We start from the raw sequence: 115,091 nt of genomic DNA, 5'->3' as shown, positions 1-115,091 counted from the left end.
GTTTGCTGGGACACTGGCTTGTGTGGGAGGAGAGCTGTGACCGAAAAGTCAATAAACTCTCTCAATAATGAAAAGCTCTGTGTCTTGGTTTCTGCTTCACCAAATAGGCTTGGATCCTATTAACAATTGACAATCTTCACTTTTGTTTAACGTTTAAAAAATGAAAGTATCTTAAAAGGTGCATTTTTGTACTAACCACTGATTGATCCTTACAATCTGGGCTCGAAACTTGGTATCTAACATCAAATTGAACGAGCAATAGTCTTTGCCGAAGATTTTACTTAAAGACAACTTAAGAAAGCAGTTAGGAGATTGAAGAGGGGGCATGAAAAAGTACTGGCGGGTAAGATTAGGGAGAATCCCAAGATATTCTACAAGTGGGTTGGAGGGTGTTAGATATGCGGAGAGGCTGAATAGACTCGGACTATTTTCATTAGAACAACGGAGGTTGAGGGTGACCGGATAGAGGTCTACAAGATTATGAGGGGCATGGATAGAGTGGGTGGGCAGGCACTCTTTCTCAGGGTGAAGGGGTCAGTCACCAGGGGGCATAGGTTTAAGGTCCATGGGGCAATGTTTAGAGGAGATGAGTGAGGCAGGTTTTTTACACAGAGGATGGTGAGTGCCTGGAAAGCGTTGCCAGGGGAGGTTGCGGAAGCCGATACATTAACAGCGTTACAAAAACATCTAGTCAAAGACATGGATAGGATGGGTACCGAGGGATACGGCACAAGGAAGTACTGAAGGTTTTGGCCAAGGGTGGTATCATGACCAGTACAGACTTAGAGGGCCAAAGGGCCTGCTCCTGTGTCGTATTGATTTTTTTTGGTCTTTTGTTAAGATAAAGAGGATGACCAGGGAAAGAGTATGGAGCAAGGGGCAACCTGTGCGTGGAGCCAGAGGACATTGGTAGGCAGGGTGTTAAATGAGTACCTTACATCTGTCTTCACTTGGGAGAAGGAGGATGTAGGTGCAAAATTCAGGGAGAGGCACTGAGATTTTTGAACGGTTCAACTTGGGAGTGAGGAGGTTTGGGAGGGCTTAAAAATGGACAAATTCCCAGGTGCAGATGAGTTGTACCTCAGGCTGCTGTGGGAGGCAAGAGAGGAAATCACAGGAGCTCGGACTCAAATTTTTAATTCCTCTCTGGTCACAGGGGAGGTGACAGAAAATTGAAGGGCAGTTAATGTCATTCAAGAAAGGTGGTAGAGATAAACTAGGGAATTACAGACCAGTGAGTCTCACATGAGTGGTAGGGAAACAATTGGAGAAAATTCTGAAAGAGAAAATTAATTTCCACTTGGAGAGGCAAGGTTCACTTAGGGATAGTCAGCACGGCTTTGTCAGAGGGAGGTCATGCCTAACCTGGGGCTGTTTAGCACAGGGCTAAATCACTGGCTTTGCAAGCAGGCCAGCAGCACGGTTCGATTCTGTAACAGCCTCCCTGAACAGGCGCCGGAATGTGGCGACTAGGGGCTTTCCCCAGTAACTTCATTTGAAGCCTACTCGTGACAATAAGCGATTTTCATTTTTTAAATTTCAAATTTGATTGGAATTTGTGAAGACATGGTCAGGTGTGTAGATGAGGGTAGTGTAGTTGATGTCGTTTATATGGATTTCAGCAAAGCCTTTAACAAGATGCCACATGGGAGACTGATAAAGAAAGTAAAAGCACATGGGATACAGAGTAACTTAGCAAGTTGGATCCAAAACTGGCTTAGTGGTAGTAGAAAGAGGGTGGTGGTAGAAGGGTATTTGTGTGACTGGAGGCGGCTGTCCAGTAGTGTACCACAGGGTTCAGTGCTAGGTCCATTAAATGTCATGATATATATAAACGATATAGATGAGAATGTGTGAGGGCAGGCAGGGATGGAAAGGAAAAGTATGTCTGTGGATGACACGAAGATTGGCAAGGTGGTTAATAGTGAGGAAGAAGGTCTTTGGTTGCAGGAAGATGTAGACGGGTGGGTCAGATGGGCAGATTCAATTTAACCCTGAAAAGTGTGAGGTAATGCACTTTGGAAGCAGTAAGAATGGCAATGAATGGCACAACACTAGAAAGCTCAGAGAAAGAGGAATCTTGGGGTGCTTGTCCACAGATCCCTGGAGCTGGCAAGATAGGTTAACAGGATAGTCCAGAAGGCATACAGGACACTTCTCTTTATCAGCCATGGCATAGATTATAAGAGCAGGGAGGTTACGTTGGGTCTGTACAAAACTTTGGTCAGGCCACAGCTGGAGTAGGCCGCAGCTGTGTGCAGTTTTGGTCACCTCACTATAGGAAGAATGAGATTGCACTGGAGTGGGTGTGCAGGAGATTCACCAGCATGTTGCCAGGGATGGAGCATTTGAGCTATGAAGAGAGGTCGAATAGGCTCGGGCTATTTTCTTTAGAACAAAGAAAACCTTCTTTGAGGGGAACCTAATTGAGGTGTTTAAGATTATGAGGGGTATGGACAGGGTGCATAGGAAACAGCTATTCCCCTTTATTGAAGGGTCAATCACGAGGGGGGGGGGGCATAATTTTAATGTGGGGTGAAGGAGGATTAGAGGGCATTTGAGGAAAATCTTTTTCACCCAGATGGTGGTGGGAGTCTGGAATGCGTGGCCTGGGAGGGTAGCAGAGAAAAGAAACCTCACAAAGTTTAAAAAGTACTTGGATGAGCACTTGAAATGTCAAAACATTCAAGGCTATGGGCCAAGTGCTGGAAAGTGGGATTAGTGTAAATTTAGTGCAGTTTTGTCGGTGCAGACTTGATGGGCCGAAGGCTCTCTTCTGTACTGTATGATTCTATAACTTTATTTGTCATGTGGCTCAGTATCGAATTACGGTATTAGTTAAACATTTGAGTCATGCACTTTGATGCCCTCTTCTTAAAAGGACATTTAAATAAGGCACTCTATCACTGAACAGCTAGTTTCAAAATGGATTAAGACTGTAGTCCCACAGCATCTATGGCTGGTTACAGATGTTACTCGCCCGACATCAAAATTCATGCTGGTACAAGAATGTAGCAATGACTGAAGCTCCATTGAGAGAAATAGCTACAGTCTTCCTCAAACACCTTCTCTCAACATATCCTAATCTTGCTTTTCAGGACATTCAAGGATCACAAACTGCTTGTGAATGGTTAGTTTGAGCCAAATTTTAATTCAGTGGGTCACGAATGTTTGGACTGATCTGCTCAGCGAAGAAATCGAGGATTAGCACGGCAGTAATTCTGAGATGGAATAGGATTGGCATTTGAACAGAAAACCAATTGAGATATATAGGGAGTGAACCATACAGGGAGTGTCCTGTTCGAATTTATCGCCTGATTCACTGTAATGTTCTTCCGGCACTGTACATTGCTACATTCCCGTTGCCAGCATTTATTTGCAACAGCCTTTCTCCTGAGTACAGCTGTTTTCGAAACTGATTACACGTATCTGTGTGAAATCTAAAGGACACGCAACTGCTATTCATTATGGTTACTCCTGTTTCTGTGAAGGAGGATCTTCCTGCAAGGGCCCAGTGGCCCTCTTCCCTTCCTCTGAACACCTTTTGAAGTAGTTGGCTCTTGGAATGTAATATATTCCGATGGCTATGATTTATATAAGGAAAACTATTTGCTGATAGACCTATAACAAGTGAAATGAGTTCAAATCTTCCCTCAGCTGTGTTGATGCAGCTCGGTGAACAAAAAACTTTTCTTTAGAGAAACGAAAACAGCATTGACGAGCAATATTCCCCTTTCACGGACTTCCCTCATTCATAAATTGTGTACTTGTCTATCGAAGCCATTTGGCCCATCATATCTACTGAGTTTGCGAAAGCAATTCACTTTCTTAAAAATAAATTTAAAGTACCCAATTACTTTTTTTTCCAATTAAGGGGCAATTTAGCTTGGCCAATCCACCTAACCTGCACATCTTTGGGTTGTGGGGGTGAAACTCGCGCAGTCACGGGGAGAATAGGAGCCGGGTTCGATCCCGGCCCCGGGTCACTGTCCGTGTGGAGTTTGCACATTCTCCCTGGGCGCGATTCTCCGCCCCCCATGACGGGTCGGAGAATAGCGGGAGGGCCTTCCCGACATTTTTCGTGACCTCCCGCTATTCTCCCCCCTCCCCCCCACGCCCACCCCCCGACACGAATCGCTGCTCGCCGTTTTTTTACGGCGAGCAGCGATTCTCCCCTAGCCGATGGGCCGATTTCCCAGGCCTTTACGGCCGTTTTCATGAACGGCAACACACCTGCTCTCACTGTTCGTGAAAACGGCCGCAAAGTGCCGTTCTGGGTAACCATGGCACCGATTGGCACGGCCGCACCACGGCCGTGCCAAGGGTGCCATGGGCCCGCGATCGGTGGGCACCGATCGCGGGCAGCGGGTCCGAACCCCGCGCACTCTTTGTTCCTCCGCCGCCCCGCTGGATCAGTCTGCGGGGCGGCTGAGGGGCATACCGGCCCGCGCATGCGCGGGTTTCACGCATATGCGTGATGACGTCATCCGCGCATGCGCGGGTTGGAGCCATCCAATCCGCGCATGCGCGGCTGACGTCATTGTGCGCGTCAGCCACCGTTAACTTTGGCGCGCGGGCTTAGCGAATTTTGCTAAGCCTGCGATGCCGAGGTTCACGGGACCCCGCTGCTAGCCCCGACCGGGGAGCAGAATCAGGTCCCGGGAGGGGGTGCGGAGGCTGCCGGGAAACACGGCCGGTTTCACGGCAGCCTTCACAACTCTCCGCATTTGAGGAGAATCGCGCCCCCTGTGTTTGCGAGGTGGATTGGCCACACCAAATTGCCCCTTAATTGGGAAAAAAAGAACTAGGTACTCTAAATTTATAGAAAAAAAACACGGGGCGAATGTGCAACTCCACACAAACAGTGACATGGGGCCGGGACCGAACCCGGGTCCTCAGCACCTTATGCAGCAATGCTAACCACTGCGCCACCATACCGCCCAGCAATTCACAATTAATCACATTATCCCATATCTTCCTCTGCTTCAAATGTTTGTCCACCTTCCCTTAAAAGAGGCAGTAACCAGCACTCCAGCAAAGCATTCCAGGCCTCAACAATTATCTGCTGCAGTTAAACCATTTGGCAGTATTTTATTCTGAGTTAATAACATGCTTCAAGAAGTAGTTTAAAGAATAGTCACTGTTGTTTTGTGAGCAAACTTGGTAGTTCATTTGTACATAAAGGTCTGATAATCACTTGCGAGAGAGATGGTGGTGCAGTGATAATTCCACTGGGTTAGTGACCCAGAGACCAAGAATAATGTTCCAGGGATATGGGTTCAAATCTCCACCAAGGCAGCTGGTGAAATTTAAATTCAGTTAGTAATCTGGAATTGTGTAGCTTGGCTCAGTAATAGTGACCATGAAACCAGTGTCAATTGCTGCAAAAGCCCTAATACACGGCGGCACAGTGGTTATCACTACTGCCTCACAGCGACAGGGATCTGGGCTCAATTCCAACCTCTGGTCACTGTCAGTGTGGAGCTTGTATGTTCTCTCCCCGTGTCTGCATGGGTTTCCTCCAGGTGCTCGATTTTCATCCCACAGCCCGAAGATGTGCAGGTTAGGTGGATTGGCCATGCTAAATTGCCCCTATGTGTCCAAAGGTTGGATGAGGTTAAAGGGTTAGGGTGGGGGGGTTGGGCCTAGGTAGGGCGGTTTCATGGGCAGCACGGTAGCATGGTGGTTAGCATAAATGCTTCACAGCTCCAGGGTCCCAGGTTCGATTCCCGGCTGGGTCACTGTCTGTGCGGAGTCTGCACGTCCTCCCCGTGTGCGTGGGTTTTCTCCGGGTGCTCCGGTTTCCTCCCACAGTCCAAAGATGTGCGGGTTAGGTGGATTGGCCATGCTAAATTGCCCGTAGTATCCTAAAAAGTAAGGTGAGGGGAGGGGGGGGGGGGGGGTTGTTGGGTTACGGGTATAGGGTGGATACGTGGGTTTAGAATAGGGTGATCATTGCTCGGCACAACATCGAGGGCCGAAGGGCCTGTTCTGTGCTGTACTGTTCTAAGTCTAAGGGCGGTCTCTCGAAGGGTTGGTGCAGACTTGATGGGCCGAATGGCCTCCTTCTGCACTATAGGGATTCTATGATTCTATTCTATGAGCTGCCGCCCTTAGCTGGTATGGCTTACATGTGATTCCAGACCCACAGCAATGTGGTTGAGTCTCAACTACCCTCTGAAATGGTGTGGCCAGCCACTTGGCTCATGAGCAGTGAGGGATACGACTTAGGAGCAGGAGTAGGCCACTCGGCCCCTCGAGCCTGCTCCACCGTTCAATGAGATCATGACTGAGCAGATTGTAACTTCAACCTCACGTTCCACCTGTCCCCGATAACCTTTCACCCGTTCCCCTCCCCCTTGTTAATGAGAAATCTAATGAGCTCTGCCTTAAAAATATTCAAAGATTCTGCTTCCACAGCCTTTTGAGGAAGAGAGTTCGAGAGTCATGACCTTCTGACAGAAAAACTTTCTCCTCACCTCTGTCTTAAATGAGTGACCTTTTATCTTTAAACAATGACCCCTGGTTCCAGGGATGGGTAGCAAATGCTGGCTCATCACGGCGCCGAGGGCCCAGGTTCGATCCCGGTTCCGGATCACTGTCCGTGTGGAGTTTGCACATTCTCCCCGTGTTTGCATGGATTTTGCCCCCACAGCCCTGTGGTGAATCACATTCCGCGTAATTCACACTGTTGTTATATGATGTGCTGTATTCATGTTAGCTCGGTATACGAGCAGTTGCGCGGCTCCGCCCATAGGGGGAGATGAGGAGTTTGTACTGGGCTCCACCCTTGGCTCCGCCCATGGCTCCTCCCACTAACCGGAAGTATAAAGCTATGCAGTCGTGAGCCTGCCTGCCAGTTCATCACGTCGCAGGCAGGCCCTGTTGTAAGACTATTAAAACCACTGTTCACTTCCAACCACGTGTCTTGTGAATTGATGGTCACATCAAACCCAAAAGATGTGCAGGGTAGGTGGATTGGCCGCGCTAAATTGCCCCTTAATTGGAAAAAGAATTGGGTGCTCTAAATTTATTTTAAATAAAACAAATGCTGGCCTTGCGAACAACGGTCACATCCCGTGAGAGATTCAATTTTTAAAAGCAGCAGTGAGATAATGATCACATAATGTCTTCTTACAGTGTTGGGTGAGGGATAAGTGCTGGTCAGGATATCAGAATTTCCATGCACTTTTTCAAAATAGTACCATGGGACTACAATATCTTCTTGAAGGACGATTTTCCCCTTAAATATCCAGAGCTCCATGCATTCTTTCCTGTGCTCCCGCTTTTAAAACGGTACCTAATCAGTATTCACACACATTTCCATCAGCAACAATGGTATGTGCTGGATAGATGCAAATTATTTTTTTGATGCAGAGAATTTATGTTGGGCACCGTCAGATTTACTGCCCGGTTCTACGCTGACGTTTTGTTTGCAAATGCAAATAAAATATCCTGAGAGCACCTTTTCCAAGTCGTTAAAATATTGATTTGTTCAGATTTGTTCAGGCCAGATAATCCCAATATTAGCCTAGGCGCTTTGGTGTCAGAGGTTATTTATGTTTTAAAACATAAATCTTGATTTATAAACTTGGTGGCGCAGTATGTTAGACGAGGCCTCTTGGCTTCAAATTCAACGTGGTCTCTTCAGACTGAAGTTCTGAAATGAAAGTGTTTGGACAGTCTCAGGCCCAGTTTTAATGGGATAATACTTAGGACTGGCTGGGAATCAATCCAGAGCTGTGCAACGCTAGACAGTAATAAAAGTAATTTATACCATTGCAAACAATGTAGAGCTTCAGGATGTCGGGCAGCTCTGCAAAGGCTTAGAGGCTGGCCCAAAGTGCCAGATTCCATTCATTTGAGTGGAGCAGTTACAGTCAAGCACCACTGGAAGTACACGTTGTTCACATATATATTTTCATACCATATAAATGAGATGAATTACATAGCTTTGTTAGGCTAACTAGGTTAGTGCTATATCGCACCACCCTGGCTCAGTAAACGATATTTAATTTGCACTAAGGCTTGCAACGGGGCTACTAAGTTTCCTTTATTTTTTTTAATAAATTTAGAGTACCCAATTATTTATTTTTCCAACTTTTAGGGGCAATTTAGCGTGGCCAGTCCTCCTAACCTGCACATCTTTGTATTGTGGGGGTGAAACCCACGCAGACATGAGGAGAGTGTGCAAACTCCACACGGACAGTGACCCGGGGCCGGGATTCAAACCCGGGTCCTCAGCGCGCCAGTCCCAATGCCAACCTCTGCGCCAAATGCCGCCCTTAAGTTTCGTTTATGACTACTCGTCAGCGCTAGTTTTTCATTTTTCAGTGCAGTTTCTTGCTCAAAAGATGCAGTGTCTCACTGCCTGATTATGAAATAGCCACAAACAGTATTCCTAAGGATTGCCTGCTGCTGAAATACACTGCGTGTTAATGTTGGCAGCTCTGCAAAATACCTCCATAAATTCCAAAGTTACTGAAGCCATGCATTTTCACAGTAATTAAGTACAGCTGGACAAGAAGGAGAATTATTAACTTTGATCTGGCTAAATTCCAAACTGAGGTAAACACTAATACTGCGGATTATGGGAGACACTGACATGGGTTTGAAATGCTCCAGAGAAAGACCTGATGACAAATTAGTTTGATGACTGCAAACGTTCAGTCGGAGATACAAAACATCCTCATGATATTTACTGAGCTATTGGAAACTTCCACAAAATATGTCTAAATTTTCTAAATAATGTGTCTACATTTCATCGTTTTCACTGCATTTTTTTCGTTACATTTAAGGCAACTGAGGTTGCATTACAGCTAAATATTTTGTGCATTTTTTGTGTCAGGTCAACTATCCCATTGGAAAATATTCCAAACATCTTAGACATAAATTGGAATCCAGCATTTGCATACAAATTTGACTGCCTTCTTCATTCAAATCTGATACTCAACCAACACTTCAAATCTCATGTTCCATCGGTGACACTTGACAGTAAAGGTGAACCTTTTATTTTTTTTTTAGAGAAATACAGCACAGAACAGGCCCTTCGGCCCACGATGTTGCGCCGAACTTTTGTCCTAGGTTAATCATAGAATTTTGGACAATTTTTCATGGCCAATCCACCCAACCTGCACATCTTTGGACTGTGGGAGGAAACCGGAGCACCCGGAGGAAACCCACGCAGTCACGGGGAGGATGTGCAGACTCCACACAGACAGTGACCCAAGTCGAAATCGAACTTGGGACCCTGGAGCTGTGAAGCAATTGTGCTACCCACAATGCTACCGTGCTGCCCTTAAGAAGTTAACCTACACTCCCTTATTCTACCCTAATCCAAGTACCTATCCAATAGCCGCTTGAAGGTCCATAAATTTTCCGACTCAACTACTACCACAGGCAGTGCATTCCATGCCCCCACTACTCTCTGGGTAAAGAACCTACCTCTGACATCCCCTCTATATCTTCCACCATTTATCTTAAATTTATGTCCCCTTGTAATGGTGTGTTCCACCCGGGGAAAAAGTCTCTGACTGTCTACTCTATCTATTCCCCTGATCATCTTATAAACCTCTATCAAGTCGCCCCTCATCCTTCTCCGTTCTAATGAGAAAAGGCCTAGCACCCTCAACCTTTCCTCGTTTGACCTACTCTCCATTCCAGGCAACATCCTGGTAAATCTCCTTTGCACCTTTTCCAAAGCTTCCACATCCTTCCTAAAATGAGGTGACCAGAACTGCACACAGTACTCCAAATGTGGCCTGACCAAGGTTTTGTACAGCTGCATCATCACCTCACTACAGCTGCATCATCACCTCACAGCCCTCACATTTTACACAAACTTTTCAGATTCCTCAAATTCTCTGATAAAATTAGATTTAAAATGCAAAGACATTGGTCAGAATCTTGTTAAGGTGTCCGGGGTCTCAGGTCTCATCTTCAGGCAGGAGAGTCAACGAGAGCGACCAGCACAGCCTCTGTTCGGGAAAGCCTGTTGAACAACAACCCATAGCCAGTGGTGGTCAATGGCGGACCTTCCCCGGGGGGAGAGGGGCCGGGGGGGGGGGGGGGGGGGGGGAGCGGACGTCTTGACTCCCATGCTCAGCATCGTCACTGGGGAGGCCCTGGCTGCTGCTGGAAGGACAGGCTCTGAAATCCCAGGATCGCGGTATAACCCAGGCCACAGCTCAGTAATATCAGGTGGTGGGGGTGTCGCAGGAGGGGGCGTCACTGGGAGAGGGGTTAAGAGCGGTTAGCAATATTGGTAGGGGGTGTCTCAACCCCTCCCTTTTTCTCAGTGTCAAGTTCCTGAATCAAATGCTGATCAAGCACCCGACATGCCTGCCTACAGTTAGGTTAATTATTTCAAGTAGGCAGACCCTCATATACAATAATGAATGATCAGGGGTGCAATTCTCCGCCCCCCACGCCGGGTGGGAGAATCGTGGGGGGGCTGGGCGAGTCCCGCCACGCTGCCCCGGCACCCGCACGCGATTCTCACATCCCCCCCCCCCAAAACGGCACGCCCAGATTTACAACAGGCCGCTTGGAGAATCGCCGCTCGGCGTTTGTAACGGCCGAGCGGCGATTCTCCGGCCCGGATGGGCCGAGCGGCCTGCCCAATACGATGGGTCCACGCTGGCACCAAACACACCTGGTCGCTGCTGGCGTGAACAGCGCGCGAACGCTGCGTGGGCGGCCTGTGGGGGGGAGGGAGGATCGAGCACCGGGGGGAGGTGGCGCTCAGAATGGGTCTGGCCCGCGATCGGTGCCCACCGATCGACGGGCTGGCGTCTCTAAAGGATGCACTCTTTTACTCCGCTGCCCCGCAAGATCAATCCTCCATGTCTTGCAGGGCGTTCACGGGGAGGACAGCAACCGCGCATGTGTGGGTGACGTAACTTACGCGGCGCCGGCCATGTAATTTACACGGCGCCGCTTTCACAGGGTGCCAAGGCTTGGCGCGCGTAAATGATGCGGCGCCGCTCCTAGCCCCCCGTAGGTGGGAGAATAGGGGGTGAGGAGCGGCCTCCGACCCCAGAGTGAAACACTCCGGTTTTCACTCCGGCGTCGGCACTTAGTCTCCCGTTGGGAGAATCCCGCCCCAGATTCCGTAGTCCAATTTTAATGTTGGAAGATAGAAAAACAAAACATTACCGACTTCTAAGCAATGCCAGATAAGACAATTAGAAGTACTTTTATACATTGATAGAATGGCCATATATGTCCATATTCTTCAATTTAGATATTGGTGTGTTATTGTGTGGACAGACACCAGCAGCAGCAGGATGAGGCCCTTAAATGGCCATTAAGGGACTCAACTGGAAGGTTGGCCATTGGCCTTCCAACCCAGAATTTAATTGGGGCGGAGGTGGGAAGGCGGCAAGGTTTCTGGCACAGCACCATCCCAAAAACACATCTTTGCTGTCTCCGAACTTATCCACCTGCGACAACACAAGAATCTACCGTAGCCTCCATCTCAAAATAAATGGTGGCACCTGTTACTTTTCGAAGTAACGCATATTCCCTATCCAGTCTGCAATGATTTCTTATATCGTTCTTCGGGTCTTCCTTCGTCCCAAGAGTAATATTTTCTCACAAAGTCAATTCATAAATTTGAACTCCTGTCTTTAATTATTATGCACCCAAAGAAAATGCATCAAAGTTTCATAGTTAATTCCTCACAAGCTCTTTGGATGATCCCACACTAAGCAGCAACTTCCTTCCCTTCTTTATGTATTCAGAAAACCCTTGTCAGGGATGCCCTTGTACATTCATTTATCTCTTATCCATGCACATTTACATGCAATATCTCAATATCATAAAAAATTACAGCTCAGAATAAGGGCACCCTGTGCTGTTATTCATTAATTTTCAAATGCTTACCAGATTCCATCTTCATACCTCTTCATACACAAGAATTCCAGCCACTGAAACTGATACATCAATTTTGGCACATTTTCCCTGTAATCTATGCCGTACCATTTCATACTTTATAAAAATAATTATAATAATAATCGCTTATTGCCACAAATGGGCTTCAATGAAGTTACTGTGAAAAGCGCCTTTATTTTTGGCTTCTGCTGTGTTCACCTTTCAGTGGGGTAACTGTTTTGTCTGCAACTGTGTTGCTCGAATCTCTATGATTCACCATTTCAACAACTCTTCCTATTTCCACTCAAACATGTTCCGAACGAGTCAAAATATCCTTCGAGAACAGTAACCAATCTTCCTCCTGGGCAGAGTGCAGCCCTCTATGATAGTCATTGACTTTCTTATTTTTTTCCCATAATTTCTCCTGTTGGCCTTCAACTTTCTTTCCATTTTGGAGGTGATTTGTGTGCAATTTTTTGGTGCCTTTTTCACTACATTATTTTCATGTTGGTTTCTTTTAATGTCTTTCTATTGCCTCACGAGAATGATAGTTTACAAAAATGCAAAATTTATTTTCAATGACTGTTAAACAAAGCATAATGATAACTCTCTGTCTGTCTCAAAGTTATTGATCCGTACCTTTCAAAACTACACTCCTTGTCAAATATTGTCCGAGTGCTGCAGTCAGTGGTGAAGGGATGGCGCTCGATCCCGTGGACCTTGAAAAAAGCTGCCCACAAAGATCTAGCGATCTCTGTGATGTGCATTTCCCCTTTCCTAACTTTAATTCAAATCTGGTGACAAGTCAAGGGCATAGAACATAGAACATAGAACGATACAGCGCAGTACAGGCCCTTCGGCCCACGATGTTGCACCGACATGGGAAGTCAAAAACTAAAGGCCATCTAACCTACACTATGCCATTATCATCCATATGCTTATCCAATAAACTTTTAAATGCCCTCAATGTTGGTGAGTGCACTACTGTTGCAGGTAGGGCATTCGTAAAAAACCTACCTCTGACCTCTGTCCTATATCTATTACCCCTCAATTTAAGGCTATGTCCCCTCGTGCTAGTCACCTCCATCCGCGGGAGAAGGCTCTCACTGTCCACCCTATCTAACCCTCTGATCATTTTGTATGCCTCTATTAAGTCACCTCTTAACCTTCTTCTCTCTAACGAAAACAACCTCAAGTCCATCAGCCTTTCCTCATAAGATTTTCCCTCCATATCAGGCAACATCCTGGTAAATCTCCTCTGCACCTGTTCCAAAGCTTCCACGTCCTTCCTATAATGAGGCGACCAGAACTGTACGCAATACTCCAAATGCAGCCGTACTAGAGTTTTGTACAACTGCAACATGACCTCATGGCTCCGGAACTCAATCCCTCTACCAATAAAGGCCAACACACCATAGGCCTTCTTCACAACCCTATCAACCTGGGTGGCAACTTTCAGGGATCTATGTACATGGACACCGAGATCCCTCTGCTCATCCACACTACCAAGAATTTTACCATTAGCCAAATATTCCGCATTCCTGTTATTCTTTCCAAAGTGAATCACCTCACACTTCTCCACATTAAACTCCATTTGCCACCTCTCAGCCCAGCTCTGCAGCTTATCTATGTCCCTCTGTAACCTGCAACATCCTTCCGCACTGTCTAAAACTCCACCGACTTCATCAGGCATCGAGCAACAGTGATGTCATCAAGCAAGGTGAGCAACCAATCACATTGAAGCATTCTCAAAGACGGCAAATAAGCATGTAGAAAGCAAAAATATACACAATTTTTAAATCATCATGGAGAAATTGAATATGCCACAAATATGAAATTAGATTTTCGCCGCCAGAGATATTTTTGAGTAGTAATTATGAACTTGGGATGTTGTTAAATTTCCATATTTAATGGTGTGTGTGAAGACTCCATAAGTTTCTATCAGTTTCAAAGGAGGTATGACAGCAAATATTGCCGGTTTCACTGCCATTTCTACCACAAAGTACAGGCCCACGAGTTCTCCCTTGCAACTTTCATAAAGAACAATATGATATAGAAAGAGACCATTCATCTCTATGGAATCCAGCGAATCTCTACAGTGCAGAAGGAAGCCATTTGGCCCATCGAGTCTTCACCGGCCATCTGAAAGAGCGCGCTACCTAGGCCCACTCCCCCGCACTATCCTCGTAACCCCACCTAACCTGCATATTGTTGGACACTGAGGGGCAATTTAGCGTGGCCAATCCACCTAACCTGCACAGGTTTGTGGGAGGAAACTGGTAAACATCCTCCTTCAGACAGGGATAGAAGATAGTTTGAACTGCAAACTTCACAGTAGGTACCTCATGCTTCAGCAAACTATCAACAAGTGATGGATTTCAATTGGTGAGTAATAATTATAGAATGAACAAACTGAACGGAGGCCATTCAGCCCATCACTTCGAGAGAGCTATCTAATTGGTCCTGCTCCGTGGCTTTGTCCACTTAGGTCTACAAAATCTCCCTTTCCCCCCGTACCGTTAAAAAATGCTTTATAAAAGACCAATCAAAGTATCGGACCATCTAAAGGGGAAATAAATATATACAAAGCTTGTTGGAATGTGTTATCATTTGCTTGTTTCAACCTGTCGGATTTATATTCTTTCCTGTTTTTGTTAACATCGCTGTTAAATTAATGGAGCATTCTACACCCAGCGAGGCAGGGAAATCCAGTTGTTTCCAGTAATGCAAACAAATTAAATGAACAATAATTGATACCATGATTAAATTGAGGGGTTACACATTAATTCAGGTTTCTTATATATTTGGGTCAATAGTATTTAATTTTTAAAAATTATTTATTTTCCAATTAAGATGCAATTTTAGCATGGCCAAAACACGTACGCTGCACATCTTTTGGGTTGTGGGGGGTGAGACCCACACAGACATGGGGAGAATGTGCAAACTGCACAAGGACAGTGACCTGGGGGCCAGTATCGAACCCGGGTCCACAGCACCGTGAGGCAGCAGTGCTAGCACAGTGGCTAGCAATGTTGCTTCACAGCAGCAGGGTCCCAGGTTCAATTCCTGCTTGAGTCACTGTCTATGTGGAGTCTACATGTTCCCCCTGTGTCTGCATGAGTTTCGTCTGGGTGCTCCGGTTTCCTCCCACAAGTCCCAAAAGACGTGTTTGTTCGATAATTTGGACATTCTGAATTCTCCCTCTGTGTACCCGAACAGGCGCCGGAATGTGGCGACTAGGGGATTTTCACAGTAACTTCATTGCTGTGTTAATGTAAGCCTACTCATGACAATAGTAATGATTATTATTATTATTAACCACTGTGAAATTGTGCTGCCTCCAGGTCAATAGTATTTCTGTGTAATTCTCAGACATATCAATACACACATCTAAATGACAACATAAAACAAAGGGACTTTAAAATCATTCCCACTCTTTACATCAAATGCTGAAAACACTCAGTAGAACTAGATGGCATTTGTGAAGAGGAAAACAGTTAAAATTTCAGGTGAGAAATATAGGAACATAGGATTTAGGAGCAGAAGTTGGCCATTCGGCCCTTGGACCCTGCTCTGCCATTCGATAAGATCATGGTTGATCTGTTTGTGATCTCAACTGCATTTTCCTGTCTGCCCCCCATAACCCTTGACTCCCTTGTCTGTCGACAATCAAATTCAGCCTTAAATACGTTCAACAACCCATTCTCCACTGTTCTCCAGGGAAGAGAGTTCCACAGACTGAAGACCCTTTGAGAAAAAATTTCCCTCATCTCTGTCGTAAAAAGAGAGACCTCTTATTCTTAAACTGTGCCTTCTAATTCTAATCTCCCCAACAAGAGGATACTTCCTCTTGGAATCCACCCTACCATGTTCCCTTGGGATCTTAGGTTTCAATAAGATCACCTCTCATTTTCTAAACTCCTGTGGGTAGCGGCCCAACTGTTCCACCTTTCCTTATGGGGCGGGATTCTCCCCTACCCGGCGGGGTGGGGGGGGTCCCGGCGTAGCGGAGTGGTGCCAACCACTCCGGCGTCGGGCCTCCCCAAAGATGCAGAATTCTCCGCACCTTTGGGGGGCCAAGCCCTCACAATGAGGGGCTAGGCCCGGGCCGGAGCGGTTGGCACCACGCCGACTGGTGCCAAAACCGGCACAACGGCCTTTGAAGCCCGCCGCCTGGCGTCGGGGCTGGCCGAAAGGCCTTCGCTGGTTCGTGTATGCGCCGGTGCGTCAGCTGCCACTGACGTCACCATCGGCGCATGCACGCTGGGGGATTCTCTTCCGCCTCCGCCATGGTGGAGGCTGTGGCGGTGGCGGAAGAAAAGAGTGCCCCCCTTTGCACTGGCCCGCCCGCCGATCGGTGGGCCCCAATCGCGGGCCTGGCCACCGTGGGGGCACCCCCCAGGGTCCGATCGCCCTGCGCCCCCCCAGGACCCCGGGGGCCCGCTCGCGCCGCCGATCCCGCCGCCACCAGAGGTGGTTCAAACCACGGCGGCGGGAGAGGTCTCCCAGCGGCGGGACTTCGGCCCATTGCGGGCCGGAGAATCGTCGCAGGGAGCTCACCGCTCGGCGTGGCGTGATTCCCGCCCCCGCCAATTCCCGGGTGGCGGAGAATTTCTGCCACGGCAGGGCCGGGATTTTCGGCGGCCCCGGGCGATTCTCCGACGCTGCGGGGGGGTCGGAGAATTTCGCCCGAGATAAGTACTTCATCCCAAGATAACCTTTCATCAGATTAACCTTTCATCACTGGTTCTGCTTAAAGTTAAGCCTGATAGTTTCAGAAAACACAAGGAATATTTTTTAAAATTAATTTGCGGGATCTGGGTGTTGTTGGTTAGACCAGTATTTATTGTCCATCCCTAGTTGCCCTTCAGAAGGTCGTGGTGAGTTGTCTTCCTGAACCACTGCAGTCCCTGAGGTGTAGGTACACCCACAGTGCTGTTAGGGAAGGAGTCCCATGATTTTGCCCCAGTGACAGTGAAGGAACAACGATATATTTCCAAGTCAGGGTGGTGAGTGACTTGGAGGAGAATCTCCAGGTGGTGGGGTTCCCATGTATCTGCTGCTCTTGTCCTTCTGGATGGTAGTGGTCATGGGTTTGGAAGGTGCTGCCTAAGGAACCTAGGTGAGTTACTTGTACATACAGCTGCCATTGTTCGTCGGAGGTTGAGAGTTTGAATGTTTGTGGAATAGGGATCAATGGGGTTGTTTGTTCTGGATAGTGTCAAGCTACTTGAATGTTGTTGGAGCTGCACTCATCCAAGGAGAGTATTCCATTACACAGATAGTGGACAGGCTTTGGGGGATCAGGAGGTGAGTTACTCGACGTAGGATTCCTAGCCTTTTTTACCTGGCCTGGTAGTCACAGTATTAATATGGCTAATCCTGTTCAGTAACTGATCAATGGTAACACCCAGGATGTTGATTGTGGGGGATTCAGCGATGGTAGTGCCATTCAATGTCATGGGGCAATGTTTAGATCCTCTCTTGTGGGAGATGGTCACCCATTATTTTTTTTTCCAATTAAGGGCCAATTTAGCATGGCCAATCCACCTACCCTACACATCTTTGGGTTGTGGGGGTGAAACCCGCGCAGACATGGGGGCAATGTGCAAATTCCAGACAGACAGTGACCCAGGGCCGGGATTCGAACCCAGGTCCTCAGCGCCTTAGGCTGCAGTGTTAACCACTGTGCCATGTGCCGCCCTCCAGTGAGTTGTTTAATTGTCCACCACCATTCACGGCTCGATGTGGCAGACTGCAGAGCTTAGATCTGATGTGCTTGTTGTGAATTCACTTAGCTCTATTTATTACTTACTGTTTATGCTGTTTTGGTACACAAGTAGTCCTGTATTGTAGCTTCACGAGGTTGGCACCTCAATTTTTGGTATGCCTGGTGTTGCTCCTGGCATACTCTCCTGCACTCTTCATTGAACCAAGGTTGACCCCCTGGCTTGGTGGTAATGGTAGAGTGGCGGAAATGCCAGGCCCTGAGGTTGCAGATTGTAGTTGAGTAAAATTCTGCTGCTGCTGATGGCCCACAGCATCTCATGGATGCCCAGTCTTGAGTTGTGAGATCTGTTCGAAGTCTACCCCATTTAGCAGGGTGGTAGTTCCACACAACGCGGTGGTGGGTATCCTCAATGTGAAGATGTGACTTTATATCCACAAGGACTGTGCGGTTGTCACTTCCACTGATACTGTCATAGACAGATGCATCTGCAGCAAGTAAGTTGGTGAGGATGAGATTAAGTATGTTTTTCCAAGGGGGCGGCATGGTGGCGCAGTGGTTAGCACTGCTGCCTCATTGCGCCGAGGACCCGGGTTCGATCCCGGCTCCAGTCACTGTCCATGTGTGCCTGGTAGGTGAATTGGCCATGCTAAATTGCCCCTTAATTGGGAGAAATAAAAAGAATTGGTTACTCTAAATTTATTTATTTTTAATAAATAAAGATGCAGAAAATACGTTTTTCCCTTTGGTTGGCTCCCTCACCACCTACTGCAGTTCCAGTCTAGCAGCAATGTCATTTATGACCTGGCCAGGTCAGTCTGTGGTGGCACTACAGAGCCACTCTTGTTGATGGACATTGAAGTATCTCATCCAGAGCATATTCTATGCCCTTGCCACCCTCAGTGCTGATTCATCAGTTGATGGTGGCCAGTATGTGGTAATCAGCAGGGGTTGTCTTTGCCCATGTTTAACCGGAAGCCATGAGACTTCATGGGGTCCAGAGTTGATGTTGAGGGCTCCCAGGGCAACTCCCTCCCTTCCAAATATATGAGAAACCTGAATTAATGTGTAACCCCAGAGGTGTGCCGCCACATCTGCTGGATCTGTCCTGCCGGTGAGACAGGACAGGGTCGGCAGGGCTGAGTTTGCCGTTGTCGTTTCCGGTGCCTGGTTCAATGCCGGGTGGTCCGTCCGGTTTCGTTTTTGTAGTAGTTGAATACAACTGAGTGGCTGGCTCGGCCATTTCAGAGGGCCTTTAAGAGTCAGCCACATTGCTGTGGGTCTGGAGTCACATGTAGGCCAGACCAGGTAAGGATGGCAGATTCCTTCCCTAAAGGAAATTAGTGAAGCAGACACATTTTTACGACAATTGGCAATGGTTTCGGGTTCATTGTTAGACACTTAATTTCAGATATTTTATTGAGTTTAAATTCCACCACCTGCCGTCCATCATTTCACAGTTCCTTCAGGATCCAACCTATTTCTCATTTGTTTTTTTCTCCTTCAGCAGAGAGGTAGATGTTAAATCAATTTAGTTTTGAATTCTCCAAAATTATTACATCAGATGGAAAAATCTCGACAGGTTGATGTTCTTGCCATGAAGAAACTGCTCCTTAACTTCGTGTTCTTCGATTCGCTTTTCTAGTTGGACAGAAAATTCCTCTCTCCTATCATATTTTCAGTTTCCTTCAATGTTACAGAAACTTACATCATGCCTACCATCCCAACATTCTTATTTTTCCATTGAGTTAAATTTCAATTCCAGAGCCTTCTTTTATAGCTTTGTAATCATCTTTTCCATTGCCGTGACATTTCTTTGGAACTATGGAAACAATGGGGCCCCATTTGCTTTGATCTAAGTTTCTATTCATTTTCTTCAAAATGTCAAACGATAAATATTTTCACCAGCAAAACAGCTATTATTCCATTCGGTTAACTTAATGAGCAGGTAAGAGTTGAATCATTAAAGAGTTCAAGTAAACTCCGATATATGATTAGTTTAATTGTTTTTTTTAATACATAAGTTGGATTCAGAGGAATAGAGGGTGTGGTGGGAGTGGCGGAATGTAGGGCAGGATTTGGAATAGGGAGCGTCGAGGTTGTGGGAGGGATAAGTAAACACGAGGATATGAATTTTTCATTTGTAGCATGGAGGAGCTGGAAGGCAATGTGGGTCAGTAAGGGTGTTACAAATGCTGTTTCTTTCAGCTCTTTAAAGACAGTTTCTTCATGTCTTCAGCTTGATCAACCAACAGCCATCAACTCAACTCCACCCAGCATTATCTTTCATCCATAAATATTCCCATCTCAAATTGACCTACGACAACTCTCAATTGGTTATCCAAAAGCAAAATGTACAGTAGTTGGCATGAGAGAGGAAACAGCCAGCAAAGTTTTAGATCAGCGGAAATTGAAGGGTGGAGGATGGGAGGCTAGCCAGGACGGCATTGCAATAACCAGATTGGAAATTGTGACGGTATGGATAAAGGTGTCAGCATCAATGGGCAGAGGTCGGGGTGAGAGAGGAAGATATTACAATGGTGGAACTGGACATTTTTGTTACAGGCAAGATACAAGATTGGAATACCTCTCCAGAACCGAATAGGAGGTTTTGAGGTTGTGAACAGTCTGCTTCAGTAATACACAGTGGCCAAGGTGGGTGTTGGTGTCAATAGTGGGGTACAGAGTTTGGTTACAAAGAAAGGACAGGGCAGAGCTGATATGAAATATTTTGCTTTTGGATTGAGAATTGTTATAGGCCAATTTGAGACGGGAATATTTATGGATGAAAGATAATGCTGGGTGGTGTTGAGTTGATGGCTGTCGGTTGATCAAGCTGGAGACATGAAGAAACTGTCTTTAAAGAGCTGAAAGAAACAGCATTCAACAATGTAGAAAGTATAAAAATTTACAGGTTTCGAAGGTGCTGCCAAAGGAGCCTTGTTGGGTGGCTGCAGTGCATCTTGTCGATGGTACACACGGCTGCCACTGTGCACCAGTGGGGGTGGGAATGAATGTTTGTGGAAGGGGTGTCAATCAATCAGGCTGCTTTGTCCTGGATAGTGTCCAGCTTCTTGAGTAAAAAAGGAAATTACTGCAGATGCTGGAATCTGAAACCAAAGAGAAAATGCTGGAAAATCTCAGCAGGTCTGGCAGCATCTGTAAGGAGAGAAAAGAGCTCACGGGCGCGATTCTCCGCACTCACGCCGGTTCGGAGAATAGCGGGCCACGCAGATTTTCACAGCGACGCCGGTCCGATGCCCTCCCGCTATTCTCCGAACCCCGCACAAACTACACGTCGGCTTTCCCGGCAAAGGCCTCGACAGACCCCCGACACGACCAGAATCCCGACTTTTTGGTACCCCGCTATTCTCCGGCCCGGATGGGCCGAAGTCCCGACGTCATCACGCCATGTTTTCACGCCGGCCAACACACCTGCTTTTGAAGTTCGTCAACCAGTCGTGCTGGCTGACGAGAGTTTCGAGGAGGTGAGCGCACCGCTCAGCGCACTGCTGGAGTCTGGCCACAACGGGGAAGGCATCTCCGAGAACGGGAGGGGGTACCAGAGCGGGGGGGATGTGGGAGACGGAGGGGGGTGGGGGAGACAGAGGGGGGAGTGTGGGAGACGGAGAGGGGAGTGGGGGAGACTGAGGGGGGAGTGGGGGAGACGGAGGGGGGAGTGGGGGAGACGGAGGGGGGAGTGTGGGATACGGAGGGGGGAGTGTGGGAGACGGAGGGGGGAGTGGGGTAGACTGAGGGGGGAGTGTGGGAGACGGAGGGGGGAGTGGGGGAGACTGAGGGGGGAGTGTGGGAGACGGAGGGGGGGAGTGGGGGAGACTGAGGGGGGAGTGTGGGAGACGGAGGGGGGAGTGGGGGAGACTGAGGGGGGAGTGTGGGAGACGGAGGGGGGAGTGGGGGAGAATGAGGGGGGAGTGTGGGAGACTGAGGGGGGAGTGTGAGAGACTGAGGGGGGAATGTGGGAGACGGAGGGGGGGAGTGGGGGAGACTGAGGGGGGAGTGGGGGAGACTGAGGGGAGAGTGTGGGAGACGGAGGGAGGAGTGAGGGAGACGGAGGGGGAGACGGCGGGGGAGTGGGGCAGACGGAGGGGGGAGTGGGGGAGATGGAGGGGGGAGTGGGGGAGACTGAGGGGGGAGTGGGGGAGACTGAGGGGGGGAGTGTGGGAGACGGAGGAGAGAGTGGGGGAGACTGAGGGGGGAGTGGGAGTGGGGGGGGGGTGTTAGGGAGAGAGTGAGCGAGTGACTCGTCCAACCCCGGTTACAGAATGTCTGCCACCATGCCATGGTGTGCCGGTCACGAGGACACGGCCGCTGGTTGCCCTGTGGCTTACGGACACAGGCCACTGACGCACCGGTGACGAGGACGTAGTTAACTGCCCGTTGGATGCAGAAAGTGACCAGGGGTTAGGCTGCCCGTGTGTCAGCAGCGCGACCAGGCCACCGGGACACACAGGTATCCCGTGGCAGGCGGCTGCCGAGGTGTCGACTAACCTCCGTCTAACATTTCCCGTTTCTCTGCCCCCCACCACCCTTCTGTAGGTTAGCACAATGTCTGTGAACTGAACGGCTATGTTCTGCGCAGTGGTTGGGGCCGCTGCACTGCATTTGGAGATGGAGCAGCATCCACAGCCACAACCTGCAGTGGATGCAGGGCCAGCTGCAGCAGCAGAGGGAAGGGCCGAGGAGTTGCCAGTCGGCGAGCAGCAAGGGGGGGGGGGGGGGGGGGGGGGGGGGAGGAGGAGGAGGGGGAGGAGGAGAGAGTGAGGGTGCAGCCACGGCGCCAGAGGCGACGACCAAGTCCGAGGGTGTACCGTGTCCGGATCTCCTTCCAGACAATGACGGACATCACCTGCAGGAGGAGACTCCGGCTGAGTAGGCAGACGGTGATACATATCTGTCACCTCGTGGCGCACCTCGCCCCACGTGGAACGGGGGGAGGACACGCGATCCCGGTTGCCATCAAGGTGACGGTCGCTCTTAACTTCTATGCGACCGGCTCCTTCCAGTCTCCGAGCGGGTACGTCTCCGGGATCTCCCAGTCATCAGTGCACAGGTGCATCCGGGATGTGACCGACGCCCTCTATGCCATCGCGGACCGCTACATCACCTTTCCCGAGGACCAAGCAAGTCAAGACTCACGAGCTCGTGGATTTGCCAGCGTTGCCGGGATACCGAGGTTGCAGGGGGCAATCGATTGTGTTCACGTCCCCATGCGCCCGCCTGCAGGGGACAGGGAGGTGTTCACAAACAGGAGGGGGACATACTCCATGAATATCCAGGTGGTATGCGACCCCCACATGACGTTCATGAACGTCTGTGTAAGGTTCCCAGGGAGTGTGCATGACTCCTACATACTGGCGCAGTCGTACATCCCTGCGATGTTTGAGGGAAGTCCCCCCCGGCTGAGGGGCTGGTTGCTAGGTGACAGGGGTTATCCGCTGAGGTCTTGGCTGATGACGCCTATACGGAGGCCTCAGACCAATGCGGAAACCCGATACAACGAGGCCCATGCAGCAACCAGGGGTGTGGTGGAGCGCTGCCTTGGCCTCCTGAAGATGAGATTCAGGTGCCTGGACCGCTCCGGAGGGGCCCTGCAGTACCAGGCCGACAGGGTCGCTCGCATTGTTGTGGTCTGTTGTGCGCTGCACAACATCACGATGCAGAGGGGAGATGACCTGCTGCAGGAGGCGGAGGGAGAAGCCAGTGGCAGTGGTGCCAGCACAGAGGAGGAGGAGGAGGAGGAGGAGAGGGAGGAGGAGGAGGAGGAGGCTGGCGGAGTGGCGGGCGCAGCACGCAGACACGACCCAGGTGCTGGTGATGTCCTGACCCATTGCCTCCACCGCGGATGCCACCCGTGCGGTGTCGGTCTGGGTTGCTGCCATGAGCGGCACCACTCCCTGCCCCTGGACGCGGTTCGACTCCTCTAACAGCGTCTGCAGAGTCTGGAAGACAGCCCTCATCCCGTCATTGTGTCCCTGGGTTGCTTGATGCATCGGCTGTGCGGGTGGGTTGAGAAACTCCAGGAACTCGGAAAACGTCTGGGAGCCAGCTGGATGCTGGGCCTGGCCTGCCCTCCGCCAGTCCGGGCCCTCGGCTGCTCCGACCTCCACCTGCTGTACCTGCTCAGCTGTGATGTGTGACCCAGACTGTGACCCAGGAGCCTCATCACTAAATAGCCCAACCGGGGTGAGTGTCTCTGGGATGGTGGATGGTGTGGGAGATAGCTGTGCCGCAAGCTCGAGGTTGTCTTGGGTGCACGCCTCCTCTATGTCATCGGCCCGCTGAGAGGCCGCAGGGCGTTCGCGGGCCATTTCTCTCTCGCCGCCCTCTGGGCGTCCTGCTCCACAGATTCGGTTGGGGAGGATGGGACTCCCCGCTGATCGGGCACCCTCTGTTGTGCGGCCCCGGGTGAGGTGGGGGCAGATGCCTGTGTCCGCCTGGAGGCAGATGGCCCTGGTCGTTCGGCATCACGTCCTAGGGAAGAGAATGAAACGGGTTATTTAGAGACGCTCGGCCGGGCGCTGGACGGTCCCAGTGGGCAGGGTGTGAAGGGACAGAGGATGGGGGAGGTGTTCCAGTGGGCAGGGTGTGAAGGGACAGAGGATGGGGGAGGTGTCCCAGTGGGCAGGGTGTGAAGGGACAGAGGATGGGGGAGGTGTCCAAGTGGGCAGGGTGTGTGAAGGGACAGAGGATGGGGGAGATGTTCCAGTGGGCAGAGTGTGAAGGGACAGAGGATGGGGGGGGGGATGTTTGTCATGCAGGGTTGTCTCACTTGTTGCAGCTCCGCCAACCTCGCATTGCGCGATCTCCCGGGTGGCAATCCCCCAACAAGGTCCAGTGCCCTCTGCTCAAACGTGGTGAGGGGGTGCAGGATGGGCGAACCCCCTCCCGTCTTGTTCCGCTCACGGGTGTTGTGAGCGGTCTTGTCCTGTTTGGGGAGGGGGCATAGGTAGATCATTACAATACGGCAGGTATCAGCAGTCCGTTCAGATACTGGCACAGTTTGGGGGTCAAGTTGTAATAAGACCATTGCATCTCTCCACGGGGGCCAGAGCGCTGGGTCTGTGACTACTTTGTGAACCACCCTCAACTCACTCTGCCCCAATCCCCCTCCACCCCACGTGCCGGGGTGGGGGTGGGGGGGGGGGGGGGGGTGGGGGGAAGGAGGTGGGTGATTAAGTAAAGAGGGGAGGGATGGTTGTGACCCGGGGGCACCCTCTTGGCACTTACCCTGGCAGCCCTGGTGAGGTCGTGCATCTTCTTCCGACATTGCTCTGCAGAGTGAGGGGTCTGCCCCACAGCACTGACGGCAGCAGCCACCTCACGCCAGGCCTGGCGCACCGCGCTGGCAGGGTGGCGATGCCCTGTACGCGGGCAGATGAAGCCCCTCCTCTGCTCGATTGAATCCAGCAGCGTCTCGACGTCAGCCTCCAAGAATCGCGGGGCTGCTCTAGCTATTTTCTCTCCTTACAGATGTTGCCAGACCTGCTGAGATTTTCCAGCATTTTCTCTTTTGTTCCAGCTTCTTGAGTGTTGTTGGAGCTGCACTCATCCAGGTGGTATAATCTCAGTTGATGTTATGACTGGACTGAAGATCCCAGAATGGAACCCAAGTCAAAAGGCCGCAACATTTACTTTTTATTTTAGAAAACATGGAGGAACAGTCACAGGACCACTAATTCTTTTTTTTTTAACACATTTAACGGACTCAATTCATATCTTTTTCCCAATTAAGGGGCAATTTAGCCTGGCCAATCCACTTACCTTGCACATCTTTGGGTTGTGGGAGTAAGACCCATACAAATACAGGGAGAATATGCAAACTCCACATGGGCATTGACCCAGGGCCGGCGTCGTGAGGCAGCAGTGCTAACCACTGTGCTACCATGCCGCCCCTCACTAATTAATTTTAGCAACAAGAAAATAACATTTATTAAACATGAAAAGTTTGACTGTGATACATTAACCCTTTGCTCCCCTGAGCGTCACAAATGTACCCAGATGTTATTGTTAACATGAGTTACAGCATATATCTTAGGCTATAATGGTCCCTTTAAACACACAGGTTGGCTGTGGTCAGACTGATTCCAATCTGAACCCAATTGAATGCCTGTAGATTTGGACACAAAATTGCCCCCAGGTGATTCTTATACCATGAGCCACCTTGCCTCACTGAATTTCCACACGAGTGATTTCAAATTCCACTCGCATAAAGACACACTTTCAAATCATCTTTTAAACAATGCTTTCCTCAACAGCTCCCAGCCAGATTTTACACCTCTGCCTTCAGGTTTCCTTTGTCTCGGCTGTTGCACAAACTCTTCACAATCGCTTTAACTATCGATTCCCAAACTGTATTAAGATGACTCCAAACTTTTGATTTACCTCTGAAGTCTGCTTTCCCACTTAAAATCTGGTTACTGCAGCTGTCCCTTTAACTCAGAAGACTTCACCTGCTTTTTCCTTGAATTCTCCCGAATAGAACCTTGTTCAACATCTTGGTCCCTGTTCCCTTAACTTTAGTCTTCCTAAGACATTCTTTCTGTCCCAATTCGCTGGTTGTCTGGGCCTTATCTGCTTCTTTAGGAAGTATGTCTTTTATCAGACCCCTGTATCCTGTCCAGCTTTTCGTCCTTGGCAGAGTTGAGAGACGTTCACTCCCTGGCTCTGTGTCTTCAACTACCCTGACGTCCAGCTAAACTAAGAATAATAAGGAAATCCCAACCCTCTGGAAAGTGCCCCTCTGGTTAATAAGCAATGATTTTATGTTTCTGCCACCTTGTTTACTTTTCACACTGCAACCTCTCAAGCACAACAGAAGCACAGTTTGAATCAAAACCTAAACCCTGCACATGCAAACACCTTTGTCCAGCCGGATCCTAAATATAGATTTATCCTCCCTTACACAGAAACTCTAAATTAAACCCACAAATCTATACCTTAATTCTATTATTTAATATAAATCCCTCAAAACTGTAGTGATATCATGGTTGTGTTGTAATTCATTGACTGACCACTAGGAGTCTCATTAGTATATAAGTGAATGTTAGAGTCAGGGAGTCAGATTGATTAGGGAACTGAGCTAGAGAGGTTGCTTTGCATGTCAATACTGTTATTCATCTGTTGTTTTGTGTATATTTGACCCACAGTTAAAGCTAATAAATCGTTTATAGCTTTAGCTACATGTGTTCTTGTAATCTAAATCATGCCATCCGACAAGAACATTACATGGTACCAGAATTGGATGGTATTAAACACTGAGAAAGCCTGCCACGAGGTCCACAGAGATTTGAATATTTTTCAGACTGCAAGAATGAACCACATGGAGTCATTGAAACCACCAATGAGTCTCAAATTTCATGGTAACGTGGACAGTACCTGGTGTGTGTTTAAACAACAATTTAATCTGTTTCTTACTGCAGTAAATTTAGGCAATCAATCAGATTCACGTAAGGTAGCGATGCTCCTATCAGCGGCAGGGCCAAAGCAATTGCTTTGTTTAATACGTTTAAATTTGCAAACGATGAAGATAGTAAAAGTTTAAGGAAGTGATTTGATTAAAATTGCACCCCAGAAAGACTGACATTTATGAGCGCTATGTGTTTAGATCACACTTGCAAAAGACAGAAGAGTCCATCAATCATTTCATCACAGATTTAAAGTCAAAAGCTAAAACCTTTAATTTTTCTGCGGCAGAATATTCCATGATTCGGGACCAAATTGTGTTTTGGAGTGAATGAAAATAAGCTGAGGAACAGTTGCTGAGGGAATCGGAGCTGTCTTTTGAACAAACAGTTTTGATTTTTCAGGCTCATGAGCGAGCAGCAGAGCATTCTAAAATGTTTCTCAGGAATGGCGGTGTCTTCTTGGAGGATAGCACTCTGGTTGCCGCCCTCTTTCCAAAAAAAGGGGGGAAAGTTCCTGCAGCTCCTCGCACACCAATAAACAGGTTAAAGATCAGGATGAACTATTTCTATGTCAAATATGTGGTCAAAGGCACAAATTAAGGCAGTGTGGCATTTGGCAAGTGTTGTTCAAGATGCAAAAGAAAAAATCACTTTGTTCAGAATTGTTTCTCAAAGCTCAACGCAGATCTGTCAGCACAATGGAAGACACAATCTCCATTGATGAAAACAATTTATTGTTGGAGTATTAACAGAGAAGAATACATTTGTGGAGACAACAAAAATTTTTCCAGCGCTTAAAAAAAATATGCAAGCCGATACTCCATTTAAAATAAACGTGGTTGATGAGGACAAATGGCTGCTACCACTTGAAGTGAACGGTACAGTGATCCAGTTGAAGTTAGACACTGGTGCCAAAGCCAATTTAATCAGCTTGACTGACTTAAAAAATCTAAAAATTCAGCCGATTAGAAGAAATCACAAAATATCTCTGAGGGATTATAATGGTTCAAGCATTAAATGTTATGGTGCTCGTGACCATATAGTTTATTAGGTGATCAGAATTCAGTAAGGTGGGGTAGGTTGGTGGGGAATTGTTGTTGGGGTGCTATTTTTGTAAGCCATGTTGGCTGGGTTTTGTTTTTCCTGGGATGTGGTTGCTTATTCTGTTAAAATGTAAAATATAAATGACTCAATAAAAATATTTTTCCAAAAAGAATTATTAGGTGATCAGTCCTGTGAGGAATTAGGTCTAGTGCAGTTGGCGTATAGAATCCACAAATTATTGGATCAACACGCCAATGATTCTGAGAACATTGTTAGCAAATTCAGCGGTGTTCGCTGATTTTAGTGCACTACCATTCGCCTTCAAGTATACCATGTGCCCTCTTAACAACTTTATCCACCTGCCCTGCTACTTTAAGGGACTGGTGTACATATACACCAAGGTCCCTCTGATCCTCATTGCTTCCCAGCGTCCTGTCATTCATCATGTTTCCACCATGAAGTAATCCCTTTTAATTATTTTTCCAAATGTGCTTTTCACTATCTTAAGACTTTTGATCCAATTATCCCACTTTCTATGAAAGTAATAGTCAGGATTTTCCCTCACCATTTATTGTTTTCCAAATTTTAAGGAGATTGCTCATTATCCTCACCTCTCTAGTCTATAGATTGACATTTTAATCTCAACAAGCACCAGTGCTTCAGTCTGCTGCAGGCCTTGAATATAGTACCTTCCCTGTCTTTCAGTGACCAAGATGGAGCACAGCATTCAAGAAGATCTCTAATCGATGCATTCTTCAATTTCTGTGGGGCCCATACCAAGACCTGTCCAGTAATAAAGTTCAGCATTCTATTTTCCTTTCTTTAGTTTCTCCAATTAAGGGGCAATTTAGAGTGGCCAATCCACCTACTCTGCACATCTTTGGGTTACGGGTGTGAGACCCACGCAGATATGGGGAGAGTATGCAAATTCCACACGGTGACCCGGGACCGGGATTGAACCCGGGTCCTCAGTGCCATGAGGCAGCAGTGCTAACCACTGCGTTACCGTGCTGCCCTCAACATTCTATTTTCAACAGTTTCATTTTCAACATTATAGTTAAAAGAAATGACGTGGAGTTTATTTGGGAATGTTAGATACAGTAAAAATTGAACAGATGAAATTACAGATGGGGAGAGGGGGAAGACCTTTGTCCAGCCCGCATGCATGACTCTAACCTCCCTGTCGCTTGCCTTTTCAACTCAACATCTTGCTCTCATGTCCACATCTCCATCTATGGCCTGCAATAGCCCAACCCAACAGCACCTCATCATCCAATTAGGCACATTACAACCCTCAAGACTCAAAAGATTGAATCATAGAATCCCTACAGTGCAGAAGGAGGCCATTTGGCCAATCACATCCACACTGACCCTCCGAACAATCAGCCCACCAAGGCCCACTCCCCAACCTATCCCTGTAACCCCACCTATCCTTCTGCACACTACAAGCAATTTAGCATGACCAATCCATCTAACCTACACATAGAATCATAGAATTTACTGTGGGAAGAAACTGGAGCACCCGGAGGAAACCCACGCAGAACGTACAAACCCCACAGTCACCCAAGTCTGGAAATGAACCCAGGTCCATCGTGCTGTGAGGTGGCAGTGCTAACCGCTGTGCCACCATGTCGCCCACTTTTGGTGCAATATCTCCTAGCTCCCACCACTCACTGACCTTCCACTTTGCTCCAGCTGCTGTACAATATATAATCCAACACATTTCTTCCTCTGTTTAGTTCTGAAAAATTGTGCGGACCCAAAACAAGAATTCTGTTTCTCTTTCCACAGATGCTTGGGGCAGCAGGGTAGCATGGTGGTTAGCATAAATGCTTCACAGCTCCAGGGTCCCAGGTTCGATTCCCGGCTGGGTCACTGTCTGTGTGGAGTCTGCACGTCCTCCCCCTGTGTGCGTGGGTTTCCTCCGGGTGCTCCGGTTTCCTCCCACAGTCCAAAGATGTGCGGGTTAGGTGGATTGGCCATGCTAAATTGCCCGTAGTGTCCTAATAAAAGTAAGGTTAAGGGGGGGGGGGTTGTTGGGTTACGGGTATAGGGTGGATACGTGGGTTTGAGTGGGGTGATCATGGCTCGGCACAACATTGAGGGCCGAAGGGCCTGTTCTGTGCTGTACTGTTCTATGTAAGAAGTCTTACAACACCAGGTTAAAGTCCAACAGGTTTGTTTCAAACACGAGCTTTCGGAGCACGGCTCCTTCTTCAGGTGAATGGAAAGGCTTGTTCCAGAAATGTTTATATAGACACAGTCAGAGATGCCCCGGAATGCGAGCACCTGCAGGCAATCAAATCATCAAAGATGCAGAGAGAGAGGTAACTCCAGGTTAAAGAGGTGTGAATTGTCCCAAGCCAGTTCAGTCGGTAGGCCACTGCAAGTCCAGGCTTGTTGGTGGGGGCCGAATGTAATGCGACATGAATCCCAGATCCCGGTTGAGTCCGCATTCATGCTGTTCTATGTTCTATGCTGCCAGACCTGCTGGTTTTTTGCGGCATTTTTCTAACTGGAATAGGATTCCTAAACAATAAAAGTTTTTTCTCTTGGGAGCTTCCTGAACTGGGGTGGGGGGAGGTGGTGTAATCCTTTAATTGTCCAGAGTTAACCTAAAATTAATGAAATGAAAATCGCTTATTGTCACGAGTAGGCTTCAATGAAGTTTCTGTGAAAAGCCCCTAGTCGCCACATTCCGGCGCCTGTCCGGGGAGGCTGGTACGGGAATCGAACCGTGCTGCTGGCCTGCTTTAAAAGCCAGCGATTTAGCTGAGTGAGCTAAACCAGCCCCTAAAAAGGTTAGGAGGGGTTATTGGGTTAAGGGGATAGGGTTGAAGTGAGGGCTTAAGTTGGTCGGTGCAGACTTGATGGGCCGAATGGCCTCCTTCTGCACTGTATGTTCTCTGTTCTATCGTCTACTTTCGTTTGGGCAGGTAACCTGTCCCCTGGATGCGCAATGGGATGGATGGATGGATGGACTGGCTGGTCCCATGCACACAGTAAGAAGTTTCACGGCTTGAACACACAACACAGACTCGACTCCTCTTTGGGTTGCTTCTTCTCAAGGATGTCCCGGGGGGGGGGGGGGGGGGGAGTTCTTTCAGGGCCAGACAAAGGCCGGGACGCTGATTGGTCGGGCGGCTGCTCCAATGGCGAGGGCTCAAAGCAAGGCGAGTTTGCATATTGCGCTGGGCGAAGCGGGGTGGGTGCTGCCTGTCTGCACGAGGAGGGAAGGCGCGAGGTTTTGGAACGTTGGACCGGGAGCGAGACGCAGCCTTCCAGCCGGGGCGACTCTGGGACGTTGGAGCGGGAGCCGCGCGCGCCAGAGAGAGGGAGCGCGAGAGACGCCGCTTTCCACCGGCCGGACCGCGGAGAAGGCGCCGCCATTCACACCATGGCTCACTTCAACAAAGGTCCCGTGTACGGGCTCACCGCCGAAGTGCGGAACAAGGTAATCATAATTCTTTTTAAAAAAAAGAGACGGGCAATGGGCGGCTCTCCTCACAACTTTGTTTGTGACGGGGCAACAAAATTAAAAACAGTTTAAAAAAAAAGTAAACGGTCGGCGGTAGATAACGGTCGCTCGCCTTTTGTTTTTGTCTCTTGTGGGGGTTTGTTGTGTGGTGGTGATGGTGGTGGGGTCTCCGGTTACGGTGCCGGTGGGAGAGGGCGGCGAGTCCCCGGGGTCTCTCTAACGTTTCCAGCCCTTATTGTGTGAGGCGCCGGGGCTCCTCTTTGATGTATTTTCCTTCCCCTCGGCAGCGAATTCCTCGGGGACCGAATCCGTCGACGTGACTTTTGTTGGGTCTTTATTCCGAAAAACCAAATGGAAAGATTTGGGGAGCGGGGGGAGAGAAGCTCTGAGCTGAATAGAAACAATTGCGCCGTTTGAATGGGGGGTTTTGTTTTGTCTTTGTGCAGCTTTTTTGGGGGGGGGGGGGGGGGAGGATGTCGGATTTCCTCAGGGAGCAGCTTGAAGCTATTTAATCAAAGTCAGTATTCGGCTCAAGTCTGGCTTCAGAATTCGACGCCGCAATCCCCCCCCCCCCCCCCCCCGTTTTTGAAAATCCAAAGCTTGCCACCCACTGTATTCGACGAAACTGGAGTTAAAATGGGATCTACGCTTAGAGACCGCCCCAGGTTACTGCTGGCTGTAATGTATTGTCCCAAGGTGTGCAGCCGGCAGTGTGTTGGTTTTGCAAGTGGTCTATTGATCTGAAGCCTTTGGCTTGCAAGAACAATGGGACAATGAATGGGGCAGCACTTCAGAATTACAATACTGCTTCTCCCCTCTCTTGTTTCTTGCTCTATCCACTTCTTATCATTTTAGTTTCATTCCAGTTGCAAATCAGAGCAGCCTGCAGAAAATGTCCCCAGTTGTTCATAGTGGAGTCCCTCGGCCACCAACATGAGTGGGGCTGGCTCATAGGTCCCATTGCTCACATTCATTTTGCTAATGAGAGCAGAGTGATTAATTAGACTCTCCGATGCTGTTTGTTGTGTACGTGATGTGCAAGTGATACCGAGTAATCCCTATATCTCTTTTAAAGGGAGTGTGTGATTCTTTTTTTTTTAAATTTAGATTAGCCAATTATTTTTTCTAATTAAGGGGCAATTTTAGTGTGGCCAATCCACCTACTCTGCACATTTTTGGGTTGTGGGGGTGAAACCCACGCAGACACGGGGAGAATGTGCAAACTCCACACGGACAGTGACCCAGAGCCGGGATCGAACCTGGGACCTCAGTGCCGTGAGGCGGTTATGCTAACCACTAGGCCACCGTGCTGCCCCGGAGTGTGTGATTCTTGAGTGCCTTTTAACGTCTGAGCATGTCATGCCACAACGAATGATCAAATATAATAATCTTTATTGTCACAAGTGGGCTTACATTAACACTGCAGTGAAGCTACTGAAAGTCGCCACACTCCGGCGTCTGTTCGGGTACACGGGGAGAATTCAGAATGTCCAATTCACCTCCGTGTGTATTTCGGTACTTGAAGGAGGATACCCATGCAGATACGGGGAGAATGTACAGACTCTACACAGAGTGACCCAAGCCGGGTATCAAACCTGGGACCCTGGCACTCTGAAGCATCAGTGCTAATTAAATCAGGACAGTAGGGGAGGTCAAAAGGAGTTTTATCACTTCAGCATTTCAACTTGCTCAGATCCATCAAGGATCTATCCCAACTGGTGGTTTATCACATACGTTTACTGAACAGGTCTGTACTAAATTTACTATTTTCACTGATCCATTGACCAAGTTAAAATGACTGATCCACTGTGTCATGTGACCTAACACACGTGTGCATACTCTTCTGGGTTCACTTTCTCTGTCATTAAATACTTTGGTTGAGCGTCCCCAAGATATACAGAGAAGACTGTTCTAGTTCATAAAATTTTCCTTTTTGTTCCCTTCCACCTAACTGTGTGCGTGTGTGTGTGGAAATAAGGTACAGCCTTTATTGTGCTGGCCTTTGAATATCTGGGATAATTGTGAGGCCACCTTATAAAACTGGAACCCAGGCTCTCAGTGCCATGAGGAATATGATTGACTCTTAACTGCTCTCTGAAATGGTCTCGCAAACCACTCTGTCCAACACAGTTAGGGATGGGCAACAAATGTTGGCCCATATGCAGGGGCAGAATAATTGAGGTAACTATCCATTTGCAATAGAACAAATCACTTGATATTAATCTCCAGTTTGGAAACTGAATGGACCTCTTACCGTCGTGAAATGCAGAAAAGCACAAGAGCTCTTGGCTGCAAAAGTACAACTTCTAACACCCCTCCTTTCTCTCTCTCTCTCCTCATCTCCACCCCCAAGGTGACGAGCTCATGGACTTTGGCACTATGATTAAGACCATCCGATCAGCTGTACCTTAATATTTCAGTCCTTTTCCAGTATTCACCTGACCAAGCTTTCCATAACGTACCCCTCTTGCCCTACCCACGCACTTGTGTTTTTCCCTAGTTTCTCTCCATTTCCCCACATACCCTTTTCAAGCTCATTTTGCCCATGTGATCCACCTCTGGTCCTTCAGTACACTTCAACTAAACTGCTGACCACCTAACCTCTCTTCCTGGCTCCCATATTAGCTGATTATGTTGGCAGTTCTCTCTCCTTCAGATCTACTTCCAAAGAAAAATTGTTGACACCCTTGATCCTTGCAAATTATGACTCCATTTCCAACCTTCCTGCCACAGAAATTTTGAATATTTGATCTCCTTCATGCCTGTCTTTCTCGAGAGGGAATTCAACCCTGCAATCAGATTTCTATCCCTGCTGCAGTGCCAAAACGGCTCTTGTCAAAGTTGCAAATGACAGTCTCTGTGCCTGCCCCAGGTAAGCTATTACTCCTTGCCCTCTTTATGCATTTGCAGCCTTTGATCTGGTTCTCTGAGAATCACCTCCAATGGCTTCTCTTCCCAAATGACTTCTTAATTCTCATCCTCGCGTCCCCTCGACAACATCAGCTTCCAGATGTACGTTGACAACATCCAACACTTAGCGCTGCCTCTCTGCTCTCTCTAAAATCTTAGGCAGCAGAATGTCCAGCATCCAAGATTGGATGATCAAAATTTCCTGCAACTAAGTAATGGGTATGACAAAGCCATTGTCTTCAGTCCTCCTCACAGATTCTATTCTCTAGCAACTGACTCCATCTCTCTCGGGCAGTTTTTGAAGTTGAACCAGACTGTTTGCAAACCTGGTGTCATATTTGATCCGAAGATAAAGCTTTGACCACGCATCTATACCGAGACTCTTTCCAATTCTGTAACATCGTCCCATTGCATCCTGCCTCGGCTCATCTGAAGCCTCTTCCCTGCCTTCGCTTACTCTAGACTTGACAATTCTCAATGCACTCCTGGTTGGTCTCGCACATTCTACCCTCTGCAAACTGGAGGTGATCCAAAACGATGTCCCATGTCCTAATTTTTGCCAAGTCCCGTTCACGTCTGTGCTTATTGACCTGTCGGCTTCAGATTTAAGCCATGAAGAGGTTTTTGAAATTCTCATTTTTGTTTTGAGGTTCCTCCGTGGTCTCGCCCTCTCTGTTTCTCTGACGGTCCACCCATAATTCTATTCTCCAGTTGTGGTCTCTTGCACGTCCCCAGTTTTTAAAACTGTACTGTTGGTGGCCAAGCCTTGAGCTCTGTAATTCCCTACCTAAGCTCTTCTGCCTCACTATCTCTCCTTTGAGACACTCCTTAAAACCTACCTCTTTGACCAAGCTTTTTGATCATATGCCCTGATGTCTCCTTGTGAGGCTCTGAGCCACATTGTGTTTGATAACGTTTCTGTGAAGCACTATTCATTATAAAAACCGTATGTCAGTGGTGCAAGGTATCACATCAGAAGGTTTGGGGCCTCATGGTAGCATGGTGGTTAGCATCAATGCTTCACAGCTCCAGGGTCCCAGGTTCGATTCCCGGCTGGGTCACTGTCTGTGTGGAGTCTGCACGTCCTCCCCGTGTGTGCGTGGGTTTCCTCCGGGTGCTCCGGTTTCCTCCCACAGTCCAAAGATGTGCGGGTTAGGTGGATTGGCCATGCTAAATTGCCCGTAGTGTAAGGTTAATGGGGGGATTGTTGGGTTACGGGTATACGGGTTATGTGGGTTTAAGTAGGGTGATCATTGCTCGGCACAACATCGAGGGCCGAAGGGCCTGTTCTGTGCTGTACTGTTCTATGTTCTATGTTTACAGACAGACATCTTCTGACCAAGATGAAATGAAAATCGCTTATTGTCACAAGTAGGCTTCCAATGAAGTTACTGTGAAAAGCCCGTAGTCGCCACATTCTGGTGCCTGTTCGGGCAGGCTGGTACGGGAATTGAACCGTGCTGCTGGCCTGTCTTGGTCTGCTTTCAAAGCTAGCAATTTAGCCCTGTGCTAAACAATGCTCTGTGTCAAGAGCTTTTTCTAGACACTGCAACAATATATTGTCATTTTGAGATCAAAACCTGAAACTAGATGAAATTAGGGAATGAAGCTTAATACATACATGATCCTGTTTCGATATGTGGATGAAAGCCAACAGTAGGATAACACCGCATTGCCGATGGTAATTTCTAACCTTGCTCGAAGGGGTGTAACGAGAAACTTCAAAAACAGTATTCGGAATGATGGTTTTCGGATCAGTTTAGTAGCTTTTTGATAACCTGCACCCCCAATGATTCCTGAACTTCTGCCATTGCCACTAAATCCTTCATTTCGGTCCCATAGTGCTAAACCAATACCGTGCCTAGACAAGACTGTACAGTGTTATGGGAGAGGTGTTTTCAGAACCCCAAAATGTATCATGGAGTTCAACCAACCCCCACCTTTAATGGATTGTTGCTTTTGAAGCACACTTCTTGTTCCCCAGGTGTAGTATTACAATTATGGACACGTGGTTTTAAAAACAAAGCCATGTTTCTTCCATGAACTCAAATTAACCTTTTAATAAACATTGGATCTCTTAACACCCCTTACTTCAAAGATAATCCTGAAAATAATACAACACTACCCAATCCTGCAAACTGTTTCTTTACACATCCAAAAGACTTAACATATCCTTCAGACAGAAGCACATTAGATTTATATTCAATATGGAGACCTTTTTACAATTCCGATTTCACCAAAGGATTAAGAGATGGCAGATCTCTGCCTTCATGGCAGAGATCACCAGCAATGCAGCTCACGTCCACACCCAAGCTTTCTTCAAACTGAAACTAAAACTCCAGAACTAACCTCAAAATGGCCGAACTGAGCTCCGCTCCACCTACTCTCTGACATCACTATTTTCTTAAAAATACATTGCTTAAACATCCAATTCTTAAAGGCACTCTCACATGACACCTCCCCCCAAGAAAAAAAACCCATCAACTTCAAGTTGGTTTCATTTTTCAGTTTTGCACCATCCACTAAGAAATGGACACAGTAAATATACGTTTTTGTTTAAAAAAAGACAACACGCGCAAACAGGCATAATAATAAAGCCCATCTTTCCCGTTCTTCGTCCAACCAAAATCCTTCCATTCATCACATTCGTGACAAAGCTTTGGCTATCACATTTTCCCGTCCTGCCACATGTACTATTTTTAAATGAAATGGCTGTAACAATAATCTTCAGCGAAACAGCCTTGCATTGTTATTCCGGAATCGCTCCAAAAACGTCAAAGGATTATGATCAGTATACATAATGGTGTCAGATGGATTGTTGGTCCCATAAATGGGAAAATGTTGCAAAGCCAGCACCAAATTCAAAGTCTCCTTCTCAATCGTCGAATACTTTTTCTGGTGAGAATTAAATTTCTTTGAAAAATAACCAACAGGCCGCTCTAGCCCTTGTCAGCGTCTTGTAGAAGCACTGCACCTACACCCACATCACTTACATCAACAGCCACTTTGAATGTTTGGTATAATTTGGGATGACTAACACAGGAGCAGTGGTTCACACAGCCTTCAGGCCGTCAAATGCCTGTTGACACTCCGCTGTCCACTGGAATTTGTTACGCTTCTTGAGCAAGTCGGTCAGTGGAGCGACCACACTGCTAAAATTTGGTACAGATTTCCGGTAAAATCCGCTCCTACCAAGAAACCGCATTATTCGGAATCTCCCCAATAACTTTCGTTTTCACATCCCATGGGACCATTCGACCCTGTCCGATTGCATGGCCGAGGAAAGTGACTTGGGCTTTTCCAAATTCACCTTTGGCTAGGTTTATCACCAAACCCGCTTCCTGAAGTCTTAAATGTTCTTTCCATGTCTGGCTGAAAACTACCAGATGGTCGATGTATACTGCACAATTGGGTAATCCTGAAACGACTGTATTAGTTAACCGTTGAAATGTTGCTGGGGTATTTTTCATGCCAAATGGCATAACTTTGAACTGGTATATACCATCTGGAGTCACAAAAGCTGAAATTTCCTTCGCCTTTTCAGATAAAGGTACTTGCCAGTAACCTTTCAGTAAATCCAATTTGGAAATAAAAGCGAATTGTCCCACTTTCCCAATGCAATCCTCCAAACGTGGGATAGGGTAAGAGTCCGCTCTTGTAACTGCATTCACCTTTTGATAGTCCACACACAACCGTTGGGTACCGTCTGGTTTAGGTACCGTCACTATGAGTGAGCTCCATTGGCTGCAACCCACTTCAATTATGCCATTTTTAAGCATACACTCAATCTCTTTGCTAACCTGTGCCAATTTTAAAGGGTTGAGTCCATACGGATGTTATTTGATCGGAACAGCATTTCCCACATTTACATCATGTATAGCCATTTTAGTACTTCCCAATTTATCTCTACAAACTTGCCCATGTGATATCAATAACTCTTTCAGGTCAGTTTGTTTTTCCTCTGGAAGGTAACTTAAAAATTCATCCCAATTTTTAAGAACATCCTCTTTTCCAATTTAATTTGAGGTATGTCAAATTCACATCTGGATTTGGTTCGTCACTTTGAGTTAGAATCATTAAAACCTCCTTTTCCTCTCCTTCCCTTTCAAAGTACCTTTTAAGCATATTCACATGACACACTCTGATACTTCCTTCTATCTGGTGTTTTTACCACATAATTCACCTCACTTAATTGCCTTTCAATCTGATACGGTCCACAAAACCCAGCTTTTAAAGGCTCCCCTACCACTGGTAACAACACTAAAACTTTATCTCCACTTGCAAAACTACGAACTGTGGATTTCTTGTCCGCGACCCGTTTCATCACACATTGTGCAACTTTCAAATGTTGTCTAACCAATTCACCTCCTCTATTTAATCGTTCCCTAAAATTTGACACGTAATCCAATAGTGTAATTCCCGATTTCTCATCCACCAATTTTTCCTTAATCAATTTAAGTGGTCCTCTTACCTCATGACCAAAAATTAGTTCAAAAGGACTAAATTTGGGAGACTCATTAGGTGCATCCCTAATTGCAAACAGTACGAATGGAATTCCTTTATCCCGATTCTCTGGATAATCTTGACAATAAGCCCTCAACATTGTCTTTAATGTCTGATGCCACCTTTCTAACGCTCCCTGCGATTCTGGATGGTACGCAGTTGATTTAAATTGTTTTATTCCTAAGCTATCCATAACTTCTTTGAATACCTTTGAGATAACATTTGATCCTTGATCTGATTGTATTTCTGTGGGTCGTCCACATCTAGTAAAGAATTTAAGTAACTCCTCCACAATCTTTTTAGCTGTAATATTACATACTGTAATGGCCTCTGGAAACCTAGTAGACACATCCATTATAGTCAAAAGATATTGATTCCCTTATTTTGTTTCAGGAAGTGGTCCTACGCAATCAATTAGGGCCCTCGTAAAAGGTTCCTCAAATGCTGGAATGGGTATTAAGGACGCTGGTTTTATCACTGCTTGAGGTTTCCCTATCACTTGACGTGTGTGACATGATTGACAAAATTTAACTACATCTTTATGTAGTCCAGGCCAATAAAAATGTTTCTGGATTTTAGCTTGAGTTTTTTCCTTATTCCCAAATGACCTCCCACTGGTACCTCGTGTGCAACTCGCAACACCTCCGTTCTATACCCTACCGACAATACCACTTGATGAACTTCTGCCCACTTTTCATCCGCCTGCATATGTACAGGTCTCCATTTTCTCATCAAGACATCACTTTTACAGTAATAACACTCTGGTATACTCTCAGATTCCTCTTCTGTATATGCTTTCTGATACATACGTTTTATTTCTACATCATTGCAACTCTGCCAATTTTCCTGAACTAAAAATATCCACCTCACCCTCACCTGGTCTTGTTCTTTATCAACCATCTGATCAAAAATCGTTTCTGATACTTGCACTTCAACTTCATCTTCACTCTTTGATTTCTCCTCTTGTCTTAACCTGTGACTTTGCGACCTTGTCACTACACAATCCGGAAAAATCCCAGGATATTCGTCCTTCAACACTTCAGTTGTCTGATTTTCCACTGGCTTATCAACCACAGTAGGCATCACTCCCACCTGCGATCCAGCTATATCATTACCCAAGATAAACTATTCCTGGACAAGATAGTTTATCTATTACTCATACTACCACTTCACCACTCTTCACTGGACCTTCCAACCTTGCCTTATATAATGGAACGCTGCTCCTCTCACCCTGAATTCCACATATCACCACCTTTTCTGGCAACATTCTTCCCAAACTGCATAATTCCTCATCTCTTGCCATTAAAGATTGACTAGCCCCAGTATCTCTTAAAATTGTGACTTCTTTACCTGCTCCTCCTGATACACATGAGTAAACTTTACCCACATAAGTAAATTCTTTAAAGAGATCTGGCACCTTCTTAACAATTATTTCTTGAACAGGCTGTACAATCGTTTGCACCTCCTTCGCTTCCCTTGGGCTTTCCTTTACCACTCTAACAAATCCCACTGTGTTATCCTGTTTTACAACATCAGCATTCCCAGTGCTTTTCTTCAACCACCAGCACTGTGACTTTACATGGCCTAGTTTAGTACAGTGAAAACATTTGGAACATTTCATTTCTTTTCCACTCTCCTGGATTTCTTTTTTAATCTGAGGTACACTTTCTTTATTGTCTCACATCAGATCATCTTTACCTTTACCACTTGAGTATTTCTCATGTCCCCAGTTTCTACCCTTCACCGGCTGAAACTGATGTCGGAAACCAATCTTTGATTTATGAACTAATTCATAATCATCTGCCATTTTCTGCTAATCTCGCAGTTTTAACCCTCTGTTCTGCCACATGAGTTCTCACTACATCAGGAATTGAATTTTTAAACTCCTCAAAGTATAATTTCTCTGAGAGCGTCATACGTTTGGTCTATTTTCAAAGCCCTTATCCACCGATCAGAATTACTCTGAGCCTTTCAAACTCCATGCATGTTTGACCAAATTCTTTCCTTGAATTTCTAAGCCTTTGTCTGTAAGCTTCAGGCACTAGCTCAATATGCACTTAAGATGGATTTCTTCACCTCCTCATACGTTCCAGATACCTCTGGTAGTGATGCAAACACGTCATAAGATCTACCTACCAGCTTTGTTTGAATTAGTAACACCCACATGTCCTGTGACCATTTCATTTATTTAGCTGCCTTCTCAAATGAAATGAAAAAGGCTTCCACTTCCTTCTCGTCAAACTTTGGCAATGCTTGGACATATTTAAATAGATCCCTGCCACGCCTTCGACTTTGACGCTCTTTCTCACTATCCTCATTACTATCATCCAACTGTACGTTTCCCTTTACATCTGTCAATTTTAACTAACTGTCTTGTTTCATGGCCATTTTCTGAAGTTCAAACCCTCCTTATCATTTTCCCTGATCTGTATCTCCCTTTTTCTTTCTGTTCTGCTAGGGCTATTCTTTCTTTTCTTCTTTCTTCTCTCTCCTTTTTCTTTTTCCTCTCTTTCGTATTCAAGCCGCTTTAATTCTTTTTCATGTTCCATTTGTTTAATTTGCAACTGAATTTTTGCCATTTCCAATGAGTCAAACTGTATCTCAGGCAACTTTAAATTCTTAGCCACCGCCATAATTACCTAATCTTTTCGCATTTTGTCAGGTAACGTTAACTGCAATGTTTTTGCCAAATCTAAAAATCTGCTTTCTGATCTCTGTCTGTAAGGTACTCCGTGTGACAGTCTCCACCCCCAAAACCTTCTGAGCCTCTGAAAGAGCCATTGTCCGCAACACACTTAAACTAAAATACCACACCGGAAAAGCAACAATCCTTCACTGTCTTTAAGCTCACAAAAGTCAATCCAATAGATAGACTTTTATCCCCCTCGCGCCCCCAATTGTTACGGGAGAGGTGTTTTCAGAACCCCAAAATGTATCATGGAGTTCAACCAACCCTCACCTTTAATGGATTGTTGTTTTTGAAGTACACGGCTTGTTCCCCAGGTGTAGTATTACAATTATGGACGCATGGTTTTTAAAACAAAACCATGTTTATTCCATGAACTCAAATTAACCTTTTTAAATAAACATTGGATCTCTTAACACCGCTCACTTCAAAGATAATCCTGAAAATAATACAACACTACCCAATCCTGCAAACTGTTCCTTTACACATCCAAAAGACTTAAATCCTTCAAACAGAAGCACATTAGATTTATATTCAATACGGAGACCTTTTTACAATTCCGATTTCACCAAAGGATTAAGAGATAATCCTTCATGGCAGAGATCACCAGCAATGCAGCTCACAGCCGCATCCAAGCTTTCTTCAAACTAAAACTCCAGAGCTAACCTCAAATTCGCTGAACTGAGCTCCGCTCCACCCACTCTCTGACATCACTATTTTCTTAAAGGTACATTGCTTAGACATCTAATTCTTAAAGGCACTCGCATGACAACAGTAAGCTGACTGTTTCCCTTTCAGCCTGTGCTGAGATTCAGTTCCACTTTAGCACACTGCCGTCTCACTTTTTTTACACCTAGACTAAGAACGGGCAGCACGGTAGCATAGTGGTTAGCACAGATGCTTCACAGCTCCAGGGTCCCAGGTTCGATTCTGGCTTTGGTCACTGTCTGTGCGGAGTCTGCACATCCTCCCCGTGTGTGCGTGGGTTTCCTCCGGGTGCTCCGGTTTCCTCCCACAGTCCAAAGATGTGCAGGTTAGGTGGATTGGCCATGATAAATTGCCCTTAGTGTCCAAAATTGCCCTTAGTGTTGGGTGGGGTTACTGGGTTATGGGGATAGGGTGGAGGTGTTGACCTTGGGTAGGGTGCTCTTTCCAAGAGCCGGTGCAGACTCGATTGGCCGAATGGCCTCCTTCTGCACTGTTTAAAAAAAAATAAAAAACAATTCTATAATAGATGCAGTGGCTGAACCGTTTAGAGACACTTGGGTGTAAAATGGGGAAGGTGTAGCACACAGTCTCAAATCTCTTGGTGGTGACTTATTTAGTTAAGCAAGTCGGAAATCTATTTCATTAAGCCTTGCAACATTTACCCTGCTACCACACCTTCCATTGTCAAAAAAGAACTGACATCTGTTGATTGGAGCGTGTACAAAATCTCCAGTATTTTTGTTTATGCAGCCTGGCTGCCACTAATTAGAACTTGGTTAGGCTCATGTAACTTTAGCTCCCATTGTTGCTGCATAAGGATTTTGCATTCCATCTCATTATGTATTTGTAATTTCAAAAATGTTAAGATTCCCAGGGTTTAATCCAGTGGGACAAAGTGCAGCTCTAGTTTTGAAAGATTAGAATTTAAGAGGTTGTGTTGCCTTGTAAGTCTCTCCATTACGTTGTCAAATGTTACTGATGTTATGGCAATATTTGTCTTGAGTTCATGCAGCTGACATCTTCAGCCTGTTTAGAAATCCCATCCCACTTATTCAGCTATGTGGAAAGATCAGTTCTGGGAGTGTAGGCGTTACATTTGCTTATAGGCCTTTTGGGTAGTTACATTGCATGCAGAGTGCGAAGAAAAGAAGTTGGTTGTGTTTTGCCAAAAATACAATGAGATGCAAACTTCAATCAAGAGCTCACGTACTGAATTAAATGTTTACTTTTGCTGCTTTGAGCTGCTTTTTGGGTCTGTGTTCCTGTGTATCGAAACTGTTCTAAGGGTTGTAATAACTTGTTGATAAATAATATAAAAGCACAATGCTTTCCTTTTATTTGTAATCTCCTTGGGTGAAACGGAGGAGGTGAGATTTGAAGGGTTCCCTCTTCTACTTATCACAGGCTGTGATTGTGATATGGTAAACCTTCAGTGATTATTAAATTCAGAGCTGAACAATGGCTTCATTCATAATGAGTTTTTATCTGCTATTGCATTCATTATTGAAGAAGAGGAGGCTAAAGTTACTGAACAGTCCGTTGTAAAAAATATATATTCTGTTTAAGTTCTGATTGTGTTACTACTTCAGGGTGTAATAAAAAGTGCTGAGTAGCATTGAGCTTGCAATTGCTAATGTACAATATTTATAGGTTGGCTTTCAGTACAAGCTTTGTGCAAAATATTGCTTCTCCTGTCCTCGCATGCATTATGTTTTTATACATGCATAACGTATACTTTAGGGGATGGTCGCATAAGTGATCATTTTACTGGATTGACTCTGGGAGATGAGTTCAACACTCATGGCAGCTGGGGGAATTCAAATTCAATTAATAAAGGAATTCAAATTCAATTAATAAATGTGAAATAAAATGCTGGTCTCAAAATTACTGGATTGTCGAAAAACCGACCTGGTTCATTATTTGTCGGAGGAAAACTGGTTTAACCTGGTCTGGCCTACATGTGACTTTGAACTCATAACAACATGGTTGTCTATTAAACTGCCCCCTGAAATGGCTTAAGCCACTCCAGTTGTAACAAACTGCCACAACAAAAGTTGAATAAAAATAAAACTAGATGGACCATGGCATTGACCGTGGCAAAACCTCTTCCTCCTTGACAGCATTGTGGTGTACCTACATCATGCTAACTGCAACAGTTTGACAAGCAGGTCGGCACCACCTTCTCGAGAACAACTAACGTTGGCCGAGCCAGCAATGCTCACGTCCAAAGAACTCATTTTAAAAAAAAACATAGGCACGTTAAATTGCTGGAATTATATTTTGACTGAAAATATAACTAGTTGTAGTCATTGTAAATAGAGTTGCTTCTTTTCATCATTGGAAGCAAGCTTATATATGAAAATTGGGTGAGTATTGGTGAACATTTCACTTTACAAGGCTTTGTGATGATTCCTTCTATCCCAGTAAGAACCTTCATTATAGGAAGATCGTCCTGCAGCACTAAAATGGCATAACAGGTGTTAATTGTTGTGTGACAATAGTTATACCAGCAACAGAAATAACACTCAGAAAATCCAAGTCTGTTTATTGCCAGCACTGGCTGCCACCGCATACAACCTATGGTTCAATGAGCAGCCTTGTTGGTACAGGTTAATCTGGGAGTTAAATGTAAACCTTACTAACTAAGGCACTCTGGTTGCAGCTTGATGATGGATGGATGTGCAATTTTCTTTTTGACTCCAGTGTGCATGCACACATGATGGGAACCACAAAACCACAGTGGTTCTCTGAGGTGCCATAGTCGGGGTTGTTGGTTATGTTTCTTCGTATACCAATCTCTGTTTCAGCCTTTTTTTTTAGAAGTATTTTTATTAATGTTTTGCAGAATTTTTCATAATAAAACAGTAATAACAAAACAAACTAGAGTGGACATTAGCATAGTGTAAATACAGCAAACTCCATGACTTGAGGCTGTTCATGCATTAATGGTTTTGAAATCGACAACGTGCAAAATGTATCCGAGAAGCAGAGGGAAAAAAAATGACTGGAGGGCAAAGATGCTTGCCTGGTTGAGTAGTGTCACTTGTGAAGCCAGATGCCATCAAAAGAATATGTAGTTGTGACAAATCAAGCTTTGATTATATTTTTGCTGCAACAGAACCATGTTATCATCTGTTTTCAAAACTTTGTATTTTCAGGCAAAGCAATAGTGATTGGTATTTAAGCCCTTATTTAACTGCGGTTTCTTTGTGAAATGAGTTTGGATACAACAAAGAGGAAGTGCAGCTTTTTAATCACCATTGCTCTCTGGTTTATTTGATGTGTGTGCTTCATTGATTCAGCGGCGTACTGCTGAACTAGAACACAATGGTGACACTTGGCTATCTGTGTTGTAAGTTACAGAGCCCATCCACATAAATCATTAATGTCTGGAGGATCTTTTACAGTTGGAATACTATGCCATGCATGCACAAGCTTAGCATGGCATTGTTTTCTGACATGCCTAAAGTATTATTTTAGATGTGTGAAGTTTCATCAGTGACATGCTGGTGGGGGGAAATAGGACAAAGTGGTTCAAATAGGAAGTGCATGTACAGCATTCTTTAAAAATGGTTAAAATTGTTTTACGTCTGCTTCTCTTTCTTCTTCCACACTTTTTAAAAATAACTTTAGAGTACCAAATTACTTTTTCCAATTAAGGGGCAATTTAGAGAGGCCAATCTACCTATCCTGCACATCTTTGGGTTGTGGGGGTGAAACCCACGCAGACATGGGGAGAATGTGCAAACTCCACACGGACAGTGACCCAGGTCCTCAGTGCCGTAGGCAGCAATGCTAACCACTGTGCCACCGTGCTGCCCTTTCATCATCCACACTTGAATGTTGCTCATTGTTTTGTTGAAAGAGTGGAATTGTTGCAACTGGGGGTTGAGCACATGTAACCATGAAGCTATGACTGAGAGCTTGTCATTAGGATTTCTCCTATAAATATGACTTGTTCATGCGTGCTCTGTGCAAAGGAAGGTGGCTCATTGTCTGCTGATGCTTCAGCCTGAGCCGTTTTCTTGGCTGTTTTGTGAGTGGTAGTTTGCTATTGCCTTCCACTCTTGGGAGCTTCCTCTTATCCCTTGCACGGCTAATGGAGTGTATTCCATTACACCCCTGACCTGTGCCTTGTAGATGATGGACAAGCTTTGGGGGGGGGGGGGGGGGGTTACTCACCATACGACACCTGCCCCAACAGCTCTGGACACACCCATACCTACTATTGCTGTCTTCTTGAAAATGAACCCACGGAAGCGATGGGCCCCGACGGATTCTCTGGGCGAGCACTCAGATCCTGCGCAGACCAGCTGGCGACTGTATTCGCAGATGTCTTCAACACCTCGCTTCTCCGCTCCAAGCTTCCCACCTCCTTCAAGAAGACCACCATAATACCAGTACCAAAAAGAACAAGATAGTGTACCTCAACAACTACCGACTGGTGGCCTTGACATCGAGCGGCCAGCCTCTCAGACGGCCTTGATCCATTGCAGTTCGCCTATTGCCACAACCGGTCCACAGCAGGTGCTATTTCCCTGGCCCTACAATCAACACTCAAACACCTCAACAACAAGGACACCTATGTCAGACTGCTGTTCATTAACTAGAGCTCTGCCTTCAACACCATTATCCCGACAAGACTAATAACCAAAGTCTGCAATCTTTGACTTGACGCCTCCCTGTGCAGCTGGATCCTTGACTTCTTTGCCAAAAGATTGCAATCTTTCAGGATAGGTATCAGCACCTTCTCCACAATAGTCCACCACACCTGGGGCCCCACAAGGATGTGTGCTCAGTCATCTACTATATTTGATATATATACACACAGGCCTGTGTGGCTAGATTTAACTCCCAGTTTGATCTATAGGTTTGCCGATGATACAACTATGGTAGGCCGTATGTCAAACAACGACGAGTCAGAATACCGGAGGACGATAGATCATTTGATTGCATGGTGTACCAAAAAAATCTCGCTCTCCAAATGTCAGCAAAACCAAGGAGCTGATTATCAACTTCAGGAAGCATAGTCCGACACACGCCCCTGTCTGCATCAATGGCTCTGAAGTGGAGATGGTCGATTAGCTTTACGTTTCTGGGGTCACCATCGCCAGCAGTCTGTTCTGATCCACTCACGTTGATGCAACAGTCAAAGCCTAACAACATCTTTACTTCCTATGGGTGCTAAAGAAATTCGGCATGTCTGCATCGACTCTCTCAAACCTCTACAGATGTGCCATAGAGAGCATCCTATACGGCTGCATCACCGCTTGGTATGGCAACTGCTCGCTCCCAAGATCACAAACTGCAGAGTGTGGTGAACTCAGCCCAGCGCATCATAAGCTTGCCACCTTCCCATTGATTCTGTCTACACCGTTGCTGTATCTGCAGGGCTCTGTATTTTCCATTTTAAAAAAAACTTGCCCACGGTTGATATCCAAATAATTGCTGCCAAATAAAATAACGTGTTGGTCGACTGGTTGCATGCTGATTATCTTGGCCTTCTGAGATCTAAAATGACACACTGAATAACGTGTAGCATTCAGAGTTACATGCTGGTTAAAGCATACTTGGAGATTTGATGCATTTTTCTCAAATGTAAAAATTATTTAATTTGTGTTCAGTATTTTCCTTGCCATTTTTTGCCCCTCTAAACTCTTAAGCTTTTGTTTTTGTTAATCAAGCCTTTTTGGTTCTGCTGCTTGTGGGTAGGGGACGGAAAGGTATTGGACATATACTAGGAGGTGGAGGAGGCCTTGGTGGAAGGACAAGGGCAAGTGGGAGGAGGAGCTGGATGAGGGCCTGTGGACAGACACCCTGGGCAGGGTCAATTCCTCCTCATCTTGTGCCAGGCTTAGCCTGGTTCAGTTTAAGGTGGTGCACTGGGCGCATATGACAGTGGCAAGAATGAGCAAGTTCTTTGGGGTGGAGGACAGGTGTGTGAGGTGTTCAGGAAGCCCAGCAAACCATGTCCATATGTTTTGGGCATGCCTGGCACTTACAGAATTTTGGAGGCTTTGCAAAGGCTATGTCCAAGGTCTTGGACACTGGTAAAGCTGAGCTGGGGGGATAGCGATATTTGGGGTGTCAGAAGATCCGGGAGTGCAGGAGACGAAAGAGGCCGATGTCTTGGCCTTTGCCTCCTTGGTAGCCCGGAGACGGCACTTGTTGATGTGGAGGGACACGAAACCCCCAAGTGTGGAGACTTGGGTCAGTGACATGGCTGGGTTTCTAAGTTTGGAGAGGATAAAGTTTGCCTTAAGAGGGTCCTTGCAGGGGTTCGCCAGGCGGTGGCAACCGTTTCTTTACTTTCTTGCGGAACGTTAAGTGGAGGTCAGCAGCAGCAGCAAACCAGAGCTGGGGGGAGGAGAAGGTGGGGGGGCAGTATGGGTGGTGGATTTATTTTACTTGTAAAGGGCAGATACCCCACCTTGCTTTGTTAAGTTAATTTGTTTTTCTTTATTATTACTATTATGTTTTTTGTTTTCTGTCTGTAGTGGTTGTAAAATTTTGAATAAAACGAACTTCAAAAAACAAAAAGCTTTTTGGTTCTGGCTTTTGGTTTCTCTTCCCCCCCCCCCCCCCCCCCCCCCCCCCCTCCCATCACCCTATTCCTGGCCCAGTGTTTTCATCTATTGGTTACCCAGTGAAACACCTTGAAAAACATTTCTCTATTAAAGGTGCTGTATAAACAGAAACGATTATATTTTCCTGGAATAGTGCAGAAAATGCATTTTTAATCTGTTACAAGAAAAATGTGCATTTGTATAGTTGCACTTCTCACTAATTCAGGATATCCCAAAGCATTTTGCTGCTAATTAATTACTTCTGAAGTGTGGTCATGTTCGGTAGCCAAAATGAGAGTGCCAACATACACATTGAAGTCTCTTGGACAGTGAATTGAGCAAACCTAGAAGGTAATCTGCTGTGGTGACTAAGGGATGAATTTTGATTTTGACATTACCAAGACCATGTTGCTATTTGTTTTTGCTGGAAAATTTCCATGCAACCTGTGACATTCATTGAACAGGGATACAAGGCTCTGGTTTAAACTATGCTCAGGATGGCACCTCTTAGAATTCAATATTTTATCTAGTGCTGCACTATAAATTCCAGCACAGATTATGCGCTCAGGTCCTTGAACCACGAGCCCTCTAGTGCTGCTAACTAAATCAAACCACCATTTCAATGACAAATATTCGGTATAAGTAACTAGGATGCACACAGTTTGAAGCAACTTGAAACCTTTTATGGTGTTAGAAGAGTCTGATGTGATCTGATCTTCTGTTAGTTTTAGACTTTTTGCTACATCACATCAAAGGAATTGAGAAGTTTTAATGACATTTTTCACAGTGTGTGGTTCGAGCCTGGAATGCACTGCCTGCAAGTGGTGGAGGTATGCTGCGTTGAGGCATTCGAGGGCAATGTGCAGGGTTACGGGGAAAAGGCAGGAGGATGACAATAAGTCATAATGGTCATTTGGGGAGGTTGTGCAGGCACAATGGGCTGAATTGCTGCCTTCTGCACCTTAACAATTGTGCAATTTTAATGAGTGCCCTGACTTGCTGCACTCTTTAAATTTGGTTTCCACAGTGCAATTTCTAGTTCCCAAGAGTGAAGTAAATAACCAGTTTGTGGTTATTTGTACCAGATAAATTCACTTGAACAACTGCACAGCTTCAGTTTAAATGTGATTTTAGTGTTGAATTCACAGTTCAGTTATTTAGCTGGGCAGTTCTATGCATTATGCAAAATTACTGTATCTGACTTTAAAAATACATACCAGCGGCTTGTGAATTCAACTTTGCAGTATTATGTCGAGTTTCGTGTGCGAATTGTCCTGTTCTGCATACGAGAGATATTTATTGGAGCATCTGGGTGTCTGAACTTAATTGTTCCCATGATTAGAATTTTGTGGTAGTACATATTCAACGTTGTCCACATTTTAATTTCAGAAGTGTTTGTGTATTTTATAGGGGATGTGATGGCTAAGTACGATTATCACTGGACTAGTGCAGTGGTGCAACCTAACCAGTGCAGTGGTGAGTTGAATCCCACCACTGCAGATGGTGAAACCTAACCAGTGTCTGCATGGGTTTCCTCCGGGTGCTTCGGTTTCCTCCCATAAGTCCTGAAAGATGTGCTTGTTAGGTGAATTGGACATTCTGAATTCTCTTCCGAACAGGCGCTGAAGTGTGGTGATTTTGGGAATTTTCACAGTAACTTCATTGCAGTGTTAATGTAAGCCTACTTGTGACACTAATAAAGATTATTATATTTTTTTTTTTTATAAATGTTTTTATTCAGTTTTCGTATTTTATATTGAACAAATTAAGATTATTATATTAAATAAAAATTTAATGATGACCATGAAACCATTGTCAATTGTTGTAAAAACCCATCTGGTTTGCTAATGTCCTTTAGGGAAGCCTGTTGTCCTTGCCTGGTCTGGCCTACATGTGACTCCAGATCAGCAAATGTGGTTGACTCTTAAAATACACCTCCAAAATGGCCACTCAGTTCAAGGGCAATCGGGATGGGCAGCGCCATCCATGTCCCATGAATGAATTAAAAGAAAAAAAATTATATACTTCTGCAATGTGTTTTCGCGCTAATACTTTTTATTGTGGGTTGCCTTTTAGCAATGGTTGTTGGCTCATAGCGATTCTGCTTCTGAGGGCGAGAACGGCACTTGACATCATTTCTAACTTGCAATTCACATTTCTTGGTATGGAATCTTGAGATAACAGTTCACGGACATGCAAGGACAAATGGAGCTCTGATTGATGGACTACATTTAGGACGAGTTTCCCATATTTGCTACTTGAGTGATTTCAGCTTCAAATGGACTATAAGTGGCCTTTAACCTAGTGAGTTAGCGGAAGCTCTGGACCATTCCGTTCCAATTATTCTGTAATGACTAATGACTTCTCAAGCTCAGCACAAACAAAAACAACAATTGTATGTTATCCCAATGCTAATCAAGACATCTGGTGGCAGGCTCTTTTCCTTGGACGAACGCCAGACACTGCAAGAAACCATTCTAACATGTCTGTAGAACTATTTCAGCGAGAGTGGAAAAACTTACTTCAGCTGTCAATATGAACCTACAAAGGGAACACTGCCTGGAGATTCAACCATTTTTCTATGTAGTAGCCAGTCTTTTGGCAAGACTGGAAAGTAGGTACTTTGTTCTGTAGCACTTCAATAAAAGGCTTGTTGTCATTTAGAAAGCTGTTGGAGTTGTATTAAAAGTTGCATTTTTCCTGTTTTGCGCAGCGTGTCTCGGTACGACACAAAATGGTGTCATATTGTTATGGAGGGAGTTTGTTTCTTGCGTTTTGATGTAATCATGTGAATTGTGCATTTGTTTTTAACATAGTTTTCTCAGCTAGCTTAGTGTCTCCTCCTGAAGATGTCAGTGTCTGATGTATGGTTCCATTGTTGCCAGGCAACCTCTCATTGTAGGGTGGATCTAACCATTGCTCCATGTCATTCATTGGCTTTACCATTGCTGAATCTTTCATTATATCAACGTCCTGGAGGTTACCGTTAGCCAGAAACTGAACTAGGCTAGTCGTATAAATACTGTGGCTACCAGAGCAGGTCAAAGGCTAGGAATCCTGCAGCGAGTAACTTACCACTTGATTTTCCCTAAAGCCTGCCTACCATCTACAAGTCGGGAGTGAGATAAAAAAACTCCACTTGCCTGGATCAGTGCAACGTCAACACTCTAGATATTCAACATCATCCAGGACAAAGAAGCCTGCTTGATTTATGTTTTTTCCACAAACCTTCAATCCCTCCACCGTGTCTACTGTTCTGTAAAACCTCATACTTTGGCCAGTAAATAAATCAAACATTTTACCCATGTGCCCTTATTTGCGAGGTGAACAAAGGACAGAATAGCTATATGGTTTAACACCATTTTAATCACCATTCCCTCAATCAGCAAAGTATGACTAACCCTAAATTGCCCTTGGTGTCCAAAAAGGTTGGGTGGGGTTACAGGGGTAGGGTGGAGGTATGGGCTTAAGTAGGGTGCTCTTTCCAAGCACCGATGCAGACTGGGGCCGAATGGTCGTCTTCCGTGCTGTAAATTCTATGACTCTCAGCTGAGCTTTAGGTTTTAACTGCACTTGGTGAAGGAGGCTGACAAGGCTGCAATCACTCTGTGGATGTCTTCTCTGGGCTTCAAAACCCAGGGTACAATCTTCTTGCAATGTTTGTGCCTGGGTCTCTCCAGGGTACCACTGAAGATCTGTTCTGATCCTTTTTCTTTATGCTGGTATGCTAGCATTGAGTCCAAGGTATACACCCACAACTGGCCATTGTCCCATCCAGACCTCAACTCGTTAATGGGAAAAATGAATACTCTTTGTTTATCCATGGTGATTCAATCAAGCTCATGGTCCTCTGAAATGCCCTCTTCTGGTCAACCACCAGCTCATTTATGGAATCCAATTGCTTCTTTTGTTTATCCTTCGTCCTACTGCGAAGTTGATCACCTGTGCCTGGAAGTTTGTTACATATTCACAGCATGGTCCTGTTCTTTTGTGTAAATGTGAGTGGGTAATCACAAAAGTCCATATAGTAATAACGAGTTAATGCATTGAATTGAATGCTCTTGTGGATGGCCAGTATCGATTCCAGCCAAGGCATCATGTGATGGTTGAGAATGTGCCTTGCCCTGACCACAGTACCAGGTACAAGATGCACTGCAGGAACTCGCCAAAGTTCCTTAGACAGCACCTTCCAACTGTCATGTGGGAGTGCCTTTAAGAATTGGATGTTCAAGAAATGTACCTTTTAAGATCATATTACGGAAGTGATGGCACGGGGGGGGAGCTGAGCTCACTTCAAGTTTTTGGGAATTTTAGTTTCTGTTTGAAGAAAGCTTGGGTGTGGCTGTGAGCAGCATTGCTGGTGATCTCTGCCATGAAGGACTATCTCTTAATCCTTTGGTGAAATCGGAATTGTAAAAATGTCTCCGTATTGAATATAAATCTGATGTGCTTCTGTTTGAAGGATTTGTTTAAGTCTTTTGGATGTGTAACGGAACAGTTTGCAGGATTGGGTAGTGTTGTATTATTTTCGGGATTATCTTTGAAGTAAGGGGTGTTAAGAGATCCAATGTTTATTTGAAAGGTTAATTTGAGTTCATGGAATAAACATGGTTTTGTTTTAAAAACCACGTGTTCAAAATTGTAATACTACACCTGGGGAACAAGCCGTGTGCTTCAAAAGCAACAATCCATTAAAGGTGGGGGTTGGCTGAACTCCATGATACATTTTGGGGTTCTGAAAACACCTCCCATAACATAACCATACCACTACCATCTAGTAGGACAGCAGCAGATACCTTGGAACACCACCACCATGATCTCCAAGGTCACTCACCCCATCCTGACTTGGAAATACATCACCGTTTCTTAGCCATCGCCTGGTCAGAACCCTGGAACTCCCTCCCTAACTGTACTGTAGATGTACCTACACCTCGGGACTGCAGCGGTTCAAGAAGGCCGCTTGCCATACCTTCTGTGTGACACATTGTGTCACATTGGTTTATCTGGAGAATGTCTCCACATAAACATTTTGTGGAAGAAAAAAAGGAAAATTGAGACTAGGCCGGTGCATACTCTATTTTGGCATGCTTGATATTTTAATGGGATATGGTCTGAACATCCTAGCATGCCTGCCTGCAAGGTTTGAGGTGAGAAAGTCAAGCACTGGGATACAACAGCTGGCTCCTGAAAGGACACCATTCCATCTTTTAAAAGGAAATCTGCAGTAAATATTTAAAACGGAAATACAGTGGTAAAGGCTGAAAAGCAGGGAAGTGGGGTACATCTTCTGTCATTGTAGCAGAGCTGGCGCAGACACAGTTCAGCAGAATTGCTGTCCTCTATTGTAGAATTGTGTGGGCTGTGAGATGGCCTGTTCATCATGCTTTTAGGATGTTTGGGTACTTTTTGAGACGGTGTGCCCCCCAAACTCCCGGGTGCTGCCTTCCCCACACACACGCACAACACCGTACTCCCTCCAACCCGAGGATAAATTTCGGGCCAATACTTGCCTTCGAACCAGTAAAACATATATCTTTGTTGCAACTATGTCATTTTGGTGTTGCTGTTACACAAAAATCTCCCAAGTACGGGACCAGGAGTGATCAGCTTTCCTGTTGCTGGTTAACTGTGTTTCTCTCTCCACTTTAACCATGCCCCACTATGGTATGGAACTTGTAGGAACCGTGGCGGTCTTTCCTGAGTATACTTTAATTTCCCAAGGTCCGGAAATCCTCACTCATTGTTTCACTTGGACTCTGATGAACTGAAACTATCAATTTGGGAAATTTAACCCACACATCTGGTAGCTAAGGTATATTGGATAAAATTATTATATGGCATGCTGGCCTTCATGGGTCCAGGCATTGAATATAAAAATTGGCAAGTCATGTTGCAGCTATACAAGACCTTAATTCTGCCTCATTTGGAATATTGTGTACAATTCTGATTGCCACACTACCAAAAGGATGTGGATGCTTTGGAGAGGGTACAGAAGCGGTTTACTAGGATGTTGTCTGGTATGGAGGGCACGAGCTACAGGAGAGGTTAGATAGACTTGGTCTGTTCTCACTGGAACGACTGAGGTGGAGAGGCGACCTGATAAAGGTCAGGTTTAGGGTAGCACAGTAGCACATGTGATTAGCACTGTGGCTTCACAGTGCCAGGGTCCCAGGTTCGATTCCCTGCTGGGTTACTGTGTGCGGAGTTTGCACGTTCTCCCCGTGTCTGCGTGGGTTTCCTCTGGGTGCTCCGGTTTCCTTCCACGATCTAAAGATGTGCAGATTGGGTGGATCGGCCAAGATAAATTGCCCTTGGTGACCAAAAACGGTTAGGAGGGGTTAGTGGGTTACCGGAATAGGATGGGTAAGGGCTTAAGTGGGTCGGCGCAGACTTGATGGGCCGAATGGCCTCCTGCACTATGTTCTATGTTTTTATGTCTACAAGATTGCATGGCACGGACAGAGTGGTTAGTCAGATGCTCTTTCCTAGGGTAGGAGAGGCAAGTACTCTGGGACAAAGGTTTAAAGTGCATGGGGAAACGTTTAGAACAGATGTGCGAGGCAAGTTTTAAAAAATAATTTTTAAGAGTACCCATTCATTTTTTGCAATTAAGAGGCAATTTTAGTGTAGCCAAACCACCTACCCTGCACATCTTTTGGGTTGTGGGGGCAAAACCCAAGCAAACACAGGTGGAAGGTGCAAACTCCACAAACAGTGACCCAGAGCCCGTATCGAACCTGGGACCTTGGCACCGTGAGGCAGCAGGGCTATCCACTGCCACCGTGCTTCCCGAGGCAAGTTTTTTAACAGAGGGTGGTAAATATATGGAACGCGCTACCTGAGAGGTGGTGGGAGCAGGTTCGATAGTGGCATTTAAGGGACATCAAGACAAATATGAATAGGGCAGGAATAGAAGGATACGGACTCCCTAAGTGCATACGGTTTTAGTTTAGGCAGTTACCATGGTCTGTGCAGGCTTGGATGGCTGAAGGGTCTGTTCTTGTGTTGTATTGTTCTTTGTTCTTATTACATTTCTGAATGTTTTTTTAAAAAAAAAACATTTTATCAAGGCATTTAAGATTTTATAACAACAAATACAAATGAACAACATAACCCAGTAAATAACCATCCCACCACCTCCTCTCACTGATCCTGCCTAACCGAAACTACACGAACTCCCCCTATTTCTCTTCTCTCTCTCTCTCTCTCTCTCTCTCTCTCTCTCTCTCTCTCTCTCTCTCTCTCTCTCTCTCTCTCTCTCTCTCTCTCTCTCTCTCTCTCTTCCAACCCCCCCCCAAATTCCCTAATGAATGATTTTTGATATGCTTCAGATAGCTGGAATTGCACAGTTCTGTATGGGTTGTCGCATTTTCTGCCCCCCCCCCCCCCAAAATTCCCTAATGAATGATTTTGGATATGCTTCAGATAGCTGGAATTGCACAGGTCTGTATGGGTTGTCGCATTTTCTGCTTTTACTTCTTCCTGTGACAGACTTTCGTATTGTGAAGAGCACTTTCTCTTCACAAGCTCAGATGGCTGAAAGGGGAAGGAAGGGACAGAATAAAATGGGCTCAAATCCAAGGCTGCCAGAGTAAATCAGACTAAAAATTTCCATTGCGAGCTCATGCGAAAAATCTTTTGCTCAATTTCCGCTATTTCAGTGTTAACATTTTTCATGCGATGTATTCCCAGCACCATTCTATCCTGCAGCAATTGTCAAAAAAAGAAGAGAAGCTACTTTGTGAGAAGTCACATATGGTAAATACGGTCTTGGAAAGATTTACGTTCGTATTCCAGTGGCATTAGTCATCGAGATGCGAATACAAACGTTTATTACCCCAAAATCTGGCAAGCGTAAATTGCACATTCTTTACAAAGCTGCATGAAACTTCCATTATATAACTTACAATGGTTTCAAGTATCACTGACCTTAATTAAAGGTCATTTTGAACTTCAATTGTACATGTGCCATTTTGAAAACTCAGTTCATACAAAATATGGTGACTTGAAACCTTTAATAAAGACCAATGCAATCCCTGAACTTCCACTGAGTCCAAATTAGGTATTTGAGTTAATTGATTAGATTGCAAAGAAACGCTCATTTTTGTGGTGACAGCTTTTGGGGCTTTTTGCTGCAAGTTTTTGATTGAGACATAACTGCTGGTAGGTAGCCAGCACATCTTCGTGTTGTGGGGGCGAAACCCACGCAAAGATGGGGAGAATGTACAAACTCCACATGGACAGTGACCCAGAGCCAGGATCGAACCTGGGACCTCGGCGCCATGAGGCAGCAGTGCTAAGCACTGCGCCACCGTGCTGCCCACTGCTTTTTGCAGTTTTTAATGTCTGTTTTGAAATGCTCAAAATCAGGGCCACCAGAAAAGTTCTGGCCCGCCAGAAATCGAGAAGTACAGAGCATAATCTTCGCTTTGTGGATAGCTCTCACTTCATTTACTGAGATCTAATGCCTTTATTACATCTAACCGACATTTTTATTAAAGAAAATAATGGCTCTAAACTGAATCATATAAATGTTATTGAATGTTGTATCATGCAATCCATGTTATTGCTCACTGATTAAATGAAAATCTGTTTTTTGATTTGTCCTCCATGCACCCTAATTCTACCTGCTGCTGTGTGCTCACATTTGGTCGTCTTTTCTCTTGTTTTGTGTTTTTTACCCCCTCCTGGCTGCATTTTTTCTTCTTCGTTCAATGTCTCCTTTTCCTGTTTCTCCTCGAACACCCACACTCAATAGTACTTGGCCTACATTTTAGAGTACCCAATTCATTTTTTTACAATTAAGGGGCAATTTAGTGTGTTCAATCCACCTACCTTGCACATCTTTGGGTTGTGGGGGCGAAACCCACGCAAACACGGGGAGAATGTGCAAACTCCACACGGACAGTGACCCAAAGCATGGATTGAAACTGGGACCTCGGCGCCGTGAAACTGCAGTGCTACCACTGTGTCACCGTGCTACCCTGTACTTGGCCAACTTAATGTAAGAGCCATGTGTGCAAAATCACCACCTTGGAAAGTCATGTTAACATTCCAGAGATGTTTGTAATTGCAACGCGCTTTGAATGAATTTGGGAAGTGCTGGAACTTGCACTGGTGAACGAAGCTGGGCCTGAGGGAAGAGTGCACATTGGGAAGAGCTGGAGGCTTAGGCTGAACTGGGAAGTACATTAGAGCCCTGAGAGGACAGTCAAGTGACAAATAGCAGTGTTGATGTGCCAGGCAAGTGTACCTGGTCAGGAAGGCAGCAGCCATATAGACTTAAACCTGGAAGGAGTAGGGCTCCTCTTGGAGGCAGTGAAGACCCAATGCGAATGTAGGCAGAGAAGTTTGCAGTGTGAATGGGGAGTTGAGTATACACTGAGATTGTTGACATTTATGAAAAACGTAAATGAAATGGTGAGGGAGAGATAGATACTTGATCCGTTCCTACATTACAGCAGTGACTGGCACTGAAAAATACTTGATTGCCTGTAAAGTGTTTTGAGACATATCGTGGTTGTGCAGACTGTTACAAAAAATGCAAGTCTATCTTGCTTCCATATCCAAAATGACACAGAATTCTCATTTTAATATTTGGACATTGGGAAATGGTATTGAAATCATTCAAGTCGTAATTATGCCTAATCGACTCTTGCGTTGTGAAACAAAGAACGTTGTCAGTTAGTCTGGTGTCTGAAAATTGAATAACACTGAAAGAGGGTTCACAGATTGAAGTTGGCCTTCTACAGTACAGTATTGGCATGGACATTGTGACCTTTGTAGTAACAACCATATGAAAGAGCTTTATATCGACTTCATGTGTGTCCTTATCATTTGTACGCTCAGGGTTCATGATACCGCCAGTGTCAAGAATGTGGGTTTTCCACCATCTTGGTCGATAGAGCTCTCAACCGTGTCTAACCCATCTCTCGCACCTCTGCTCTCGCCCCTTCCCCTCCCTCCCAGAACCAGGATTAAAGTCCCCCTTGCCCTTGCTTTTCACCCCGCCAGCCTCCACATTCAAAGAATCATCCTCCACCAGTTCCGCCAACTCTAGCATGATGCTACCACCAAACACTTGTTTCCCTCGCTCCCCCTGTCAACATTCTGCAGGAACTATTTCCTCCGGCATACCCTGGTCCACTCCTGCATCACTGCCAACACCTCAGCCTCCTCCCATGGCACCTTCCCATGCATTTGCAGAAAGTGCAATGCCTCCCCGTTTAGTATCTCCCTGCTCACCATCCAAGGGCACTCTATTCAGGTGAGGTAGCACTTCACGTGCGCCTCCTACAATCTGGCCAATTGCATTTGCAGCTTGTAATGTGGTCTACTCTACATTGGAGAGACTAAATGCAGACTGGGTGATTACTTTGCAGAACGGCTTCATTCTATCTGAAAGCAGGACCAAGACCGTCCTAACCCATGACATTTCAACTCCTCATCCTGCTCTCATGTCCATATGTCCGTCCTTGGCCTGCTGCAGTGTTCCAGTGAATCCCAGCGCAAACTGGAGGAACAGTACCTCATCTTCCGATTGTGCACGTTATAGCCTTCTGGACTTTGAGTTCAAAAACTTCAGACTGTGAACTCCCCTCCACCTTCACCCTATATTTATTTATTTCTATCAATTCATTTTCATTTCTTCCATCCATCTGTTTTCTCTCCCCATTGAACCCCTCACCTCACCCCACTTGGGCCATCTATTCCCTGTGCTATTGTGCCGCCCACGCCAGCTTAATATCACACTCTGCTCTCGGAAAAAGGGAAGTGCTGCTTATCAGCATGCAAAGCCAATGTTGAGTATCTTTCGACACTCCACAACAATTGGTTCTGCAAGCAGGGTCTACACCAGCAACTGAAGAACCGGTTGATTGGATGCTCCGCAATGAACCGATACAGGTGCCATACCTTAGAGAAGGGGAACACTGCTTGATCACCAGCGAGCCTCAATAAGAGTACAGTAACATCCACCTCTCAGTGATTAACTGAAGTTGCTGCTTCCACCCCCAACAACGATCAGACGTTCAGCAATAACTCCATATTCTGCCTCCTCGCAGTTAGTGGATGAATATAATCAATGAAGGAGGACTTGGTGAGACGGGAACAAATCCCAATACTGCGAGAACATCCATTGAAGATGAGGAAAATGGTGTGGGTGGCAATGAAGCAGTATCACCAAGTTCAACAGGAAGCTGAGTAACTGGGAAAGGATGTGAAACTGAACTGGAGGATACATCGTGGGTGGCAGACCGTTTAGGGCTAGGGTATTCAGGTGGGCATTTGCCCCTGGTTCAGTATAGCTTCCCATGGACTGGTGGTAGTGCAGTTGCTAATTGCTATCGGACTTGGAATTGAATGTTGTAACTGATGCTGGCAATGCCAGACCTGAGCCATTGCTGAAGTAGTAATCAAAGCGCTGTGCCAAGCCTGAGGAGAAGCAAAGCCTGAGGAGAAGCAAAGCATACTAGATGTAGTTTGGGAAAATGCAACAATGCAAATCTCACCATCTGTCTGGCCAGCAGTGATGGTGTGAGAAGATTTGGAGAGTTTGTGTTAGTTGGCCATCTTGGGGGTCAGTAACCAAGAGCCAAAAGGGAGGGCTGAAGCAGTGTAAACCTGGGATACTCTGGCTTGACCAAATTGTTGGCAAAGGATTTTAAAAGTGTTTGCAGTACTGCGAAGGTGTAGGAAGGAAAGTAACCTCTGTGTCAGGCTGAAATGAACAGATGACTAGACAATGTAGTAGTAAATCATCCGGCTAAATAAGACATCCGGTGCTTTTGGAAAAAACTACTAGTTGTCGTTTGTCTTCAAGGTCAGTTCATTCTCGACGTTTTGTGGCTATCTGTAATTGTGGACGTACAGAAGTAGATGTGTGGGATAAGAACAATGTGAGGCAATGAATGAAGTATTGTGAGAATGGTATAAACATATGGAAGAAACTGTCCAACTTTGAGCAGCCTCTTCGAGTAATCGGAGGGTGCTATCCCCTGAATGCATATGTGTATTGAATAAACTGCTGCCTGATTCACCTAAAGAAAATCAGCACCCTCCTTAGCCTTTAGCCTGGATCAGCACTATTTACTTTCCCTTTGTCTTTCTGTCCACAACATCTTTTTCAGTTTCCACCTATGGCTGGCCCTCCTATCCAGCTCTCTCTCTCTCTCTCTCTCTCTCTCTCTCTCTTTTCTCCTCTCCTCTCTCTCTCTCTCCCCCCCCCCCCCCCCCCCACATCAGCATAAATCTGATCCTATTTCCAGTTGTCTTCAGTTTTGACAAAGAGTCATCAGACTTGAAACATTAGCTTCCTTCTCTCTTCCACAGATGCTGCCAGACCTGCTGAGATTGTCCCAGCATTTTCTGTTTTTTGTTTCAAAAGATTAAAACCTGGATATCAAGTGATTCCTTGTGTAAATTGTTTTTTCGACTAATAATAATCTTTATTGTCACAAGTAGGCTTACATTAACACTACAATGAAGTTATTGTGAAAAGCCCCTAGTTGCCACATTCTGGCACCTGTTCGGGAACACGGGGAGAATTTAGAATTTGCCTCGCAGCACTTCTTTTGGGACTTGTGGGAGGAAACTGGAGCACCCGGAGGAAACCCACGGGGAGAATGTGCAGACTCCCCACAGACAAGTGACCCAAGCTGGGAATCGAACTTGGGACTCTGGCGCTGTGAAGCATCAGTGCTACCACTGTGCTGCAGTGCTGCCTATGATTTGGATAACTAGAATATAATTAAAAGTATTCAAAGATGGAATACTAATTAGATGACCCCATATTCTGTTCAAATAGCCAAACTTAAAAAAAAAAAATAATTTTGTAGCTATTACAATGGGGAAATTCAAGGAACTTGAACAGATGATTAATTTATGCACAATATGAACAGCCTACTGTGTGATTTAGTGTTTTTCTTTGGCCTGAATACTTCTAATACAGTTACCTGCTTGGTAATTATTCAAGTATGAAGATTACAACACAGACCTTTTTTTTTGAGATGCAATGTCGAATTTTTAAAAAGGATTCTTCCAATGAGAGAATTTTGAGATAGAAAGGACAATGTTTTGGTTAAATTTGAATTTCCTAATTCTGTCAAATGAAGCTCGGTTTAAAAGGTGTGTATGTGTTGGGCGTAAAAAAACAGATGCTTATGGGGTTGCTAGATGACGTAAATTGGTGTATTGTTTGAAGTGGAATGAACTCCAGCTGCTCAGATTCTGAGCTATTTCCTCTGGGTATTGATTTAGCAAGGGCACATCCTGGTTGTTTTAAAAATGTCTATTGCAGACTGCTGATGAAGGAAGGTTTGCATCATTTGTACTGACAAGTGATGTAGTTCATGTTGGAATTGGGCTGTTAAATGCAATGCCATTCCATTTTAAAGTAGTTAAATACTTTGCTATTGGAAATGAAATTATATATTTGAGAAAAATGTATTACCTGCAGGAACGGAGTTTATGTTATGAACATGTAATTAAAATCAATTGAGACTCTTCCTGAGCTACCAATCAGAAACCCACATGTAACCAGGGTGCGCAATCAGATTTTTACTGGTATTTAAATATTATGTTTTTTTATGGCAAAAATGTACATTGCTACTGAGTGTTTCTATTCCCAAACTCCTAAGCAATATGAAAATGCATAATAGGGGAGGTTCAGGGTGACTAAAACAGTATTCTGGCTCATTCGCTTGCATCTGGGTAATGTGACCCTAAGTATACTAGGATGTTGCAAATATTCACTGAACTGAGATCTGATTTGATCAATACCGCTGCTTGATTCCAAAATAAGAATAGTAACTATATAGAACTAGCTTCCATTTTGATATATAGTGTATTCACTCTAGTTAGAACATCCAAACCAAAATGGTTGTAAAAGAAGAGAAAAATAGATGCTTGGATATAGTAGCAGAGTTAGAGCAAGTATCCAAAAGTGGGATCAGAGAGAGGTTTTGAATGGGTGTTTAAAAATGTGGGGCGGCTAGGAAATTTGGAGGAATTTGGACAGTTTGTAATGCTAAACCATCTGGATGGTCTGCTTATGTAGGAGAAAGGCAAGAGGCCAAAATTGGAAGAGGAGTGGCAATGTCCTGCAAGTATAGTTGGAGCAGGTTGCACAGATGGAGAGGTGACGCTGTGGAGGATGATGTGGAGCAGTTCACTTAGCACCATCTCATTGGGATTTATCATTCCGGAACGCTACACTCAACACCGCTCCCTGTCCTGACAAACACCACTATTCCACATATCCACCGGCTTGCAATAATCCACAAAAGGATAGGAAAAGTTTGCAATACCTGCCACTCCGTGCTAATATGTTCAGTCCACCCAAGGTATGACTGGTCAAGAAGGTTGTTCTGGAAAACGCCTCCCAAACGGGACTTCAACTCAAATTCCACCTGGACAAATGAATGGGAAGGGAATCATTTGGATATGACAAACCAATACCTAGGGCTGGATTTTCTGCCCCGCTGTGCCACATTCCTGTTTTGCCTCGACAGCGGGATGCCTCGTTACGCTGGCTAGTCAGAGGTTTCCCATTGTGGGGATCCCCCGGCTACTGGCAAAATGGAGCATCCCGCCAGCGGAGAATCCAGCCCCTGGTCTCAAACCCAACCCAACAGTTGTCTGCTTTTAACCTTCCAAGGAATGACTGATCCACCATTAGGCAGGTCCGGTCTGGCCGCGGCCTCTGCTTGACCAACCTCCGCAGATGGGGCATAGGCCCCCTTTGTGCTTGTGGGAGAGAGCAAACTACACACCACATCATAGAAATATTACAGGACAGAAGGAGGCCATTCGGCCCATCTTGTCCATGCGAGCCCAAGGAGCCCCAGGTGCCTTTTCTAATCCCACCTTCTTGCACCTGGTCTGTAACCTTGTAGCTTGGAATACTTTAGGTGCTGATCCAGGTACCTTTTTTAAAAAAAAAAAAGAATCGCCAACTCTGGCAACAAATTCCAGACTCCCACTACTTTCTGCGTAAGAAGGTTTTTCCTCATGTCCCCATTACACCTTCTGTCAACTATCCTGATGTCCCCATTACACCTTCTGTCAACTATCCTGAAGCTATGTCCCCTGGTTCTAGAATTCACTACCAAGGGAAACCATTTTATCCTGCCGACCCTATCTCTGCCTCATAATTTTGTATATCTCGATTAAGTCACGCCTCAGCCTTCTTTGTTCCAAGGAACATAACCCAAACCTATCCAATCTCTCCTAGTAGCCACACCTTTTTTTAGCCCTGACAATTTTTTTTGCCCTCCAGAGCAATAATATCCTTCCTGTAATGTGGCTACCAGAACTGCACATGATATTCACTGGCATTAACAATGTCCAATCTACAGACTCAGCAGAGACCTTTCCGCAATCAACATGAGACTGAAATAAACTGCTTGGTTTAGGGACTTTGCATTCGCTAAATAATTAAAATGGGTCATCATCTACCACTGAAGGGGCAGCACGGTGTAGTGGTTAGCACTGCAGTCTCACGGCGCCAAGGTCCCAGGTTCGATCCCGGCTCTGGGTCACTGTCCGTGTGGAGTTTGCACATTCTCCCTGTGTTTGTGAGGGTTTTGACCCCACAACACACAAGTGTGTAAGGTAGGTGGATTGGGCACGCTAAATTTCCCCTTAATTGGAAAAAATTAATTGAGTACTCTAAATTTATATTTTTAAAAAATCTACCACTTAATTTTACTCAAACCCAAATGCCACAGTTCCAAATTCATTTTGGATTTTGTTTGTCACGTGTACAGCGATGCAGTGAAAAGTATTTTTCTGCGAGCAGCTCAACAGATCATTAAGTACATGAAAATAAAATAAAAAGAAAATACATAATAGGGCAGCACAAGGTAACAATGTAACTACATAAACACCGGCAGCACAAGGTAACAATGTAACTACATAAACACCGGCATCGGGTGAAGTATACCGGGTGTAGTGTTAATGAGGTCAGTCCATTAGAGGGTCGTTTAGGAGTCCGGTAACAGCGGGGAAAAAGCTGTTTTAAAATCTGTTTTTGTGTGTGTGTTCTCAGACTTTTGTATCTCCTGCCCAATGGAAGAAGTTTAAGAGTGAGTGAGCCGGGGTCTTTGATTTTGCTGCTCGCTTTCCCCAAGCAGCGGGAGGTGTAGATGGAATTAATGGATGGAAGGCAGGTTTGTGTGATGCACTGGGCTGTGTTCGCGACTCTCTTGCAGTCTTGGGCCGAGCAGTTACCATACCAGGCTGTGATGCAGCCAGATAGGATGCTTTCTATGGTGCATCAGTAAAAGTTGGTCAGAGTTAATGTGGACATGTGTTTGTGTTTAACTGCAATGCCCTAAGGTTTGATTCTTTTCTACCCTTTTCATACAATACAGCTGTGACTACAGTCAATGCACTATTTGGTTTTTTCTCTCTTTCTCTTGCCCTTCTTTTGTGCTCCTCCTCCCACCTGTAATTTGGCATTTATCATTCTCTTGCCCTTTTTGCGCCGCTCCTCCCACCTGTAATTTTTGATATACTTTAAATTTAATACCCAGTAGGGCAGCACGGTGGTGCAGTGGGTCAGCCCTGCTGCCTCATGGCGCCGAGGTCCCGGCTCTGGGTCACTGTCTGTGTGGAGTTTGCACATTCTCACCGTGTTTGCCTGGGTTTTGCTCCCACAACCCAAAGATGTGCAACGTAGGTGGATTGAGCGCACTAAATTGCCCCTTAATTGGAAAAAGATTAATTCCTTACACTAAATTTTTTTTTAAATTTGGTACCCAATTTTTTTTTTTCCAATAAAGGGGCAATTTAGTGTGGCCAATCCACCTACACTGCACACCTTTGGGTTGTGGGGGTGAAACCCACACAGACGAGGGGGAAATGTGCAAACTCCACACACACTGACCTGGGACTGGGATCGAACCTGGGTCTTCGGTGCTGCAGGCAGCAGTGCTAACCACTGCGCCACCGTGCCGCCCGGGATTACTTTAATAGATGATGACTTCTCAAGACCTTTAGTTCCTTCTTTGAACCTGAATAGGTCCACAAATATTCTATAATTTTCCTGAAACAACAAAAACACGTACTTTCAATCCCCCTCCCGTAATGCAAGTGGTCAAGTGAAAATATAGGAACATCACACCATTTTCGACAAAGAATGATTGTGTGTGCTATCTCTTTGCTGAACCTTCCTGCCCAGAGGCTGGAACTGATGTCCTAGGTGGAGTGTTTGCTAGAGCTGTTGGGGAGAGTTTAAACTAATGTGGCAGGGGGATGGGAACCAATGCAGAAGTCGGGAGGTAGTAAAACGGGGACAGAAACAAAAGGCAGTAAGGGCGAAAGTGTAAGGCAGAGGAGCCAGAGTCAAAAATCAAAAAGGACAACAGTACAAGGTACAGTGACTGAGGGGAGCTCAATGAATAGGCCCAGTAATACTAAAAAGGAATAAAATGGGAAGTAAAACATAAATGGTAAGCGACATGGCAGGTCGTTACATGAAGATCTGGGTTCAACACGGTAGCATGGTGGTTAGCATAAATGCTTCACAGCTCCAGGGTCCCAGGTTCGATTCCCGGCTGGGTCACTGTCTGTGTGGAGTCTGCACGTCCTCCCCGTGTGTGCGTGGGTTTCCTCCGGGTGCTCCGGTTTCCTCCCACAGTCCAAAGATGTGCAGGTTAGGTGGATTGGCCGTGCTAAATTGCCCGTAGTGTAAGGTTAATGGGGGGATTGTTGGGTTACGGGTATACGGGTTACGTGGGTTTAAGTAGGGTGATCATTGCTCGGCACAACATCGAGGGCCGAAGGGCCTGTTCTGTGCTGTACTGTTCTATGTTCTAACGATAAGGAAAATTAGGAGAAAAGTTAAGAGGAAATACAGCTGGTTTAGCTCACTGGGCTAAATCGCTGGCTTTTAAAGCAGGCCAGCAGCGCGGTTCGATTCCCGTACCAGCCTCCCCGGACAGGTGCCGGAATGTGGCGACTAGGGGCTTTTCACAGTAACTTCATTGAAGCCTACTCGTGACAATAAGCGATTTTCATTTTCATTTCATTTTTCATTTCATTTCAACTTGGGGAGAGGTTACTGATCGAGGTGTTAAGATTCAAAACAGAGGTATAAACGCCAACATAAGTGTACTTTACCTGAATGCTCATAGTATTTGGAATAAGATAAATGAGTTGATGGTGCAAATCATTGTGAATGACTATGATTTAGTGGCCATTACTGAAACATGGTTAAAGGATGGTCACGACTGAGAGTTAAATATCCACGGGTATCAAACTATTCGGAAGGACAGAGTGGATGGTAAGGGAGGTGGTGTTGCTCTGTTATTTAAGGATGACATCCGGGCAATAGTAAGGGATGACATCGGTGCTATGGAGGATAAGGTTGAATCCATTTGGGTGGAAATCAGGAATAGTAAGATGAGAAAGCCACTGATAGGAGTAGTCGAAAGGCCACCAAACAGTAACATTATGGTGGGGCAGGCAACAAACGAAGAAATAACTGATGCATGTAGAAATGGTACAGCAGTTATCATGGGATATTTTAATCTACATGTTGATTGGTTTAACCAGGTCGGTCAAGGCAGCCTTGAGGAGGAGTTTATAGAATGTATCCGCGATAGTTTCCTAGAACAGTATGTAATAGAACCTACAAGAGAACAAGCGGTCCTAGATCTGGTCCTGTGTAATGAGGGAGGATTGATTCATGATCTCATAGTTAGGGACCCTCTCGGAAGGAGCGATCACAATATGATGGAATTTAAAATACAGATGGAGGGTGAGAAGGTAAAATCAAACACTAGTGTGTTGTGCTTAAACAACGGAGATTGCAATGGGATGAGAGATGAGCTGACCATGGTAGACTGGGAGCAAATACTCTATGGTGAAACAGTTGAGGAACAGTGGAGAACCTTCAAAGTGATTTTTCACAGTGCTCAGCAAAGGTTTATACCAACAAAGAGGAAGGACGGTAAAAAGAGGGATAATGCAGATTCACCTGAGGAAGGAGCAGTGCTCCGAAAGCTCGAGTTTGAAACAAACCTGTTGGACTTTAACCTGGTGTTGTAAGATTTCTTACTGTGCTTACCCCAGTCCAACGCCGGCATCTCCACATCATGACAGGTGAGGACCTTGGGGATGATTGTTATCACTAAGGAGGTAGTGATGGGCTAAAGGTAGACAAGTCTCCTGGCCCTGATGGAATGCATCCCAGAGTGTTAAAAGAGATGGCTAGGGAAATTGCAAATGCACTAGTGATAATTTACCAAAATTCACTAGACTCTGGTGTGGTTTGGCGGATTGGAAATTAGCAAACGTGACACCACTGTTTTAAAAAAAAAAGGAGGGAGGCAGAAAGTGGGTAATTATAGGCCAGTGAGCTTAACTTCGGTAGTAGGGAAGATGCTGGAATCTATCATTAAAGAAGAAATAGCGAGGCATCTGGATGGAAATTGTCCCATTGGGCAGATGCTGCATGGGTTCATAAAGGGCAGGTCGTGTCTAACTAATTTAGTGGAATTTTTTGAGGACATTACCAGAGCGGTAGATAATAGGGAGCCAATGGATGTGGCATATCTGGATTTCCAGAAAGCCTTTGACAAGGTGCCACACAAAAGGTTGCTGCATAAGATAAAGATGCATGGCATTAAGGGTAAAGTAGTAGCATGGATAGGGGATTGGTTAATTAATAGAAAGCAAAGAGTGGGGATTAATGGGTGTTTCTCTGGTTGGCAATCAGATCCTCGGGGATCAGTGTTGGGCCCGCTGTTGGTAAGGACCTTCAACGAGGTGGGGGGGGGGGGGGGGGGCGCTGGCGCTCTGCCCCCGACGATGTCTAGGGCGCTGATCTCCTTGATCCTGAAGCGGGACAAGGATCCCCTTCAGTGTGGGTCATATAGGCCGATCTCACTCTTAAATGTAGATGCAAAGTTGCTGGCAAAGATACTGGCCATGAGGATAGAGGACTGTGTGCCACAGGTCATACATGAGGATCAAACGGGGTTTGTGAAAGGGAGGCAGTTGAATGCTAATGTACGGAGGCTCTTAAATGTTATAATGATGCCGGCAGTTGAAGGGGAGGCGGAGATAGTGGCGGCGATGGAGGTGGAGAAGGCCTTTGATAGGGTGGAATGTGGGTACCTGTGGGAGGTTCTGAAGAGATTCTGGTTTGGGGAGGGGTTTGTCAGGTGGGTGAGGTTGCTATATGAGGCCCCGGTGGCGAATGTGGCTACGAACAGAAGGAGGTCAGAGTATTTCCGATTGCACCGGGGGACGAGGGAGGGGTGTCCCCTGTCCCCCCTGCTGTTTGCGCTGGGGATTGAACCCCCAGCCATGGTGCTGAGGGAGTCGAGGAACTGAAGGGGGTTAGTGCGGGAGGTGAAGGAGCATCAGCTGTCGCTATATGCGGATGACCTACTGTTGTATGTGCGGACCCGGTGGAGGGAATGCCAGAGGTGATGAGGATTCTTAGGGAGTTTGGGGATTTCTCCGGGTACAAGCTCAATATGGGGAAGAGTGAGCTGTTCGTAGTGCACCCAGGGGACCAGGAGAGGGGGATTGGTGAGCTCCTGTTGAAAAAGGCAGAGAGGAGTTTTGGGTACCTGGGGGTACAGGTAGCTAGGAGCTGGGGGGCCTTACATAGGCTTAACTTTACGAGGCTGGTGGAGTAGATGGAGGAGGAGTTTAAGAGGTGGGACGTGCTGCCACTCGCCCTGGCGGGCAGGGTGCAGTCAGTCAAACTGACGATGCTCCCGAGGTTTTTGTTCTTGTTCCAATGCCTCCCTATCTTGATCCCTAAGGCCTTTTTCAGGTGGGTCAATAGGAGCGTTATGGGGTTCGTGTGGGTGCAGAAGACCCTGAGGGTGAGAAGGGTGTTCCTGGAGTGGAGCAGGGATGGGGGGGGGGGGGGGGGGGAGGGGGGTTGGCGCTGCCTAATCTCTGTGGGTATTATTGGGCCGCCAACATGGCGATGATACGCAAGTGGGTAATGAAATTAAATGAAATTCACTTATTGTCACAAGTAGGCTTCAATGAAGTTACTGTGAAAAGCCCCTAGTCGCCACATTCCGGCGCCTGTTCGGGGAGGCTGGTACGGGAATTGAACCGTGCTGCTGGCCTGCCTTGGTCTGCTTTAAAAGCCAGTGATTTAGCCCAGTGTGCTAAACCATGCTGTGTCAAGAGCTTTTTCTAGACACTTCAACAATATATTGTCATTTTGAGATCAAAACCTGAAACTAGATGGATGAAATTAGGGAATGAAAGCTTAATACATACATGATCCTGTTTCAATATGAGGATGAAAGCCAACAGTAGGATAAGACCGCATTGCCAGTGATAATGGAGGGGGAGGGACGGCATGGAAGAGGTTGGAGATGGCGTCCTGTGTGGGCACGAGCCTGGAGGCGCTGGTGACGGCGCCGCTGCTGCAGGGCAGGCATTAAAAGGATGGGGGACCTGTTTGTGGACGGGAAATTTGTGAGTCTGGGTGAGCTGGAGGGGAGGTTCAGCCTCCCCCTGGGAACACCTTCAGATATATGCAGGCAAGGGCGTTTGTTAGGCGGCAGGTGGTGGAGTTCCCACTGCTGCCGCCACGAGGGGTCCAGGACAGGGTGCTTTCGGGGACATCGGTTGGAGAGGGGAGGATATTGGCAATGTATCAGGTGATGCAGGAGGAGGAGGGGGCCTCGGTGGAGGAGCTGAAGGGTAAGTGGGAGGAGGAGTTGGCTGAGGAGATTGACGAGGGGATGTGGGCGGATGCCCTGGGGAGGATAAATTCCTCCTCTTGCGCGAGGCTCAGCTTAATACAATTCGAGGTGCTGCATAGGGCGTACATGACCGGGGCAAGTTGAGCCGGTTCTTTGGGAGAGAGGACAGATGTGTTCGATGCTCAGGGAGCCCAGCAAACCATACCCACATGTTCTGGGCGTGCCCAGTGCCGGAGGTCTTCGGGGGGGGGGGGGGCGTAGCAGAGACAATGTCAAGGGTGGTTTGATCCAGGGTTGAGCCGAGCTGGGGGCTTGCAATATTTGGGGTGGCAAAGGAGCCGAGAGTGCAGGAGGCGAAAGAGGCCGATATGCTGGCCTTTGCGTCCCTGGTAGCCCGGTGAAGGATTCTTCTTCAGTGGAAAGATGCGAGACCCCCAGGCATGGAGTCCTGGATTAACGACATGGCAGGGTTTATTAAATTGGAGAGGGTCAAGATTGCCTTAAGGGGATCGGTACAAGGGTTCTTCAGGCAGTGGCAACTGTTCCTAGACTTTCTGGCGGAGCGGGAGGCGATGGTCAGCCACAGCAACAACCTGCCCCCCCCCCCCCCCCCCCCCCCCAGGGTGGGGGGATGGGAGGAGTTTGGGGTGGGTGGGGGGTTCGTGAGGGTTTGTTTGTTTTTCTTGATTGGGTGTGTATATTTGCGTTTATATCATTTATCTTTGTTAATTTATTCTTTGTGTATATATGGGGGGGGGGGGTGTTCTTATTTCTTTGTGTTATTTTTACTGTTGGCAATTTGTGAAAACTTGAACAAAAATTATTTTAAAAAAAAGGAAAGCGAATGGAATTTTGTCCTTCATTGCTAGAGGGTTGGAGTTTTAAGACGAGGGAGGTTATCCTGCAATTGTATAAGGTGTTAGTGAGGCCACACCTGGAGTATTGTGTTCAGTTTTGGTCTCCTTACCTGAGAAAGGACGTACTGGCGCTGGAGGGTGTGCACAGGAGATTCACTAGGTTAATCCCAGAGCTGAAGGGGTTGGATTACGAGGAGAGGTTGAGTAGACTGGGACTTGTCTTGTAGAAACATATAAAATTATGAAGGGAATAGATAGGATAGATGTGGGCATGTTTCCACTGGCAGGTGAAAGCAGAACTAGGGGGCATAGCCTCAAAATAAGGGGAAGTAGATTTAGGACTGAGTTTAGGAGGAACGTCTTCCCCAAAGGGTTGTGAATCTATGGAATTCCATGCCCAATGAAGCAGTTGAGGCTCCTTTATTAAATGTTTTTAAGATAAAGATAGTTTTTTGAAGAATAAAGGGATTAAGGGTTATGGTGTTTGGGCCGGAAAGTGGAGCTGAGTCCACAAAAGATCAGCCATGATCTCATTGAATGGCGGAGCAGGCTCGAGGGGCCATATGGCCTACTCCTGCTCCTAGTCCTAGTTCTTATGTTCTTTCTTGTGGCCTTTGTCTTTTTTTTTTAATAAACATTTTATTGAGGTATTTTTTTATATTATAACAACAACAATGTACATGAAACTATAAACATAGTGCAAAAGCCATCTCCCTCCCTTACAGGCCCCACCGTTATTAACCCCCCACTCTAAGCTAAACTTAAAAAAAACCCCCACCCCCTTCTGCTGATGATGAATTTTCCGCGAAGAAGTCGATGAATGGTTGCCACCTCCGGGTGAACCCTAACAGTGACCCCCTCAAGGCGAACTTGATTGTCTCCAAACAGAGAAAGCTAGCCATGTCTGATAGCCAGGTCTCCATCGGGGGCTTTGAGTCCCTCCAAGCTAATAGTACCTGTCTCCGGGCTACCAGGGAAGCAAAGGCCAGAACGTCTGCCTCTTTCTCCTCCTGGATTCCTGGGTCTCCCGACACCCCGAACATCGCCACCTCTGGACTCAGCGCCACCCTTGTTTTTAACACCATGGACATGACATCTGCAAACCCCTGCCTGAATCCCCTAAGCTTCGGCCATTCCCAGAACATGTGGGCATGGTTTGCTGGTCCTCCCGCACATTTTGTACACCTGTCTTCCACCCCAAAGAATCTGCTCATCCAGGCCACTGTCATGTGAACCCGGTGAACGACCTTAAATTGAATCAGGCTGATCTTGTGGCCTTGTAAACCAGCACAAATTATCTCTCTGAAATTTCTGAACCCCAGACTGCACTTTGAACAGTCCAATCTAATTTAAATACCTCAAACAGTTGCTGTCAATTTTAAATAATATTTGGCTAAGTTTTGTAGTAATTGTCAGTCATGCAAATATCTGAGTGAATCACACAGTACATTTGCTTGAAGGCATCTTGGCTCCATCCATCAAATTATCTGCTTCACATTTGCTTTGAGTTAGACAGGGGTCATAAAGTTTTGGTGCAGCTTGCTTTAAAAGAATCATTAAAGTACAACACAAAGTAAACATGCTTTATTTTTGACTTGTTCAAAATTGGTTGAAGCATTGTGGATAGCACAATTGCTTCACAGCTCCAGGGTCCCAGGTTCAATTCCCGGCTTGGGTCACTGTCTGTGCGGAGTCTGCACGTTCTCCCCGTGTGTGGGTGGGTTTCCTCCGGGTGCTCCGGTTTCCTCCCACAGTCCAAAGATGTGCGGGTTAGGTGGATTGGCCATGCTAAATTGCCCATAGTGTCCAAAACTGCCCTTAGTGTTGGGTGGGATTACTGGCTTATGGGGATAGGGTGGCGGTGTGGATCTTGGGTTGGGTGCTCTTTCCAAGAGCCGGTGCAGACTCAATGGGCCGAATGGCCTCCTTTTGCATTGTAAATTCTATGAAGATTATAATATGTTGTACTCTGTTGTCCAGTTAGAAAATACCCTGAGTTAATCACCGCAATGAATTTTGTTCCCCCATTCAGTTTTCTCCTATATTCCTTTTATTTGCCTGTGCTCACTATTTTTGAGGATGGGTTTTACAAGCATCACTATTTTGCCCAATAGACCACTTTTGTGTGTGCTGAAGCATTTGATTGTTGACAGGTCAATCATCCACAGCTGATAACTGATCCTGCCTTGGCTCAATGCCGTGGAGTGAACCTATACGAACAGCAGTCACTTGATGCTGATGAAGACTGGAGCTATTGATGGTCTGCCAGTCCGTGAACTAATTGTACTATGGCAACTGCTGCCCCTGTGATTTTTAAGCTTACTCGGCATAGACTTTGTGCTGTATCCTGATACTTAAATCAGAAAATCTACTTTCTCACCAGGGTTAAAATGAATTCACTGTAGTTTCCACTTGTTTTTATCATGCATTTCACCACTGAGGCATCTGTTTAGTCTGTTCACATGCTTCTAGTCAAACTATTTTTGGTAAGTTTATCTTTTCAAATTTCAGTTTTAAAAAAAAACTCTTGCATACAAATGCTTTTTCAGCTAAAAGTTGATCTTGCTAGAATAGTAAACCTTTTGATTAGCTTGCCTGCCTTTTGAAATAAATTATTTCACTTTAATTGAATACCTCAAAGTTGCAATGCTGTAATGCAATCCTGGGTCAAAGATTCAGTATTTTCAAAGACTGCTTTTCGCTTGGCAAAGCAGAATTGTTGATGGAGGTAGGAGAATCTACAGGGAACTCTCTCCCCTTTTTGAATCCAATAAGGAAAAGGTGTGCAGCTGCACATCAGGACTTTAATTAAACAAAATGTGTAATTGATCTCAAGACAGTGGGAGAAGACACTATTTGGGTTAGCTGGATGGTGTTGATTCCAGTTACACACCGGTTCAATGCATCGTGGTGCAGATCTACTGCTGTCTTTCTTGATTTGATAGTTTCAGCATGTTGTGTCAATTCCAAAGCTGTATTGCAGAGGAGTAACGTTGCTTATCTGACAGTACACTGAATCAAAGTAGATAGTGAGAGACTGTAGAGGAGGTAACCTCCCACGGCCCAACTTCACACAAGCACGCACCCCACACACTTGCAGTGAAACTTGGGAGTTTTAAATTCTGTCACGTTTTATCCTGCCAACCTTTGTTGATGGAAGAGCAGCATACCGGTGAGTGCAGCCAGTGTTATGACTCTCAACCCCAAGGCCAGGATGTTACAGCCCCTGCTGCCTGATGGGATGTTACGATCCAGCTGAGGTAAACGGTAATTTAAATGGCCCATGAGACATGCCTTAGTGGGGGGCTGTAAAATCCTTACATGATTTCTAGTGTAATCAAGACAATTGGATGATGAGTTTCAATTTTGAATCACCGGATTATTTGCAATTCCCTCAAGCAGGACCGTTATTCTGATTTTGTTAAATATGTGGTGAAAAATGCAAATATATTAGGTGATTTCATCATAACCAATGTTCGTAACTTCCTTTGTGGACTGATGATACTATGGTGTAAACTCCCTTCCACACCTTGCTGCAGAGGCAGGGGGCTGGTGGTGATTGGGTTTGGGGTGAATTTGGTGGTCACGAGCTCTCCCAATTCATCTGGGGCTGGTTTAGCACAGGGCCAAAGAGTTGGCTTTTAAAGCAGACCAAGGCAGGCCAGCAGCACTGTTCAATTCCCATACCAGCCTCCCAGAACAGGCGCCGTAATGTGGCGACTAGGGGCTTTTCACAGTAACTTCATTTGAAGCCTACTTGTGACTTAGCGATTTTCATTTCCTTTCATCTAGCTGTATCAGCATATAGCATAGAATTGCTACAGCACAGACTCAGCCCATCGAGTCTGCACCAACCCTCTGAAATTAGAACCCTACCTAGGCCCACTTCCCTAGTCCTATCACAGCAACCCCACCTAACCCACGCATCTTTGGAAACTAAGAAGCAACTTAGCACGGCAATCCACTAATGTGCACATCTTTGGACTGTGGGAGGAAACGATCACCCGGAGAAAACCCATGTAGACACTGAGCGAAAGTGCAATATCTCGCTCGCGTGCCCTGACATGTGTGCTGGGTAATCCCTCCCAGAGGTTCTACAGTACATGTTTGCAGGGCCATTGCCGACTAGTGTACACCTTTCCCAGGATAATTGCCCTGTGCTAGGCACCATCTGACATGATTTGTACTCTGAAAAGTTAGAAAAATTATAACCTCTTCTAACTTTTGGGTAACTATTGTAAAGACATGGCTGTCATCCACCCCTTGACTTCTCCCATTCTCTTTTACCCCTTCATGGTGTTTATTTCTGACGCCTTAAATTTAACCTGACCTGAGCCGATCACTCCAAATAATGACCACCTACCTTCTCGTGGGCTATCTACTTCAATGGCTATTTGAAACTGTCCTGGTTTACGACAGCTAGTGCTATGAGGGGTGTATCCTCCTGCAATCCGATTCTGCTTGGCCTTGAGGACTGCTGGGTGGCCTGGATCTCGCCCAGCCTGAGTCGGAAGGTTGCGGGAGACTGGCACAGAAGAAATTTCACAGAATTAATTGGGCACTGAGTGTCATCTGCACCAATTGTCAACCTGAGGAAGTTATTACCTATTATTTACTTTAAAAAAAAATAATAATAATCTCCACTCCTCGCCTGGAATTTATGGCAGTGTATTATTACTGCTTGGATAACTTTATCCTAAATTTTGCAAGCTTTTTCCTGGATAGATCTCTCCTTGTCTGAAGTGTTTCTGGAAATCACTCAGATTTTTTCTTGTTATACCTTCTCCTGTAGATATAGAGTATCTGAAAATAGCTTCTTAAATTCATGAGTTTGTTCTTATGAACATTGACTGTTTCCCACTCCACGGTTGCTGCCAGATTTGCGGAGAATTTTCAGCACTATATTTATAAGATCGATTTAGGACGTAACCATTTAACTTGCTTACCCTATGAGCAAGAGTTAATGAGCTACTTGCTATGTTGGAGCTTCTTTCTGTCAGATTTATGTGGCCAGTGTTTCTTTCATGGCCGTCACTGATGTCCTTTATGGAAGGAAATCTGCCAGCCTTACTTGCCTTACCTGGTCTGGCCTGTGAGATTCCAGGCCGACATCAATGTAATTGACTCTGAAATGGCCTAGCAAGCCACTTCACAGAATCAAAGATTAATACAGCACATAAGTGGCCCATCGGGTCTGCACCGGTGCGTGAAAAACCTGCCTAACTAATCCCATTTGCCAGCACTTGGCCATCACCTTTTTATTTTAGTGTGGCTAATCCACCTGCCCTGCACATCTTTGGGATGTAGGAGTGAGACCCATGCAGACATGGCGAGAATGTGCAAACTCCACATGGGCAGTGATCGACTGTGAAAAGCCCTCCTTACTAACATCTGGGGGCTTCTGCCAGAATTCGGAGACCTGCTTCACAGACTAATCAAGCAACTGCCTGACAAGGTCATATTGCCGAATCGTACCGTATGAAATGAAAATCGCTTATTATCACAAGTCGGCTTCAAATGAAGTTACTGTGCAAAGCCCCTAGTCGCCACATTCCGGCGCCTGTTCGGGGAGGCAGGTACAGGAATTGAACCAGCTGCTATCCTTGGTCTGCTTTACAAGCCAGAAATTTAGCCCACTGCTAACCATCCCCTAATAATAACAATCTTTTATTGTCACAAGTATGAAGTTACTGTGAAAAGCCCCTAGTCGCCACATTCCGGCGATTTTTAAATTATTATTATAATAATATTATGGTCTGTGGGCTATCAATGCAGAATTATACTCTACCACAATCTGCAACCTCTTGACCGAACCTTTCCCACATTCTACCAATGCCACCAAGTTGGAGTATCAACCCAGTTTAATGAAGAATGTAGGAGAGCATGCCAGGAGCAGCACCAGACCTGCGTGAAAATTAGGTGTTAACTTGGTGATGCTACTAATACAGGACTGCTTGCATGCCACACAGCAGAAGTAACATATGGTGGAGCTAACCAATTCCACAGCCGATGGATCAGATTAAAGCTCTGCTGTCCTGCAGCATCTAGTCATGAATGGTGGTGGACAAGTAACAAACTCTCGCGGAGGAGGCACCACAAATATCCCCATCCTCCATGATGGGGGGAGCCCAGAATATCCGTGCAACAGACGAGGCCGAAGCATTTGCAACAATCTTCAGCCAGACGAGCTGGGTGGATGATCTATCCTGACCTGCATCTGTAATGGTCTCCATCTACGCAATATCAAGAAAAGACCGAAGCGACTGGATACTGCAAAGACAATGGGCCCTGACAACATTCTGACCGTAGTACTGAAGACTTGCGCCCAAGTCTCTCACTCATGTGATGGAAGGTGTTGTCCAACACTATCAAGTGCATTTTCTCCACCTACCTGCTCACTGATGCATGCTCTCGCTGTTTGGGTTTTGCCAGGGCCACTCTGTTCCTGAAAAATGGGTAAGTATTACCATTACTGAATCCCCCACTATCAACACGCTGGAGTTAACATTGACCAGAAACTGAACTGCGACCAACCATATAAATACTACTGCTGTAAGAGCAAGTCAGAGGCTCGGAATTCTGGAGAGTAACTTGCCTCCAACTCCCCAATCTTTGGCCATTGTCTACAAAGCACAAGTCAGGAGTGTGCTGGACTACTCTCCACTTGCCTGCATGAATTTAGCTCCAGCGACACTTCAGAAGCTCAACATCATCCAGGACAAATTGGCACCCATCCACTCAATCAAACATGTCATGCCCTCACAGTTGTAGCAGTGAAGATGCACTGAAGCAGCTCACCAAGGCCCCTTCAACAACATCTTTCAAAGCCATGACCTCTGCCATTACAGAAAGACGAGGGCAGCCGACAAATACAAACAATCACCACTTGCAAATTCCCCTCCAAGCTGCACACCTTCCTGGCATCTTCACTATTGTGGAATCTGAAATCTGGAACTCCCTTCCTATCAGCATTGTGGATGTACCTACAAGTTGGACTGCAACAGTTCAAGAAGATGGCTCATTGCCACCTTTTTCAAGAGCAGTTAGCGATTGGCAACAAAACCGCCATACCCCATGGAAGAATAATAAGAAAGTTTGGTAATCCATGCTGGGAAACTGGAATCTTTATTCTTTGAAGAACCTAATTGGATCAGCTCTGACAGTTGATACACGTATATTTTTGATTCTCACTGTCTGCATGAAGAATAGTCACTTGGGCAATGCTCTAGGAGCCATAGTTATTGGAGCAAAGGTCAATGCCTTTTGGGAAGGGAGAAAAATGAGGGGAAATCACTAACTGAACAAGACTAAGGATTTTTGTAATTTAAACCAGACTCGTTGAGATAATGTAGTGTTTGTTTGTTAATATTTGACCTTTTTAAAATTAGTTTTACAATTGTTATGTCTACATTTCAGACACTTGGGATCTAGTCCATAACCTATTTAGTGGTAGCATGGGATGGCTAAATAAGCATTTCTTGAATCATAGAAACCCGACGGTGCAGAAGGAAGGTATTCGGCCCATCCAGTCTGCAGCGACCCTCTGAAAGAGCACCCCACCAAGGCCCACTCCACTGTCTTAACCTGCACATCTCTGGACATTCTGGGCAATTTGGCATGACCAATTCATCTACTCTGTGGAATACTGTGGAAATAGTGAACAATCAAGTGATTTCTGATAAAAATGCTTGTGTTCAAAGATGCTCTGAATGGAGAACATCAACCTGAATTTATATAATGTCTTATCGAACCGTTCATTGGGATGGGCACATCACTAGCAATGCCAGCATTTCTTGCCCATCTGTAATTCCTATTAAGGTGGTGACGGTGAGTCACCACCTGCGATGGATGCAGATGTGTGATGTAAATACACCCACTGTTCTGTTAGGGAGCATGTCCCAGGATTTTGACCAAGAAATGATGGAAAGTTCCAAGTCAGAATGGTGTGTAGCGTGGAGGGAAGCTCTCCAGATGGTTGTGTTCCCATGCATCTGCTGCTGTCTTTGACTTCTGGGCACAGAAGTACAGGTCGCAAGATACCGGTGGCGAGTTGCTGCAGTGCATCTTCTTGATATGCAGCCACTGTGCATCTGTGTGGATGGAGTCAAATGTTGTTGGGTATGCCAATCAAGTTGGCTGCTTTGTCCTGGGTGGTGTCAAGCTGTTTGTTTGGTGGAGCTGCCCTACTCCTGGCATTTCCATTTCACCCCTGACTGAGAATCATAGAATCCCTACAGTGCGGAAGAAGGCCATTCAGCCCATTTAAGTCGGCACTGACCCTCTGAAAGAGCACTCCACCCAAGCCCACTTCCCCACCATATCCCAATAACCCCACCTAACCATTGGACACTTCAGGGCAATTTAGCATCGCCAATCCACCTAACCTACCTCTCTTTGGACTGTGGGAGGAAACTGGGGTACCCAGAGGAAACCACGCGACATGGGAAGAATGTGCTTGCACAGTCGCCCAAAGCCAGAATTGAACTCCATCCTGGCGCTGAGAGACAGCAGTGTGCCACCGTGCATGCCTTGTAGATTTGTGCCTTTTAGATGGTGGACCGGCTTTGGGGAGTTGGGAGGTGAGTCATCCAGAATCCCCAGTCTCTGAATGCTCTTGGTGGCCACACAGTATTTTATATGGCTAGTTCAGTTTCTAGTCCGTGGTAACCCTCAGGATTTTGATTTGGCGGGGGATTCGGCGAGATTGCCTCTTGTTGGAGATGGTCATTGCCTGAATTGCCACCTATCAACCTAAGCCTTAATGTTGTCCAGGTCTTGCTGTAAACAGGCACAGCCTGCTTCACTGTCTTGAGTTTCAAATTGAAACGCTCAACATCCACATTTCTAACCTTCAGATGGAGGGAAAAGTAATTGAAGCAGCTGAAGATGGTTATGCCTAGGACACTACACTGCAGAACTCCTGCATCAATGCCCTGTGGCTGAGATGATCTGCCTCCAACACTCTCACCCAGTGTAAAAGGAAGATAGTTATGACTCTATGGCGCATTTTCCCCGATTCCTATTGATTCCAGTTTTAGGGGAGTCGCGGACAGGCATAAAAAGGGTCGCGGTGAACTCTGAAATTAACATGGGTATCCCAACTACTGGGTAAGATCAGCAGGATCGCAAACAGAAAAAGTTCCATGAAAATGGCTAATGTGAGGTGAGATACGGGAGAATCAATGGCCCAGGTGTGAGAAGCAGAGTGGACTGACGGGTTGACCGATATCTCAACCAACTGGTTAGCTGTAATTTGGAACCAGCACAAAGACCAGACTGATGGCGAGTAATGGGACATCGGGTCATCATCAATCAATCTGACTCTTCACTCAACTGAGCTTAAATTGAGTAGCTTTTCAGGTTCACCCACCAAGAGACTCGGCTCCTATTTCAGTAGAGAAGCTAGGACAGATCCCCACCCTGCAAGCCCTCTGCTTACGCACTCTCTCTCTGTCATCTCGTTGGAAGGAGCTTTTGAGAAGCCCAGCACCAGGTTGGATTGTTTCGGCATGAATTCTAAATGTGAGGGATAACCGGGTTTGGAGAAATCTGTTTTTCTATGTCTGGGTGTTGATCCTCATCCGCAGTGAGAAAAATATTGATTTCAATCCCAAAAGCAGCTTTTCAAAGTTTAAACCTGTACCTGTTTGTCAAACTCTCACAGTTTAATTTACAGTAATGTTCTGGATTCATCTTCCCCAGACATTTCTTAGCATACTGCATCTTTTCCTGCAAGATTATTTTTAAGATTCAGGTCTATTAAGCCTCTGTTTCTCCAGTGTCTCACCTGTGTTAGTCATGACTCAATGGGTAACGCTCTTGTATCTACATCAGATGGTTGTGGATTCACCTCCACATCTCAGCTAAGTGTAGTATTGGATTGGATTGAATTTGTTTATTGTCACGTGTATCGAGGTACAGTGAAATGTATTTTTCTGCGAGCCGTTCAGACAGATCGTTAAGTACATGAAACAAAATAAAAAGAAAACACATAATAGGGCGACACAAGGTACACAATGTAAATACATAGACACCGACATTGGGTGAAGCACACACAAGTGTAGTATTAATCAGGTCAGTCCATATGATGGTCATTTAGGAGTCTGGTAACAGCAGGGAAGAAGCTGTTTTTGAGTCTGTGCGTGTTCTCAGACTTTTGTTCTCATACTTTTGTATCTCCTTTATATCTCCTGCCCGATGGAAGAAGTTGGAAGAGTGAGTAATCAGGGTGGGAGGAGTCTTTGATTATGCTGCCCGCTTTCCCCAGGCAGTGAGAGGTGTAGATGGAGTCAGTGGATGGGAGGCAGGTTTGTGTGATGGACTGAGCTATGTTCACGACTCTCTGAAGTTTCTTGCAGCCAGATAGGATGCTGTCTGTGGTGCATCTGTAAAAGTTGGTAAGAGTTAATGTGGACATGCCGAATTTCCTTAGTTTCGTGAGGAAGGATCAGTGCTGTTGTGCTTTCTTGGTGGTAGCATCGATGTGGGTGGACCAGGGCAGATTTTTGGTGATGTGCACCCCTAGGAATTTGAAGCTGTTGACCATCTCCACCTCGGCCCCATTGCTGCTGACAGGGGTCTGTATAGGGATACTGTCCTGCTAGAAATGCCATTTTCTAGTTACCATGTTACGTGGAGGCTCTGCCTCTCATATGGATGTAAATGATTCCATGGGACTACACTGAATAAGAGCAAGGAATTATCCCATATGTCCTAACTAATGTTTATCCCTCAATCAACATCACAAAAATGGATTATCTGGGGCGGGATTCTCCGACCGCGTTCGCCTGGTGACCGGAGAATCCCGCCCGAGGTCCATGGATTTTTCCATTGTCAGCTTCTTGGCCGTGGCGCTCTTGCGGCAGGCGGGGTGGAATAATCCAGCCCCTGGTTTTTGCATATTGCTGTTTGTGGGATTTGCTGGGCACAAATTGGCATTACAGCATTGACTGTACTTCATTGGTTGCAAACTACTTTATATTCATGTAGTTGTGATGGTGCTAGAAAAAATGTAAATCTTTGTTTTGAATAATTCATGGCGCTCCTCTGCCCTCTGAATATATCTCAACTTTCATAAAGTCATGTAGTTTTGCAACATAAAAAGAGACCCTTTGGCTCATCATGTCTGTGCTGGCCATCAAGTGGCAAAGTGGGACCCAGTTTGAAAAATGCTGTTATATGCCACACTCAAATGCTACTTTGATATCAAAGGCAGCCACTTGCCTTTCATTCCAAAATGCAGTGCAACTGATGGATTCCTTTTGAATTGCAGTCACTCGTGTAGAAAATTGTTGCAGTCATTTTACACTTGGCCGGATGCTACACATAGCATTGAGATAAATCACAAAATATGTTTTGGGTTTATAAAGAACAAAGAAAAGTACAGCACAGGAACAGGCCCTTTGGCCCTCCAAGCCTGTGCCGACCATGCTGCCCGTCTAAACTAAAATCTTCTACACTTCCTAGGTCCGTATCCCTCTATTCCCATCCTATTCATGTATTTGTCAAGATGCCCCTTAAATGTCACTATCGTCCCTGCTTCCACCACCACCTCCGGCAGTGAGTTCCAGGCACCCACTACCCTCTTGTGTTTAAAAAAAAACTTGCTTCGTACATCTCCTCTAAATCTTGCCCCTCGCACCTTAAACCTATGCCCCCTAGTAATTGACCCCTTTACCCTGTGGAAAAAAGCCTCTGACTATCCACTCTGTCTATGCCCCTCATAATTTTGTAGACCTCTATCAGGTCGCCCCTCAACCTCCGTCGTTCCAGTGAGAACAAACCGTTAATTTAGTTAATAGGTTACAGTTGACCAGAAAACTGGGAGACCTCTCCTGTTCAGTGCAATGGGATCTACCTGACTACATTGGGAAATAAAAAATCTTTTGAAATGTCTTTGGGTTTCATGGACTAAATATTGTTTTGGGGTTTCTTTGGCATAAAATGTTCTATTCGGGTAAGTTATGCGTAATCTTTTAAAGTCCCACCACTATACACAAAGTCACCACTACTCATACAGGTGAGTAACTCTCATCCCCTGCCACACAGGCGAGTAACATGTTCTGTTTTGTATCACTCTGGAATGAGTAGCATAGCTGAGAGAAGTGGAGGGTACACGATTTGCTCTTGAGAGGAACATTGGGACAGAATCTGTTTTGTGATGTAGACCTTCAACTGTGGAGTAGACCTTCACATGTGGAGTGTCACACATGAGACTGGATTGTAATTTGCCCATAGGTTACCATGAGAAATTGAGTGGAAAACAAACAGCTCTGGGAGTTTATTGACCTGTGCACATTGGGGCTCAAAAGTTTGTGCTTATGGTTGTATAGCTGCATAATGGACAAAGTGGATGTGTATTGCATTCTGTGTATTCAGCTTTAATGATGAACTTGAGCTGGGAATACCAGGAGACTGCAGAATTGACAGGATAATCTCATGTGCTGGTTTTATTCTGAAGATTGTATAAATATGTATTTGGGTGCTGGAGTGCGATGTTTGGCATCAGGAAGGCTCTTTTGTGGTTTTTAAAAAAAAAATGTCCACCTCTGTCCAATTCCTCTCTCTCTCTCTCATTTATCTTCCTTACCCCCCCCCCCCCCCCCCCCCCCCCCCCCCCCCTGAAAATCCCCAGAGATAATGGCTTAATTTGCACTTCAGCCATTGGTTGAACCGGCTAGTTTAGCTCAATGAAATTCAAAGCTGGAGTTGTCTGCTCTGTTTGCTGCTAGCTGTGGGAAGTTGAGATTGGTAACTCACTAAAATATTACATGACTAGCCTTCAACATTTCAATTTTCTTGCGATCATCACCAGCCATAAATAATGTGGTAACCCAGTTAATCTGCTTCTTAACTGCAGGTTTCAGTGCACAGAGGAGTTTTGTGTGGAAACCCTGCGAGTCGTTGAATAGAATGGGCGTATCCACTTTTGGCCTTTTTTTCTTTGTTGCACCAAGTGACTTGCTTGGTAATACTTAGTGCCACTTACCAGCCCAAGTTGATAACTGCTGAATCCCCCACTATCAATATCCTGAGTGTTACCATTGACCCAAACCTTTCCAAGCCATATACATACTATTGCTACAGGAGCAGGTCATGGGCTCAGAATTCTGTGGTGACTCATCAAAGCTTGCCTACCAGCTACAAGTCAGGAGTATCCAATTGTCTGGATGAGCATGACTCCACTGAAGAAACTCTCTCACCGAGGACAAAGCAGGCTGCTACATTGGCACGCTATCCACCACCTTCAACATTCACTCCCTCTACCACAGGCAGTGTTAACAGCATGTATCATATACAAGATATCCTGCAGCAACACTTCCAAGACTCCCTTGACACCATCTTCCAAACCTGCAACCTCTACCACCTCGAAGGGCAAGATCAACAGATGCATGGGAACACCACCAACTGCAAACCACTACTTAACCTGGACCAGAGCCACAATCTTCTAAAGTTTTAATGAAAAATAATTTGCATTACAGAAATGTAGAATTAGTTTTCCAGGGCCAGAGGTTGTTCAGTGGTTATGACTTTGCACTGTTTTTAAAACTAGGTATACCTCATTAACAAGGTGAAACTTTTTCAGCATTCAAGTTTTCATCACCTTGGTGATTTCTAAAGATTGTGGTAGCCAGTCAGTGAAGGAAGAAACCAGAGACAGACTTTTCTTGGTATAGATTAATTCAGAGTGCAACATTAAATGTATATACCTCCTAGCTTGAGCCCCCAGTCCCTCTTTAAAAAGTTTAAAGTTGTAACTTTTCTTAAGACTGTCTTCGACCACTGAAGCCATATAGGGTCCATCCCTGGCATTGCAATGAATACACCACATCCATTGCCGCCACCGTTTTGCATTTGTTGCGTGCGGTTTACGACGTTATCCAGGAACACACCACATACAGCATCTAGATTTTCTCCATATTAACTGTGCATGTACAGACAGATGCTGCTGTCGGTTTCACAGGATAATTCTGGTGAAAGCTAACAGTTTCCCCAATCACAACCCTAAAATCCAAATCCGGGCTATTGAAGGTGAAAATGTTCAATACAAAATGGACAAACCATACGTGATAACCTGTATAAACAAGACCATCATCAGAATAGCCATCTTGAAAACTACAAGGCAATTGTGAGTTTAAGAATGATCCTATCAAGCAAAAACTGCAAACCTTCTCCTAAGCAAAATTGAACTGATCAACTTGATTCAGGCAATGATCAGATTCTCACAGCTTGAGTGTTCAAGCATTCATTGTTAATGTACTTTTTTTTTGTAAAGAGATTGCTCCATGTTAAAATATTGAGATATGCAGCCTCCTAACTTCCTTGAAAATGCTAACATTGGCACACACTTGGGATCAATTTTTCTCCTTCCAAAACAGCTCTCTCTGGTTTGCAAGTCAGCTGTTTAATCCTTTTCAACACTAAACCTTCTGTCAGAAAACAGTATTTTACTGACCTGCAGTATATATGTCTGTGGTAGCTTATTATGAATGCTGGGAAATGTACAGCCTACTATCAGCTTACTTTTCCTTTTTCCTAGCCAAGTGCGGAGGTTTTCATTTTGTCAACAAATAAGTAAAACTGAGACCAAAGGCTAATTTAGGAAGCAAATCGTGTTTCCTAGATGCTTAGTATAAATCATTTTAATTTTTGCATTACTGTTGATCAGTTAGCAGTTGAAATTCAATCCGTTTGAGCAATATGCTGTAACTAATCCTGAAATCGGAAATCCAGAACCACAAGGTGTCCAGACTTTTTTGAGCAGGCCCATAGAGCTCCAGCTCGCCACTGTCGCTGTAAAAGAAAAAGTAAATTGCGTCATAGTGAACATGTGATGGCCTAGTAATGATCTTGCTTTACTGAAGAAAATAGTAGGAGCCTTTGTCTGTTTCACTTGCAGGAGAGTGACAATATGGATGATGGAGGAAGAAAAGTCTGCTATGTAGAAATTAAAAAAAGTATTTTTGCATTGTTGATACACTGCCAATTTTTCTGGGAAAGGAAATTGTCAATTAAAAAAAATATATCGAATATTTAGTAAATAATTGTACCTTCCTCAACCTGGGGCTGTTGGTAATGCTAACCCCATTCCTATTTGATTTAGAACAAAAACGTCCACGCCTTCTGGAAACTCTTAATTTTCAAAGCATTGCCGTCTCTGGTACATAAGATTTATTTTAGTTAGTTGTTTAATGATCAGGGGTCTTTTAACAGCTATTTTATGTCATGTTAGCGAAAACAATATTCGAGAGACTCTGAAAACTGATTGGGAGCAAACTCTGGGCATGAGGAGTGTGAAGCCCAATTATGCGTTACTTATGCGTTACTTACTTTGGGCAGCATGGTTGGTAGCATAAATGCTTCACAGCTCCAGGGTCCCAGGTTCGATTCCCGGCTGGGTCACTGTCTGTGCAGAGTTTGCACGTCCTCCCCGTGTGTGCGTGGGTTTCCTCCGGGTGCTCCGGTTTCCTCCCACAGTCCAAAGATGTGCGGGTTAGGTGGATTGGCCATGCTAAATTGCCCGTAGTGTCCTAATAAAAGTAAGGTTAGGGTGGATACGTGGGTTTGAGTAGGGTGATCATGGCTCGGCACAACATCGAGGGCCGAAGGGCCTGTTCTGTGCTGTACTGTTCTATGTTATGCAAACAGAATTCAGTTATGGATAAGTCTTGTGTTGGTTTGCTTTATCAAAAACAAAATTTAGTCTCAATGAAAGTATCAAAAAATCAGGCCCAAGTGAACATGCCAGTTCATGCCTCCCCTCTAACTGCCTCATTTACTCTTTTTAAAAATAAACTAGCATTTATGGCTCACTGGTTTAAAATGTTGCCTCTATTTTTGTTGTAGCTTACTGTCCTTCTCTTGTGCTGTCTCTCTTGTATTCTCTAGTTTTTGGAACTAATCCACAACTAACGAGCAGAATGAAGGACCCAGATTGGCAGCGGGGTTAAACTTTGTTCGTAGAATCCTTACCGTGTAGAAGGAGGCCTTCGGCCCATTTAATCAGCACCGACCCTCTGTAAGAGCAGTCTACCTAGGCCCACTCCTCCACCCTATCCCCATAATCCCATGTATTTTGCACATTTTTGGACTGTGGGAGGAAACTGGAGCACCCAGAGGCAACTCGCACAGATAGTGAGAATGTGCGAATTATCACCCACAATCTAACCCAGAGTCCTGGTGTTGAGGCAGCTGTGCTAGCCACTGTTCATGCTGCAGCCCTATCCAAAGAATTGAAAAGGGTAGCAAAATAGTCGTCTCCTCCACTGATGTTCCCTGGGCTGAATATTTCCAGGATTTTATTTATATTCCAACAGGTGAAAAGTGAAAGCCCAGACCTGATGGGAGAAAATTTAGCTCTAGGTAAAATTGCTCCTTTAGGTTTTGTAAATTAAGACATATAAAGCTTTCACAAAAAAAAAAGAATGGTCCATTCCCACATCACGTCAGAATGACAAATTCAGGGAGAGCTGGTAGAGGTTAGAATCTAGGCATTATGTCTTTTGTGCAAAATAAGTGCAGTGGAGAGCAATTCATGAAACTGTTAACTTGGTGCATAAACTTGCTCCTCCTGTTTCTTTAGAATCCCAAAGTGTTGCATCTCACAAAAGGAAAGGGCAATACACAATAGGGCAGCACGGTAGCATGGTGGTTATCATAAATGCTTCACAGCTCCAGGGTCCCAGGTTCGATTCCCGGCTGGGTCACTGTCTGTGTGGAGTCTGCACGTCCTCCCCGTGTGTGTGGGTGGGATTCTTCCGGGTGCTCCGGTTTCCTCCCACAGTCCAAAGATGTGCAGGTTAGGTGGATTGGCCATGCTAAATTGCCCGTAGTGTCTTAAATAAGTAAGGTTAAGGGGGGGTTGTTGGGTTACGGGTATAGGGTGGATACGTGGGTTTGAGTAGGGCAGGGGTGGGCAAACTACGGCCCGCGGGCCGCATGCGGCCCGCCAAAGGTATTTCTGCGGCCCACCAAGTCATTAAAAAAAAAAATACTTTTTTTTTTAAATTTTTTTTTTTTTTTAATTTTTTTTTAAGGTTAATGGGGGAGGCTGTTGGGTTACTTACTGGTATAGGGTGGATATGTTGACTTGAGTAGGGTGATCATTGCTCGGCACAACGTCGAGGGACGAAGGGCCTGTTCTGTGCTGTACTGTTCTATGTTCTATATGAGGCGCCCAGAATCATAACCGGGTGAAGTAATTATTTTACTTAATATACTATGCGGCCCTTTGTGAATTGTGAATTTCTGAATGTGGCCCTTGCACGGAAAAGTTTGCCCACCCCTGGAGTAGGGTGATCATTGCTCGGCACAACATCGAGGGCCGAAGGGCCTGTTCTGTGCTGTACTGTTCTAAGATTCTAAGAAATGAGCAAGTGTGCAATTAGTTATGTTAATTAATTGCCAAGATTCTTCTTGCAAGTCCTAATCTGACTTTGTGAATTTTGGATTCTTCTTGGCATTCATTCTCGAACCGTGACTAAGTATGTTGTATTAAAAGGCTTTATGAAAGCAAAGCTGCCAGAAATTTCCAATGGGTCTATTGTAATATTTGTATTTTATTGAGGAAAGGTCCATCATTTTATGTGTTCAGCCTGTGCAAGTTAGCCATGACATTCTTTTTCCAGCAGTAAAGCAACACTAGTAATTAACATGATGCAGTTTCCTATAGGAAACCTGATTAGGCCTGGATTGCTGTAGGAAATATCAAATTCCAAGGCACTGGATGATAAAGTAATTATTATTCTCGATACGCAGATCTATACTCAATTATGTGGTAATGTGTATCATGTATTTTGGTTCTTCCCAGATCCTTCAGAAATATGACCCGCAGAAAGAGGAAGAGTTGCGAGTCTGGATTGAAGAGGTTACAGGCAGACGTTTGGTTGACAGCTTCCAGCTCAGCCTTAAGGATGGTGTTATTCTTTGCATGTGAGTAACTGACCACTTTTGGTAAGCTTTGTTCCTACTGTGCCAATGTCAATGTTGCATTTTAGGTGCACTCTGGACCCTTTTTGTGGTGATATTTGGGGTTTCAGAGAAGCCGGAGCTCATGGAGAGGAGGAAGGCCGATGTTGTGGCCTTCGCCCCTCTGATTGCACAGCGGTGAATTTTACTGTAGTGGCGCTTGGCATCGCCACCGGGGGTATGGCATAATGTGTTGGTAATAAAATGTTGCATTTTAGAGACTAGTACTGTGATGCGCTTACCCTTGTGTTAGTCTCAAGTACTTGATGTTTCTAGTTCTGGCCTCATTTTGATGTGACAAGACGGCCGCAAAAAGGTGAGTCTTGTGGAAAAGCAAAACAGCAAAACATTGCTGACGTTTGAAATCCGAAGGTGGCACGTGGTTAACGCTGTCGCCTCACTGCGCCGAGGACCTGGGTTCGCTCCCGGTCCTGGGTCACTGTCTGTGAAGTGTGCACATTCTCCCCGTCTGTGTGGGTCTCACCTCCACAACCCAAAGATGTGCAGGTAGGTGGATTGGCCACGCTAAATTGTCCCTCAATTGGAAATTTAAAAAAAAAGTAATCTGGTGGTCTGATCAAAAATTATCAACCTTAAATGTTAACACTTTTTTCCTGTTTCCTCCTCTCTTTTCTCCCACACACACACACACACACACACACACACACACACACACACACACACACACACTGCTGAGTACGTGCAGCATATTTTTTTGCAGCCATCTTGAAAAATACGAATGAACTTGTACATGTGCAAACTCTGGGACTTCCCAATGAGCTTAAAAATCTAATGAAAGTACTTTTTGTAATCACTGTTGTAAGAAATAAAGCTTTTGTTTATACAATACTTTCCTCTATTTACATTTCAGTTTGTTATATTCAACCACCCTTATTTGCCATTCTGTTAATGGAAAGATACTGGCTTGCTGTGTTATTTTAGCGTATAAAATGAAGCACTTGTACAGTAACCAGTAAGTTGCATTCTGCAAGCACTTGGGTACAAAAAACATTAATTGCACTAAAGTAAGCCAATGTGGAGCACTTGGAACACCCGTGAGGATATAGTCTGCACTTGAACCCAACTTTGACAGGAAGCTGGGAATTGTGATGGGGAGGGCAAACGGTTTAAGATCTGAACAAGGGGATCCTGGCACAACAATGAGCACTTAGTTGAACCAGTTAACACAGGCAGTGATATTTTTGTGATGCGGGTCAGGGGGAGGTGAAATTTAGAATGTGCTGAGCTTTTCCACAGGAGTGGCTAGTGTGCCTGCATGTGGACAGAATCATTGTGGGTGGTGAAGGAAATGGGAAAATTTGTCCAGGGTGATTCAGTCATTAATTAAAATTGACAGATAGTGATCTTTAGTGAGATTGAGTGGCTAGTCGTGGTTGGATAAATTGATGATGTGTATGATAAAGTTGATTAAGAAGTCTTAGAACACCAGGTTAAAGTCCAACAGGTTTGTTACAAACACAAGCTTTCGGAGCACTACTCCTTCCTCAGGTGAGTGTTCCGAGGAGCAGTGCTCCGAAAGCTCATGTTTGAAACAAACCTGTTGGACTTTAACCTGGTGTTGTAAGACTTCTTGCTGTGCTCACCCAACGCCGGCATCTCCACATCATAAAGTTGATTGACAGCAAACGGGGAAGTCTGAGGAAAGAGAACCACGGGAATTTAGATGAGGGCTGAAGGTTGCTTCATAGTAAAAATATACTGATAGAAAGGCTGTGGGAAGAGATCTGTGTGAAAAGACCATATTGGGCGTTGGAGGGTATCAGACAAAGAGGATGACGTAAATGAGGTACTCTAATTGTTTGTTAGATAAATCGGTGTTTTTCCAAATTTTTTTCCCCCCGGGACCCACTTGCCAACTGGCTGATCCACGAGGCCGACCTTAGCAGCACACACCATGTTCGCTTATCTTTAATGCGAAAGGGAAGCGTGCTTGGTCCTCATGATGTCAACTTGAATCATGTTCAAAGGAGGAGGGCAATGCGCATATCAGGTGCAGACGTCAGCCTGTCCCTTTGTTCTGTCTTCAGCTTTACGAAAATGGAGTATCTACCCTCTCACATATAGGTCATCGTGAAGGGCAATAGCAACCAGCCGTGTGTTTTACTCCACATAGGCTACTCGTGGGAGATGCTACTCCAGAATGCTGACAGCCTCCTGTGCTTTTGGCGTATTTTTAATGTGCTGTCAGAAGTCCGATACAGCAACGCAGTTTTTTTCATTTTGGAGTCAGCTGTAAATTAATAACTGACAACTCTGGGGTCTCAATGTCACCCACCACTTCACGGTAGCACAGTGGTTAGCACTGTTGCTTCAAAGCACCAGGGTCCCAGGATCGATTCCCGCTTTCTTCACTCTCGGCGGAGTCTGCACAATCTCCCCATGTCTGCGTGGGTTTCCTCCAGGTGCTTTGGTCTGTTCCCACAAGTCCCGAAAGACGTGATGTTGGGTGAATTGGACGAAGGGTACTCTACTCGACTAAGGGTGCTCGAAGCGTGGTACATTGGCAAGACGCTGCGACAAGAAATGAACGGACATTGCACGACGATCACCAGGCAGGGATGTTCCTTTCTAGTCGGGGAACACTTCAGCAGTCAAGGGCATTCAGCCTCTGATCTTCGAGTAAGCGTTCTCCAAGGCGGCCTTCAGGACGCGTGACAACGCAGAATCGCCGAGCAGAAACTTATAGCCAAGTTCCGCACACATGAGTACAGCCTCAACCGGGACCTGGGATTCATGTCGCATTACATTCATCCTCCACCATCTGGCCTGGGCGTGTGAAATCCTACCAACTGTCCTGGCTTGTGACAATTCACACTTCTTTAACCTGGGGTTGCCCCTATCTCTGGATCTGTAAAGAATCAATTACCTGCAAATGCTCGCATTCTAAGCATTGTCTGGCATCTTTGAATTTGTCTATATATGTATGTTTCTGGAACACGCCTATTTATTCACCCGAGGAAGGAGCAATGCTCCGAAAGCTAGTGAGACTTCTTATTGTGCTCACCCCAGTCCAATGCCGGCATCTCCACATTATAACCCATATGGGCATTGCATCCTTATTTGCATTAGCACAATTGACAAAACCATCCTGTCCAATAGGTACACTGCCTACTTGAGTCTTTGGCTGTCTCTTACTTTTTAGAAAATAATCCATCTTCACAGTCCTCTTGCCAGCAGCTGGAAAATGGAAGCTACTGTGCTCCATGGTGTGGTGCCAAAAGCACATACATGGAGGGCACTTGACAGCAATTAGGCACGTGACCTCTCTTCTGCTGTTCCTGGTCAGAAGACTTCACGCAGCCTCAATTGTTTTTAATTAAAAGGCAATAGTGACCACCATTCTCAATGTAAAAGCCGGTAATCGCCCTTGGGCACTTGTCCCACGATCAGGATTGCTGCGGGAATGGCACGACTGATCACTGTGACCCTCCAGACACCCACCCACAGGATCACCACCCGCAAGTCACTGAAATTTGCATTCCATATAAATTTGATCTAAACAAAGGATAAGAAACTGCTTGGATTGTGCACGGGAGGCTCAAAATTGGGAACTTAAGTATTGTGCCTGTTTGGCAACCATGGAAATTGCTAGCTACATGTCAAAGAATAGCGATGCCTCGCTTTCAAATATAGCATAATTGTTAATGGGGAAATCAATCATCATGGGGAAAGTTGCATTCTTTGACTCTAGGGCCAGGCTATCTTCCATTTGGACAGTTAAGCTATGGTCCTGTCCATACATCTTTTGACCAAATTGGACAACTAGGATTAAACACAAGCAATGGAGAGAAAGAGTTGTATTATATGTAGCGACTTTCATCATCTCAGGATGTCCACAAAGCACTCGACAATCAAGTAAGTATCTGTTTCTAAGTGTAGTCTTCACTGTAATGTAGAAAACATGGCAGCTGTTTTGCACACAGCAAGGTCAGGATATCTTTTTTTGGTGGTGGTCGAGGTAGTATCATCAATATTGGTCAGGAACTCCTATGCTCTTTGAATAGCGCCATGGAATTGTTTACATTGACTCGAGGGTAGATAAGAGCTCCGTTTTAATGTTTTATCCAAAATTTAGTTGCTTCACAGTGCAACACCTTCAATACTGCAGTGGGTTGACAGCTGTTCTGCTTGAAACTCTGGATTGGGACTTTTGCTCAAGTCTATCTGACTCGAGATGACGCCTAACAAATTGCGTACAAGTCAAAGAGGGACAAAAGGATGGGTTAGGTGTAACTTTGTATGTGTACAGGCTGTGATATGCAGCAAGAAGTGGGGTCAGGATTGGAGAAGCAACTAAGAATGTAATTTTTGTAGGCCCCACTCAAAATAATTTGAATGGAAGCAAATGGTGTACAGCGATCATATCTAGTGAGAATGCACAAGCTAATTTTGCAGTGTGGGTTCTAATGTTGAGATTAATATGGGGAAAGGAGAAACCAATGATTGAAAATCATTTGTGCGTTGATATGGTGGTATCCGTTAATCAACTCTAATCCTTTTGCTAAATAAATTTCCAATTAACGGGCAATTTAGTGTGGCCAATCCACCTACCCTGCACATTTTTGGGTTGTGGGGGGGGGGGAGATCCATGCAGACGTGGGACGAAAGTGTGAACTCCACACAGTGACCCGGGGTCGGGATCGAACACGGATCCCTAGCGCTGTGAGACCGCAGTGCTAATCATTGCACCATCATGCCACCTTAATCACCTCTAATCCTAAATTTCACCCCTCTAAACTTGCCCAGATTTCATCAAACTACTTTCTGAAGTTGGATAACCGTTATTTTGTAGCGGCAGTGTTTAAACTGATCATTTGCTTTCTCTAAAGCTCCTGGTTAGCAGGATCGTTTACTGTCCCGCTAGAAAGTATTTTGGAATGCTGACTCCAGTGGTAAAATGTAGGTGGAGGTCACACATTAGGTGCCCCCGCTCGATTTTTATGCCCAGTCTCGGGTAGTTTTCAATGAGCTGGTATAGGAAGTCATAAAGAGTTGGATGAGTTGAAATCTCAGAATAAAGTTCTTGGAAAGAAGGTGGGTGAGCGTCCGCTGGTGAGTGTTGCTGTGAATCCGCAGGAAGAAAGGCTGGGTCGTCGGGTGGGGCTGCTCCCATCACAGTTGAAACTCTGACCGAGATGTTGGAGTTTGAAAGGCTGTATGTAACATTTGGAAGTGCTTTGGAGGGAGATGACTGGTTCGCTTAGAGTGGGTGGAGGAGACGATTGCCTCGATTAGAAGGTGGCATTGACAAAGGCTTTGGTTAAGCTGCGGGAGCGAAGTTGACGGGGGTGGAGGAAACACGACCGCAACACAGCGACCGGGAGCTGCGGAGGCTGGTGGAGGTCAACAAAGGGCTCAGAGCCAAGGTGGAGGACCTGGAGAACAAGTTGAGGAGGCAAAATTTGAGGATCGTGGGTCTGCCTGAGGGGATGGAGGGCCCAAGGCCGACCGAGTACTTACAAAGATGTTTGAGTTGAAGGGGGAGGGGAAAAAGCCCTCCCTGAGTTGGACATTGGTCTCTCAGGCCGAAGCCTAAAGCGATATGAGCCACCAAGGGTGGTCGTAGTCTGCTTCCACAGCTACCATGTGAAGAAGGTCTAGTGCAGAGACTAGATGTGAAGTGGGAAGGCTTGTTATATGCATATACCAAGATCTGACTGGAGCAGGCGGGCAGCATTTGGATAGGTGAAGGCGGCACTGTACAGGAGCGGAGTAAGATCGGAGTGGTCTACCAAGCAAAGCTGAGAGTGACTTTCCCTTCGATGGACTTTTACTTTGAGATGATGAAGGTGGCGGAGGAGTTTAAGGTTGAAGGACAGACTGGGACTGAGATGAGAGTTGGTATTTGGACTTTGCTGGTTGGGACCGGGAATGTTTTTCTGGAGTGTTTTTTCCTTGGATCAGGGTTTGTTTCAGTCTCTTCATGGAGGGGTGGTTTATTCAAATGTAGTGTTTTTCCTTGGGAGTGTGGTTCTTTGTTTCTTGGGTTGAGGGAGGTGAGATTTTAGATGCGAGGGGCTGGGCTGCTGAAGAGGGGGAGGGGGGCATTGGCAGCAGTCACCATGATCGTGATTGGGAATGTGGTGGGGGAGAAGGACCGTGGTCGTAGTAGCTTGATTGAACAGGTTTCGATGGACCTGGGAGCTGTGAACGGTGGTGGTAAGGGTGGGGGGGGGGGGAAGAGTTGTATTTGCTGTAAATTGTAAAATGTTGGAAATTTGGAATAAAAAATACTAAAGTAGTTTGGAATGTGCTGTGTGGGCAAAACAACACCATCAATTGAGAGAGTAGCAAACTGAAGCACATGAAAGCCCAAAATGGCTCAGCAGGTCTTTATTTAATTTAAATTTTTGGCAACCGTGTTGAATTATTTCATTTGCATGGTCAGAAGCTGTACTAAATCCTTCTTAATTGATTTTTCAGGCTCATCAACAAGCTACAACCTAATTCAATCAAGAAAATAAATGAATCCAAATTAAACTGGCACCAGGTAAGAAATGTACTTAGCCAGTCCAATCTGACACTCGTTTGGAATCTGAATCCACAGGTGTTTTCAGTGTCATGGTCTGTAAAGCCAAGCAATGTGCTTTCTGGGCTACCCAGTGCTGACCTTGGCACATGTTCTCACCCACTGTTCTCACATGATTGGATTGGGATATCTCTGGGATTTGGTTGAATAACTTGCTGATGCTTGTGCTGAACTGCCAGTTGGACAGGGTACTGGGAAGGTGCCCAGTGAGGCATGCACCAGTGTGAGTGCTGAGCTTTCTCAGCTGGTTCACTTTCAACTCCTTTCCCTGACATTTCTATTGGTAGATTGCCCAGCAACTTTCTGGCAAATGTGAACCGCTGGCTCGGGAAGCAGTACTGTTTAATTGGGCTAATTCAGTCTCCTATTTGGTCATGGACAGCAGTATATTGATCTAGAGCTGTCATTTTATAAAAACATGGTTGCAAATTTTTATGGTTGACTACCATTTATTTGTAGCCTTACTCGGGCAATATTTGAATTGGCGAAGTTCTGGGTAACAGTGCAATTTACTGCCCTGTAGAAAGGTATTTTGAAATCAAGTATGTGATCAAAGATAGTACAGAGTCCTTCTCGGTGCCGAAGGAGGTCATCCAGCCCTTATGCAATCTGGCCATGCCTGCTCTATCCTGCTGATTTCTCCTCCTCCTCTCTCCTCGTCCTCCATCCCTGCAAACATCTCAAGTGCCTATCCAAATTTCCTTTGAAATCATTGATGTTTCTGCTGCCACCATCCTAGTGGACAGTGTGGCTTCAGGTCATTACCACTCATTGCTTTTAAAACACAGTTTTTTTTTTCATTCCCTTATATCTCTTGCCCCAAGTCTTAAATCTGTGCCCCCTTAAGCCCTTGGCTTCTTCCTTGTCGAGCTTTATCTAAACTTGTCATCATGTACACCTCTTTCAGATCTCCCCTCAATTTCCTTGCTCCGCGAATCACGTCCACGTGTTCTGGGCGTGTCCAAGGTTGAAGGGGTTCTGGCAGGGGTTCACGGATGAAATGTCCGAGTTCCCAAGTCCAGAGATGCAATATTTGGGGTGTCGGGAGTCCAGGGGGTGAAAGAGGCTGATGTCCTGATCTTTGCCTCCCTGATAACCAGGAGATGAATTTTACTTGAGTGGTGGGTCTCCAATTTGCCGAAAGTGGGGTGAGGTGAGCGACCTAACGGAATTCCTGAGGCTGGAGAAGGCCAAGTTTGTCTTGGGGGTTGGTCGATGGTTATTAGCAGGTTATTACATGAAGATATGGGTTCAACGATGAGGATAAGGAAAATTAGGAGAAAAGTTAAAAGGAAAAATAACTTGGGAAAAGTTACTAATAAGAGGTGTTAAGATTCAAAACAGAGGTATCAAAGCAAAGATAAGGTTACTTGAATGCTCGTAGTATTCGGAATAAGGTCAATGAGTTGATGGCGCAATCATCGTGAATGACGATTTAATGGCCATTACTGAAACATATTTAAAGGATGGTCGCGACTGGGAGTTAAATATCCAAGGGTATTCTAAACTATTTGGAAGGACTGAGTGGATGGTAAGGGAGGTGGTGTAGCTCTGTTATTTAAGGATGACATCCGGGCAGAAGTGAGGGATGACATCAGTGCTATGGAGAATAAGGTTGAATCCATTTGGGTGGAAATCAGGAATAGTAAGGTGAAAAAAATAATTGGTTGGGGTGGGCTATAGGCCACCAAATAGTAACATTGCGGTGAGGCGTGCAATAAATGCATGTAGAAATGGTACAGCAGTTATCATGGGGGATTTTAATCTACATTTTAATCGATTTGGTTTAACCAGGTCGGTCAAGGCAGCCTTGAGGAGGAATTTATAGAATGTATCCGCGATAGTTTCCTAGAACAGTATGTAATGGAACCTATGAGGGAACAAGCGATCCTAGATCTGGTCCTGTGTAATGAGACAGGATTGATTAATGATCTCATAGTTAGGGATCCTCTCGGAAGAAGCTCACCGTATGGTAGAATTTTAAAATACAGATGGAGGCTGAGGAGGTAAAATCAAACACTAGTGTGTTGTGCTTAAACAAAGGAGATTGCAATGGGATGAGAGATGAGCTGGCCATGGTAGACTGGAAGCAAAAACTTTATGGTGAAACAGTTGAACAGTGGAGAACCTTGCAAGTGATTTTTCAGTGCTCAGCAAAAGTTTATACCAACAAAAAGGAAGGACAGCAGAAAGAGTGAATATTGACCGTGGATATAAGGGAGAGTATCAAATTGAAGGAAAAAGCACGCAGAGTGGCAAAGATTGGTGGGAGACTGGAGGATTGGGAAACCTTTAGGGGGCAACAGAAAGCTATAAAGAAGAGTAAAATAGATTGAGATTAAACTTGCTCAGAATATAAAAACAGATAGTAAAAGTTTCTACAAATATATAAAACAAAAAAAAGTGGCTAAGGTAAATATTGGTCCTTTTGAAGATGCGAAGGGAGATTTAATAATGGGAGATGAGGAAATGGCTGAAGAACTGAACGGGTTTTTTGGGTCGGTCTTCACAGTAGAAGACACAAATAACATGCCAGTGACTGATGGAAATGAGGCTATGATAGGTGAGGACCTTAAGATGATTGTTATCATCTAAGGAGGTAGTGATGGGCAAGCTAATGAGACTAAAGGTAGACAAGTCTCCTGGGCCTGATGGAATGCATCCCAGGTTACTAAAAGAGGTAGCTAGGGAAATTGCAAATGTACTAGTGTTAATTTACCAAAATTCACGAGACTCTGGGGTGGCCCCGGCGGATTGAAAATTAGCAAACGTGACACCACTTGTTCAAAAAACAGGTAGGCAGAAAGCAGGTAATTATAGGGCAGTTAGCTTAACTTCAGTAGTAGGGAAGATGCTGGAATCTATCATCGAGGAAGAAATAGCGAGGCATCTGGATGGAAATTGTCCCATTGGGCAGACGCTGCATGGGTTCATAAAGGGCAGGTCGTGCCTAACTAATTTAGTAGAATTTTTTGAGGACATTACCAGTGTGGCAGACAACAGGGAGCCAATGGATGTGGTATATCTGGATTTCCAGAAAGCTTTTGATAGGGTGCCACAAAAGGTTGCTGCATAAGATAATGATGCATGGTGCTAAGGGTAAAGTTGTAGCATAGATAGAGGATTGGTTAATTACTAGAAAGCAAAGAGTGGGGATTAATGGGTGTTTCTCTGGTTCAGCAAAAGGGATTATTATTTGAATAATAAAATATTAAAACATGCTGCTGTGCAGAGGGACCTGGGTGTCCTAGTGCATGAGGTGCAAAAAGTTAGTTTACAGATGATTAAGAAGGTGAATGGAGTTTTGTCCTTCATTGCCAGAGGGATGGAGTTTAAGACTAGGGAGGTTATGCTGCAATTGTATAGGGTGTTGGTGAGGTCACACCTGGAGTATTGTGTTCCGTTTTGGTCTCCTTACCTGAGAAAGGACATACTGGTGCTGAAAGGTGTGCAGAGGAACTTCATGGGTTAATCCCAGAGTTGACAGGGTTGGATTACGAGGAGAGGTTGAGTAGACTGAGACATTTGGAAGGATGTGGTGGAATCTTGTAGAAACATATAAAATGATGAAGGGAATAGATAGGATAGATGCAGGGAGGTTGTTTCCACTGGCGGGTGAAAGCAGAACTAGGGGGCATAGCCTCAAAATACGGGGAAGTAGATTTAGGACAGAGTTTAGGAGGAACTTCTTCACCCAAAGGGTTGTGAATTTATGGAATTCCATGCCCAGTGAAGCAATTGAGGCTCCTTCATTAAATGTTTTCAAGATAGATAGTTTTTTGAAGAATAAAGGGTTATGGTGTAGGGGTGGGAAAGTGGAGCTGAGTCCACAAAAGATTAGCCATAATCTGATTGAATGGCGGAGCAGGCTCGAAGGGCCAAATGGCCTACTCCTGCTCCTAGTTCTTATGGGTTCACTCTGAGGTGGAAACCATTTATTGATTTATTTCAGGAGGTTTGAGGGATGGGGGGTTAAAATGGGTAAGGTTGAATGTGAGAAGGGGGCAATATTAGGGGAGGGGGGGGGGCAGAAGAGAGTGGGTTTTGGTTGTTTACAATGTTGTTTGGTCATTCTTCTGCTTTTGTTGTTTATATGAAAATGCCTTAAATGAAAATTATTTTTCAAAAATATATTCCTTGTTCCAAGAACATCCAAGGGTTCTCGCATTCTTCTTAACCTGTGGTGATCAGAGACAGACCTGAATGTTCGCATGTGATTTTGGTTTTCTGTGGTGCCCTTCATTTTAAATAGCCTCCTAATACTAGTGAAGAATCACCATCTGGTGAGGCATTGGAAGCACCGAGTGAACCATACCTCAGCAAATCATCAGTGTATTCAGTAGGGTGGGAATGGTAGAAAACTTGACATATTAATAAAACTATAGAGCTTTCAAAAGTGAATTACACATTGAACATTGTTAACAGCTTGGTTTATCTTCCTTCAGCTCGAGAACATTGGTAACTTTACTAAAGCCATTCAGTCCTATGGGATGAGGCCACATGACATTTTTGAAGCAAATGATCTTTTTGAGAATGGGAATCTGACTCAAGTACAGACAACGTTGTTGGCACTTGCCAGTCTGGTAAGTACTGTCTAATCTAAGTTTGTTAATAGATGCTCTTAATCCAGCCCAGGCTATAATTTTCTACCACGTATTAAAGGTTGTTTAAATTGGCGACGGTGCTCTCGCTTCTTGAGTCAGAAGCTCATGGGTTCAAGTTCCACCCCACACTTCTATGGAGATTTGATTTGGTGGGTAGAGACAGTTGAGCAGGGCGGCAGGTGGGACACCTAGATAACTGGAACATATAAAGCACCGCATTAATTTGGGGGTCACAGAAGCTACATTCAGACATAGTGAAATGGTTCCATGTTATGTTTTTATTTCCCTTTTTAGTAATATTTTCTCTTTCTGGCTGCCTGAGCGTTCTGCACCCTCTGACCTGGCTCCCCAACCACTGCCATACCTGTAGCTAGGAAAGGTTATAGCCCGCCTTGTCAGACTCTCCCATTTAGTTTTCCCCTTTTACCACCTCCCCCAGCCCTGCAGATGGACATATATGTAGGACAGTCCGAGAGAAACTAGCCTGGAAGCTGTCCAGATGCTCTTTATGTAAAAGGCGGTGGTTTAATAAACCTTGCTTGCCTGTTAGCTTTAGTTACTGGTTGCTATTTTGAGGTGTAGCCACCCTGAAGTGACGTTGACTGGAGAACTTGTGGTTGCTGGTGGCAGGTTGGTTGAGGATAAAAACAATGGATGGCAAAGGGAGACCGACAACAAAGCTGGAAGAATTGGTGATGGAGGTGGAGGCAGCCAGGGAGGTCTGGAATGGGTGATCGGGATGGCATAGGAAGAGTGGGTCAGATGGCGTGGGGATGATATCAGAGGAATGTGTTGGGTATAGCACGCAACACTTGGCGCAGGAAGGATGGAATGGCATGAAGTTCGGATTTAAATCAATATTGTTTTAATAAAAATACAAGTTTCACCACAGAGATTTTGTCGGATACTGTGAAACAATTAATTAATTGGCTGTGAATTGCGTTTTGGAAGTGAGGATATATTCGACACATGAATGCAGATCTCCGTAGAATCCTTACAGTCCAGATATGGTGGTGATTCTTTCCTGCACCGACCCTCTGAAAGATCACCCCACCCAACCTGCACATCGGGTAATTTTTAAACATAGCCAAACATACCATCACGGTAGCATTGTGGATAGCACAATCGCTTCACAGTTCCAGGGTCCCAGGTTCCATTCCCAGCTTGGGTCACTGCCTGTGCGGAGTCTGCACATTCTCCCCGTGTGTACGTGGGTTTCCTCCGGGTGCTCCGGTTTCCTCCCACAGTCCAAAGATGTGAGGGTTAGGTGGATTGGCCATGCTAAATTGCCCGTGGGGTCCAAAATTGCCCTTGGTGTTGGGTGAGGTTAGTGGGTTATGGGGATAGTGTGGACCTTGGGTGGGGTGCTCTTTCCAAGAGCCGGTGCAGGCTCGATGGGCCGAATGGCCTCCTTCTGCACTGTAAATTCTATGATTTGAAAATCCACCTAAACTGCACATTTTAGACTGTGAGGAAACTGGAGAATCAGAGGAAACCCATGCTGAGAATGTGCAAATTCCACACCCACAGTCACCCAGGACCTATGTCCCTGGCGCTGAGAGGCAGCAGTGCCTTGCCTTTTCTTTACCTAGTTCTGCACATAGTGTACCAGGAAGTGTTTGATTCAAGGTGATTAAAAGATGATATAACTTGTCACGTTTTTAATTTGTGTGTTTTGGAACTGATTCGCAGGTGTATCATGTTCATCATCTAGGGTATTTGGTAAGATTCCAGTGGGGTCATAGGTGACTGCCAAGGCCAATCTGCACCTGGAAAGTTCTGCTACAAATAAGACTGAATACCTCAACTGATTGAATTGGATGAGTTGCTGATTTGGGATTTTCTCTTTGCCTCTGATGTGTATTTGCTTTTAAAGGCGGCTGCACTGTCTTGAATTTGATTGGGCCAGGTTCAACCATCCTGGACGAGCCTCTTCCAGGGCTCAGTCACTGACAAAACCTGTTAAGTGAAGCCTTCAGAATGTCCTTGGAGCGCTTCCTTTTGAGCACACACCCCAGACTCCAGTTCTTTATGGAAGATTTGCTTTGATAAGTGAGTGTTCGGCATTCTGGCTACATGAGGAGCCCAACTCTATTATGAATGACTCAATCTGGTACGGGTGCTTGGCATGCCAACAATCTGTGTCTGGCATTTTGTTTTGCCACCGGATCATGAGCTTCTCTAGACAGCTCAAGTGAAAGTGGTTCAACTTCTTGATCTGACTCTGGTACACAGTCCACATCTCGTATGCGTAGAGCAGGATGGTTTATTTCTTCGAGGGGAGCTTTCAGGTTTAGAAGTATGATGCTGGAAATGAAGTATATTCAAAATGGGGCTGTTTTCTCCTGAAAAGGCAAGACTGAGGAGTGACTGAGGAAATTCTGAAGAAATCTTGACCGTGGGAGCGGTTAAAATGTGACTTGCTTTCCCATGGTAAGTAATGAAGGCGAATAGCATCATAAAGGGAAAGCTGGCTAAGTACATAATGCAGAATGGAAGATCGGTAGATGGAGTAAATGAAATGGGTTGTGAGGGAATTTTGAGTGGAACAGGTGTCCCAAATGGTAATCTCCATTAAGATGAGAGCGATGTTAAACGAAAAAAAAGGCAATCTTTAAAGTAGATTTCATGTCACGAAATTCCCACCGTCATGATTTAAACGGAAAAAGTTGGAGCTAGTTTTCTTTAAGCAAATGCCGTGATCCTCTGGTCACCCTACGCTGGAAAAGCAGCATGCCACAGCACAGCGTGGGTGTTGAAAGCCGGGAGACCCTGCTCCCGGGATCTAATAATCTTTTATTGTCCCAAGAATGAAGTTACTGTGAAAAGCCCGTAGTCGCCACATTCTGCTGCCTGTTCTGGTTCAGCTGGTACGGGAATTGAACCCGCGCTGCTGGCCTTGTTCTGCACCACAAACCAGCTGTCAAGCCCACGGAGTTAAACCACCACCTACCCAGCTCGCAACGCCTTGCGCGATTCTTTTTTTTGTATTTTTTTCTTTCTCTTGCCCTTTGCGCTCCTCCTCCCACCTGTAATTTTGATTACTTTAACTTTAGTACCCAATTATCTTTTTCCAATTAAGGGGCAATTTAGTGTGGCCAATCCGCCTAACCTGCACATCTTTGGGTTGTGGGGGGAAACCCACCCAGGCACGGGGCGAATGACTCGTGAAGGTCTCCCAGGGAATCTGAGGCCCCTAGCTGCATGCCCTTTGGGCAGAGTGGTGCCCTGGCACTGCCATCCTGGCACTGCCAAGGTGCCAGATTGGTGCTGCCATGTTGGCATTTTTGTGCACATGCGATCGGGCTTGGGGGGAGCGGGGTGTGGAGGAGGGTGGGTGGAGAGAGGGAGGAGAGTAAGGTTGGGGATTCCTTCGGGGGCTTTGGAGATCAGGATGCCCGATCTCTCACTACAATGGGGGAGTTCAGGCGAGCGGAGCTCAAAACGAGGCTATGTGCAGCGCATTCCCCATTCAGGCCCCTTATTCAACTCCAGTCGTGTTGAATAGCCGTGTGTTTCTAGGCACTGCCGAGTGCCGGGAAACATGAGGCTGAACGCACTTAGGGCACTTGGTTCCTTTTTGGGAGAATCGCGCCCATTGTTGTAACGGCAACAATATTGCTTAGTGCTGAAAATTGTGGAGAGAACATAGTACGGTGTAGGGAACAGCGAGGGGGATTCAAAAGACTTTTTGGATTTGACAAAGACAAGTAAAGTTTGATTTGCTTATTCAAAACATTTCTGATTCACTGCTATTGCTGAAGTTAACTTGCAGATTCTGAAACCTTGGTGACTTACTGCTTTGCAGAGTTGCATTTTGTTTCTCTTCCTGCTTTTATTTAATCTGCAAGTCCCATGTGTAGTTTTGCTGTTATTCTTTTGCAAGTCTTAAATTGTTCCAGAGGAAAAAGACTGCCTGAGCTGTTAATTCCAGCAGTTTGCATTCTGTGTCGCTTTCAATGTTGATTTCTTTTGAACAGGCCAAAACTAAAGGCTTTCATACAAGAATGGACATTGGTGTTAAATATGCAGATAAGCAAGAAAGACATTTCAAGGAGGAAAAACTGAAGGCAGGACAAAGTGTAATTGGGCTTCAGGTAGCCATCAATTATTTTTCAAGTTATTTTCAATTTGTGAGACTTTTTTTGTTCCTGGAGACGGGTCATTCTAAAAATGTGAGTTTTTAATTTTGTTGATTGTACCTGCTGCAATTTTTTCAGTTTCTCAATTTGTTGTATCTTGATACGGGGAATAACATTTCCTGAGAATGGAACAGACACATTGTAAACTGGCAAAATAATGACAGCTAGATTTGAGATTGGCATGAAATGGTATATTTGCCAGACTGGCTTACTGATCAGATTGTTTCTGGCACACTATTTAAAATATATTTCCTCCACCTTTTGGCTGAGGGCCCATGGTGACCTGGACCTCTGGTTGATACACTGTTGTCGTCAACCTCTGCTGGTGTTGGCGGCAGTGATGAGCTGCTGACCTCTGATTGGTTGGCAGCTCTCTGTGAGTGGGACATCTGCAACCAAGGAGGACCTCCTGGTGGCGACTTAAATGCCTGAAGAATGCTTAATTCCATTGGGCCTTCCTCACGGTTTGCGTGTGTGACATCTCCATTTGGCTTGATTAGATCCCAGCCAATTGGCTTCTGAAATGCTACTAACCAGATTAATGCTGTCTACGTTCAATTTAATAGTACTCTTGTTTTGGGGCACATATCCTTAGTTTGCCTTTGATGCCACCATAAAGGAAATGGATTTAATTTCAGATGGGGACCAACAAGTGTGCCAGCCAAGCAGGTATGACTGCCTATGGGACTAGAAGACACCTTTATGATCCGAAGACTCATACTGAGAAACCTTATGATCAAACAACCATAAGTCTCCAGATGGGAACAAACAAAGGTGCCAGTCAGGTAAGCAACTCAGTGCATGAATGTGATTTGATACATTGCAATTAGAGCTGGGATGTGATCTTTTCCCAGCTGAAACCCACGCAAGGGTAACTAATTTTCAATAATATGGCACATGTACCTCCCTTTGCTACTAACTTTGTAATCTTCTCAGTTACTGCAAATAATCAACTAATTAATTCCAAACTGGGATCTCTTGCTCCCCTGCTATCCCTCATGATAAAACTGATGAAGGGTGATGTCATTTACTTGAGGCCGAGCAGAAATCTCACAGCAGACCTGGCTCCGTTAGTGTTGTAGGGAGTGGGTGAAAAGCTGTTGACGTCCAAATCCTGATGGCCCCAGAAAACTCTCCACTTGCCGTACAAATGGGGTAGCATTGTGGATAGCACAATTGCTTCACAGCTCCAGGGTCCCAGGTTCGATTCCGGCTTGCGTCACTGTCTGTGCGGAGTCTGCACATCCTCCCCGTGTGTGCGTGGGTTTCCTCCCGGGTGCTCCGGTTTCCTCCCACAGTCCAAAGATGTGCAGGTTAGGTGGATTGGCCATGATAAATTGCCCTTGGTGTTGGGTGGGGTTACCAGGTTATGGGGATAGGGTGCTCTTTCCAAGAGCCGGTGCAGACTCGATGGGCTGAATGGCCTCCTGCACTGTAAATTCTATGAAATGAGCACGTTGAAGTTGTGCGTTAATACAGGAAATGTATTTACACGCTATGCTCGGCTTGCTGGCTCTTGAATTCACAGACTAATTTTAAACCATTCTGGTCAGTGGAGTAGGGCACATCTGGACTGTATAAGCAGTTGGTTACTTCCTCCATGGTCAGTCAGTTGGACTGTCCAAAACCATTGTCCAGATTACAGCGAAACAGTGGGAGTGGTGAAAACGTTCAGAGAAATTGGGACTTGAGCAGTCAGGCAGCTAAAGGCTGTTACAAAATCAGATATTTCGATATTCTGGGATTTTGCTATGTTGGCATTCTATTATGCAGCAAGTTATATATTGAGATCCTGGGTAAAACACCCCCACCCGCCCCCACGCACGCACAGACATTACGTGCACACGCAAAACACTGGACTACAATTCAGCTTTTCAACTTAGTTGAGATACCTGAAGGTATCATTTTAGAGCTGGGATGTGATCTTTTCCCAGTTGAAACCCATACAAGTGTAATAGATATTTGTCTGTGCGGGTTTCGTCTGGGTGCTCACATTTCCTCCCACAGTCCAAAAATGAGCAGATGAGGTGGATTGGCCATGATTTTTTTTTCATAAATGTTTTTTATTGGGTTTTTGAACAACGTATATTTACAGTTATGTACACAGAATAAAATATATATGTTATATATAGAAAAGAAAAGTGGTAGGATATTGTGCACTAGCTCAACAACAGCAACTCTGTACAGTTATCAATATTATTTTTAACATCAGTAGGCACCTGTTTGTGGGGGGGAGGGGGGATACTGGGGATGTACATTTGGGGATTGGCCATGATTTTTTAAAATGTTTTTATTAAGGCATTCATATGAACAGTAACTACAAACCAACGCAAGAGCAAGAACAAACAGGAACATCATAACAAATAAATAACTAACCAGCACCCCTGCCATTTTCTTCCAGCCTTCCCCATTTAAGCTCCTTTTATGTCTTCTCTCCCCTCGCCGCCACCTCAATTCTCCTTGGAGTTGATAAATGGCTTCCACCTCCTGGCAAACCCATCAGCCGACCGACCCCCATAAGGCTAACTTTCTTTTCTCCAACTTTAGGAACTCTGCCAGGTCACTCGCCCAAACCCCCGGTTTCGGTGGCTGAGTCCATCCACTCCAGCAAAATCCATCTCCGGGCTACCAGGGAGGCAAAGGCCAGAACGTTGGCCTCTCTTGCTCCCTGGACTCGTGGGTCTTCTGACATTCCCAAAATATTGCCACTTCTGGAATCTGGACCAACTTCACCATTAACACCTCTGACATTACATCTACGAATCCCTGTCAGAACCCCTTCTGTTTCAGGCATGCCCAAAACATGTGAACATGGTTCGTGGGCCTCCCTGCACATCACCCACACCTGTCCTCTACCCCCTCACCCGAGCCACCATCATATGCACCCTATGTACTACCTTAAATTGGATCACTTTCCTCACCACCCCCACGCCCCACCGAGCCCCATGCGCTATATGAACCCTTCAACCCCTCCACCACCGTCGACATCCTCCCTGATCTCTGCGCTCAACTAGTCCAAATCTGGTTGAATTACCATGTTAAAATCTCCTCCCGTGATTCAACCCGTGAGAGTCAAGTCCAGGATCTTCCCCAGCACCTGCCTCAAAATTCCACATCGTCGCAGTTTGGGGCATAAACATTTATCAAAACCATCGGCAACACCTCAGCTTCCCAATCATCACAATCTCCCTCCTTCCCCAATCTGCCCCTATTTTCCCCACCACAAACGCCACCCGAATACTTATCAACACCGCCGCCACTCACACCGTCCCCCCCTCCCCCCGTGTCTTCAAATCTAATCCTGAATGAAAGACTTGCCCTACCCACCCCTTTCCTTAGCCAAGTCTGATTACCGATCTTCAAGTGTGTTTCTTTTAAAAAGGCCAAATCCACCTTGAAGCTCCTCAAGTGTGCAAACACACGCGACCGCTTGACTGGCCCATTCGGCCACCTCGTGTTCCATGTGACCAGCCTGGTCAGGGGGAACCCCCTTCCCCTCCCCTGCCGGTCAAACCCCAGCCTGTGCCACTCGGCCCATCAGGTCTACCCTCGGATGCCTACTGTCACAACTCCCTTTCTTGATGCGAATCAGCAACCACACCTCTTTCAGCAGACCTCCCCCTCCCCCAAACAAAACAACAATCCCATCCCCTCTGCGATACCACAACCACCACCTCTGTCAGCAGGCCTCCCACTCACCTCCCCCAAACAAAACAGCAACCACATCCCCTCCACTATACCGCAACCACACCTCTGTCAGCAGACCTCCCTCCTCCCCCAAACAAAACAACAATCACATCCCCTCCACTATGCTAACCCCTCCCCCCATTCCCTGCAAACTTCCATAACACAAACAACAATCGAACCAGAAAAAAGGTGCACTCGCCCTCAGCGCTCCCCAAACATCCCGCCACCAAACACAACAAAACATCTCGAAGGAGAGCAGTTCTCCAACAAAAGAAAGACCAAAAGCGCGCACACCCTCACTCGTCCTGTCAGTCCATTGTCTCTTTAAAAACTCTATCGCCTCCTCTGGTGTCCCAAAATAATGTTCTCGGCTGTTAAAAGTCACCCAGAGGAAGGCCAAGTACAGCATCCCGAACTTCACCCCCTTTTTGAAGAGGGCAGCCTTCACCCGATTGAACCCGGCTCTCCTCTTCGCCAGGTCCTGGTATACCCAGAGCTCGTTGCCTTCCCAGGTGCACCACCTCGTCTGCCTTGCCCACCACAATATCCTCTCTTATCCAGGAATCGATGGAGACGCACCACTATTGCTCTCGGCGACTCGTTTGCCTGCGGCTTCCTCATCAGCAGCCTGTAGGCCCGGTCAACCTCCAGGGGCCAGTCGAAGGCCCACTGCCCCATCAGCTTCTCCAGCATCTTGGCTACATACGAGCCAACGTCTGCTCCCTCGATGCCTTCAGGCATCCCAATGATTCTTAGATTTTGTCTCCGGGAGCGATTCTCCAGATGCACCACCTTCTTTAGCAGCTTCTGGGTCTGCTGCATCATTCCAATCTTGGCTGCCAACGAGGTAAGTTACTCTGCCACCGCCGCCTCCACTTTCCAAATGGCCTGGCCCTGGGACACCAGCCTCTGTCCCACACGGAACAATTCCTGCTTTTAATGGTTCCACTGCCGTGGCTAGGTCTTTGTGGGCTTCCCTCCTCTGTTGGTTGAACTTCTCATTCATGAAGTCCACCAGCTTCTTTGTTGATCACTGGGCAGGCAGGGCTGGCCCATTACCCTCCGCCATCTTGCCCTATGGTACTCGAAGATTCTCTTCAACTGCTCACTTCTTCTCACCCCACTTCCGTTCCAGGGATCCATGCACCAGTGGAGTTTACATTTTTTTAGTTAATTCTACACCTTTTTTCACCAAAACCATCAGGCCAGCAAGCGTGGACAAGGTCCAAAAAAGCCTCTGAACGGGAGCTGCCAAATGTGCGACTACTTGCTCCATGGCCGCCACCGGGAGTCATCCGTGGATTGGCCATGATTGACGAGCGGGTTTAGAGTGCTCTTTCGGAGGGTTGGTACAGACTCAATGGGCCGAATGTCTGCCTCCTGCACTGTAGGGTTTCTATGAAGAGACTTGACTTCTACCTGAGAACTTTATAAAAAAATAAAATAAAAAAAAATTTATAGTGCGCAATTCATTTTTCCAAATTAAGGAGCAATTTAGCGTGGTCAATCCAGCTACAGTGCACATCTTTTGGGGTTGTGGGGGCGAAACCCACGCTAAAAGTGGGAGAATGTGCAAACTCCACACGGACTGTGACCCAGAGCCAGGACCGAACCAGGGACCTTGGTGCCGTGAGGCAGCAGTGCTAACCACTGCACCTCTACCTGAAGACTGTTGGGTTAGTCTTTATGGCCTGGTTATTCTCCACCTGGCAATTGACTGTGACTATCTGTACCTGTGTAATGGCCAGTGTGTTTCGGGTGGCTGGCCATGATGCTTGGGATGCTCCCAGTTAATTGGGGCCTTTTCCTGACCTGCATCTCCTCCTCACTCCCCAGCTTCTTTTGGTGCCTGTAAAGAGATGGGCTGCTGAGATCGGACAATGCATTTTAAAAATAAAATAAAAATAAAATTGCAATAGGGGGCAATTTAGCGTGGTCAATCCACCTACCCTGCACATCTTAGGGTTGTGGGGGTGAGGCCCATGCAGACATGGGAGAATGTGCAAACTCCACGCGGACAGGGGTTGGAATCGAACTACTAACCACTCTGCCGCCCTCGACAATGCATTTTTTACTAATTGCTCAGCTCCTTTGAACAACAACAGACTGAATGAATGTGTGACAGTCTCCAGTAACACTCTCCAGAGCCTATTGTGTGGATTATTTGCATGTAAGTTAGCTCCACTTTCAAACAATGGCGCACATTCATCATCATGTACATGGATATATTCAGTACTCTTTTTTTTATTGAGCCATTTGTCAAGATCAATGGTGCTAGCAGACTATGCCTTTGATTAACCTAAATCTGGGATATTTGGTAAAAGTAGGATGTTGTATTTCTGGTTTTGGCATTCAGCTTTTCATACTTTATTTTTAACCAAAATGTTGGTGACATGTTCATACCTGTATTAAAAAGCATGTCAGCATACGTCATTCTATTATTCCTGCTCCCTTTAGGCCGGTATGACAGCCCCGGGTACCAGAAGACATATCTACGATCAAAAGGTGTCGACGGAGAAGTGTGACACTTCGACAATATCGCTGCAGATGGGTACTAATAAAGGGGCCTCTCAAACAGGCATGACTGTATATGGTCTTGGACGGCAGGTGTATGACTCCAAATATTGTGCCACCCCAACTGAGTCCATAATCCACAATGGAAGCCAGGGAACAAATGGTTCAGAATACAGTGATGGAGATTACCAAGGTGATTACCCTGATGACTATCCCCTAGAGTATCCGGATGAGTACCAAGGAGATTACCGTGGTGAATATTCCGATCACGGTGTTGATTATTAATGAGCAGTATTATGACCTAATACGCCTTCGTGAACTAGCTAGACAGCTTTGGTTTTGCTACAGTCTTCCATGAATTTAAAGGTCCAAATGATTGGCTTGCTGCCTTTTCTGTGCACAGCTAATCCATAAAATCAGTATTTTGCTGTCTTGCTTTCTATTCTTTAGTGCCACTTGCTGGTAGCAGTAATTACCATTTTTAAGTACTGGAGATAATTCTGTTTCACTTTGACTTGAAGGGGAAAAAAAACTGATATCAAGATTTAGAAATATATCTGGTGCCTTCCCACTATTAAAATTAGTTGTTTTGACTTTTAATTGCCTTCTCCTTACACAACATGTTTGATTGGATTTTGCGAGGTTGCCAGAAATATTGCTAAATAGGACTTGGTGTTTTCCTTTAAACAAACACACCACATGTTTGCTGCACCAGGTTGCTGTCAGCGATGATGTAGTGACAAAATGTTAAGAGCTGAAACCAGTGTAAATGTGCATCTACAGCTAGCCAGTTGTCATATCCTTTAGTCTTATGATTTTTGTTCTAACTTTTCTTCATTTTGTATGGGACCAATGCCTTTCAAATGCACAAACCTAAAATGAACACAAAACTATGAAGAATATCTTACTCCTGGATAATGGCTCTTTAATGGTTGAGCAGTGAAATGGCCCATGATAGCTGCAAGTATGAAAACGGGGCAGTTCTACAACTGCTATCTTCTGGTGCCCAAAACTAAAATACTGGGGCACAAATCTTAAATAGTTAACAATGCCTTAAACCGTTACATCCTGAACTGTTAAAACGCAACTAGTTATGCAATACATATGTAATGTGTGAGGTAATAAGTTTTAAAACAAAATACACCTTTATGTAATGCATTGATTAGAACCATTGGGATGTTGTATGCGTGAAGAGGCAAAAAAACTTGTGATTGAAAACTTAAATCATTCTTTTCATTAACCAAATGAAATGACCGAAACAATTGAGCAAATATCAATACTAAAAAGGGACTCTACGAAATGCAGTGCTTTTTTTCCCCATTTTTGCTCTAGGTTAAATGTATTTTACTTATGTGCCATATTTTATCCATGTAGGAATTCTATCCTCATTTTTTGTATTTATTGCCATTTTCTTTGGCATAAATGTCTTTGTGTATGGTTCATTTTTGTGAATAAAAATTACTATAGAGACAACTCGTCCGTGTAGCAATAATTGCTAATTCCTTTCTTGGCTTGTCTGTTCTTTTCCATGTTAAAAAGCTCTAACATTAGCTTAGATTTGATTAGCTTAAAAGTGAATGATCTGTTTCTAGTACAAATTCCAGTTTGCTTTCAGTATAACTGATCCACACAATGCTCTGTTTGAAGAGGAGTATAAACCAAGCTTCCATTAAAACTTAATCACAATTGATTTTCACAGTAATTGGTAAGCCACGGTTACTGATTTGATTGCTGAAGTGATCTCTAAATTCACCCCCGCAATCACATCCTTAAGAACCAGCATAATTAATCTAAAATGTTTCACACCTATTTCTTTATATTCACTTGCATGTTTCACCATTTGGAACAGTTGCTGCCTGAGAAAAGGTGAAACAGAGTTGAGGCACTGATATTTCAAAGCACTCTTGTTGAGAAGCAATTTCTGTACTGCACAAGTCTTACTCAGCAATAGTTACTCCACATAGATGCCTAAATGTCTGTCTCGGGACCAGGAGGGAGTTTGAAACAGAGTTAAATGCAAAAATAAATCGTTAACTATTTCAACCAGTTGCAACTTTTTAACCGGGCGAGTAGGTGTTGGCCAACACAAGCCAGAGTTACTACAAAATTGCAACAGCAAGAGGAGTGGCACAGTGGTTAGCACTGCTGCATCACAGAACCAGGGATCCGGGTTCAATTTTGGCCTTGGGTAATTGTCTGTTTCCACATTCTCCTCTTGTCTGCGTGGGTTTCCTCTGGCTGCTCTGGTTTCCTCCCAGTCCAAAGATGTGCAGGTTAGGTGGATTGGCCATGCTAAATTGCCCCTTGGTGTATAAAAGGTTAGGTGGGGTCATGGGGATAGGGAGGGAGCGTAGGCTTAGGTAGGGTGCTCTTTCAGAGGATCGGTGCTGACTCGGTGGGCCGAATGAACTCCTGCACTGTAGGGATTCTATGACCACATTTAGTGGAAAATAAAACTGGGTTCATTGAAAATTTTACTATCAGTGCAAAGTAATTTAGCATATTGGCACGAACATTGAACTGGTAATGTGACCGTCCTGTTTAAAAAAAAAAAAAAAACAGGATCCGATTTGCCTCCGAAGTATAGAGATGCTCTCCCGAGAAGGGAGTCTGTCTTTGATACAGACCACTGCCAGTCCAGTGCAATATCATATCTGATTTACAAAATGTTTGGTCTGTCTAAATGGAGTATAAAAGTAGGAAAGCCTTGTCACAACTGTACAGAGCTTTGATGAGACTACACTTTAACTGCATATAGATTTGGTCTCCTTATTTAAGGAGGGATATATTTGCATTTGAGGCAGCTCAGCAAGTTGAGCTTGTTTAGCCTATGTTAATTAAAGTTGAGGACTGAGAGGGGTTGAGATTCTGAGGGGGCTTGATTGGTTAGATGCCGAGAGGTTATTTCCTCATGGGAGAGTCCAGAGCTAGGGAACATATTTTCAGAATTAGAGGGCAGTTATTTAAGACACAGATGAAGAATTTCACAGAATGGATCTTACTGAATGATAGAGGGGTACATAATCTACTCCCACTCTTAACTCGTGTCTGTCTGTCCTGTTGAATATTTAAATAACCGGGCTCATCATCTGTATTCTAACCATTATGGCCCGGATCTTCCGGTCAGGGCCAAAATCAATTTCCCATCCTGATCCGACCAAAAGATGGACACTTGCCTCCCACTAACGCTTTGGGGCAGTCTTCCCATGGAGGATCCTTCGCACCTGACCCAGTGCAATAAACCTCATGGGGAGCAACTCAGATTGTGCAAAACCACATTTCCTTTTTATGGAACTAGCTGCTGTCTGGTAAGTAGAGTTTAAATGTCCAAAGCTGCTTTGAAAACACCCAGGGAGTGAAGGTAAGTGCATTGGGTAAGGTGGTGGCGGCTATTTGAACAAAGAAAAATTACCGCACAGGAGCAGGCCCTTTGGCCCTCCAAGACTGTGCCGATCCAGATCCTCTATCTAAAACTGTCGCCTATTTTCTAAGGATCGGTATCCCTCTGCTCCCTGCCCATTCATGTATCTGTCTAGATACACCTTAAATGCCTGCCTTTACAACCTCCGCCGGCAATGCATTCCAGGCACCCACCATCCTCTGCGTAAAGAACTCCACGCATATCTCCCTTAAACCTTTCTCCCCTCACCTTGAATTTGTGACCCCTAGTAATTGAGTGTCCCAATCTTGGGGGGGGGGGGGGGGGGGGGGATAAAGCTTCTTGCTATCCACCCAGTCTATACCTCCATGATTTTGTAGACCCCAATGAGGCCCCCCCTCAACCTCCGTCTTTCTAATGAAAATAATCCTCATCTACTCAACCTCTCTTCATAGCTAGCACCCTCCATACCAGGCAACATCCTGGTGAACCTTCTCCAAAGCATCCACATCCTTTTGGTAATGTGGCGACTTCGCAGTATTCCAAATGTGGCCGAACCAAAGTCTTGTACAACTGTAAATTACCTGCCAACTCTTGTACTCAATACCCCTTCCGATGAAGGAAAGCATGCCGTGTGCCTTCTTGACCACTCTATCGACCTGCGCAGCCACCTTCAGGGTACAATGGACCTGAACACCCAGATCTCTGTACATCAATTTTCCCAAGGGCTTTTTCATTTACTGTATAGCTCGCTCTTGAATTGGATCTTCCAAAATGCAT

General features: G+C 45.4%; 1 protein-coding gene across 1 annotated transcript; it reads left to right on the top strand.

Moving 5' to 3' along the window:
• Positions 1-31,260: 31,260 nt before the first annotated feature.
• cnn3a (calponin 3, acidic a) lies at positions 31,261-112,405 on the top strand. The gene is made up of 7 exons (XM_038793895.1): positions 31,261-31,525; positions 89,278-89,399; positions 95,880-95,946; positions 100,431-100,568; positions 104,570-104,686; positions 105,370-105,516; positions 110,876-112,405. Exons 1-7 carry the CDS (start codon positions 31,469-31,471, stop codon positions 111,215-111,217), a joined length of 990 nt encoding a protein of 329 aa, XP_038649823.1. The 5' UTR covers positions 31,261-31,468; the 3' UTR covers positions 111,218-112,405.
• Positions 112,406-115,091: the final 2,686 nt, after the last annotated feature.

Source organism: Scyliorhinus canicula, chromosome 4, assembly GCF_902713615.1.
Source record: "Scyliorhinus canicula chromosome 4, sScyCan1.1, whole genome shotgun sequence".
NCBI lineage: Eukaryota > Metazoa > Chordata > Chondrichthyes > Carcharhiniformes > Scyliorhinidae > Scyliorhinus > Scyliorhinus canicula.
The sequence above is the reverse complement of the archived record's forward strand: the minus strand, read 5'-3'. Positions and strand labels throughout refer to the sequence as shown.

Bases quoted from the DNA above. Each gene is read 5' to 3' on its own strand.
- cnn3a (XM_038793895.1), top strand. From the start codon at position 31,469: ATGGCTCACTTCAACAAAGGTCCCGTGTACGGGCTCACCGCCGAAGTG. The intron at 31,526-89,277 runs GTAATCATAATT...GGTTCTTCCCAG, and splicing joins CCGCCGAAGTGCGGAACAAG to ATCCTTCAGAAATATGACCC. The intron at 89,400-95,879 runs GTGAGTAACTGA...TTGATTTTTCAG, and splicing joins GATGGTGTTATTCTTTGCAT to GCTCATCAACAAGCTACAAC.